The sequence below is a fragment of the Lethenteron reissneri genome, chromosome 62, assembly GCF_015708825.2.
Source record: "Lethenteron reissneri isolate LAM-NWPU_2019-01 chromosome 62, ASM1570882v1, whole genome shotgun sequence".
In the NCBI taxonomy this organism is placed as follows: domain Eukaryota; kingdom Metazoa; phylum Chordata; class Hyperoartia; order Petromyzontiformes; family Petromyzontidae; genus Lethenteron; species Lethenteron reissneri.
In genome coordinates, this window is record NC_083840.1 from 1,093,317 (window position 1) to 1,219,049 (window position 125,733).

Genomic DNA, 125,733 nt, shown 5'->3' on the forward strand with positions numbered 1-125,733 from the left:
TGGCGGGTTCCTCGGTCGTTACGGGATTCATAGACGGGGTCGAGGTCAGGGTGTTGGTGGACACGGGAGCGTCGGCGACTATAATTTCCGACCTCATTTATAACATTCTCCCCGTCCAATGTCGACCTCTGCTTCTGGTGGACATGCCATTTTACGCTGCAAATGGGGGCTCATTGGGTATTATCGGTCAGATTCGGGCGACCATTTGCATAGGGGATATTAAATTGGCGGGACCTGTTTTCGTCTCCTCTTCCCTAGCGGTTCCTTGTCTGTTGGGCACAGATTTTTTGGCTAAGATGCTTATTAAAATTCTCATGGATCAACGTTGTATTGAGCTGCCATCGGGTCGCCGTATTTCATTTTTGTCTAATCCTACTGAAATACGGACGGCGTGCGCAACGATCCAAGCGCTAGCGACACAGACGGTGCACGTGCCCCCGGGTTCGCAGATGTTGATACCCCTCCGGTTGCGGAAGCCATTGGGTGCAGAGACTGCGGGACAAGGCGTGCTTTTGGGTCCATCGAATAGAGCTGTCGGCGGTCTGGATTTGGCAGTGGCTCAAACGTTGGTTCGGGCTGACGAGGACCCGTTCGTTATGGTTATAAACGCTGGTTCGCGGCCGGCCGGTATTCCGCAGGGCACCGTGCTTGCTCATGCATCACGGGTCTCTGCGGAAGAGCGCCTTATTGCACATGTTGATCCCGTCCCGGCGCAGAAAATTCTACCGGGTGATGACCTTGGATGGGTCGATTCGCTGTGTGCGGACTCCACTGATTTGTCAAGGGTGCAATTGGGTGCGCTGCGTGCTCTGCTCATCGAATTCTCCGATGTGTTCAGCAAGCACAAATATGATATTGGGTGCACGGACCTGTTACGCCACCACATTGAAACAGGTGACGCGGCACCAGTCCGGCAGAATCCCTTCCGGCTGAGTCCTGCCGAGAAGGAACATGTTCAATCGGCCGTCAATGACATGCTGACGGCCGATATCATTTCGCCCTCATCCAGTCCGTGGGGAGCACCTATCGTGCTGGTTAAGAAGCAAGACGGCTCCTTGCGTTTTTGTGTAGATTTCCGTCGCCTTAATAAAATCTCTGTGGCTGACGCATATCCGCTCCCTAGGATGGATGAGTCCCTGGACGCATTGTCCGGGGCACGGTATTTTTCTACGCTTGACTTACTGTCGGGATTCTGGCAGTTGCCACTCGACGATGAGTCTAAACCTAAGACCGCATTCCGGACCCCAGGGGGCCTGTTCCAGTTCAACCGCTTGCCCATGGGGCTCCATTCCGCTCCCGCGACATTTCAGCACCTCATGGAATTGGTTTTGTCGGGTCTGCAATGGGATACTTGCTTAATTTACCTCGACGATGTAATTGTTTTCAGTAAAACTTTTGAGGAACACCTCCAGCGATTGAGAGGGGTGTTCTCGCGGATGCGATCGGCTAAGTTGAAGTTTAAACCGGCGAAATGCCACCTTTTGCGGAAATCCGTAAGGTACTTGGGCCACATTGTCGATTCTTCAGGGATCTCCACTGATCCCGCGAAGACGAACTGTGTCAGTTCATGGCCAACGCCCACGTCGGTTTCTGAGGTCCGCAGCTTCATTGGTTTTGCTTCCTACTACCGCCGATTCGTTGAGCATTTCGCCACCATTGCCAAACCCTTGCACGCTCTAACAGCCAAAGGAGTCAGGTTTCGATGAGGGCCAGAGGAGGAGGCCACGTTCTGCTCCCTCCAGGACGCCTTGGTGGGTGCCCCGCCCTTACGTTACCCTGACTTTACGAGTCCCTTCTTGCTGGATACTGATGCTAGTAACACGGGCATTGGGGGGGTGCTTTCACAGGTCGTTGGGGGAGTTGAACGGGTGGTCGCTTATGGTAGCAGGGTTTTGTCGCCTGCGGAACAGCGCTACTGCGTCACCCGTCGCAAGTTGCTGGCTATTGTTTTTTTTGTACAGCAATTTAGACCTTAATCTCTATGGCCGTCATTTTACGGTCCGGACGGACCACGCGGCGCTTCAGTATTCATTGAGGGTCGCCCAACCCTCAGGCCAATTGTCACGGTGGTTGGAAGTCCTCCAGGACTACCAATTTACGACCACTTACCGTAAGGGGTTGCGCCACACCAACGCGGATGCCCTGTCGCGGTTGTCGCCTCGTCCCGAATGTGCGTGCTTGATGGGGTCGGCGCGCTGTAAACCGCCAGGTGCCGTACCTGAGAGTGAGTTGGTCGCGGCCACGAATGCGCCGATGGTTGATGTTCCCGCTACCCCTGCGGGCGGGGACTCGCTGCTCTCACTGTCTCTCGTTGAGTGGGGCCGACTCTAGATGGCTGACAGCTCCCTGCTCGCATTGCGTCGCAGGGCTGGGGGTCCCGAGGAGGGTCGAAAGCATGCTGGCTCCTGGCTGCTCAAGCAGGGCCTGCTAATGAGATGGGACAATATGTCCCGGCGGCACGCACTCGTCGTGCCTTCCGCTATTCGGAGCAAAGTCGTTCTGGCCGCACACGAGTGCCTCTTGCATTTGGGTGTAAACAAAACGCTCGCTCTGCTCCAGCGTGACTATTATTGGCCGGGGATGGGGAGCGATGTGGTCAATATACTGAAGGGGTGTGTGGATTGCGCCAAACGGAAACCACCGCCCGTTGCGCCGAATCCACCGCTGCAGTCCATTCAGGTCTCGCGCACTAACGAGCTCGTTGCGCTGGATATTTTGGGGCCTTTTCCTGTCACGCCTAGGGGTAACAAGTACCTGTTGGTTGGTGTGGAATACTTTACCCGATGGCCTATGGCATGGCCACTCGCCAACCAGTCGGCGGCGGCCGTAGCAGACGCCTTTGTCCAAGGCTACGTCTTGGTTAAGGGGGCTCCCGAACGCTTGCTGACCGACCAGGGAAAGAATTTTTCGAGCAAATTGCTGCAGGAGGTGTGCGACCTGTTGGGTACAAAAAAGGTGCGTACCTCCCCATACCACCCACAGACTGACGGGATGGTGGAGCGGCTCCACAGAACTTTAACTTCCATGTTGTGCCAGCAGGTGTGCGAGGCACAGGTTGACTGGGACTTGCAGGTCCCGGGGGTCCTCGCCGCGTACAGAATGGCCCTGCAACGGGATTTTCCCCATTTTTTCTGATGTACGGTCGTGAGCCGATCCGCCCATGGAGACTCAGCTGGGACTTTCCGTGCCACGGCCTAATTCCAAGTTGGCTGACCATATTTAATTTAATATTGCGAAACTGGCCGACGCATGGGAGGCCGCACGGCTTAATTCGAGGTCTCGCCAAATCGCCAACGAGCGCTTGCATGCACGGAGGGTATCCGTGCACGATTGGAAACCGGGCGATAGTGCCTGGCTGCATTGCCCTCATGCACCTTTGGCGGATAGTCATGGAGGGTTGGGATCATTACGCTGGAGCGCGCAGGCCCCATTGTTAGGAAGGGTAAGGGATTAATTAGGATTTACGCCGCGCACGCCGCTAACGCCGCTCACTGATTAGCAGATCAAAAGCGCCCGGAACCGCGTGCGCGGGCTCGAGGTGCACGAGCCCATTGTTCAGCGCAGCATCCCTTTGAGGTAGGGAGAATAAATAGGGGGGGCGCAAGGGGGAAAGGGCTCTCTTCTCTCCAGGCCAGCGGACCAGCAGCAGCTCCAGCCAGCGACCCGGACGTCCGTGCGACGCATCGAGGTGCGCTGTTAGCGCAGAGAGCAGCGAACCTCCGCGGGCACCAAACAGTGAGTGGGGAGGTGAAGTAGGGTAGCGTAAGCCAATAAATAGGGAATAGGTACAGGTTTGGGTGGAATAGGCCAGCCTCGTCGACTCACTGATTCAACATCAATTCGCAGGTAGCATATAATAAATCATTAATAGCGAAGCGTGGTCTCGCGTGAGCTTGTCGTGCAGAGTGTCGCGTGGGGAGCTGCGTGTGTGTGCGTGCGTCCACCCCGGGTGCGATACAGGTGCGCGATCCTAACGCGAGTAGTCAGGGGTGAGTGTAGTGCTGCGGCTCGCCTCGGGGGAGCGCTGCGCAGAGCGGCACGAGAGTGGGTGTCGCGTGTGTTCACTCCGTGTGAGATACAGGTGCGCGATCCTAACGCGAGTAGTCAGGGGTGAGTGTAGTGCTGCGGCTCGCCTCGGGGGAGCGCTGCGCAGAGCGGCGCGAGAGTGGGTGTCGCGTGTGTTCACTCCGTGTGTGATACAGGTGCGCGATCGTAACGTGAGTGGAGTTGGAGTGCGCTGAGCGGCGTGTGTGTGGGAGTGCGCATACGTTCGTTACGTGTCGGATACGGATGCGCATTGGTAACGTGCCGCACAGGGCTATAGGCGGGCACACGCTCGCAGTATACGAGAGCTATACGTAGCGGTGTAAAGAGGGGGAGTGTGGCGTTTGATTGATGATGCTGTGCGCACGTATGCTCGCAGCGTGGGGGCGCGGCGCGAGGCTGTAACAGTAGGGGCGTCGCGTTCGAATGCCGGCGAAACCGTAGCGGGTAATAGGGAGGTGGGGTAACGCAAACGGAATAGGGGATGCAGGCGGGAGGGACCCCGGGGGCCAACGGTCCCCACATATTGGTGTCAGAAACGGGACGATCCCCCGCACCCCCAAGGGAAAGAGGCCCCCCAACCCAGATTAAAATCAAATGCACATTTACGGGCAAAGGAATTCCATCATGGAAATCGTTTGCCCGCAGCATCAGGGGGGCTAAAAAGATTAATGGGTGGACAGATGAGGAGGCGTTGCAGCAGTTAGAACTACATTTAGATGGACGGGCAGCTGACTTTGTGGAAGCTTTGCCCGCAAGCGCTCAAACTCATTGGGAGGAACTAATGTGCCAACTCGAAGAGCGCTTCGGCAAGTATGATGAGGAGGAGGCGCAGGCGGCATTAGAGGCACGCCGCCGCCAACCCGGCGAAGATTTACGAGATTACGCCGAGGACGTACGCATGTTGACCCAGCTCGCGTACCCGGAGTACGAGGTAAAAATAATTGAGGACCTCGCCGCCGGGAAGGTCCAGCGATATTTGGCACAAACCTGGTGGTGGCAGCTAAATGTCGACGGTGCACGCCTCTCCTTTGACACCCTCGTCAAGCGTGCGCGCAAATGCGAGAAACTCTCGGGTGAGCGCGCGCAGCCTCGAGGGAGGGGGCGAGAGTGCACCGTAGTGAGCCTACTCTCCGACGAGGAGGAAGAGCCCGCCATCGCAGTAAGGGGACGGGCAAGGGAGCCCCAGAGACCCAGCGAGACCACCCCAGGGTGGGTAGCCGGGTTACAGGCTGGCATAGGAGATATACGCGAGGAAGCGAATAAAAATATGACCAAGCTGCAATCCTCCGTTGAGACCATCCGATCCGAGATGGGGGAACTAGACTCCGCGGTTGGAGGGCTAACTGGAAGGATAGCCCGACTAGAAGCAGAGTATGAGCAGCAGCGCACTGGGGGAGGAGGGAGTGGGCAAAGAGCCCACTACGGAGCTGCCACCCCTCCCCGGGCGTGTTATGTGTGCGATCGGCGAGGGCATCTCAGGAGGGACTGTCCTCAGGTCGCCCGAGCTAGACAAGAGCTAAGGTCAAACACTAAGGCCCCCCTAGAGAGGGGACCACCGGGGGGTGAAATCGACGTAGCCCCGACACAAACAAGCTGTAGTGATAATGGCGAGCGAGTGATCTCCACACAGGTTCCAGCAACAACGCCCACGGAAACGGTGACTCCTGGCGACTGGCTACGGGACCTGGTGGCGGGGATCACGGGGGCCACGTCGCTGGTGGAAGGGGAGGTGAACAGAATGCGTACCCGAATCCTGCTGGACACGGGGGCGGTGGCCTCGCTCGTGAGCGCAGCGCACTGCAGCGCGATCGGGGTCGACGTGCGTCACCTGCAGGCACCGGACCGCGCGCTGCACACGGCGAGCGGAGCCGGAATGGGGCTGCTGGGGAGAGCCACCCTAGAGGTCCGCATAGGCAGCCAGGTGTGCACCCAGGAGTTCTACGTGTCGAGTGCGTTGTGTCACGAGTGTATCGCAGGTACCGACCTCCTAGAACGGTTGGGACTCAACGTGCAACCCCGCCAGCGATGCGCCACCATGGAGAGCAACGGCGAGCGGATACCGTTCCTGGGACGAGAACCAATGCGCCTCCGCTTTGCACCTGTGGCCGCTATTCTGGCGACGGCAGTCACCATCGGCCCGCTCACCGAGATGCTGGTGCCGGTGGCAACATCCCCCACCGACCCCGCACTCCGACCATCAGGGGAGGTAATGCTAACTCCTCACCCGGAGTTGGCAAAACGGTATGGGGTTGTGGGATCCGCCACGTTGGTAAACGCAGATGGGGACCGATTGTTTATGCGGATGTTTAACCCCCACAATACCCCAGCGATACTGCGACGGCGCACCCCGATAGCCACAGTACACCCCCTGCACGCACGCCACTCTAACGACTCGGTGTTCGCACTCTGGGCTGAGGACCCCGGTCGTCCTGAGGGTGAGCAGGACCTAGCCTGGCGAGTCGGCCCGACTCCCCGAGCCGAGGTCGTCCCCCTGCTCGACGCGTTACATGTGCCATGGGCGGATTTACCTAAGGGAGAGGCCGATCGGCTGCGCGAGTTACTGCGAGAGTATGCCGACGTGTTCAGCGAACACGACTCGGACGTGGGTCGGACCGACCTTGTTAAGCACCAAATTGACACCGGTGCAGCCCGACCCATCAAACTCCCTGCGTACCGAGTGGGCGCACCCGAACGCACCCAGATCAAAGAGGCGGTTAGGGACATGCTTCGCGATAACATAATTCAGCCGTCGGCGAGCCCCTGGTCAGCCCCGGTGGTACTAGTAACGAAAAAGGATGGGTCAACCCGGTTCTGCGTCGATTACCGTAAACTGAACGCAGTCACGCTCGGCGACGCCTTCCCCATACCCCGCATCGACGACACTTTTGACAGCCTCGCCGGAGCGCAATATTTTTCCACCCTCGATCTCGCGTCCGGGTACTGGCAGGTGGAGATGGCGGAGGAGGATTGGCCGAAAACCGCCTTCACCACCCCGATGGGACTATTCGAGTTTCGAGTACTCCCGTTCGGACTCACCAATACGCCCGTGACGTTCCAGCGGCTGATGGAGTTGGTGATGCGGGGCTTGCAATGGGAACAGTGCCTGATTTACCTGGATGACGTGATAGTGTTCAGTAGATCTTTGTCTGAGCATTGGTCCAGGTTACGAGAGGTGTTCCAGCGACTGCGAGCGGCTCATCTCAAGCTCAAGCCACGTAAGTGTTACATCGCACAACGCGAGGTGGGGTACCTCGGGCATCGCGTCAGCGAGGCAGGCGTGCGCACCGATCCGGAGAAGGTACGCGCCGTAGTGGAGTGGCCACGGCCAAGGAATCTGACGGAGATCAGATCATTTTTGGGGCTCGCCACCTATTATCGTCGATTTGTAAAGGGATTCAGCGAGATTGCACGCCCCCTCACCCAACTCACCTCCCCTAAGCACCCCTATCAGTGGACGGGGGCCTGCCAGACGGCCTTCACCACTCTTAAAGACCACCTCACCCACGCCCCCACCCTCGCTTTCCCCGATTTTACCACCGATTTTATTTTGGACACCGACGCCTGCAGCAGCGGGCTGGGCGCGGTGTTGTCACAGGTACAGGATGGGACGGAACGAGTCATCGCGTACGCCAGCCGGACCTTGAGTGGGGCCGAGCTGAACTATTGCGTGACCCGCCAAGAGTTGTACGCCGTGATTTTCGCATGTAAGCAGTTCCGGCCGTATTTGTACGGCAGGAGATGTCGCGTACGCACTGACCATTATGCTCTTCAGTTCCTTCTTACCTTCAAGGAGCCGCGGGGGCAGATGGCCCGGTGGTTGGCGCAGTTGCAGGAGTACAACCTGCAAATCGAGTATCGGGCTGGCCGGACGCATGCAAATGCGGACGCCTTGTCGAGGCGGCCCACGGTGTACGCCGAGACAAGGGCGGAGGAGGCCTGCCCGTGTTTCACGGGGGGACGCTGCCGGCAGGCAACGGACCCCCGAGAGGCCGCGGCCACTGACCCCCCCCCCCAGCGAGAGAGAGTGCAGTGTGCGCCACAGAGACCCTCACAGGTGGCACCGAGGATCCCGTCGACCGCCCGGCAAGCGCGGGACCCGCGGCTCGGGACCCGATCGGACGGATCCAGGAGGACGTCAGCTGCGCCTTCCCGGGCCTGAACGACGAGCAGCTGAGACAGACCCAGCAGCGAGATCCCGATCTGGCGGCAGTGGAGGCGGCACTGCGGGAGGAAAAGAGCGCCCTACCAGGACCCTGGAGCGGTTTGTATGCCCGGTTGTGTGTGCAGAACGGAGTGGTACGGGAGTCAACCGAGGCCGGCCAGCCGGGGTGCATCTGTGTTCCTGCCCAGGTGCGACCCCAGCTGCTACGGCTGGTGCATGACCACCCACTCGGGGGCCACGATGGGGAACGACGCACTCGAGAGACCCTGCGTAGCCAGTATCTCTGGCCCAAATTGGCACAAGACGTGGCGGCCTGGGTACAGGGCTGCCGCGCCTGTCAGCAGTGCGGGCCGAAACCGGCACGATACCAGGTACCCCTGAGGCCGTTCCACGTCAGCCGCACGAATCAGCTGGTCGGGATCGATCTACAGGGGCCATTCCCACGATCCCATCGAGGCAACCGGTATAGTCTAGTCGCAGTAGAGTATTTCACCCGCTACCCCGTGGCAGTGGCCATCCCTGATAAAACGGCCTTGGTGGTGGCCCGGGCATTCGTGGAACATTACGTACTCAAGCACGGGATCCCAGAACGAGTCCTCACCGACCAGGGTAGCGAGTTCGAGGCCGAGCTGTTCCAGGCACTGTGCCGAGAATTCAGAATCCAGAAGGACCGAACCACAGCGTACCACCCCCAAGCGAACGGTATGGTAGAGCGCATGAATCAGACCCTAGCGGGGAAACTCAAATGTATGGCGGCCGCAAATCAACGGGATTGGGACGAACACCTCCCCTACGCCCTTTTCGCCTACGCCACCACCGTACACACGTCGACGGGACAAACCCCGTTTTTAATGATGTTCGGCCGTGAGTCTCGTTTACCCGCAGATCTGCTATTCGGCGTCCCTTCCCCCCAGCCGGAGGAGGGAAGCCGCCCCGTGGAACACCTGTTGGAGACCCTGCGAGAAGCCCGAGGCCGAGCATACCCGCAAGGGGAAGCCGCGCATCGGCGGCAGGAACAGGGCACCCGACCCCGCATGGAACCCCCCTTATTCCTGACAGGCGCTAAGGTGTGGCTACACACCCCTCGCGTCGGGGCCGGGCAGGTGGGGAAACTGACGACCTACTGGCGGGGACCCTGGACCGTGGTGCGGCAGATATCCCCCTGGACTGTACTAATTTATGGCGGGGAGAGGGGTCGAGAGACGGTGGTCAATGTCCGCCGCTTAAAACCATGGAAAGCGGCCCCGGTGAGAGAGGACCCCGTCACCCGAAGGCCCCGAAATCCCGGAGTACCCGCACCCCTCGTGTTGGGGGGCCTCGCACACTACATGGGCCCCGCCGGGCCCCCAAGACGCCCCGATCCAGTCCGGAGACGGCGCGGACGACGGCCACTAAACCCTTCCGCTGCTGAGTTTGTGCCCCAGCCCACAGGTGCCGGAGGACGGGGAGAGCCGCTGGAGTGGAGGAGGAGACCGCCGCAGGAGCTACAGAGGACGGAACCACCCGCCCCGAGGCCAGCCACCAGGTCCGGACGGATCCCCCGGACCCCGCAACGTTTCCTCGTGGGCGCGGCCCAAGCGAGGTGCTCCAGTCAACCCGGGACAGGGACTGGCACCTCGGGGGGCTATGTGATGCCGCCGCCACGAAGCCGTTCGGCAGGCGCCCAAATCTCCGACCTCGCCACCACCAAGCAACGGAGCCAACCCCGCGTCCCCCTCACCTCACCTCACACGAACACACCCGCACGCATTTTCCCCCACCCATAGAGCTGGACGGGGAGGTCACCTGGCCGACCGGTTTTTATCCGAGAAACCCTTATCGGGGTTAACTCTCACGGTTTCCGGCGATCAGGGAATTGGACGACCTCCCCCGTGCTACGTTGCGCCGCGGCGCTGCGACCAGCCTTAATATGGTGTGGTCGCGGCATGGGGCATTCGGCCACCGCGGTTGAGGCGCATTTTCCCCCCCACACACACCCCCACGGGTCGACGAGACAGGCGGAGGAGGGAGGGGACAGCATGAATAGCGGGACCGCATGGGCTCTGGCGGATAGTCATGGAGGGTTGGGATCATTACGCTGGAGCGCGCAGGCCCCATTGTTAGAAAGGGTAAGGGATTAATTAGGATTTACGCCGCGCACGCCGCTAACGCCGCTCACTGATTAGCAGATCAAAAGCGCCCGGAACCGCCGTGCGCGGGCTCGAGGTGCACGAGCCCATTGTTCAGCGCAGCATCCCTTTGAGGTAGGGAGAATAAATAGGGGGGGCGCAAGGGGGAAAGGGCTCTCTTCTCTCCAGGCCAGCGGACCAGCAGCAGCTCCAGCCAGCGACCCGGACGTCCGTGCGACGCATCGAGGTGCGCTGTTAGCGCAGAGAGCAGCGAACCTCCGCGGGCACCAAACAGTGAGTGGGGAGGTGAAGTAGGGTAGCGTAAGCCAATAAATAGGGAATAGGTACAGGTTTGGGTGGAATAGGCCAGCCTTGTCGACTCACTGATTCAACATCAATTCGCAGGTAGCATATAATAAATCATTAATAGCGAAGCGTGGTCTCGCGTGATCTTGTCGTGCAGAGTGTCGCGTGGGGAGCTGCGTGTGTGTGCGTGCGTCCACCCCGGGTGCGATACAGGTGCGCGATCCTAACGCGAGTAGTCAGGGGTGAGTGTAGTGCTGCGGCTCGCCTCGGGGGAGCGCTGCGCAGAGCGGCGCGAGAGTGGGTGTCGCGTGTGTTCACTCCGTGAGATACAGGTGCGCGATCCTAACGCGAGTAGTCAGGGGTGAGTGTAGTGCTGCGGCTCGCCTCGGGGGAGCGCTGCGCAGAGCGGCGCAAGAGTGGGTGTCGCGTGTGTTCACTCCGTGTGTGATACAGGTGCGCAATCGTAACGTGAGTGGAGTTGGAGTGCACTGAGCGGCGTGTGTGTGGGAGTGCGCATACGTTCGTTACGTGTCGGATACGGATGCGCATTGGTAACGTGGCGCACAGGGCTATAGGCGGGCACACGCTCGCAGTATACGAGAGCTATACATAGCGGTGTAAAGAGGGGGAGTGTGGCGTTTGATGATGCTGTGCGCACGTATGCTCACAGCGTGGGAGCGCGGCGCGAGGCTGTAACAGTAGGGGCGTCGCGTTCGAATGCCGGCGAAACCGTAGCGGGTAATAGGGAGGTGGGGTAACGTAAACGGAATAGGGGATGCAGGCGGGAGGGACCCCGGGGGCCAACGGCCCCCACAGTTACTCGTCGGTTTGTACATAGTTTGTTCTTGTTACTAGTTAACGTTCAGGTGTTGTGTTGTTGTGTTGTTGTGTTGTGTTGCTGTGTTACATTGTGGTTAATGTTACGGGGCACACTTGGTGAGTGGGGGTTTTTTAAAATCCTTTATATTAAGTTCGCTGCTTGCTTGCGTGCTTGCTTGCTTGCTTACGACCGTGCAAATCTTTCGGTCGTTTTTTAACCCACTTCCCGTGATCCAATCGAGCTGACATTTTCCACACAGACTCGTTGTGCCAGACAATTAATGTTCGTGAAAAAATTCCCAAAATCTTATACTTTTTAGGCAAAAAAAATGTATTTTACATATATTCAAATAGAACTCATTCATCACTTTGGCTGAACGTCACAGTATAAGAGCCCAGAGCATAACCCCTCCATAGGCCGTGGCGGAGTAGCGCAGTTGGTAGTGCCCTCGCTTCCCATGGCAAAGGTCGCGGGATCGATCCCCGCGTCCTCCACAGGCATATATATTTTTTAAATCCTTTATATTAAGTTCGCTGCCACGCATATAAAGGATTTATAGTGAAAAACTTTGTTTTTACGGGTTATACTTATTTGGTTTTTGGCAGCCGGGCCGGCTGCGAGCTATGTGGGAGGGGGTGATGTAGTGGTGATACGCGCTGACAGTAGGGATCGTGTGGCAGCGCGTGGTGATTGGCTGTGTGTCGGTGACGCACGCTGACGGTGAGGGATCATAGGGCAGCGCGGGGTCATGGGTTATGTGGTGGTGATTGGCTGTGTGTTGGTGACGCGCGCTGACAGGGAGTGATCGTGTGGCAGCGCGGGGTGATTGGTTGTGTGGTGGTAACATGCGCTGGGAAAACGGATCGTAGGAACAGCGCATCGTGATTGGTCGACTAGTGGGTGCTCACATCGCGGTCCGCATAGACTCCATCTCCTCGGGAGCGGAGGGCTATATAAGGCGGTGCGCGCAGGCGCTCGGGGAGTTGGTGACCAGTGAAGACAGAAGACGGAGAAGGAAGAGGTAGGGCCCTGAGACCCCTAGTCCCGCTGTCCTTGTAAGGGCCGGGACCCTGTGTGGCTCAGAGGCGGGACCTTGGGACCCGGGGCCGGACGTCCGTGTGAGGGCCGGGCCACGGGACCCAATGGTCGTGACCCATACCCAAGCTGGGTGGGTCTGTTCGTTCCCCTGGGAGCTACGGGGCTGGAGAGCCCGTGTGTGTGTAGCCGGGTGGAACGTGTAGCGTGAGCTGTAGTGTCCACACGTGTTATTGTGGCTAAGGGTGAGCTGTAGTGTCCACACGTGTTATTGTGGCTAAGGAAGAGCTGTAGTGTCCACACGTGTTATTGTGGCTAAGGAAGAGCTGTAGTTGTCCACACGTGTCATTGTGCCCAAGAGAAGAGTTAATAAAGTGTGCTACCCGTCAAGTGGTCTCCCGCTGTAATTTACAATACTACACAGACATTCTGTTAAATAACAGACACCAGTCCAGAGTCGTCGTGGAAGTCGTTTATTACAGCTCTGTGTGAATATTTTTCCTTGAAAAAATACAAAGGTGTTTTAAAAGATAGTGTGTAGTCCTGAAGAGGACTGTAGGACATTTGCAGCTTGGAAGTTTTTCTGGTTGCTTGTGGGGTATATTAATCCAATAGTGTACCCAAAGTTGGTATGGTTTGTTGTTTCCCACAAACTTTCTTGCAGTTATTTGTGTTATGCAGTTGGTAATGTCTTAGAAATCATCGTTATTGAGACCGTGTGTTCCTCCCGATTACACTGTCGAGACTGCAACCACACTGAGACATGATGCATAGCAAGTCTTACTCCCTTGAATCAGTTGTGAGCATTATGCAGCATTGAATAACCATTGTTGCATCCAGGGACCATCTGGGGATGTCCGTACTATGGTTGTCCCTGACCACCCCCCAAAGATGTCAGCTATAAAACAGAGTTGGCCGTCCTCTCGAGCCACAGGGACCACCGACCGTAAAATGGAAAGCACTTTTAAAGGTAATCAAGGGTGCCAAACCACTTTGTTTTTAGAATGTTTTTTGATATTTGGACTTGTTGGGTAGTGGGCAAGACAAATAACTACCACCAATCCGCTCCCGGGATCCTGAATGGGAAACAGACACCACTTTTTATGAGACCAAAGGTGTCGAACAACGTTGCCCTTATGACTACATGGAACAGACAATAACCCCCGATCTACATCCTGAACCAAGAGCAGACCAAACCCGAATTAAGGCCTGAAGGCATTCACCCTTGACCACTCTGCGAAGGTTGCAACAGAAAGGCTTCCAAACCCACAGAGGGGGGGGGGGGGCTCCAGACCCCACGGTTTTGGCCAAGTGCACCGAGAGGTCGCCGACCAAAACAACATTTTCCGAACGGGTTCTGGGACCCCCTGGAACCCCAATCGCTTGTCGGCGTTCGCCATGCCTGGGGTGGTCTGCATTTGCCAGAGTTGGGAGGGGGGGCGATGCTGTCGGGTGGGGCGGCTCGGTGGCCGGGACTGTTGTTGTGGTGGGTCGTTGCGGGTGTGTCAGTGACCGAGACTGCAGTTGCGTTGAGTTGTTCAAAGCGATGTTCATAGCGTCCTGAGACTGCCGCTGTGTTGAGACAATCAGAGCGAATTTCGAAGCGCCAACCAAGTTCTGAGACTGCCGCTGCCGTAAGTCTCACAGAGCGAAATTGTAAGCGCAAACAAAATTCCTGAGACTGCCGTTACATGGGGGAGAAAATGGATTCTAACTCCTCTTTCTCCAATATAAAAAAAAATAGCAACCCACAGAGAGCCCTTCATCCAGCAGTGGATTGATCATGGCTGATGATGGATGTGTGTGCATGTGTGCACGCGCGCACGTGCATCTCTTTCTCAAGTTACACGCCTTATACGGACGGATAGGGTGCCATCATGGAAACGTGGAATTTCGACAATCGCCTTGTGTATTGCTGTTTTTCCCCCTCCTCGGTCACAGCGTGGTCTCTCCTCCTTCCAGGCCATGTCGCGATGAGTTTGTTTGAACAGGGGACGCGTGACGCTTGAGGCTTGACGACTCACCCGGGGGGCACCCTGGCTCACACCAATTATCTAAAAACACTGGCCTGGGACACGTGCGGGAGGTGTGTGTTATGGGTGTCAGTAAGTGTACGCGCACGCATGTGTGTGTGAAGGTAGTGTAACGGTAAATGCGCTGCGCTACCAATACCGGGCGACCCGAGTTCGATTCGCGCTCATGTCCAACACCAGTGGCGATTATCTGAACCAGTCTTGGGCCTCTTTTAGGGTCAACTCGGTCTCAAACAAGTACCTGGTGTGTAAAAACATCGCCACTAAGGAGACAAAGGAGGTCGGGCGTGGTGCTGGCCACCCACCTCCTCGTGTACCGCGCCGGCCTTCAGAGGTGCTCGCAAACAGCACTTGCCCCAACAGTCTGTTAAATCTATGCGGGGGATCGTTGTGTGTGTGTGTGCCCTGAGCGAAATTCTGAGGAAGGGCGGCATTTGTTTGCAGACTGCCCTACATGACATGATCATAACTATCTGAAACACAGGATGCATCATGACTCGTGCATTACATTTAACCAACAGGATGACTCTATCCTGAGGGAACACTTATTCTAGCACCTGGGACAGGAGGTTATACAAGACGATTAACTCATCGGCTTTGTTTGCATCGCTCTACTGATGTTCATCTTCGGTGGGAACGTAAGCAACCACTACCACCACCTGGATCAGAGTGATTGGAAGGCATAGGCCAAATCAGCTCAATAATAAAAGCAGGAGGCTGCTAGACTTCTGTGCAGCCCATGGGCTTGTAATTTACCTACATGCTGTTCCGGCATTGGCACATATACACAGCATCATGGCTCACGCCTGGTCCAAGCAAGAACATCTGTACTAAATAGTGAAAGACCAGCAGATGCGGGCCTATGTCCTTGACACCAGCACCTACCGTGGAGCTTATCTGCCCTCTGACCATCGGCTTATCATCTGTAAGATGTGCCTGCCATTCTTCCACTCAAGTTGTGGGTGTCCATCTGGGAACCCCCTTCAAACCCAAATTAGCCTGGTCTTAGCTAGCCGAGAATAGTTACCAGCAGGAATTTCAACATCGGTTGCAGCTAGAGTAGGTATTGACCCTTCCTCCTAATGCTGAAAGTGAGGTTCAGGAATGTGGTTCATGGAGCTGCAATAGCTGCATTGGGTATGCGGTCCAGACCTCCACAGATACCCTGGCTGAAGGAGGATGGTTGAGAAAAAACGACAGGCCCACACTCGTTTTCTACAACAGCCAACATCGGAGAATGATGAGGCTCACTGCAGCCTTAACTCGGAGGTTCGGAGAGCTGTACAAAGCTGCACGGATGAGTGTGCTTTGCTGAGGAGATGGCATCTGCCTCAGTAGCTCGCAATCGCAAATCACTCTAATGCCATTAAAAAAGTAACTTGCAGTGCCTCATCTATCACATTCCCTAAAGGAAAGAACAGTCATCCGATTTCCAACCGCAAGGAACTGGTCTGCAGGTTTGCAGAGCATTTTTATGAAGTCTTAAAAGAGGCTAATTCCCTCAGCCCAGACATCATGGGGCAAGGTAGGGTCGTCCCTGCTCTAGCTATGGAGCCTCAAATGTTGCTAGAAGCAGCCACCGCTTCTGAGTGGTTGGCTGAGGTACCATCTGTGGAGGGAGTACGAGGGGCGATCCGTAGTCTGACACCAATAAAAGCGCCGGGCAGAGATGATCTCTCAAGAGAAATGCTGAGGGTGGGTGGCGTCTGTGTGCAGACTGCCCTACATGGCATCTTCAGATCTGTCTGGATGCCAAGACAGGTTCCGCAGGATTGGAAGAATGTCCTGGTGGTCCCCCTCTTTAAGAAGGGGGACCGGACAGATTTTAACTACAGGGGCATCTCTCTCCTCAGTGTGCTGGGAAAGGTCCTGGCAAGGATTATTCAACATCGCTTTTCCAGGCACGCCGAGAGAGGCTTGCGGAGCCCCAATGTGGTTCCAGACCAGGGCGGTCCTTTACGGATGCCATATTGTAGTAGTCGGTTTTTACCCTTTTAAACTGGTACAAAACTGACACCTTTATTCAAGGCATCATGTTTGCAATGACCACAACACAAGAAGTCAAAAAAGCAAACAAAAAGAAGCAACTCTGATAATGATAATAATATGCACTGTCCTTGAAGTTGATTGGTCCACACCCGAGACGGCTTTCTTTAGCGCCTAGTCCCCATTGGTGTTGGACCAGATGACACCAGCAGAAGGCGTACAACTCAAACACAGTGCAATAGCAGAGTATTGAGAGCTCATACATATAATATGTGGATGCCATATTCTATGTACGACTGCTACCCCAGAGCTGTAGGGAATTCCAGAATGCCTACATTTCTGCGACAGTTAGAAACATTTAGGCTGGCCTGCCTGCGATCCATCCTGGGTTTAACCAGGCTGCGTTGTGTGAGGAACTCACAAATCCTAGAAAGATCTGGACACTTTTCCATCAGTGAGCTTCCCCGGCAGGTAAGGCTGCGTAAGATGGGTCATGTCGCCCACATGCCCAGCCACTGCATGCCCAAGCAGTTTCTGTTTGACCAGATAGAGGGGGATAAACGGGCGCGGCACGGGCTGGATGTGGAACTGAGTGGACTTGCCGAAGACTGGTCCCAGCGATGTCAAGATATGCCTCTATGGAAGAGGCGCGTGAAGGATGCTACTGGTCAGCTGGAGACAGTCGCAGCAAGTTAGGACTGTAGGAGGTACAGCTGGTGCATTTGCCAGTCATCTCAGTCTTTCAACCCATGGCACCTGGGTCTGTCCTGTGACCGCCTGTCGGCAAGCCTTCGACACTTCACGTGGCCTCAAAGTGCACCTGGCCTGGCACAGTGGCGAATGGCGAGTGTTGTTGTTGCTGTTGTGCGAGCGTTTGGGGAGTGATGGCGTAGTGGCTAGCGTGCTGCGATACCAACCCGGGGCGACCCAAGTTCGATTCACGGCCAATACAAATGACAATTATATAAACCGGTCCTGGGCCTCCCCTAGGTCGACTCAATGAGTGCCTAGTGTGCTGTATAAACATGAGCCACTGGAGAGAGAAAGGCGGCCGGGCGTGGTGTTGGCCAAACACCCACTCGTGTGCCGTGCCGGCCTTCATAGGTTTTACTCGCTAACAGCACTTGCCCCAACAGTCGGTTAAGGCTATACGGAAGATTTTTGTCTTGTCTGTGCGTTGCATCAATGATTGTTAGGATGGCCGTGTCTGTTCGTCCATTTCAACGTTTGATTTGGATTATTTCTTTGTCTGTCTGTGTTCATTTACATGTGTGTGTGTCTGTCGATACAATTGTTTTACGTTGATGTCCGTGTGTCTATGTGTTTGCCTGTCAATTATGTTTTATTTCATTTGTTGATCAATTCTAAAATACCGCGGTACACATAGGACCTTGCCGCGGCGCAGCGGTTGCAAATCACTGCTTTAGAGTACTTTGTTGTTAACTTAAATATTTAGTAATAGGATTTCGTAAGTTTGCACAATGCAATCGTATTCATTGTGGAGGTGCTGTCCATCTTATATACTAAGAACCCCCCCCCCCCCCATCAATTAGCAGATTTTAATTGTAAATGAGAACGCAACATTCCCGTCAAATATCAAAACAAACCTGTAAAACTACGAAAGGTAGATTTTACATTTTTTGCACAAAACGATTGACTGGTGTAAAACTCCTGCAACTTTGCAGACATGTGTTCATTAGCAGCCTGTCATCCTTACAGGGCGCCACAGTGGTGAGATGTTAACTACCTCGCCTGGCATACAGGAAGTCGTGGTTCAATCCCGAACTTTACGCCAATATATTTGGAGTTTGCATGTCTCTCTCTCCCCGTGATCGTGTGGATTTTTTCTCCAGGTCCTCCGGTTTTCCCCTCCACATTTAGAATCAACCTGCGTTTAGAGTATTTGGCTGCTATATATTTCCACTTGATAAGCCACTTCGTTGAGCGATCATTTTTGGCCAGGTCACTTCTGAAAAAAAAGATGTAAAGCTCAGTGGACCTTACCTGGTAAAATAAAATTAAAAGTTTAATTGTGACAGATATATCTCTAGCCTATGCAGCTAACTTCTTAAAAAATACTTCTACTAATGGTCAGCTTTGTTGTTGTTGATAACTATGCACGGTTGCATTGCCAACGGGCTGGGTGGGAGCTTCAGAGTAGATAATAATCTTAGTGCAGTGGTGATTCTTAACCTTTACTGCAGCCTTGCATCCCTTTGGTTCTCAATCATACAAATAATTATGTTAATAAATACATAGGTTTGATGAAACAAAGAAGTTGGACTTGCGTGCCGTGCTTAGTGTTTTCGATTATTTACCTTTTTAAAAAAAATCTGCCCATGTCTCACACCCCCAGAAAGGGCATCTCGCACCCCCAGGGGGTGCGTGCAGGCCATGTTAAGAACCACTGAGTCTTAATTGCATGTACCAAGCCCAACCTCGAATTCCACAAGTGTTGCAGAAATGCAAACGGTGCACATCAGAAGCATTGCTCTGCAGCCACTCTTCCAGTCGTTCAGGTGTTCACTTACCTTCATTCATGTCGTGGTATACGCATACGTGGCACTGGTCGTGTGGGAGGGGTCGACCAAAAAAGAGGATTTAAGAGCGATGCGCCCAGAGTGAGATGTCTTTTAAGCATCTGGCCACGCATCGTTTCTGCCACCACCACCACCGCTGCCACCATCTGACGCTGTAAGTTTTCAATCAATCCACACATACATGCATGCATATGATTTCACTTGCTCAGTTAGGCACGTAACGCAATCGTCCTCCCCACAGACGCTATGAATTGTCATGATTCAGGGGTTGCCATTTGATTCAATAATCTGCTGTCGTCGCTTTGTGAATGTAAAATCCTCTAAGCGGCTGCGCGGTGTTTGATGTGAATAAATTATAACGTGCGTGTGTACGTTGAACTTACTTCGCAGCGTATGTAGACAACCGTGCTGATCTTTTGCCGCGGTGTAGTTGGGAAAGCAACTCTAAACTTGCAATCCAGAGGTGGCCGGTTCGATCTCACGGCGCGGCAATTGAACGTGTCATCTACTTAAACACCCCCTCGCTTCTGTCCACCCAGCAGTGCAAATGTCGCGTGTGATTTGCATAAATTGTGCGTATTCCCACCTTTTTCAAGACGTCTTGTTCAGCGTGGAAGAGTAGGCCAATGTACCTCTCCAGAGGGGGTGATCTCTAGAGCTTCCTCTAGTGAAGCCTTTTTGGCAGCAATGGCGTTTCCAAATAATTACAGGTTTGCCATTTTACCTCTTATACTATGTGTATGTTGAACTTTTTTTGCACCGTACATAGCCCAACCGCGCTAATCGGAAGTGTGATGGAAGGACAATTAAACACAAAAAATCTTGTTAAAGTAATTTTTTTCAAGCTAGATTTAAAAGTGCAGTGTCCCAGTGGCTTATCGATATCGGAAGGAAGAGCATTCCAGACGGCCGCAGAAGCGCATCTGAAAGCGCCGTGATGCGCTGACCGTCGTTGTTCGATGGCCAGCCATAAGCCGCCGCGGGGATGGCCGGAGTTTTCGTGATGATGGTTTATGCTCCTGATGGTAGCGAAATGCGTTGTCGCAGTAGTGGGGCGTTGTTGTTACTGATGCTGTGTGTAATCACTATCGAGTCATTTGCACATGTACTTTTTCAGTATTGGGATGCTTTGGCCAATGTCAGTACATTGTGTTTTAGCTACGCCTGGTATACATGAGGTTGTGCGTTCAATCCCGATCCTGATGCCTGCTGTATATTTGGAGTTTGCATATCCCTCTCCCCGTAGTCGCGCGGATTTTTTCTCCGGGTCCTCCAGTTCCTCCAGTTTTTCCCTCCACATTTAGAATAAACGTGCGTTTAGAGTATTTGGCTGCTATACATTTCCACACGATAAGCCAATTCGTTGAGCTATCATTTGTGGCCAGGTCGCTTCTGAAAAAGAGCTACATAGCTCAGTGGGCCTTTACCTGGTGTAAAATAAAATAAATTGTTTAGTTTTAGAGAGCGAACATGCAAACTACACACACAGAAAGATGTCCCCTGGTCGGGAATTGAATCAAGGTAACGTCCTGCTATGTGGCGCAGATGCTACTACTGCGCCACCCTGCACGCCAGATCATTTATATAGCTAATCGTTTCTCCATTACATTTGTCCATTCGTGCTTTTGTGTCTCTAATCCACTTTTTGAGGTTGGGGGGGGGGGGGTGGAAGCTTATTCTACTGGGTGCTCCAGATGTCGTGTGACCACCGTTTAATTCTCTAAAACGTAATCCTGTCCATAGAGTGTTTTGGGGGGTTAGATCGCGTAAATAAGAATGCGTCGTTAAACCCACCACCACCCAACACAGCCAACTAGTGAAGTTTTCCACATAACAACAATTAAGATTTGTCACAACATTTACAATTCGAGTACGACATTTCGTCGGTAATTGCAACCAGCCTCATCAGGCAACAGCCAGAGTTGTGGAGAAATCCTCCTCCTGTTTCGGTTACTAGAGGGATAAATGCGACGTCGTCACTTGTGAGCCAAACAGGTGCGAGGACCAGAGGGGGACGTTAATTCATATAAATAACAATGGCTATCTAACCAAAAACAACATATATTATGGAAAATATTGTTCGCGAATGGTGACGTGTTAAATTGAAGTAACACTGTATTTTTGTACACGTTCCAAAGGGTATGAACACACAAATTAATAAGCAAAGGAAAAAAAGTTAAAGGTCAAATAATTGGGGGGTAAGGGGGGGGGGGTCACAAGACATCTGAACCACCCTGTACTGTTGCTGTACATAGACTTAGTGAGTGCTTATTTCCTTATCTTCTATGTTTACCAATGCTTTCGATAATGTCAATTTTTTTGTATTAAAGTTTTTTCGTTCGTGAGAGATTGGATGTCACTACATCATTTCCCGCAAAATCACACTCATTTTCATAAAGGCGTCTAAAACATAAAAACATTCAACTTTCTTGCTTAAAGAATTTTAGTGTGGACGGAGCGCGCGAGGGGAGAGCTATTTGGAGCATTGAGCTGGCTAGGCTAGATAAAATGCTAATTCTCTTTTGTCCTAAGGCTATGAATCACCTTTTTTTATTCATTCCAAAAATTCCAAACTGTTCAGATGAAAACCAGAAAAGTGACAATCCTGAGTGATCATTCGTGCAGTCCAGCCTGTCCTTTGCAACAAAGAAGTATACTTAAAATGGGACAACTACTGTACTTGTACAACATTCATCACATGCACGTACCACTTGGAACACGCGTAATAATAGTAATTTTGTGCTTTTTTGGTATTTTTGTCGCAATTCTCATAGTGCAAGGTTATCATCGTGAAGAAAGGCGCTAACGTTTGACAGGTGTAGTGTGCGGACGTTTCAGACTATGTGGATAATGTTGCTACGTGTCATCACATTTCGATAATTTGTGGGTACATTTTTTGTCGAATTTGGTTAAACTTGCGATGATCTGTGACTCGTTTCGAATGATGTCAGGGAATCCTTAACGTCCACTGAATCATACAGCGCGTAGTATTATCTGGTGAACAACACATGACTAATAATCAATCTGCAATTAGCGTGTACGTATAAAAAGCCACTCGGGCACACGAAGGAAAATCAAACGTCCGAATATTTTTTTCTATGCTTGATAATCTGAGAACCTAGTGAACTGATTTGACCCTCTTTATGTAAGTTCTTAGTTTCACGACGCCGAATGATCACAGTTAATGGTAATGACATGACATCTGCTGGTTAGAAAAGGGAAGCACGGCTACAGGCACCGCTAAAACAACATCCAATCTGAAAGGGAGAGGTACCTGGGGGAAAAGTAATGGGCGGGGTTGGCCGAGATGCTCCGGGAACCTTCTCGAAGGTTCCATGATAGGGCGTGGCCAGAGGCGGAGCCGAGCCGCGTCTGGGGAGATATAAGCGGGGACGGAGGAGAACTCGGGGTTCGTGTGTGGAGTCTTGGGTCCGGACTGCGTCTCTGCTCGCCGTCATCTCTCTTTGTCGTCCGGCCACGTGGAAGATCTCCTGTGGCTTCCATCACCCTCCCCGGCACGCCACCAGCCAGCGGCGTGGCCGAGTGCAGACGGTGGAACCACGCCGAGTGATCGGCTGTGTGTGTGTGTAGCCTGTAGAGACGCTAGCACCCAGTGTTGTACTCAGAGTGAGAGATAAGGTTGGCCTGTGTTGTGCCCGTGTAAGACTAAAAGAAGAAGTCCCCTCTACACGACGTGTCACGGAAGTCGCTCATTACAAATGTATAGGCGTGCCTCGCAACATGCCCTGTGGCATGTGATCGGTCCTATATCTCTTTTGCCGTGATTGTAAAAATAGGTTGGCTTAAAAATAACACACGCACATACTTGATGTTAGGGGCCGTCCATAAATGAGGTCACGCACCTGGGGGGGGGGGGGATCAGACATTTGTGACGATGTGTGACGACGGGGGTGGGGTGAGAAATGTGAAGTCACATCACAATGCGCAACTTTAAAAAAATATAGACAATACGTTCTACTTAATTAAATAGACTTTTTAATTAATGTTTTCTCCTACAACATCAGAGTGCAACGCCACATTAAATACGCACTACAATGACAATAGTTTAAAGCGATTTGAAGCGTGTTTTATTGTGGGGGGGGGGGGGCAGAGCTTTGTGAGGTCATATTTGAGGGGGGGGGGGTCTGACTTTTTGTGATGTCGTGTGACGAAGTGGGGGGGGGGGGGGTCACTTCCGTGAGACCGAGGCTGCTTGAAATGGCTGGACAGCTTCACAAACTAGAGGACGCGGGTGGGCCATTGTGATGGCAATGTTTTTTTTCTTTCAAAATTGACCTCCTTTCAGAGAGCATTTGTGTCTCTTAGCAATAGCGACCTGATACACTGCATCAGCCTCCGCACCTCCGATTAGCTCGGTTGGCTACCTGCGTTGCGAAAGAAGTTCAACATACACCCATACACACGACACAGAACACCACATTGCTCAATAACCCCCCCCCCCCCCCCGTATCAGCTCGTTCAGACCTGAATATGGAATCACGTTTATCATTTGTTCAGAAACATACCTCAGAATAAAATATAAATTCCACCAAAATGTTCGAATCTTAACTACCGTAATCATTCTTAAATCAAACAAATAACTGCATGTAGAAATAACGAACAAACAAAAATGACACTTGTTTGTGTGTCTAACTATATTAACAACCAGAGGGCAGTCTGTCTAATCTTCCCCATCGGTTCAGCCCCCTTCACTCACCTCTTCTCCCCTTACCGGCTTCTCCGCCACGGGCGCTACCCTCCTCTGTTGGCCACTCTCAACACTCTAACCAGACACCTGCCACTACTTACCATCTGACAATTTCACCAGATGCCTCACCACTCACCCCACACCGCTGCCAGTCACCCAGCCACCAGACACTCACCTGTGACATCTGACCCTCACCCAGATACCACTCACCAATGCCCACGACGTCACTCACCAGTCATCCACCTGGCCCCTGACCAAACACATCTGATACCTCACCACCCGGTAGACACTCACCAGACACTACGCTGCTGACACTGGACACACCACTCTCCTGAGACTCAGCAGACAGCATTCGCCACTCGCTGACACACTTATATATAAAAAAACGCACCTGGCTCTCCGTAGCAATTTCAGCAACACGTAGCAGAGTGCACAATTACGCGTGCGATTCATCACAGGTAAGCTCACACCGGTTACATTAGCAAGGCGTTTAGTAGTCGATGTGTCAGAAAATAGCAGTGTAATAGCTATTGTCATAGCTATAACCAGACACACACCCATCTCACCCTCCACACAGTGCCGGATGTAGTCTCCAGGGAAAACCTCGCACCCAATTTAAACCATAACATTACTCTCCAAAACACCGGGTGTGCTGAAGCGGTCACACATTTGGCACTCTTGAGTCACGTGTCACTGTTATTCATTGGCCTGGTCGCGTGGTGGAGGGTGTACACGTTTACACGACCTGACCCAGAGGTCGGCAACCTTTAAAAGGAGAAGAGCAATTTTTTTTTTGTCCTTGACTCAAATATTTCTAGAGTCGCATCACATGCAGAGCTACTTGTACATAAACACAGCAGCGATACATCCAGGCGTGCAACTATGGGGGGGCGGTATGCAGTAGCATTATGCTACACATAGGGGGCCCAGTCGGCCACAAGGAGGCCCCGAATTAACAGATAAACAAGTAACAGTTGTTTAAAAAAAAAATTTAATCCAACAATTAACCATAAATGCCAAAAATGTTGACAAAGAAAAAAAAGATTTCATAAAAATACACACAGCGTAAAATATAGTAGCGCTACTGCCGGTGTTGATGACTGAACATCACCAGCATTTTTTGCTAACATGCGCATGAAAGTGCATGTCAGTTATCGTCACCGTGAGACTCTCTTAGGTCTAAACTCAATATACGGTGCAACAAAAATAATATATATAGTTATAGACTACATATTGTATATGGGTTAAAAACCATCCATAGCTATTTCAGTAAAAGCGAGTCGGGACAAAGGAGGGGGGCCCAAAGTCGAATCTTGCATAGCCCACCCGTTGAAATATGCAGTTGGGCCCCTGTATAAAGCAGATGACAAATACATTCTGACTTAAACGAAAGAGGTGCTGGAATAAACTGCGTCTATTTAGTCCCCCCCCCCCCCTTAGTTATTCTTTAACAACACAGTTTGCACATATTGTCGTCACCAAGACAGGAACATTGCGTCTATGGGAAAGTAGGGTCCTATTTAAGACGTGGTTTCAGGGATCGTGTTGTGTCGTAAAAGTGGGGAACGCCCGTGCTACACTTCAGAGTGTAAGGAACCGAATGAAGTGATTTCCGTTTTTTGTATCGGCTTCCCACAAGGGGGAGGCCAAAAGAGCCGCATGCGGCTCCGGAGCCGCAGGTTGCCGACCCCTGACCTCTAATCTGGGCATTTCCGGCACTGTTTTATCCTGGCTCCATTAATGTCTCCCTTCATGCTCATCCTCGGTCTCCTTCAATCACTTCTGCACCCCTCCTTCACCCGTCACAACAAGTGTTCCCCAAGGCTCTGTCCTGGGCCCCCTTTTCTTCTATCTCTACATCTCCCCTCTCGAAACACTCCTCCTTTTACTTCTCCCACCACTTCTTCACCGACGACATCCAAGTATTCTTCTCTTTCTCCACTTTCTCTCCGGACCTCTCTTCCCGCATTTCAGCCTGCCTAACTGCCCTTCAGTCTTGGATGTCGCTTCACTTACTTGCCATAAACCCCTCGAAAACTCAGGTTCTCTTTTTCCTCTGTACCCACCATCACCTTCCCACCCTTCTCACTCACCCCTGTCCCCTCTGCCCACAACCTTGGTGTCCTCTTTGAGTCGTCCCTTTCCCTCGGCTCTCACGTCTCTGCCATCACCCGCACTCGTCGTTTCCACCTTGTCAGCATTCGCAAAATACGCCCTCTCGTCATTCAGTCCACTGCCAAACTACTAATACATTCACTCATCTTCCTTCGGTTAGACTATTGTAACTCTTTCCTACTCGGTCTCCCAGCATATGGATGAATTCCACTACAACAGATCCAAAATGCGTCTCTACGTTTCATTTACAAACTACCACACTGCTCCCACACCTCCACCCTTATAGAAATGCACTTGCTTCCCATCTTCTACCGGTGTCTATTCAAGCTCCTTATGCTGGTATTTAAATCTCTTCATGGCCTTATCCCACCTTACCTCACTTCCCTCATCTCGTTTTATGTCCCCTCCCGCCCCCTCCGCTCTCAATCTCTCCCACTCTTCACCATTCCCCCCTCTCCTTGTGCACAATCACCGTTTCTGCTCCTTTTCCCTACTTGCCCCTTTGTCCTGGAACAAACTTCCCCTCCACATTAAGCAAGCACCCTCCCTCTCTAGTTTCTGTTCCTCTGTCAAGACCACCACCTCTTCTCTCTGGCCCATCCTTCCCTCCATCCCTAGGCACCCCCGTAATTCTGGTACCCACTAACCGCCCTCCCTATACTTCATCCCTATTTAACACATAACTTTTATTTACTCTAATTGTACCACTCATAATCCTTGTAAAGTGCCTTAGATAAAAGCGCCAAATAAAATAAGATAACCCAAAATACTCAATTATGAATCCTATTATTTTAACTGCTATTTGATCCTGGGAATGTTACTGTTAAATTGTTTCATATTTAAACGTTGTAAACAAAGGATGTTATTTAAAGCCAAAGAGTCTCGTATTAAGATATTAATTGTCATCAATTAATCTAGTACATCTGTTTAGCAGGGTTTGCTATGCACGGTTCGAAACATACATATGTAATGAGCGACTTCCGCGACACGTCGTGTAGAGGGTACTCTTCTTTTTTCCATGTACGGGCACAGCACAGGCCAACGGCATCGGCTTCCTCTCCAAGTACACACTTAGCTATTACATTCTACAAACTACACACATGGTTGATCACACGGCGGGTTCCGCCCGTCCGCTCCCGGTCTCGCCGCTGGCTGACGGCGTGCCGGGGAGGGCGGTGGAGCTCCGCAGGAGATCCGCCACGTGGCCGAACGATGGAGAGAGATGACGGCGAGCAGTGACGCAGTCCGGACCCAAGACTCCCCACACCGACCCCGAGTCCTCCTCCGCCTCCGCTTATATTGCCGCAGGCGCGGCTAGGCCCCGACTCCGGTCACGCCCTCTCGTGGAACTTTCTAGCCGGTCCTCAGAGTTTCTCGGCCGGCTCCACTCTTTACCTTTGTCCCAGATACCTCTCCCTTCGGGGATTGGATAATGTTTATAGTGATGCATGTACCCGTGCTTCCCTTTTCCAACCAGTAGATGTCAATATCTCATTACACATACATAAAACGCATTTTCTTGTTCACCTACCTGTAAACCAATGAATCACAGACTTGTACCAGCATGCCCAATGTGTGACTACCACATTTTTGTCCTTTAAAAGATCGACAATAATGGAAGGTCAAAACGTTGCCAAGCGATATGGCCAGGACTATGCTACACACTTCAAAGCGCGGGAGTATTTGGACACGTACTACAATACAACACCGGAGGATTCCCCCAAGAGAGACTTCTTCCCCGAGCTCCTGCAGTTCCTGCATTCAACCTTCAACAATGGTGAAGTATTCAAAAGCCTGTATTCTGAGTCATGGCCCGGCTCAGGCTTGGCTCTGGCTCAAGTGAGCCAAGCTCAAAAAGACATGCTTAGCCCTTTCCCGTTCCAAGACGTCTGCAAGTTGCAGGGTGTGGGTCGTCCATTTCACCCGCTGAATCTCGGAACATGCGAGCAGTTCAGCATTAATTGTATTTAGAGAGGCATAGTAGCGCCGTAGTTGTTAAAGACGTTGTACTCAGCAAAGATAACCATAGCGACATGACCGCCATACTCTATGGCAGCTGGTACCAAACTGTGCCACACGCCTTGTGGGAGCGTCGATACCAATAAAGTTGTTTTATATAAATCTTTCTTCCGGTTCCATTCGTGTATGTGATAGGGATAAAATCGAAGGAAAAAATAATGGACCTGTACGTCATCCGAATTGGAAAGGGTTACCCTCAGCTAGTTCTGAGCATGCGCACAGCCATTCTCAGGATTCCCATTAACGGTGTCTGAGCCAAGCCATGGCTGCGTTGCTCAAATTTCACAACAATTAGCTTTATATCATACATGTCGAAGGTTATACTGAAAATTACTGAATCAAGAATTGAAAGCAAAGCAGATGGGTACATTGCAAAGGGCCAATTTGTTTTTTTGAAAGGGATACGTCTCAAGATAAGCAATTTCAAGAATGAGAACAATCTCTGTAAGGAGCTTGGCATTTACCACAAGTTTACATTTGTTTAATTGATATTGAAAGAGCATTCCATTGAATATCTTGCCTGCCATACTCTAACGATCAGAGTTGACTGGAAAGATAAATGCCTGATTGTATATTTGTACATGGGTCAAATAGCAACAGTACAGATATCTAAAGATTTGAGGATACAATAATTGGATTAGCATTGCGACATGGGTGCACATTATCCCCAACACTTTTCAACAATCATGTCGAGATGATGATATCAGCTTGGGAAAACGTAATGGAAGGAATGATCGTATGACAGTAAGATGAATCATATTTTCATATGACAAGGCTGGCAAATACAGGAGAGTTACAAGTGTCAGTTGCGATGCTAAACGAGGCAGCCATCGAACAAAGACGGTCACTGCATCGCACCTTTTCAGATGCGCTTTTGGACCCGTCTGGAATGCTCTTCCTTCTGATATTAGGAAGCCCTGGAGCTATGCACTTTTAAATCTAGATTGAAAACTAATTTATTTAGAACTGCTTTTTGTGTTTTAGTTTGTTGTCCTTCCCCCGCACCTGAATTAACCCAGTTGGCTATGTACGGTACGAAACAGGTTCAACATACATATGAAATGACGACTTGACACACTTCTCTTGAGATGGCACTTTATTGAAGACACGTTCACTTGACATCAGGCTGAGACCCCACTGCAACAGCCCCGAGTCTCCCACGCATCTCCCTTATATATCAACACGAGGCCACGCCCCCCTTCTCGATCATTCCGGTAGCCACCAGTCACAACTGGTACCCCTGTCATTACCTCCCGTGGCCACTAGTCCCCTCAGATCGCATGCAGGCTCTATTGTCATTACACATACAATTAACTCCAATTGTAACATTTTATCTGGTGGCGCATCTTTATTTAGCTGTTTAAAATTTATCTAATTTTTATTGTTGTTATTATCGAGTCTTCAAAATGACGTTTCCACCATTTTCATCATTTCCGTTGTTTTGCCAGGCGAGATCAGAGGTCAGCGCCTCCTGGACGTTGGATCGGGCCCCACCATTCACCAGGTGCTGAGCGCGTCCGAGTGGTTCCCCGAGATCTACCTCTCCGACTATGCGCAGAGCAACCGGGAAGAGCTGCAGAGCTGGCTCTGTCGCTCCCCCGACGCCTTTGACTGGACGAAGACGATAGAGTTTGTGTGCCGGCTCGAAGGACACAGGTACTGCTGTTCGCTATGCGTGCTCCATGGCGGTTTCTGTGTTGTATGCCCGGATCTTCTCTATTAGCTGCCTGCTAGTAAAATGCTGACCAAAACAATTACATAAAATCCTTGAGAGGTGCAGTGTTTTGTAATAGCCTATTGAAGATATGTCACTCTCTGGAGCGAGCCAACAGATAATAATGTATAGCCCCAAATATCTCAGTGCCATGCCAGATAGAAGGCCAACATTACAACACCATCTTAACATTACAACACCATCTTATTTACACCTTCAATCAGTTTGCACCTCCGATTAGCATGGTTGGCTACGTATGGCGCAAAAGATATTCATACATATGTAGACCAAAAACAGACCACCTACCTCACATGATACACGTGCAGACGGACAGTCCGTAAGTGTGTCAAGGCCTCTGATTGGTGCAGGGAGGCCTCAAAGAGGATTGGCTAAGGACAAGTAATTGAAATGATTGTGAGAGAAATTCAAACATAAAAGGCAGGAAATAAGGGTTGACTGTTGGGGAAACGGTTGACACCCATTGGATGAGGACGGGGATTGGCTGAGGGAAATGGGGGTGAGCGAACCTTCCAGAAAGGGCGTTCGATGGATATAAAAGGGGATAGCACAAGGGGAAGGACGGTTGGAGAGAAGACGAAGTTCGTGCATCAAGAACCGAAGTCTGGGCCTAAAAAAAGTGTTGGTGTCCATAATAAAGGCTCTTAATAAAGTAAGAACATGTGTGGGCGTCATTACACATATGTAGAAGAGTTGGCGACGACTCACTCAGAAACGGAGGTAAGGTTAAGGGCTTTCGCCGTTTATTAAGGGCTACACAACACACGGGGGGGGGGGGGGGGACCACTTCCCAGGGGTTAGGGATCCCGGGCTAGGTCCCACTCGGTCCCGACACAACCGGCTGCCCTGTGCCTGTGGGATCAGCCAACATGGCCGACCGAGTAGCACAGCCACGTCCAGCCCTGATGCTGTACTATCCCCTATTCCTCCCCTCTTGCCCCTGGCTCCCCCCGTTCCACCCTACTTCGACCCTACTCTCCAGCTACGACCCCGCTTACGTCACGGGGTCCCCCCTTTATCCTCGAGGAGCTGTGTCGTCATGTGCGCTGTCCAGTGCACATGACCCCACGTCCCGTGACGCCATCACAGCGCACATGACGCCACTACTCTCTTCTACTCCTCTACACATACATCAAGAAAGTTAGCCAAAAAAGGGAAAATAGGATTAGACCGCATGTGCAAATCCGATGGTATGAGCCGGGGAGCGGATGTGCTAACATTTCAGACAGCTATACCTGGAGATCCCGCTAAATAATGAAACGCATATAATCACAAAAACATGAAATCTACACCAATGTACCGAAATCCCTCGCCAACCGCGGGGGTAGGCAAATCCGCGGTTGGTAAAGTACAGGTGCTTATGGAAAATAGGGGGTTAGGGGAACCACAGCCGCAATCAGACTCGTCATAGCTTAACTAAGTTGCCTGTTTATTCAATAAACACGAACAAAATACAGTAAATTACACGATAACATAATACCACATAAATAAACATGACATTAACTCTACATACCTTTAATATGGAGGGTAGAAGTCCATTATTTCTCCAGCTAAAAAAAACTACCAATTTAACCGGTATTGGCCAAACATCCCAACAGTAAAAAAAATACCTGCAGGTTACACATCGTCCCCTACCCTAAAAACTGAAACATTCCTGAGACTGAGCTTGTCTTGGGTAATTAAGTGGAAATAATTATTATTTGTATTACAACAGAGGTGCAGGGTCTGCAGTTATTTGTATTTAGTAGCAGGTAAAGACATCTCGTTGTCCCTCCTGATGAAATACAAATGTATGCATGTAGCCAACCATGGCACGTAGCCAGCCATCCTAATCGGAGGTACGGGGGAAGAACAACAAACTAAACACAAAAAACAGTGAAAAAACAAGTTTTCATGTTGCTTCAATTAATATATTTTATTAAATCGCCGCTCACAACTCCAAAAACCATGCCGGCTTTAACACGACGATGGTGGTGTCTGCCTGCAGAAAAACGGTAGAGGAGAAATCGGTGCACGTGCGCAAGGCGGTGCGCGCCGTGCTGCCCTGTGACGTCAACCAGGAAGACCCACTGCTCGGGTGAGTTCCTGTACACATCTCAACGCGTGCAGATCAGTGTGGCAATGGTGAGTCATCCTGAAAAAAAAATCAATACATCAGGTAAACTTTATTTGGCATTCGAGAGGCCCAAGTAGACCAAGTGTTCAAATACCCCATCAGTGGGAATCCTTCGGTCAACAATTGTTGGCAACTCAATCCGACCCTCTACCTAATGCAAACTTGACCGCAAGTAATCGTCCATTCACACAATATTAATGGCCTCAACCACTGAAATGCCAACACATTCCCACGAACCTCAACAAACCGGCTCAACGCACGTGCTCCCTTCTTTCAGGAAACTCCTCTCACCTCGCTATAAGCAAATCATCTTTACGGGTCATAGGTCAGCCAAATACATTACTCAGCCCTCACCTCTAACCTCAGGGGAGTCTGTAAACTCCTGCATATCCGCAGAGCCCTTTGGTCCATATTTTACTCCAAAGTCGCTCCCTCAATGGTATCACACAATCCTTCAGCCCCTGTATCCGTTCACTCAGTATCAGCTTTTTTTTTTAGTTGCAGTTGTGAATAATTGCCATATCTGACATTAGTACATCTATTTAACACGTAGGCTTTCGCGACCCATATTATTCATAATAAACTTTTTTGGGTTAGATCGCGTTATTTATAAATATGTAGTAACCCTCCACCACCCGACAAGGCCAAACAGTAAAACAATGTGTCACGTTTACAAAAGACAAATAGTTCACTACTTTAGCCCACCGGTTTGTTGAGTGATTCAACATAATTTTCAAATTTTGAGTACGACGTTTCGCTGGTAATTACATCCAGCATCATCGGGCAATTTGTCAGAATGGTGAAGTCCTCCACTTGCTCCCGGTCTTAAATAGAGCAGCAGGGTGACGTTATCATTTAACCCAATCTGGTGCAGTGATTTGAGGCAGAGAGGGGGAGGGTATTGTAATTATTTTATAGATTGGTAATTATTGAATTGTTATTAATTAGTATGTGTTTCTCCTGTAAGGAATTGTAATACATATTTTATATAATAATAATACGCTTCCAGGCTGCACTAAGCCTGTAGCTTCGGCACTTTACTAACTAATGAACTAGTGTAGCCAAAGATGATCGTGCTCAAGATGGTTTGGTAACAATAAACTACGCCCTCACTGTCCAAGACGGAAGAAAATAGCTCCGCCCCATAGTCCATGACGACCAAACGTAACTCTTTGGTTCTTTCGGTAAAGTCACGTATAAAGATAAAATAAAGCTCCAAATTAAGACCAAACGTAAGTTGTCCCCATAGGAAAACTAAAGCAAACTCCATTCACATTTGTGGGAGTAGACGTGGCTCAAGGCACCCTCGAGGCACCGCCTGTTCATTATTGTTCCACTCCACCATTGTCTAATTACTGAGACGTTCCGCTTTTCCTGTCCACACGATAATGTCTCCGTAGGTCCTGGAGCCAAGGCCCCTTTGACTGCATCATCTCCACGCTGTGCTTTGAGGCAGCGTGCAGATCGATAGGCGATTTCACGGCAGCACTGGGCCACGTTTGCCGCCTCTTGCGGCCCGGGGGATGGTTCATTCTTGCCACGGAGCTGGGCGAGACGTTCTACCACATGGGCTCCGAGATCTTCCATGTGCTGAGCTTGGATGAGACGGTTATCCGGCAAGTTGTAGGCGATGCTGGCCTCATCATACAGCAGTTGGAATTGCATCTTGCGCCTAAGCCATCTCCCGATGATGTCAACGACCACCAGGCCCTGCTCTTCCTGAGAGCCCAGAAGAAGATGTGAGATTCCCGTGCCGGAGTCTATGGTTATGTTGGTTTCTTTCACACACACTTGTAATCTAGACCAGTGGGCCCCACCATTTTCGACCTACAGATCAGTATTTACCCTTGAACAAGATTCACAGACCACCGGTAAAATTTGGCAAAATTAAATGTACCCTTAAAGTGGCATGAGATTTTTTGATTGAAGAGCCATAAAAAATATGAACTGGATTTTAATATAGTTGTACTTATTATATATTAAAGGCTTGTGCAATGGGCGTTAAACAATATGGTGCTTTGTAAAAGAAAATGTATTTCTGCAATAGTTCTGCAGACCACTTCCCACTGCCTTGCAGATGACCAGTGGTCCATAGATAGCACGTTGGGAACCATTGATCTATAGTAGTGGCTCTTAACCTGGGGTGCACGCACCTCTGGGCGTGCGAGACATGGCCAAATTTGTTTAGAAGGCAAATGATCGAAACACAAATGAAGCATGAGCACGTAAATGCAACGTACCTTGTTTCATCAAACCCTATGTATGTATTAACATTATAAAAAAAATTACGATTAAGAACCAAAGTGGTGCAAGGCTGCAGCAAAGGTTAAGAATCCACTGGTCTTATAGAGTATCCACTTACAGGCGAGTTATGTGCATGAAGCTTTGGTACAGGTTTCTCGAACCTTAGTTGGGAATAATATGATTTTGTATGCATGTTTGTTTTTCTCAGGGTTTATCTCAGCAATCTCGTTTTGACGCCGCTAATATCCATCATTTTATTGATTGCTGTTATAGATGTGAATTATATTCCTATTAAAATGATATTGATTTTGAAATTGTGTATCAATAAAATTATTATCAATTACTTTTGTGTGTGTGGGTAAACTCCTCTCCTTATTGATTTGAAGCTTTCGTGACTGCAGGAATCCATACTCTTTGGTTCGTTCAGTAAAGTCACGTAGATAGAAAATGTATTAAAATTAATTAATTAACATTTATTTTCCATGTACGTGACTTTACCGAAAGAACCAAAGAGTATCCTCTCCTTATATATGACAATTCACTAATATCTCCATAAACTCTATTGGCTGTTGTTTACTCCCAATATAACATTCGTATTCTCTAAGGCCTGTTCCATCGAGATCAATAATCCCAAGCACTATTATTAATTATGGATTCCTCACAAAGTATGTAGATTATGTATTATGTTGAACTTCTTTTGGACCAAACTTAGCCAATCCATAATAATCGGAGGTGCGGGGGAAGGACAACAAACTAAACATTAAAAGACGCTCTAAAGAAGATGAGTTTTCAATCTGGATTTAAAAGTGCATAGTTCCAGTGGCTTCCTAATATCTGGAGGAGCATTCCAGACGGCTGCAGAAGCGCATCTAAACACATGTGATACAGTGACCATCTTTGTTTGATGGCCAGCCAAACGCCGCTATGAGGATGACCAGAGTTCACGGGATGGTTTATGCTGTTTGACGAGATCAGCGAGGAATTTTGGATCATTTATGAGAAACACTTTGTATGTAAAGAATGCGACCTTATAACGTCCTAGCGGTAAGTACCCGGCGTTGCCCGGGCGAAAAAGGCAGACACACACATGGACTTACACACAGACATCGACCCACACACATAGAAACACATCGACTTACACGCACACACACACATATGGACTCAAACACACAGACATCGACTTTAGACACACACACACATCGAGTTACACACACATATTGACTCAAACACACACATACATAGACTCACAACAAAAAAAACACCACCAACCGCCATTAGCCACTAGGTGACATCACCACGACGCTTGTGCCAGGCCATGTGCACCTTGAGGCCACGTGAAGTGTCGAATGCCTGCCAGCAGGAGGTCACGGGGAAGACTCAGGTACCACTGGTCGACTGACTGAGATGACCGAGATGACTGGCTGATGCACCACCTGTGCCCCCTACTGTGCCAACTTGTTGTGCTTTAGCCAGCCGGCGCCCCGCTCGTTGTTGTGAGCGTCGCTCCTCCGCCCTCTGTTGTTGTTGGAGAGCGACTGCCTCCAACTGCCGAGTAGCGTCCTTCACGAGCCTCCTCCACAGAGGCCGATCTTGACACCGCTGGTACCAGTCATCGACAAGTCCACTCAGCTCCACATCCTCCTGTACCACGTTACTCCATCTCTTCTCTAGCCCGTGCCGTGCCCATTTAGCCCCCTCGATCCGGCCGAACAAAAGCTGTTAAGGCATGCGGTGACTGGGCATGCGGGCTAAATGACCCAGCCAACGCAGTCTTGGCTGCTGGAGGAGCTTACCGATGGGACTTTGTCCACATATTTCGAGGCTTTGTGAGCTCCTCACAAAATCTAGCGTGGTTAAACCCAGGATGGATTGTAGGCAGGCCAGCCTAAATGTTTCTAACCGGCGAAGATGTTCCATTCGGCGCGTCCACGTTTCGCAAGCGTAAAGAAGGGAGGTAATGACCGTGGCCGAAAAGACCTGAAGCTTCGTGCCGAGTGATAGACCAGGTAGCTTCCACACAGCGTTACGCAACTGATGAAAAGATAATGCTACTCGACTGATTGGGAGTGAGACCTCTGCCGTTAAACCGAAGCCGGTCATGAGTACACTGCCAAGGTATGGGAAACTCTCCACTCTCTCCACAACTGTCCTATCACCAATTGGGAGTTGTGGGGGTGGAGTGTCTGATGGTACAAAATACCCAGGCAGGTGATTAGTTTTGGTGGGGCTGATGGTAAGGCCCCACCTCTTGGTGACAAGCTCCAGGTTTAGCAGCAGCACCTCCTACTCCTCCTCCGAGTGAGCAGCAATTACCAGATCATCGGCATACATAACGTGGTTGAGCAATAGGGAGCCATCCCTTGACCGCACCCGGGCATCGATCAGCCTCCCATTGTATCTGTAGCAGATGGCAATTTTTCTGGTACAGCCATTGAAGGCTTCACGAACGACGTGGTCCAAATATATGTAAAATAATGTGGGAGCGAGAGGACATCCCTGTCGCATCCCAAGGTGTAGAGGGAATGGTTCTGACTCACGGCCACGTAGTTTGACACGGGGCTGCTCACCATCATGAAGGTCCTTATGGACCGTGAGCAGTGGGTCAGGAACTCGGAAAGCCCGAAGAACAACCCAGAGCCCAGGCCTACTGATGGTATCATAGGCCTTGACCAGGTCAATAAAGCACACACATGGACTAACACGCACAAATGGACCTACAGACACGCAAAAAAAAGGACCTACACTAACATGGAACCACGCACACACAGCGACTAAGACACACACACACATGGACTGACAAACACACATATCGACTCACACACAAACACATCGACTCACACACACAAACACATCGACTTACACACACACATATATGGACTCACACACACATAGACATCCACTTCAGATACACACACATGAAGTTACACACACATATCGACGTACACACATACAGCGATTCAGCGTGGAGGCACCACGTACAGTGTACGGTGCGGGCTCCCGATGAGGGAGCGAGAGGAAATGGCAGCCAGACAGGGTTTCGTTGGGGCATGATACGTTGATCTGCCGATACGGTGGCAGCTGGGCGGTCATGTGGCATAAAAGAGCTCTCGGGAGCCTTTGGGAAAGAGCTCGAGAGATCTAGAAGGTGGGCGGGACGAGGGACGGAGCCAGCCCCAACCCAGGCCAATATAACGGGGGCCCCGTGAGGGGCTCGGGTTTTTTCGGGTTGCTGTTAAAGATCCACGTCGGGTTAAAGAAGCCTCTAAGCCACGCGGTCCGGGACCCAGCTTGTGGTCCGGGCCGGGATAGCGAACTGTGTCTAGTTCTGCCGTAGCGTGGCTAGATGGGCATTCAACACCCAAGTGTAGGTTGTGTTACATAATGTTGAGTTGGTGATATAAAGTGTTGCTCCCAAGACAACATCTGCGACTCAGTTGGACTCACTACACAATTTTTAAACCCATTTTAGGGGCATCGCAATGTAACGTGTCCTGCGAGGGTCGGCAAATCTCCTGGCACCAGGAAACCGCGCCATTCTTTTCATCGGTTGCGTAACGCTGTGTGGAAGCAACCTGGTCTGTTGCTCCGCATGAAGCTTCAGGTCTTCTCGGCCAGTCATTACCTCAATCTTGATTTGAAGCTTTCATGACTGCAGGAATCCATACTCTTTGTGTTGCGCCCGAAACGTCGTGATATATTTTATTTTATACCTACGTGACTTTAACAAAAGAACCAAAGAGTATAGTCATTACCTCCCTTCTCTACGCTTGCGAAACGTGGACCCCCTAATGGAACATCTTCGCCGGTTAGAAACATTTAGGCTGGCCTGCCTACGATCAATCCTGGGTTTAACCATGCTGGATTGTGTGAGCTCACAAATCTTTGAAAGATATGGATAAAGTCCCATCAGTGAGCTCCTCCGGCAGTCAAGGCTGCGTTGCCTGGGCCTTGTAGCCCGCATGCCCAGCCACCGCATGCCTAAACAGCTTTTGTTCGGCCGGAATGAGGGGGCTAAACGGGCACGGCACGGGCTAGAGAAGACATGGAGTGATGTGGTACAGGTGGATGTGGAGCTGAGTGGACTTGCCAATGACTGGTACCAGCGGTATCAAGATCGACCTCTGTGGAGGAGGCTCGTGAAGGACCGCTACTGGGCAGTTGGAGACAGTCGCCCTCCAACAACGATGGAGGGTGGAGAAGCGATGCTCACAACAACGAGCAGAGCGCCGGGTGACTAAAGCAAAGCAAGTTGGCACAGTAGGGGGCACAGGTGGTGCATCAGCCAGTCGTCTCAGTCAGTTGACCTGTGGCATCTGGGTCTGCCCCGTGACCTCCTGCCAGCAGGCGTTCGACACTTCCCGTTGCCTCAAGGTGCACATCCTGTCACAAGCGTCGTGGTGATGTCACCGCCACTTTGTGGCGAATGGCAGTTGTTGTTGTTGCTAGAATCACGTGCACATGTGTATGGTTAATCCACAACCTGGATAATCCGCACACGTATAATTGTAGCTCTCAACATGGTACGCCCTTGCATTTTGATTACATATACAGTGAGGGAAAAAAGTATTTGATCCCCTGCTGATATTGTACGTTTGCCCACTGACAAAGAAATGATCAGTCTATAGTTTTAATGGTAGGGTTGTTTGAACAGTGAGAGACAGAACAACAAAATTCAGAAAAACGCATGTCAAAAATGTTGTAAATTGATTTGCATTTTAATGAGGGAAATACGTATTTGACCCCCTCTCAATCAGAAATAATTCTGTCTCCCAGGTGTATTTTATACAGGTAACGAGCTGAGATTAGGAGCATACTCTTAAAGGGAGTGCTCCTAATCTCAGCTTGTTACCTGTATAAAAGACACCTGTTCGTAGAAGCAATCAATCAATCAGATTCCAAACTCTCCACCATGGCCAAGACCAAAGCGCTCTCCAAGGATGTCAGGGACAAGATTGTAGACCTACACAAGGCTGGAATGGGCTACAAGACCATCGCCAAGCAGCTTGGTGAGAAGGTGACAACAGTTGGTGCGATTATTCGCAAATGGAAGAAACACAAAAGAACGGTCAATCTCCCTCCTGGGGCTCCATGCAAGATGTCACCTCGTGGAGTTGCAATGATCATGAGAACGGTGAGGAATCAGCCCAGAACTACACGGGATGATCTTATCAATGATCTCAAGGCAGCTGGGACCATAGTCACCAAGAAAACAGTTGGTAACACACTACGCCGTGAAGGACTGAAATCCTACAGCACCCGCATGGTCCCCCTGCTCAAGAAAGCACATATACATGCCCGTCTGAAGTTTGCCAATGAACATCTGAATGATTCAGAGGACAACTGGGTGAAAGTGTTGTGGTCAGATGAGACCAAAATGGAGCTCTTTGGCATCAACTCAACTCGCCGTGTTTGGAGGAATGCTGCCTATGACCCCAAAAACACCATCCCCACCGTCAAACATGGAGGTGGAAACATTATGCTTTGGGGGTGTTTTTCTGCTAAGGGGACAGGACAACTTCACCGCATCAAAGGGACGATGGACGGGGCCATGTACCGTCAAATCTTGGGTGAGAACCTCCTTCCCTCAGCCAGGGTATTGAAAATGGGTCGTGGATGGGTATTCCAGCATGACAATGACCCAAAACACATGGCCAAGGCAACAAAGGAGTGAGTGGCTCAAGAAGAAGCACATTAATGTCCTGGAGTGGCCTAGCCAGTCTCCAGACCTTAATCCCATAGAAAATCTGTGGAGGGAGCTGAAGGTTCAAGTTGCAAAACGTCAGCCTCGAAACCTTAATGACTTGGAGAAGATCTGCAAAGAGTGGGACAAAATCCCTCCTGAGATGTGTGCAAACCTGGTGGCTAACTACAAGAAACGTCTGACCTCTGTGATTGCCAACACGGGTTTTGCCACCAAGTACTAAGTCATGTTTTGCAGAGGGGTCAAATACTTATTTCCCTCATTAAAATGCAAATCAATTTATAAAATTTTTGATATGCGTTTTTCTGGATTTTTGCTGTTGTTATTCTGTCTTTCACTGTTCAAATAAACCTACCATTAAAATTCTAGACTGATAATTTATTTTTCAGTGGGCAAACGTACAAAATCAGCAGGGGATCAAATACTTGTTTTCCCTCACTGTAGTTAACAGGGCATAGTTGGACAACCGCATTATATGAACATTATGGGGGACCCCGGGGTCCCATAAGCCCCCGGCTTTCACATAAACACATTATGGTGTAAACAAAAACTGTTCTTTTTCACCAATGGGTTTGAAGGATGGTGGCAAGTGTTGTCTTGTTAAACTATGCCTTTAAAACTAAAAACTACTTACCTGCAGTACCTCTATTTAAATACACTATTGAAAAATTATTTACACCTCTCTGTCAATCATCGTGTTTCTCAGTGTGGATTTGTGAACACACTTTGTAAACAGTACATAAAATAGTACGTGTTCATATTATAACAAACGTTTATACCAAGGTTACTCTTATCCGCATTGATACGAGTGGTATGTGGGGACTATGGCTTAACCGTAAAAAAAACGATCTGCACAGATGCATACGGACAAGAAAAGCATTATCAAAAGGAGGATTTAAAGGTGCAACGCATCTCAGTTGTTAAATATCTGCAGGTAATAGGATTGTCATCGATTGATCCTGGCTGCAGAAATTGGTAGGTCACAAATAATAATGAAGATAAGAGATCAGTTTCACTGCATTATGCATACTGTTATGACAAATAGAGGACTTAAGTCGCATAGGCAGTTTGAGCAGCTTTGGATAAGACTTATGACCCTGCCCATACCCGAGCATGGAGTGCATTCGCTTGTTCAGCTCTTCTCGCTGCGCTTGGCCGACATGACGACAGAATGATCCGTGCCAGGTGGGTCACGGCGTTTATGTGCGCGGTGGGACGGAGTCGGCAAAAATAAATGAATTACGATTTTGACTTCCTTTTTATTTGGGACTCCGGGTTCCCGCCATAAGGTTCATATTATAAACAAAGACCTTCACCACTGCTCTAAATTGAGACAAAACTCGGATTCATGGTTTGCACTCCAGAGCATGCATTAATGAATGACTCTTTGAGGTGTAGATCTATGTGAAGCCCTTCCTGCACTCTTGCACACGTGTAGCCTCTTGCCAATGTGTCCTCATGTGTCTCTCTAAATCATAACGCTGCGCAAAGCCCTTTCCACACTAATTGCACGTGTGTGGTCACACGCCGGTGTGCATTCCTGTGTGTCGCTCCAAATTGGAACGCTGCAAGAAGCCCTTCCCGTAGTCCTTGCACACGTGCGGCTTCTTACCGGTGTGCGTTCTCGTGTGTCTCTCTATATCGGAACGATGAGCAAAGCCTTTCCCACACTTGTTGAACACGTGCGGCGTCTCACCCTTGTGCATTCTCACGTGTACTTTTAAACTGGCGTGCATTGTACTCTGGAATGCGTGTTTAAATCAGAACTCGTTGCGAACGCCTCGCCACACTTCTTGCACGTGTCGGCGTGGCTCGCCGCCTTCGAGTGACTCCCCCGCATCGCCTGCAGGGTCGTGAGCTCGTCCCGCTGCATCTCGCTTTGTCCGTCTTTGCTCCACAGGAACGGCCCTTCCTGCACACCTCGCACAAAAACTCTCTTCCTTTGTATTCATCCGTCACGTGTTTATAAAATGCAAAAGCATAGTTAAATTAACTGCTACAAAACTTTACGAAAGACATAATACCGGAACTCCTATTTACATCAGTTATGAGAAACCTTATCGTAAACCAAACTCGAAATATTGCTACAATGTCATAATACTTTCTGTACTCTGGCCCCAGAATTAGTTCTGAAGTGTCATCTTCCATGGGCATTTTATAATATGAAGCTGGATATTGCGTGAAGCTGGTTGTATTCACCAGTGAAACATCGTACTCGAATTATAAGTGTTGTGGGTTTACTCTCCAACATACGGGTGGTGCTGAAGTAGTCATTAATTAGCACGTTTACGTGACAAACCTAATTTTCAGGTGGTGTTGGGTTTAACAACACATGTATATTTTACACGATCTAACCCAAACAAGAACCTTTACTATGGAGTATACATGAGCACGTTAATTCTTCCCTATAATATGACCCCATTAGTAGCACGACTGGTAAAGCAAGACAACTTTGCATTATGTATGCGATGTAATTGAAGCAAACTCACCATTACCAATGTCCTCGCCCGATAACTCCACCTCGATGAAGTTTAATTCTCCAGTGTCAACAGGTCCATGGGAATCCCCTACCTCCTCTGGTTTGTTGTATATATAGGCCTTTTCCCAAAAATATATTAAGAATGATTCTGCCTTTTTTTATAATCGATCGGGGGGAGCATGGGGCACGAAAGGGTGAAGCCCACCTCCACCCCCTCACACCCCAGCTGCCTTGCCACATAAAAGCAACTGCAGGGAGGAGGTCATACAAAGCCATTAAATAATAAAAACCCCGGGGCAAAGGGAGGTTAATATGAATCTGGGAAATCTCCACGGGGCAAAGAACCAAAAGACACGACCTCCACGGACGTTTTGGACAGGTTCCAAACAAATCCTCCAGACCCACTGGCATCTGGAGAAACAGCCTGGTCTCACATCGAAACTTGCTGACACAGCCTTTACACCACCCCCAGTCGGCTCTCCACGGACGGCGAGAGCCACAGGGCAAACGGACATAACAGGCGTTTTTTTAACAACGGTAAAAGTTCGAAACTTAGCGACAAGAATACATCGACATTATAGACTGCCAGTACACTCTCAGATGAAGAACCAGACTGCAGTCTACATTAGTGGCTTTTATTATTACTTATATTACTCTTATTCACGTTATATATGTTTTTCTTATTGTATCTTTTTACATACGTGACTTTACGGAAATAATAAAAAAATATGAATTCCGGCAGTCACGAAAACTTAAGTAAAAACTTAGCTATATTGTCAAACTCAGGATATCAAAATATAACTGGAATAAGAAGCACGGATCCCTGGCGACACAGACGGAGAACAAAGTTTAATAAAAACCCTCGGAATACCTGTGGTAACAACTATGGTACATCACAAATCTTGGTTAAACATAAACCAAATAATAATTATGAAGTATTAGACCTAGGGTAATTTAAAAGACATACAAGGAGAAATAGGTCAATCACACACGACCAAGATAATATGTATTCCACAGGATCACCGCCTCAATAACCGCCTTTGTATTCCAGGAGCCGACACAACACATGGTAGCAATACATTACGTATGAAGGGAGGGCGCCTCCCCTTGAGATAGCAAACACAAACATTTTTTTTCCAAACCACAACGTAAGGGGACAGGAACAAGGCCTTGATGTGACTTAACAGATTACATCAATAAACAGACACACACGCACACCCGATCAAACAGCTGCCCCTATGTGAGGAGGCGAGCCGAGGTGGAAGATTTTCGAATATAACCACGAGCAGGAACCACGCACATCAGTCTTGCAATGGCAAGCTCCGGGGATGGTCCTCGGAATCAACCATGGATGTCGAGTCTTGCAGAGCAGAGGGGCGATGTGTTGCAAGGTGCCGAGTTCAGCGCTGACCAAAGAATGTATCGCTGAAAGTTATTCTACATTCATCCTGATGTTTTGAGTCGCTTGTAGAGTCAAGGATTGTGATCAGTTGTATTATTGTACTAAGCTATCAGAGTTGTGAGAATCCAATTTATGAGTTCTGAGAGTGAGGAGCTGCGACGAGCAGCTCACAGCAGGAGCCCTCCGGGATGAAGGGCGGGGGAGGGGCACCAAGCGAGCATCGCGCAAGCCAGCCGCGACTCACAGGACCTGCTGCAGTCCAGCAGACGTGCGGACTCCGAACCCCGAGCACACACCAGCAAAGGTCGAGTCTACAAGGATCAACAGTGTCGAGTTCTGCAAGTGGTAGGCTCTGGGAATCTGCCCCCGTGACAGGCACATTGATAGGGAGCTCCATCAGCAGAAGCCACGGGTCGTGGAGTTTTCTTTTGTTGTTCGTTTTTTAAATGTCATCATTGAGAGAGGCTGTTGCCAAAAGCTGGTACTCGTAGTATTACCACACGTACCACGTGGGCAAGAGTGTCGGCACTGGCGACCAGCGGACGAGCTGCGAGCGCAATCAGGCACCGTCAGGGGCGAGCATCGTGCCGACTCAGCGGTCATCCAGCAGCAGAGAGGCCTGCAGCTGCCGCCAAGAGAGAGAGCCGTGTGTATGACATGCCCAACACACACACACGACTCGTCGCCCAGCAGGGAACCAAGGCTGAGCCCCCCCCCCCTCCACGGCACGCGCCGCCGCCTCCACCGTGGCCACGTACACTACGTAGCCCCGGTTCTCCCGCTGCACCACCAGGACGGCCGCCAGCCCGGTGTGCACTGCCACCGCGGCAGCAACAGCGTCAGGCGACGTCCCCGACGGTGGGAAACACCGGAATCCATGCTGGTCCGTAAGAGCCTCCGTGCTGCTGGGCTGAGCCATGGTGCTTGCATGGCAGCAGCGCAGCAGCAACAAAAATAATCGCGAAAAAAGTAATAAACCCCACACGAAACAAACACACAACCAAACAAACAACCAGACAGACAGACATACATACAAACAAAACCAACAAACACACAAACAAACACACCAACAACCGACAAGAAAACAAAGAAAACGAACACTCAAACAAACAGACAGACAAACGAACAACCACACGCACAAACAAACACACAAACAAACAAACACTCAACAAACAGACAAACAAACCGAACACCAGTGGTGTTAAACCAGGTAATAAAACAACAAGCAGACAAACAAACAACCAAACAAGCAGACAAACAAACAAACACACAGACAAACAACACAAACAACAGTAGTATTAAAAACTGCTACTACTGCAGGCTGATACACAGGGAGAAAACGCGAGATGATGGTTCGTTTCTCCCCCGTTCACCTCTCTCCAGGCTAGGCTCAGGCTCTCACCTGAGCCCAGGCCTCCATCCGCACACACGTTGGAGCAGGAGCAAACGGCTTTTGCGACCGCACCCTACGGTGGCTGAGAGAGAGCAAGAGAGAGAGAGCGGAGGAGTCATTGTGCAGAAGAGTCATCTGTGTTAGATGACAATAGTGTTGGAGATGGTGTAGCGGTTACCCCAACACCACTAGAGGTTGAAGGCTGCGGAGAATCTTCCCTCGGCTTTTCCTCCGCTTTGAAAAGTCTTGAGAGCGTCAATTGTTTAGCCGTCATTGTTTTCTCCCTGTAGATCTCCCTGTAGCACTTAATTTGTTCACGGACAAGTCTGACCACCTTAGAGCTGCGTTCCGTATTTGGATCATCTTCATCGAAGATAGCGAGACCCTCTTCAATGTGCCGGAATGCTTCCGTATACCTCTTGTTGATTAGAGCGCGGAGAAGCTCAACTTCTGGTTCTGCTTCCTCACCTTCCTCCTGCCTCTGCTACTCCAATGCCAAAATATCTTTATTGGTGAGCTCCTCCTTGTGAGAGTCCAGCAACTCATCCACACTATCCTCTTCCACGTCCTCAAAGCTGACTCGCTTTGCTAGCTGCATGATGTGCTTACGTGTCTTTGACACATCTTTCCCCACGTCGAAGCCGCAGAAATCGTGCACGAACTGAGGGCAAAGTCTACGCCACACTCCATTCATGCAGACACTCGTGACCTCCGTCCATGACTCAGCAATAAACATGATGGCATCTCTGATGGTGAACGACTTCCAAAATTCCCTGACGTTCATCTGGTCATTGCCCGTCGCCTGCACCAGCTTATTGAATGTCTTGCATAGATAATAGGCTTTGAAGGTGGTGATGACACCCTGGTCCATGGGCTGGATTAGAGATGTGGTGTTGGGGGGAAGAAACACAACTTTAATATTTTCAGTTAGATCCTGTATGAATGGTGGATGACTAGGGGCATTGTCGAGGAGTAGGAGAATCTTACAGCTAAGATTATCCTTCTCACAATAGGCCTTCAGCTCTGCCTGAAAGTGGATGGTGAAGTAGTGGCAGAAGATGCCGCCTGTTATCCAACTCCTCGCGTTGGCGTAGTAGTACACAGGCAGCAACTCCTTGACGTACCCCTTCAGTGCTCGAGGATTCTGGGAATGGTACACGATTAACGGCTTCAGCTTGCAATCACCTTCAACGTTGCCCCCTAAAAGCATGGTCACACGGTCCTTTGAAATGTAGGTACGAGACGGCATCCCCTTCCAAAACAGGCCAGTCTCGTCGATATTAAAGACTTCCTTGGGGGAATAACCTCCTTGCTCGATGATCTCCTTCGGGACTTCCGGGAAACTTTCGGCTGCAGTGACATCAGAAGAGGCAGCCTCTCCGGTCATCCTGATATTGTGGTATCCGTACCGCTTTCTAAAGTTACAAAACCATCCGGTACTGGCAGCAAATTCCTTATCGCCTTCTCCCTTTAACTCGTCGTAAAGGCTTCGCACCTTTACTTGTATCGAAAGCATGCTGACTGGGGTGATCTGCTGGTTTTGATGCTCAATCCACGTGCTGAACATCCCATCCATCCTCTCCATTACTGAACTCCTGGCGAATGAGAGCTTGCTTGGAATGCATGTGTAGTGACATAAGAAGGGAGGGGCTGCTGGGGGCTCTGGGACCCTGGGCGGGCCAGGCGCTTGGGCCCCTTGGCGCCAGGCGTGGGTTCCCAGGCGGGTCAGACACTTAAGCCTCTTGGCGCCAGGCGTTGGGTTCCCAGGCGCTTAAGCCCCTTGGCGCCGCCAAAAGAGGGGGGCTGTGTGTGCTTTGTGGGATATCTGGGGGTGCACACGGCCCCACCCCTCGTTGGTGACTAGGCATAAAAGGGGAGTTCCCTGGATGATCAGGGCCAGTCGTAGCTCAAGATCCAAGACCCAAGACCAGCCATCTGAGGACCCTGGGACGCTGCGAGAGCCAGTGGTGGGACTCTGGAACTCCCGACTCTACGACCTTGTGAGGGCGAGGTCCAGAGCGTAGCCGAAGTAGTGTATCTAGGCTGTGTACCTAGGCTGTGTACCTAGGCTGTGTACCTAGGCTGTAACAGAGTAGTTGGACTGTTGGACTGTTGGATTGTAATAAAGAAGTTACCTCTACAAGTGTCTCCGGAACCCGTTACATTTGGCGTCAGAAGTGGCTATGGAGACAAGAAGTAAGCCACGTACCTTCAGTCCTGACGGCGATGTCGAGGAGCAAGCAGCGATGGGGCGGCCAACGCCGGCCGACAGCGACGCTGCACCGCCGGCTGAGCAGCTGTCTGCTCCGCCGATGGTCCCCTCTCCAGCGTCGGGAGCAGGGATGGAGGAGGCGCTGCTTCGCCTCGCAGAGCTGCTCTGCGCCACCGCCTCCCTCCTTGGCGGGATGCGGCGCTCACAGGCGATGGCGGGAGGGAGAGAGGAGGCGCGGCGCTCGCCCGAGCCCGCCGCCGCCATTCTCACCACCGGCGTTCCCCCCGCGGATGTGGGGGATACTTCCGGGAATGACATCACTTCCACCGGAGGAGCAATGACCGCTGGGAGCAACGTCACTTCCAGGCCTAGCGTGGTCCAACCAAACAACGCCGCGTCATCAGCGCTGCGACCTTCACCGCCGGACGACAGCTGGCTTCAACCTAGCATAGCGCGTCATCAGCGCTGCGACCGGACAGTGAGGGCGCCATTCTTACTGCAACCGGCGCCGGGGCCGGCACATCGACCGACACGCCGGTCGCCGCCTTTGCTGCTCTGGCCAAAGGTTGGAGGTCGGGAGACCAGGCCCCTGACACTTCGTCCATTTACGCGCTCCGGATTAATGATTTTTGTTGACATTTTCTTCGTTGTCGTCGGGGAGTCGTGATTGTTGTTGGGTAAACTGTGTGGAGCTTCGCTCGTGAGTGTTGTCAATGTGTGTGCGAAACTTTGCTTGTGATTGTTAACAATGTATGGTTTGTATTGAGCTTTGTTCGTGATTGTTAATGTATAGCTTGTGCTGTCATTGTTAACGATGTATAGACTGTATGGGGCATTTATCTTGAGATGAGACATGCTGCCAAGCATTTGGAATTGTCATGCTGGCTCTCAAATATCTTGGGGTGCAGATCCTGACCAGGATGGCCCAGCGGGTGTTGCGTGTCTAACACGAGAGTTGTGGTCCTGTCATGCTATGGCTGACGGCTTGACCTGACAGAACGGAGATTGAAACACTCCGTGGCATGTCTAGCCTAGTGGGCTGTGTGCTCACATGGCTCGGAGAGTGTGGTCCCGTCATGCTATGGCTGACGGCTTGACCTGACAGCCCGCAGATTGAAACACTCCGTGGCATGTCTAGCCTAGTGGGCTGTGCGCTCACATGGCTCGGAGAGTGTGGTCCCATCATGGAATAGCTGACGGCTTGACCTGACAGCCCGGAGGTTGAGACCCTCCGTGGTGCGTCTGGAGCAGTAGGCTCGCCCTGACGGCCCGGAGATTGAAACACTCCGAGGCGCGTTGAAACAGTGGGCTGGAGATTCGTGGTGTTCAGGTGTAGTTGTCCCGTTACGTTGGGACTGTATCCCTCAGTTGTTAGGGTGCATGTTGTGCAGGGAGTGAACGATGGGTCGTCTCAGCTCGGTCGGTACAGCTATATGCTGCGATGCGAGTCTTGGAGAGAGACTGGGTCGTCTCAGCTCGGTCGGTACAGCTATATGCTGCGATGCGAGTCTTGGAGAGAGACTGGGTCGTCTCAGCTCGGTCGGTACAGCTATATGCTGCGATGCGAGTCTTGGAGAGAGACTGGGTTGAAATTCCCCCCCGATATGGCCGACGTGCGCGGTTTTAAGATGGAGATGCCACGTTGGAAAGGCGGGGGGTGCTAATGGTTGGCATGTAATGTCGGTGGTGGTTCTCATTGAGGGCTGCTGGGACGCAAGCACGGGATGCCTTGGAGATGCAGTTCGCGCGTGCGGCCACCATTTATAGACAGGAGCAGGCAGATTTATTTTGTTTGTGTCATGTCAATTTTATATATATATTTTAAAATGTAGATACTGGAGCAGCCCTGAAGTGCGACTTCTTTGCCCAGTACATTGGTCGGCCCTGAAGTACGACTTCTCGACCCGGGACGTAGACAGACGTCCGGATTAGTGTGTGTAGAGGGATGCTCGACATGTTGGTCTTCGCCTTCTCTCCACCTGACGGATGGGAGGCTGGCAGGGTGGTGTGGAACCCTGCCATCCATGCGGTGGTTGTGCATCCAACGCGTCGGAATCTGTATATTTGTTGTTGTTAATTCCCCGGTTTCTATGCGGATCCCGAGGAGGGCTAGGTGTGCCGCGGGTCATTTGTTCACGTGTCATTGCTTCACCTTTTTGTTGATTGATGCTTGTATATAGTGTAAAGTTGTATAGGTTGGTTATGGTATTTATGGTTGCTTTCTTGTTCTCTTTTCTTTTCCTGTTGAGGCTCGCGTATTTTTTTTCTCTCTCTCCCTTTCGTTAATTTAAACTTTCTAGTTATTGACAGCCGGGATGGCTGGAGGCTACATAGAGGAGGGTAATGTAGTGACATAAGAAGGGAGGGGCTGCTGGGGGCTCTGGGACCCTGGGCGGGCCAGGCACTTGGGCCCCTTGGCGCCAGGCGTGGGTTCCCAGGCGGGTCAGACGCTTAAGCCTCTTGGCGCCAGGCGTTGGGTTCCCAGGCGCTTAAGCCCCTTGGCGCCGCCAAAGGGGGGGGCTGTGTGTGCTTTGTGGGATATCTGGGGGTGCACACGGCCCCACCCCTCGTTGGGGACTAGGCATAAAAGGGGAGCTCCCTGGACGATCAGGGCCAGTCGTAGCTCAAGACCCAAGACCCAAGACCAGCCATCTGAGTACTCTGGGACGCTGCGAGAGCCCGTGGTGGGACTCTGGAACTCCCGACTCTACGACCTTGTGAGGGCGAGGTCCAGAGCGTAGCCGGAGTAGTGTATCTAGGCTGTGTACCTAGGCTGTGTACCTAGGCTGTGTACCTAGGCTGTAACAGAGTAGTTGGACTGTTGGACTGTTGGATTGTAATAAAGAAGTTACCTCTACAAGTGTCTCCGGAACCCGTTACACATGCCCTACTGGGTGTTGCACCCTTTGCACTTTCCTTTATCTTCTCGGCGGAATCACGAATTGTGCGTACGTCGATTCCATCAGGCCCAAGGCACGCTTGATGGAGGCAGTTTTTTCGCCTTGCTCATATCTCTTGATAACGTCAAGCTTCACTTCAAGAGTAATGGCCTTCCGTGGCTTCTTGTGACCAGAGCTTCCCAATGAAGTAGAAGGACGATTTCCTGACATGGTGCAAGGGTGAAACAAAAGCGGTGAACACAGCACAAGTAAACTTGACAGTGTACGATCACAATGAGAGATGCGAGACAAAGAGAAGAGCGCCGCTGGTGTACACGTGGTGAGATGCTGCACAGTATAGCACACTAGTTTTTGTACCATACTAGCTGCTGGCAATGCCATTGTGTCGCGGTGCCAGGCTAGGGTGGGGCGTATGGCGCGTTGCGGATGATGTCATTCCGGAAATTTCATCGCGTATGTCAGGCATGTCCAAAGTCCGGCCTGCGGGCCAATCACGGCCGGCGGTCAGATTTCATACGGCCCGCAGCTTCGGTCTTATAATGTGTTATTTATGGCTCGCTAGCTCTGTCATAATAAATAAATCGTAAAACTTTAAAGATGTAATTCCTCCTTCCACCACATGGTAGCAGCACCATTCTAATGCTCTCTGGCTCTGCATCTGTGCCGCGAACCCTTCTCGAATCATTTCTGCCATGGCGACTGCAAAAAAAAAGAGAAAAGTTGACAGTGAGGGCCGCCGCTTTCAGGAGCGGTGGGAATTACAATACTTCTTCACTGGAAATTGAGGAAATTGTGTTTGTCTAATTTGTAAAGAGACGGTTGCCTTGTTTAAGGATTTCAACGTAAAGAGGTACTACGAGACTAAACATGCTACAACATACGACACGCTAACAGGGAGTGACCGCGCTGAAAAAGTAAAGCAACTTCAAGCTGCTCTGGCATCGCAACAGCGATTCTTCACGCCGGCCTGTGAGTCAAAGGAAAACATCACCAAAGCCAGCTACGAAGTGGCCATGTTAATAGCTAAACATGGCAAACCTTTTACTGAAGGTGCGTTTATCAAAGACTGTGTCATGAAAATGGTGGAGAACATTTGCCCCGAGAAGAAGCAAGAATCTATGAATGTTTGCCTGGCACGCAACACTGTGGCACGGAGAGTTGAGGACATATCGTCAGATATTCAGAGACAACTGGGGGACAGGGGAGTGGCTTTTGATTATTTCTCATTAGCCTGCGATGAAAGCACCAATGCATCTGACACTACACAACTACTTCTTTTCATTAAGAGGAGTTGATGACAACATGAACGTGACAGAGGAGCTGCTTGACCTCAAAAGCCTTAAAGGGCAAACCAGAGGAACAGATGTATTCGTTTCTGTTTGTGAAGCTGTTGATGATATGAAACTACCATGGAGTAAAGTTTCTGGGATCATTACCGATGGTGCATCTGCCATGGCTGGTGAGCGAAGTGGATTGTTCACACTGATCTGCAATAAAGTCAGCGAAGAAGCAGGCAACGCTATTAAACTTCACTGTATCATTCACCAGCAGGCTCTCTGCGCCAAACATCTCAAATTTGACGATGTTATGAAACCAGTGGCAAAGGCAATCAATTCTATTCGCTCTAAAGCTCTATACCACCGACACTTTCAGCAGTTCTTGCGTGACATCCAGGCTGAATACGGTGACGTAATATATCACAACGACGTGAGGTCGCTAAGTCGGGAGTCCGCACGGCAGCGATTTTTCTCTCTCAAAGAGGAAATTGGACATTTTTTGGGTGAGAAGGGACAACCAATGGAAGAACTGTTCGATCCTGTATGGCTGGCAAATCTGGCTTTTTGGTTGACATAACGAAGCATCTGAATGTGCTGAATGTTAATCTTCAAGAGAAAGATGCAGTGGTGAGCCAGCTATATGCTTACATCAAGGCCTTTGAAACCAAACTGCAACTTTTCGAAAAACACTTGTCCCAAACAGAGCCCTGCACCGCACACTTCCCAGCTTTGAAAGAGGTCATTGACAGTTTCCCACAGGACATCGGTGCGTAAATGAAGAGTTATGCAACAGCTATCGCATCACTTTCTGTGGAATTTAACAAATGCTTTCGGGACTCTGCAGTTATTGAAAAGGACATTTTGCTTTTCTCTTCCCCCTTCTCCGTGGACCCTGATGATGCTCCTCCACAGCTGCAGCTGGAGCTCATTGAGCTGCAGTTTGACGATGAGTGCCGCGGGAAACACCAGCAGTGTTCTCTTGTTAACTTTTACCGGCAGCTGGACAAAAGCAGGTTTCCAGAAATGCGGTCATTCGCTAAGAAAATGTTGAGCTTATTCGGCTCCACATATTTGTGTGAGCAAACATTCTCAGTCATGAACTTAAACAAGAACCGATTGAGGTCAAGGATGAGTGACTCCCACTTGCGTGGCATTTTACGCATCTCTACCACTGCCCTCAAGCCAGACCTGGTCTCTTTACTGAAATCTAGATCTCAGTATCACCCTTCTCATTAGTGTCAGCAAGTTATCTGTTCCTTGATCAATCTGAAATTGAGTGTTTTGAACGGTAACATCTGTCACTATTAACAGTGAAAAGCCTAAAGCACACTAATGCACTTGGGCTTATGGCACTTGTTTTATTAAACTCTTGAATAAGATTTGGTTATAACTGTTGATGGTATGTACCTGTAGATGTGACACAAACTCTTGCTTTCTGAAAGATCTTGTAAAAGACAAGGGCAAAATTCACTTGTTTTAAAGTTTAATGATAACAGACCACTTTGCATTACTTATAACTCATGTTTAAAATGTTCATGAGGCAAATATATTTAACTCATGGAAATTTAAGGTATTCTATACAGTTTGTTCAATCTTATCTGACTGAATGAAAGGCAGAATTGTGTTTTTAGAGTTGTTCACGTCTGCCTGAGTGGCTTATATTTGGTTACATTGTCATTTGAAAAATAAAGGTAATTGTGACAATGATAATTGTTTTATAACAGTGTGTGTTTTCGTAACTTTTGTGGTAAAAATGTCGGAAGGAACTATTGACCCCCGGGCATCTTCACTTTATCAAATTTGGCCCTCTTTGCAAAAAGTTTGGACACCCCTGGCGTATGTCAAGAAAATGTCTAAATACAAAGCAGGAGTTATTCCAAAATTGCGTACCACAAAATCATGTAAACTGAGGATTGCCTGTAGTTGCAATATTTTTACAGCAGCGGGAAAAGTTTGATTGATGTGAATTGGCATGGCTCTGCTATCATTCACTTAGTGGACTGAGTCTTCAGCGCGGGAGTAGGAAAGTGTTACTATCACTGAGCACGTGCATCGATCGGTCGATCGTTAGTATTCGTTCTAAATCGAAAGAGTAACAAATCGAAATCGTCAGTTGTGCTACATTTGAGTGATTTATCCAATCATTTATTTTGTGAGTTTTAATTTACGAAACTGTGCAATGAGCAACAACAAAATCGTCAGTTGTGCTTCTCAATGTTCTTAACTTAAACATAATTTATACCTATACTAGTTCATAAAGCCTGTCTTCACCAGGCAAAACCTTTCAATCAATATAATAATTAACCTGATATGATTTTTTTTACTATTTATTTTTATCTATGATCAGACACTAACTACTCCCAAAAATTATATTTTTCTGCAAAAAGAAAAAAAATGACGACGTGATTCAACTTCTTATATTTAAAGATGTACCCATTGGAAACCGCTCAATTTAAAGATTACATAAATTTGTATGAGAAAGAACAAACATGAATTAACTTCATACTCTATGAGGGGAAGCTCCTATCTTTTACAGTTTTCGAATTATTCAGTTTTGAACATTGTAAAATGCATAGCTTTTCATTCAAACCCAATTGAATCCGAAATATCTCAAAAACAGTCAAAGAAAGAACAATGGTTCTTATACGTTTTGGTTCTTTCGGTAAAGTCACGTAGATAGAAAATTAATAAATCACGACGTTTCGATCGCAACACAAGCAACCATCATCAGGTGAAACAAACACAGCAGGATAACTGCTGACGTAGTAGAAAGAGCTGCTGCAACAAGAGTTTATATCAGCTTTTGGTAGGTCCAGTTTATATGGTGGCTCCATGTTGCTTATATAAACCTATCTACGTGACTTTACCGAAAGACCCAAAGAATATGTAAGTCGTTACTCTGCATCTAATACATCAGCCGCCATACGACAAAAAGAAGATGCTATATATTACATGGCATGAATGCATTCAAAAAAATGATAATTTGCACGATAATTGCACGATAAAATCGGCCTGCTGTCATCCCATGGCGGGACAAATAACTGAAATGAGGTTTCGCCGCTTTGTACTGAATCATCCCACGTTATAACCAGCGGGTTCCACATTATAATGAGTACGATCCGCGTTATAGCGGGCGCGTTCCTGAATAAAAGAACCGTGTTATAGCGAAAACGTGTTGTGTGAACACCGCGCGTTAACCGAGTACTTTCCATATATATTTTACCATTTTAACCTTTTATTTGACCAGGTAAGGCCCACTGAGCTATGTAGCTATTTTTTCTCAGAAGCAACCTGGCTATCAGAAATGATAGCAGTTCAACGAATGTGGCTTATCATCATCACGTAGAAATTGACGCCAGCACTTGGCCGCGTGCCAGGCAGGTATTCAAACAGGGAATCCAGCAAGGAAAAGTGATGTTCTTACACAGTGCAGTTTAATGCGAGAGGCAACGTTTCAATGGCCCTTAATCATAGGACACCAAAATTAGGCTTCGATTGAACAGGGCGCGTCATGGCCAGAATATTGGTAGCATTCGACAAATATTACAAACTAGCGGGAGTGAGTTAAACGCAGAGATACTTTGTAAACCCTCAACTCCATCTCACTTCACGCTTCTACACTATGCAGAAGAGCCATTGCACGAAACGTCGCCCATTATATACAGTGTGAAAACTAAATAAGAATTTTTACCCTTTATTTAGGCAATAAAACAGGTGGTCAGTTTAACACGTAGACTTTCGCGACCAATATTATTCATAACAAAGGTGTTTGGGTTAGATCGCATTAGATCACTCTAACCAAAAAAAAGCCGTATAAAAAACAGGTTGTGTTAAGATGTTCAAACACCAAAGACATGCAAACAAACATGCTCTGATTATAATATATTGGCTTTGAAACTAATTGGCCTACACCAGAGATAACCTTCTTTAGGGCCCAGTCTCAACAGTGTCAGACCTGAGAACGCCTGGTCTGACACACTTTGATACTGGCAAAAAAGGTCCCATTTCATACACCGTATGCTTGTTTTTAACTTTTTATGCCGAATGTGTTTAGATTTGTTGTTCACATCTCACGCACAGTAACTAAATGATTTTTACTCTCCAACACACAATCGGTGTGTGCCGAACTAGTAACGAATTTGGCATGTTTTGTTTACGTGACAAACCCCTTACTAATTGGCTGTGGCGGGTTTAACGACGCATTTATATGTACTCGTTCTAACCCAAAACACACCCACACAAAACCCCCTCTTATTATGGATATTGGTCGAGAAAGCCGATGACCGCGTGGCTTAACCCCATCTTGTGCCGCATCTTGTAGCAGAACGCTTCTTGTCTTGTGTCGCATCTTGTCGCTTGAAAGGCAAACAACGTGTGTGGGATGGGGCAAGAGACATGTGGAGACGACACGGATAGACAACACAGACAGACAGCTGACGGGGTGAGAGAGACAACGGAGACGCTGAGAGACACTGACAGTGAGAGACACGCAGTCACTGAGAGACACTGACAGAGAGACACGGAGATACGCACAGAGACATTCGCTCATCGGCTGGTCAGTCGCCTCCTCATCACCCTTCTATCGCTGCTACCGTGGGCTTGGCTTCGACCCCCGTGAGCTCTGCTCACCGATTGAGGTCGTGTCGTCCCCACACTCCGTCGTTCGACCACCCGACTTCTTGCCCGTCCGTCCCCCGGCACTTCCGATTCACACGGTTGGCTATGTGCGGTGCGAAAGAAGGTCAACATACATACACTACATGATACGCTACTATACACAACATTATACACTATACCATACACTACTAAACACTACACTATACACTACTCTAGCCACTACTATACACTACGCACGGACGTACTGCAGATCACAGCGATTTCCATTGACTCGCCGAACCGCCGGTTCTGGTGTTGTGCCGTGAGCGGGAATCGAACTCCTGTGACCAGGTTCGTAGGGAGCAGCGCGCTAACGACTGCACCACCGCTTCCCACAAACATTCACTCACCCACACACAACACTGCAGGTCAAAACACTCATCGTTAAAAAAAAAATCCAAAGCACTTGCAGCACTTTGTAATTACCTCCCATCGTTTTTTTTCTCCTCCTTCCCCTCCCCAAAGCTCTTAACAGCAACAACAATAATAACCTCGCTTAATTCAAGGAGCCGTGTTACAACTCCGTGATAGTTCAGATGGCTTCGTGTGTGAAATCGCCATCGATGAAACCCGTGAATGAAGAGAACGCAAGCATCGAGATGTTTCCCGACTTGACGGTTAAACACGAAGATGCAGATGCCGGTGAGATGCGTTCGCAAGTATTTTCCTGTAATCTTATCATATATTTATATAGCGCCTTAACTAAGGCGCTGCACAGTGAACTAACCGTGGTACAAGGTGGTTGGCGAGATGAGTGAATGGGATATATGTAAAATTAACCCCTTATATGTCAACCCCTTACCTGTCAACCCCATACTTGTCAACCCCTTGCCTGTCAACCCCTTACCTGTCAACCCCTTGCCTGTCAACCCCTTGCCTGTCAACCCCTTGCCTGTCAACCCCTTACCTGTCAACCCCTTACTTGTCATCCCCTTGTCAGCGCCTACCTTATTACAGATCAATTCAGACCTTATTGGTCACCCCGTGCCCTTATAAATGACAACGTTCATCCTACAAATTCCCACCACAGGGGAGAAACACAAACAAATAGGCAAAACTAAGTTTTGCCCGTGTTGAAACGGCTGTACACCGCTTTGGACCTGAAAACTCCATTTCCTCTTCATGAATACGGGGTAAACCCTATGGGTTGACACGGTATGCGTTAGTGCAAGTGGGGAGGACAACAAGGGCAGAAGGAAGGGTGGGGAAAGAGAGAACGAGTGGGGTTTAAGAGAGGAGCCGAAGGTAAGCGAGAGGGAGAGAGAGTGATGATTGGTGTGCAGGGGCAGCTGATGCCAGGGAAGAGGGGGCTAGGAGAGGGAACGAGCGAAGAGGACTGTGCAGCACTGATGAGGTGGAGGAAGAGCAACAGAAAGAGACGGCGAAGATTTAGAACGCCAGAGGAGCGGGGCAGGAACATAAAGTGAGATGCGAGAAGAGAGGTAAGTCAGAGGAGCCCCGGCCGTGGAGAGATGTATAAACTAAGGTAAGGAATTTAAAAAGGCAACGATAATAAGGGGGGAGGACAGTGGAGCTGAACGAGGAGGGGCGATCTGTGGGAATGGAAGGGAAGATTAAAGATCATACGGGCAGCGACGTTTTGAATTTGTTGGGAGTGGTTTGAAGGCATAGGATGGTAGACCGATCGTGAAATAATTTCAATAGTCGAGTCGAATGAAGGTGAGGCAGTCAATAAGGAGTTTGGTGGCAGTGATTGTGATCATCAAACCTCAGTTATTGCAGCACCGATTAAACACGGCGAACCACAAAGTACGGAGTGTCATTTGGTGTTGAGTTACGAGAGGTCTGGCGAAGCGGAGGCTCCTCTTGAAATCGTTCTGTGGAGTCATCTTCCGTGGCCATTCCCTCAGGTGATGACGCGAGGCTCTGCTGACTTTTAGGAGCTCCAGAAAGGGCGTCGCGGTGGTTAGGTGATGTTAACTACCTCGCCTGGTATACAGGAGGTCGTGGGTTCGATCCCGACCCTGACGCCTTCTGTATATTTGGAGTTAGCGTGTCTTTCTCCCCGTGGTTGCGTGGATTTTTCTGTCCGTGTCCTCTGGTTTTTTTCCCTCCACATTTAGAATCAACATCACACGTTTCGAGTGATTTGCCAGCTGTGATCAATTTCCACGTGATGACAATAAGCCCGCTTGGTTGAGCTATCATTTTTGATGACCACGTGGCTTCTAAAAAAGAGCTAGACGGCTCAGTTGGGCCTTACCCTGGTTTTAAAGACGAGAGAGGGGGGACGTTAATTCACCTCGTAATGAACAAGACTTTGCTCGCGTCGTTTTTTTCCCCTAATTGTCCAGCTGTGTTCTCGGTGTGTCACGCCACAAAGGTGTGGCCATTTGCATCACTTGCCTGAGCCAAGCGTGCCCACAACGTAGCACAGATAACTGCAGTGTTGTTCTCCAAAAAGAGGTTTAATTGCATATAAATACAACCAAACTTTTTACCAATGGTTTACACTAAATAAAATCTAAATTCAAATGTTATACAATGATTTACGCGTGTTCATTGGTGGCTGGGCTGAGACCATCAACCTGCTGCTTTTGACAACTGAGTTTTTTCATCGCAGGCTGCTGAAACACAGATTAGACATCCAGGAATGTAGGGGTGTGAGTTCTTGTGCACCTGAATCGCGCCCTTTCAGATGCGCTTTTGCGACCATCTGGAGCGCTCTTTCGATATTAGAAAGCCTCTGGAGCTATGCACTTTTAAATCATTACATTTAAAACGCATTTCTTTAGGACTGCTTTTTGTGTTTAGTTTGCTGCCCTTCCCCCACACCTCCGATTAGCACGGTTGGCTTCATACTGTGCGGAAGAAGTTCAACAAACGTATAGTCTGTTCTATAATACAATAGTTGCTTTCCTGAAGAACACTGCATTATGGAAAAATTGCATTATAATATAGGAGCAAAGCAAAGTCCGCAATAAGACGTGAGATGCGTAACGCAGGTTGAACAAAGACAGAGGCGCGTGGGTAGCATCTAGAAGCATCCAGCAGCATCCCGCCTTGTGTGATGCTATGCCGAGGCACCCATATAACTGCTTATTCCTACTCGGGTGACGTAGTTCTGTTCACTCAATCGTCTTGTTTCCAATTCACATCCGCGTTATAAAAAATGTGTTCCCGATAATACATTGATTGTGTTATATCCAATCTCGCATTATAGGAGAACAGACTATACTTACATACATCCAGACACCTCTGTCTGCCAGATTCAGCAACTATTGTCAGTAACAGTTGTTTGTGAACGTACGTGTGCAGGGACAGTTGTGAAGCAAGAAGATGAAGAGAGTCTGGGCACTGATATACTGAGGATTATCGTGAAAACGGAAGTCGAGGAAGATGGTAAGAGCCCTGTCGTATAGGAAGGTGGGGCGATAAACAAGAATCAAAGAACCGAAATAAGGCGGGATATAAAAAATTCTAAGTATAAGGAGGAAACGGCTTTATATCATCAGAATAAGAACATTTATACTGGAGAAATCCGATGAGCTATGAAGCCCTTTTTCACAGATGTCCAGTATCCTATGCATTTTATTGAATTATTTATAATAATTTATTGCATTTTAACATCCAGGCCTCACACAGCTCAACTTGGGCAAATTGATATGCATTAGTGGTCGGATAATGAGCTGACCTTTTGTAACCACCTTGTTTTATATATGTGTATCAGACTTCCCTGTGTAGGTAATACAATAAGTGGATTTTATTTGTAATATATAATTGTGCAGTTCCTAATCCAAAAGCCAGTGAAAGATCAGAGGAAATGAGGGATTATTCTTACATTTGGCTATCAAAATAGCACCTGTGGTGGTGTAAGTTTACTTTGCTGGAAATGTATTACTTCCGATTCAGTGACTTTCAACACTTAAGACTCAAAGGGCATAACCAAACGCAACGTTCTATCATTCTCACGGTGCTCGGGGTAATGGGCTGACCTTTTTAACTGCCTTTTTTGAAAGTACGAGACTGTCCACATATGAAAGACAATGCTGTAAAAACAATGTTTTTTTTATAAATTGCAGTTACGGATCCAAATTCTTTTCAAGTTGAAGATGCCAGTGAGAGACCGGAGGAAACGGGGGATTCCCATGGGCATGCCGACAATCCAGATCAAAATTTCATCGAGGTGGAGTTATCGGACGGGGACGTATGTGATGGTGAGTTTGCTTTGGATCGCATCGCAGAGAAAAAGGCAAAACTTGCCTTGCTTCATCACAGATTATATTCCAGTTGTGTTAATAATGGAGGTTATACAGTAGGCTCTCGATTATCCACACTAATGATGGGGAGGACCACCACGGATCATTCAGAATAGTGGATAATTTAAAAATATAACCATTTACCACGGATCTCTATGCCAAAAACCATGAATATAGATACAAATTATATATTGATCTTGTTTTATTACAAAAGTCCATATAAAAACACTCACTTAAACAGGTTTGAAAAATCCTACCGATCGATGCGCTTGCTTAGTGATAACACTTTCCTGCTCCTGCGCAGAAAGAGTCGGCGCACTAAGTGGATGATAGTAGAGCCACACCAATCAACATCAATCAAACTCCGCCCACTGTTTTAAAGATATTGCAGCTACTGTACTGTAGGGGTGATCACGTGGATTTGGATTAACCTTAGCAACATAATTGTTTGGTTTAAGCACCGCATGACTTATAATAAACATTTCCAAGAATAACAAGGTATAACTGTTTTTTCACGCTTTTTATTAACTGTTGTTGTATCCTCAAATCTTGTAACTCAATTTTTACCCACTTCCCAATGTGGTATCGACTGCAAATTTGATATACTTATGTCATACTGATAACAATACTATATTCTATCATTAAAAATAAAAATACAAATATTTTTAAACATTCTTTTTTATATGTTATGTTTCGGCTTGGGTCTAATTGTCTACGGTCAACTCAAGTTGCCTGTAAATCACCACAGCCCCTTATGTTATGGCAAGCTTCGGGGCCACTTCCTGGAGTCGTGGAGTTCTTCCATTTCTAGTACGGTACATTTAATTAAAGCGTGTTTTCAAATAATTTTTTTTTTATATTATTAGATTATTAATTTGGGCTCAAGAAAAAAATCGGTGAGTTATTAATTTAAGTTATTATCTCAGGTGCGCGGTTAATCTGCAAATCGGATAAACCACACGTGGATAATCGACGGTCTATTGTATCGTGGACAGAGGCAATGTGCTTATAAAACTCTCCCAGCAATTATTTCATATCATGTCCAGAACTCGGCTGCCAGAATCGTATCAAGAATCTCCGACATGTGAAGAAATCCGTCCGGTGTTGGCCTCTCTTCACTGGCTTCCTATGAAGTTCAGAGTTGAATTTAAGATTTCCCCTTGTAATGTGAACGGTTCTCTCACAAAAGTGGACAACCCCGGCATTCTCGCGGCTATGTGTTCCTCGAACACAGCTCCTCCTCCCCATTGGGTGACCGTACCCTCTGTTGTTGCTGCTCCTTGTCCATCGTGCGCTTTTTCCCAGCGTCGTCACAATTCCGGAGATAACAGCGATGTGGTTTTATACTACACATACAGTCTGTTCTACCTATAACGCGGTAGTTGCGTTCCTGAAGAACACCACGTTATGAAAAATCGCGTTATAATAAATAATATAGAATATAGGGGGTAAAGCAAGTCCGCGATAACGCGCGAGATGCGTAACGCAGGCTGAACAAAGACTAAGGCGCCGTGGTTAGAATCTGGAAACATCCAGCAGGATCCTGCCTTGTGCGATGCTACACCGAGGCAGCCGTGCGACCGCTTATTCCTACTCGCGCGACGTAGTTCCGTTCACTCTATCGCGTTATATCCATTTCACTTCTGCCTTATAGAAATGTGTTCCTTAATACATTCATCGTGTTATATCCAATTCGCGTATTGAAAACACGCGTTATAGGAGAACAGACTGTACTATGCTATTTTTTTTACTAGGTAAGGCCCACAACAAAGTGGCTTATCGAAATTTATAGCAGCCAAATATTCTAAATACATATTGATTTTAAATGTTGATGGAAAAACTGGGGGAACCCGGAAAAAAAAAACATGCGACCACAGGGAGAGAGATATGCAAACTCCAAATATACAGCAGCAGGCGTCAAGGTCGGGATCAAACCCACGACCTCCTGAATACCAGACGAGGCAGATAGCATCTTGCTACCTCCTCAAAGTGCATTTATTGCCTCTTGCTTTCAGCTCTCTCAGTTGTCTCCAATACTTCTTCGTTTTTCCTTCCCTTGAGCACTGGTTGATTTATTGTGGTGTATAGCGCCTTGAGTACTTTGCAGAAAGCGCTTTTATAATTGACATTTATTTTTATCATTAATCACATTTAGAAAATGGTCGAGGATGATGCCACGGAACTACTTCTGAGGCCAGTGTACAAGAATGTATTGTCACATCGTAGTACTGTTTGTCCATTTGTTTTTAGACAACGTTTTCTCATAACCGAGTCGATATGTGTTACAACATCCGGCGTCCACACAGTTTTTTCAGCGGTTAATCGAACCTCACATTTGCATTTTATATATATTTTTTTATAAATTCGTGGCAGATGAATCAGAAAGAAGGGGGCTTCTGTGCAAGGCGTGCGGGAAGGGCGGTTCCTCCGGAGCGAAAACGGACAAAGCGAGATGCAGCGGACCGAGTTCACGAACCTGCAGGCGATGCGGGAAGTCACTTGAAGGCGGCGCGCCGCGTGTGGCGACCGTCGCCGCCGGCGGGAGGAGGCACACGTGCAAAGAGTGTGGCAAGGCGTTCTCTACGCGTTCTAATTTAAACACGCATTCCAGAACGCACAGTGGAGGGCGACCACACGTGTGCACGGAGTGTGGGAAGGGATTCTCAACGCACGCCAGTCTGGAGACGCACTTGAGACTGCACAGGGGCGAGAAGCCGCACGTGTGCAAAGAATGCGGGAAGGGCTTTGCGCACCGTTCCAATCTGGGGAAACACGCAAAAACGCACGCTGGCGAGTTGCCGTACGTGTGCAAAGATTGCGGGAAGGGGTTCACGTGGCGCGAGTGTTTGAGGGTGCATTCTGTCATGCACACGGGTCAGTGGCCGCACCTGTGCAAGGCGTGCGGGAAGGGCTTCGCGCAGCGGTCCGACCTAGAGAGGCACGCGAGGACGCACACGGGAGAGAAGCCGCATGTGTGCAAGGAGTGCGGGAAGGGCTTCGCACAGCGCTCCGACCTGGAAAGGCATGCAAGGACGCACACGGGCGAGTGGCCGCACGTGTGCAAGGAGTGTGAGAAGGGATTCGCAAAGCGTTCCGACTTGGAGAGGCACACGAGAGCGCACACCGGCGAGAAGCTGCACGTTTGCAAGGAGTGCGGGAAGGGCTTTACGCGGATCTACACTTTAAAGAGTCACGCAATAACGCATACTCCGGGGTGCAAACCTTGAGTCCGAGTTCTGTCTCCATTGATGTATGTATTTACGTATGTGGAACTTCTTTCGCACCGTGCGTAGCCAACCGTGCTAATCGGATGTGCGGGTAAGAGTGGTGAATCTTATTTGTTTGTATAATACCGTTGTCCAACTGTGTCCTGTTAACTATACGTAATGAGAATGGAATGATTGATTCCCTTGAGAGGCATGTGCAGAGCCGTACCTAGGATACACGGCAAATCGGGGCAACTGCCCCAGGCCCTGCGCTTTGGGGGCCCCCCACCCCCATGGATGGCCCTATGCGCTGGTAACTCTCAATTATCAAAGGGTGCATTATCCGAGTCGCACATTTACACATTATAAGTGCGTTGGTTTTACGAGCCGCTCCGCAACTCGTCGCGGGCCTATTATTCACTGCCCACGTGACCGCACAATATTTATGCAGATAAACTGATTAAGAAACAATAAAAATGTTAATGCCAAATATTACTACTTCATTAACATTTTGTGTGGTTTCGCAATTACGATTTGCATATCATAATTTACATTCGTTTTTTCCGGATTGTCCTCTGACCGCCGTTAACCCCAGACAATCAAGAGTTGACCTGTTACGAATTGAGAAACACGTCTTAAGTCGATAGTGGTCAGGCTATATAGATAACATGGTGGTACAGAGAAAAAACATCTTTAAAGCACGTAACATTGAAAATTATTCCGTCGCGAATTATTTGATGCGTACATCAAGTGTCTCCATATCAGAAGTATTTAGGACCAAATGATTGTTCCTTAAAAGAAGAACGTGGTTCATTGTCAATCTACTGCTGGAATAAGACCTTCCCCAGGCCGTGTGTTATGCTTGGGAGTTTAACCATACTTCACCACGCTAGTTGTGAGGAGGGTAATTAACTGTATATTTTTTTGTATGGTCAAACATTGTAATGGTTTTTTTTACCATGAACGAGTATATTGCATTCACGTGCAGTGTTCATCGAGAAAAAAGCTTCAATGAATCTAAAAAGCCAGCCGTCAATATGGCTGCCAAGTGGCCGAACCCATGTGTTGCTCTGCTCATCTAACTAAAGTTATAATTGCATATACCCTGTCCTAACCAATCTAATTAAATGATATTTAAACACAAATTATATTATGATAGAATCTTTTTAATAACAATTTAATAAGTCCGTTTTAATGTTAAGACTATTCTATCCTACTACCTCGGGTTAGCAACACCTGTACCCTCCACTCCTCATGTACAGGGCTACTCTATTACAAACTTTTTAATTTTACCAGATAAGGCCCACTGAGCTATGGCACTCTTTTTCAGAAGCCAGCTGGCCACAGATAATAGCTCAGCGAACTGGCTCATCACGTGGAAATGTATAACAGCCAAATATTCTAAACACAAGTGATTTTAAATGTGGAGAGATGCACACAACTCCTAATATACAGCAGCATACCAGGCGAGGTAGTTCACATCTCGCTTACTGTGGCGCCCCAAAGTGGTTCAGCCAGCTCGTAACCCCAGGAAACAACAGACCAGTCATGGCAGCCATCCCGATGCCAGCTTAACAAGTTTTTGCGACCAATATTATCCATAATAAATGTTGTTTTGGTTAGATCGTATGCTAGGCACCCAGAAAAACAAGATCAGGGTTACTGAGAGGGCAGCCACACTGCCCAGCCACTGGATTTAAAACTGCCCGCAACCAAATCAACCCACTCTGTAATTCTGCTGTCAACTTCTGAAAGCGGAACGTCATTGACTTGACCTCGAATAGATATTTGGATGGCAGGGTGGCGGTGGTAACACTTGGCAACAAGGTCCTAGTTTGATTCCCGACCTAGCTAGCATCTTTCTCCGTCGAGTTTGTGTTTCTCCCCTTGTTCTGTATGGGTTTCCTCCGGATTTCTCTGGTTTCCTGTCATAGCAGAAGCAACATCACTCCCAACTGCTTACACTTTGGCTGGACTCTACTGTTAAAGAGTCTTGAGACTCTAAGGCTTTCCTATGTAAACAAGCATAATAATAATGAAAACGAAATAGTCTAGATATTGCTAGGTCACGGATTGGAAACTTGCGGCTCTGGAGCCGCATGTGGTGGCTCGTCGGCTGCCCCCCTTGCGGCTCTTTGGCTGCTCCCTTGTGGCTCTTTGACTGCCCCCTTGTGGCTCTTTGGCTGCTCCCCTTGTGGCTCTTTGACTTCCCCCTTGTGGCTCTTTGGCTGCCCCCTTGGGGCTCTTTGGCTGCTCCCCTTGTGGCTCTTTGGTTGCCCCCTTGGGGCTCTTTAACTTCCCCCTTGTGGCTCTTTGGCTGCTCCCCTTGTGGCTCTTTGGTTGCCCCCTTGGGGCTTTTTGACTTCCCCCTTGTGGCTCTTTGGCTGCCCCCTTTGCGGGCAGCCTATTTTTTTTCTTTAAATCTTAACATAAAGATAATGTATTAAATATGGCAGGGTATGGGGTCACTATGGGATGTCTTGGTGACGACAAAATGTACAACAGTCACAAACTGTTATTATTGAAGAATAACACATCACCTATTTTGTTTAAGTTAGAATGTGTTGGTGTTGGTGTCGCCTGCTGTATACCAGCGGCTGTGTTTGTGTACACGCAGCAGCTGTGCGTGTGGTGCAGCTCAACTATTTTTATCAAAGACCAAAACTAAATAAACTGTTCTCCTTCTTTGAAAGGGTTGCCGATCCCAGCGCTGGATAGACAGAGTCAAAAAATAAAACAAGAGTAACGTGGAGATACCGCGTTGGCAGTAGGGGCACAACACATCATCTTGGACCGCCTATTCAAGGTGATAAAACGAGCCACACCTATGGCATCCATACCGTTTTCGAATTATTCATGTTTGAATATCATACAATGCATATTTTTTCTTTCGAAACCGTTTGAATCAGAAACATCTCAAACACAATAAAAGAAAGAACAATGGTCATCATTTGTTGACGACGATTCAACTTCTTATATTTAAAGACGTACCCATCGGAAACCGCTGGATAGTTTAATTTCCAACACACCGGTGGGCTAAAGTAGTAACTAGTTGGCACGTTTTGTTTACATGACAAACCTTACTAATTGACTGTGTCGGGTGGTGGCGGGTTAACGACACATATTTACACGATCTAACCCAAAACAAGTAAACCAGTAAAAACAAAGTTTTTCACTCTAAATCCTTTATATGCGTGGCGGCTAGAGTCCTCTCGTCCTCTGGCTTGAGATGGCTGCCACCTATGGGTCAGATGATTGTCTGCCAGTATTAAGCAATTGGTAATTAAATATTTCATTTGTTTTGCCTAAACAGTGTAAAATTTTGGAAAAACATTTTCACGAACATTATTTGTCTCGCACAACGAGTCTGTGTGCAAAATGTCAGCTCGATTGGATCACGGGAAGTGGGTTATAAAACGACCGAAAGGTTTGCACGGTCGTAAGCAAGCACGCAAGCAAGCAAGCGAACTTAATATAAAGGATTTAAAAATATATTCACCTGTGGAGGACGCGGGGATCGATCCCGCGACCTTTGGCATGGGAAGCGAGGGCGCTATCAACTGCGCTACTCCGCCACGGCCTGTGGAGGGGTTACGCTCTGGGCTCCTACACTGTGACGTTCAGCCAAAGCCATGAATGAGTTCTATTTAAATAAATGTAAAATAAAAAATGTTTTGCCTACAAAGTGTAAAATTTTTGAATTTTTTTTTTCACTAACATTAATTGTCTCGCACAACAAGTCTGTGTGCAAAATGTCAGCTCGATTGGCTCACGGGAAGTGGGTTAAAAAACGACCGAAAGATTTTCACGGTCGTAAGCAAGCAAGCAACCACGCAAGCAAGCGAACTTAATATAAAGGATTTATAAAAGCCCCTTGATTATGCAAAATATTGGTCGCGAAAGCAATACTGCGTGTTAAACTGGTTCTCAGTTATGTTCTGGTGTTGGCCAGGTAAGTTGTGTTTGAGATGAGCTCCCAATGCAGGTATCATATTGAGTCTATACGAATGTTGTCGTGTATTAATTTGAAGATTTTACTCACGAATACGCTTATAATATAATTAAACTGATACATTTTGTACACATGTAGTGTGGTGGAATATGTGGTGCACACTGTTGGCCCAGGGCAACCGAGGACAAACACGTGCGCGTGTGCAACATAACGTTGCACGGGAAAACAGCCACCTAATTTGGGAGAGAAGCAGGTGCAGACCGGGTCGGCCCGGGGTTGCACGCTGACACCGGAGGTGTTGCCAGGGAGACGTGAGTTCAGGGGTAATTGATGGCCTGACAGGCGCTAGCTTGTCTGGCCCTAAAGAAACACAAGGGAGGAGCTGGACAATTGGGAGGGGGATATAAGGACGTGTTTGAGAGCGGAGCGAGAGTTCGTGTTGCGGGGTGCAAGAGAGAGAAGATGTCTCGCCGCTGCCGAGAACGGACCTCAACCCTCACGAGTCGCGGGGTGGGTGATGGTTGATCCCCCCGCCTGGGTCGGACGAGTGAGTGGGTCTGAGGGAACGTAGGCTGCGGGAGCGCTGCTGTGTGAAAGCCTCTGTGTGAGGGCTGCTGGGTGCAAGCCTCTGTGTGAGTGCTGCTGTGTGAAAGCCTCTGTGTGAGGGCTGCTGTGTGCAAGCCTCTGTGTGAGCGCTGCTGTTTGCGGAGCCTTGAGTGCAGAGCTGCTGAGAGCGAGAGCTGCTGTGTGCAGGTTAGCGAGGTGTAGCGTAGATAAGGGTGGGAATTGGTTAACAGAAGTGACCGTAGCGACAGTGATAGAAGTGCCTACAACTGGTGCAAGAATATGCTAATAAAGTGTAAGCAGGTGACCTGTTACAACGTGTCAGTCTGAGTCATTTTACAAGACTACACACACATTAAAGAGTTTCGCTCATCTGAGCCTTACCCAAAGAACCTGTGTTCGAGTCGTCGTTATAGCACACATTATATAGAGCAGTGGTTCTCAACTGTCAGTAAGCAAATCCCTGGGGGTATGTGAGGTGATTTATAAATATCGTGAAATTATATCATATGCGAGAGTCAGTGGTGAATGATCATGTTGTATGAATCTGCCAATATAACCACGATAACATTGTAATCCATTTGGTATAACATAGTATGATATAAAAACCTTTCTAAACGCATTGATCGTAAACAATGTTGGTTTACAAGAGTAATGGGCGCGAACACATTACCTCATGCAAGCGGGGCATACGTAGAAATGTTTTTGTATTCGCTTGCAGTTACTTGCTGGTTAGGATATACCTCACAAAATGGACAATTGGTTAAAAATATATATTGATGATGTTCATTATTCGTTACATGTGTAGTGTAATAGCGCCGGCTGCTGGACAGCAGCAGCAACTGTGTGGACAGATAGTACACACGCCGGTGAGTTTGTGCTGAGGTGTGTTGGCAAGGCGGAGGCACTGGGGCAAGGGTCATAGAGAACCCCATCTGGAAGCCCCTGGGACCTGCTTGTGGGTTCGAGAAGGGAGGCGTGGCCAGGGCGGAGTTAGGCCATGCTGGGAGGATAAAAGGAGCCGAGAGCGGGAGCTCGAGGTGGCCGGTTCTGGGATTGGATTCGTCTCATCGGCGCTGTCGTCCCGTCACCGTCGTCGCTGCCGTCTTCGCTCGATATTGTGCTGTGAAAAAGTAGTTGGCTGTCTCAGTCAGCGCCGTCAGTGTCAGACGGCTAGTGTTGTGTACAGGCTAGGCTGAGCGACCGTAGAGAGTGTGGATGAGACCATGAGGTTCTAAATAAAAATAATCACTGACACTACACATTTATTCCTCAGAACCGTGTAGGGCCAGGCATGGCGGTGGGGGCCGGGGGTGGTACACTGGGTTAAAACTAAATTCAACACGTGGGGTAGAATACAGTAATCCCTCGCCACTTCGCGGTTCAAGTTTCGCGGGCCTCAGTGCATCGCGGATTTTTCGAACTGATTTAAAGGCCTCATTATACCTGTGCAGTAACACCATCATCATCATCATTCATCATCACATTCATCGAACTGCACAGGTCTGTCATCGTCGTCATTGTCATCGTCATTGTCATCGTCATTGTCATCGTCGTCATTACTGGAGTCAAGTCTCAAGATACTACTGTCATTGGTGAGTGTAGAACACCATAATACGTATCGTATGAGAGAGAGTGAATGTATAATATTAAGGTTTTATAATTAAATAGATTTAAGTAAATATATATAAAGTATAAATATACATATTTTAAACAATCTGGTACCCACACACATATACGGAAATTCCTAGGGGGCCAATCCTACTTCGCGGATTTTCACCTATCGCAAGGGGTTCCAGTCCCCATTAACCGCGATAAACTAGGGATCACTGTAGTCGCCAAACAAGGTTGATGAGAGCCACTGCGTGTCTAACACGTCCCCCTCAGTGAGGACACGCCCCCTCAGTGAGGCCATGCCCCCCTCAGTGTGTGAATGTGGCTCTGACACGAGCCAGTGCCTCCCCAGCCATTGACCTCACCGCACGTCACTGCTGTGATGCAGACAATTGCAATGATATCACACAGACGCCACCCTCCCTGAACAGTTCGTTTGGGATCTTGGGATCTTATCTCTGCCCGGCGCTTTTCCTGGTCTCAGACTCTGTATCGCTCCTTGTACTTCCTCAACAGATTGGCACATCAGATAGCCACATACAGTCAACACGAGGGCTGAGGGTGAGATGGTCACACTCAGCAACATACAGACGTACAAAAAAAGACAAAAGATCCCATGTAAAACCTGTAACGGAACTGTTGGGGCAAGTGCTGTTAACGAGCACCTATGAAGACTGGCACGGCACACGAGGGGTGGGTGGCCAGCACCACGCCCGGCCGCCTTTGTCTCCCCCAGTGGCGATGTTTACACACCACACCAGGTACTCATTTGAGGCTGAGTCGCCCTAGAAAAAGCCCAGGACCGGTTCAGATAATCGTCACTCTTGTTGGCCGTGTGTGGGAATCGAACTCGGGTCGCTGGGTTCGTAGCGCAGAGCGCTAACATCTACACTACCGCTACCCATGCACACACATACAAGTCACATACATACACACGCATACACAGAGAAAGATGTAGGGCGAAAGATGGGCACGTTTACAATCTTTAACAGTACATTTTAATGTTCAGGGGGTTAACTGTAGCATTGATTACAGGATACAACACAACCATAAAAAAGTCCTTAAAGTATGTAATCCAGTGTATATGTGTAGGGGTGTTAAAGAGAGGGCCCGTTATGCATGGCAGCCTATGGAAAACAAACACGGTGGGCGGGGCTACGTAAGTGCACGAGGAGGTGCCCTCTACGACGTCCGAGCCAGACACCCTGGGGGGGGCTGGTTCGAACGTTATGATCCCCCGGGGCCCCACCCCTCAGGGAGGGGTTGGGTATAAAAGGGGATGTTTCAAAGGGCTCGGGAGTTATGTTTTAAGCTAAAGGAAGAATACTGAAGACGTCTTAGATAGAGCCCTGGACTCCCCTAGTTCGATGTCCTTTTCAGGGCCGGACAGGACTGAGCCAGCGGCGTGGTCCCGAAAGCCAGAGCCGGTGCTCTTGTAAGAGCTGGTCTGGAACTCCGGGTACCGGGCCCGACTTACCAGTGTCGGGCCAGATAGCCTCCCCTAGCCCATCAGTGGAGGACTCGGGGCTAGGACAGAGTTAGCTAGGGGTGTATCCCGAGTTATACGGGTGAGGGGGCCGATTCCCCCTCGAGTGTTATATGCCCACTGTCGTATTGTGAAATAAATATACGTGTGCCTCAACCTCGGTGTCAAGCGTCCTCACCGGTACTTCAACTGGAGTCAGAAGTAATACGAACATGGACACGCGGAAAACAGCTCGGGCCAAAGTACCGCAGGAGGAAGACACTGCCGAGATCGTCGAGCCCGAGACGGCTCCACAAGACATGGTGCAGCCGGGGCCTGACGCCTTCTTACCGGGGCATCGAAATGAAGAGGGGCCGCAGCCAGACGCGTTACGGCTGGCTCACGGGAGGCTGGCGGAGCTGCTGTATGCCGCTGCCGCCACGCTGGAGACCATCACGCGATTGGGGGCCGGTGATCCACCACGGGGCGAGGCGAGCCAACGACCAGGGCGCCTTCCCGCCATTTCGGAACAGTCGCAATTTGAATTTCCCGCCATCGACGCTACAGCTGTTCAGGGCGTGGCCAGCCTGAACATCCGCTCCGACATCGGCATCGCTGGAGCTGCAGCGTCATCACCGCCGGAGGGTGCGTCATCACAACCGCGACAGGCGATCCCATCGGCCCTTCGCACCGATGCACAGCCGAGTGGTGGTGACAACAACCTGCGGGAGTCTACAACAACCGCTGCGCTACATCAGAGACTGCCCCCGCTGAAGGAGTTCATCGGCGCGGAGGGAGACTGGGCCGGCTTTCGGCGACGTTTCCTCGCCCATCAGGAAATGGCAAAATGGTCGGATGAGGAGGCTCTCTGCGCGCTGCCGGCGCTCCTCGACGGCGACGCGCTCGCCGCCCTCACATCGGCGCCGAGGGAGAAGCGGTCTACGCTTCCGATGGCGCTACAGCTGCTGGGCGGGGTCTATGGACCATCGGCTGAATGCCGACAGCAATTTTACGATCGCAGGCGGGGTGAAAAGGAGTCGCCCCTAGCATACCGGACGAGCCTCCTGGCGATGGCTAAGTCGGCTTTCCCTCGTATGGACGACGACGGCGTGGACGCAATGGTCACGGAGAAAATCCTCCTCCTGGCAGACGACCTTGACATCGCGGTCGTCGCACAGGAGGACGCGGAGATGACATCGCTCCAGGCGGCGCGGCTCCTCCACGCCAACCTCCTGTCACTGCGGCGGAAAGCCAGCAGGGCATCGGCGGGGCGTGCAGTGGCTGCAGCCACCATTCCGACGGAGGAGCTCTACGCCGTCGACCACCAACCGCAACAGGCGACAGGAGCACGGTCGGGCCGGGACGGGCCGGGCCGTTTCAACCGTCCGTCTCCTCCGACGGCGCTCCCGCGGTGTTTCAACTGCGGCGTCCGGGGCCACGTCGCCTCGGGGTGCCACGCTCCTCGACAGCGCGGGACGACACCTCAACGGGACGACGGGCCTCATCACAAGCTCCACCATCATAACCCGGCGAGTCGCGGCACCCCACATGTTTGGCCCACGCACACGCCCGTCACGCACTCAAACACCGCAACGAGAGGGGGGCCGATATCGCGCACCATCGCACCATCACGCACCACTCCGGGTACTCATATCGAACCCGGCCAGTGGTCCGTGCTGGCCGATCGTGTGGTAGCCGCATCGTCGGGGTCGTCGGCCGTTGTGGGGCACATCGACGGGGTTGAAGTGCGCATCCTGGTCGATACGGGAGCATCGGCGACCATTATTTCGGAGTTAATTTACAATATTCTCCCTGTCCGGAGCCGTCCTTTGATGCCTGTTAACGTACCATTCTATGCGGCTAACGGGGGCTCACTTGGCATCATCGGACAAATTCGTGCCCAAATTTGTATTGGGGAAATTAAATTGTCTGGGCCGATTTTTGTTTCCTCCTCGCTGGCGGTTCCGTGCCTGCTGGGGACGGACTTCCTGGCCAAAATGCCGATTAGGATATTAATCGACCAGGGATGTATTGAGCTCCCGTCGGGCAGACGCATGGCGTTTCTGCCATCGCCAGTTACGACTCGGACGGCGTTCGCGACGGTGCCGGCATTCGTAGAGAGAACGGTGCGCGTCCCTCCGGGGGCGCAAATGTTGATTCCTTTGAAACTTCGGCGGCCCTTCGCTAAGGGTATTGGGGCCCAAGGGGTTCTGCTGGGGCCGTCTAGGGCCGGGGTTAGTGGACCTCATTTACTTCCGGCCTAGACCATAGTAAGAGGGGACGGTGAACCCTTCATCGCGGTCCTCAATGTGGGCTCGCAGACGGTGGTGGTCCCACAGGGGACCGTGCTTGCTCACGCAACGCCGGTGCCATGTGAGGAACCCGTCGCAAATCACGTCAGCGTTGTCCCTGCGCCGCGACCGCATTCGGACAGCGATGAAGGGTGGCTCGAGGCGCTATGTGCGGGATCGACGGACCTGTCAGATTCAGAGCGTCAACAACTTAAAACACTACTGCGGGAATTTTCCGACGTTTTTAGTCGGAATAAATACGATTTGGGTTGTACTCACCTGCTGCGTCACCATATTGACACGGGTGACAGCGCGCCAATTCGCCAAAATCCGTTTCGGTTGAGTCCCGCCGAAAAGGACCATGTCAAATCGGCTGTTGATGACATGTTGGCCGCCGACATCATTTCTCCTTCCACCAGCCCTTGGGGAGCGCCGATCGTCCTGGTTAAAAAGCAGGACGGTTCGTTGCGGTTTTGCGTTGATTTCCGGCGCCTTAACAAAATTTCGGTTGCCGACGCATACCCGCTCCCTCGGATGGATGAATCGCTGGACGCCTTGGCGGGAGCGCGATTCTTTTCCACACTGGATTTATTTTCGGGATTCTGGCAGCCTCCTCTGGACGATGATTCAAAGCCTAAAACTGCTTTCCGTACACCGCACGGCCTGTTCCAATTCAACCGGTTGCCGATGGGCTTACACACACGCCGGCAACTTTCCAGCGTTTGATGGAATTGGTTTTGGCTGGATTGCAATGGGAGTCGTGCCTCATTTATTTGGATGACGTTATCGTCTTTGGTAAAACTTTTGACGAACATCTCCAGAGGTTGCGGGCGGTTTTCCTAAAGATGCGGGCTGCTAATTTGAAATTCAAGCCCCAAAAATGCCATTTGTTGCGCGATTCGGTGCGTTATTTGGGGCACATCGTGGGACGCTCAGGTATTGCTACCGATCCCGCCAAAACGCAGTGTGTCAGCTCCTGGCCGACTCCCACCTCGGTGGGAGAGGTCAGGAGTTTCATTGGCTTCGCGTCGTATTACCGACGGTTCGTCGCTGATTTTGCGACAATTGCCAAACCCCTGCACGCTTTAACATCTAAAGGGGTTCGGTTCCACTGGGGTCAAGAGGAGGAGGCTGCTTTCTGCTCCCTTCGGGACGTCCTGGTAAAAGCCCCTGCCTTGGTTTACCCCAATTTTTTTAAGCCCTTTTTGCTCGACACCGATGCGAGCAACACGGGTATTGGGGGTGTGCTTTCCCAGGTGGTTGATGGCATGGAACAGGTGGTCGCATACGGTAGTCGGGTGTTGTCTCCTGCGGAGCAAAGATATTGTGTCACCCGTAGGGAACTGTTGGCAATTGTCTATTTCATCCAACAGTATCGCCCATATCTGTACGGTCGGCATTTCACCGTCCGCACAGATCATGCGGCACTACAGTATGCCCTGCGAGTTCAACAACCATCGGGACAGTTGTCTCGATGGTTGGAGATTCTCCAGGACTTTGATTTTGAAACCACCTACCGTAAGGGCGTTCGCCATACGAATGCGGACGCTCTGTCGCGCATGCCAACCACCTCCGCATGTGCATGCCTCCTGGGGTCGGGACGTTGCAGGCCTTCAGGGGACGCATCGGTTCCGGTCTTGGCAGCCACCGACGACGACGAAACATTAATTACTAATTCGATCGAACAACAGGGAAGAGATTCCCTGTTGGGGTTGCCCGTCACTGAATGGGGGCGCCTCCAGATGGAGGATACCTCCCTCCTCGGGTGGCGTCGTCGCGTCGGGGGTGCTGGGCGGGTGAAGGGTGGTTCTGATGCATGGGAAATGGTGCAAGGTCTGCTGATGCATTGGGACGGGAAATCCCAGCGACATCGGCTGGTGGTCCCTTCTGGGTTGCGAGGCAAGGTGGTGTGGGCCGCGCATGAGCGCCTATTACACCTGGGGACCCAAAAGACTCTTGCCCTGCTACAACTTGATTTTTTTTGGCCTGGCATGACGTGGGATGTTGGGGATTTATTGGGATCATGCCCTCGGTGTGCGCAACGGAAACCGCCGGCGCGGGAGTCTAACCCACCCTTGCAATCGATCAAAGTGTCCAGAATAAATGAGCTTGTCGCGCTGGACATTTTGGGCCCATTTCCCGCCACCCCCAGGGGCAATAGATATTTGTTGACTGGTGTGGAGTATTTTACACGCTGGCCTATGGCCTGGCCCCTTGCAAACCAGTCGGCAGCAGCCATCGTGGAGGCCTTTGTTCAGGGATACGTCCTGGACAAAGGTGCTCCGGAGCGGCTGCTAACCGACCAGGGCAGAAATTTTTCCGGTAAATTACTCAAACAAGTCTGTGAGCTCCTAGGCACGAAGAAAATTCGTACCTCCCCGTATCACCCGCAAACTGACGGGATGGTCGAGCGCCTGCATCGCACCATTACGTCAATGATGTCACAGCAGGTCTCGGACTCGCAGACCGACTGGGACCTGCATATTCAAGGGGTCTTGGCGGCATACCGGATGGCACCCCATGCAGCTACGGGATTTTCCCCCTTTTACCTCATGTACGGTCGCGAACCCGACCCGCCTGTTCGCGCCCAGCTGCAGATCCCCGAGCCGCAAGGGAAAACTAAATTGGCTGACCACGTCAAATTTAATCTGGCCAAATTAACAGAGGCGCGGGATGCTGCAATGCTAAACTCGGACCTCCGTCAAAAGGCGAATGAGCGCCTCAGGCTGGGTCGGGCGCACATGATACAGTGGAAGCCGGGGGACAAGGCATGGCTGCACTGTCCCCAAGTGCCACTGGCAACCTCCTCTAAGCTGGTGCGGCCGTGGCGGGGCCCTGTGGAGGTGGTCGAAGTTTTGCGACCACAGTGCGTGCGCATTAAATGGGGGAAGCGGCGATGGTTCGTGCACCCCTCTAGATTAAAACCCTTCGTTGCGGTACACAAACCCACTTCACACATGCGTGGCCAAACGTGTGGGGGGTCGACCGACTCACTGGGTCCGTCTCCGTCGTTCTCACCTAATGCCTTGCCGGCCGTGCCACCTCCAGGTGCATCAGGACTGACGGGCTCACGCCCGACCACCCCTCCTGGGGATACCGACGGTCGCGCGGCGTCGGATGAGGACTCACTCCGGGACGGACAATTGCCACCTGACGGTCCGCCACCCGGAGTTACCCCGTGTGAGGGGCCCGCTGCAAGGACGCGCGCAAAAATGCGCAGACTGTTATGAGGCCGGAAGATGTGTACATAGGTTGGGTTCATTGTGTGTTGTGTGGGTGGTGTGTTCCCTGCCCATTGAAATGTACATACGTTGGGTTCACCTGGTGTTGTGTGTATGGTGGGTTCCCTGCAAATTGTATATAGGTTGTTTTTTTACGGAATTCGTATTTATTCAAGGGGGGGTGTGTCGGGTTGTTTTCTCTTCTTGCTGTTGCATTTTGTTGTGTTCTTGTTGCTGTTCAAAAATAGTGAGGCACACGCGCGGTCAAGGAGTAAATGCACTTTTATTGTCATTTTTGTATGTTGGCAGCCGGGACGGCTGCAAGCTATGCGGGGGGGGGGGGGGGGGGGGGTGATGTAGGGGTGTTAAAGAGAGGGCCCGTTATGCATGGCAGCCTATGGAAAACAAACACAGTGGGCGGGGCTACGTAGGTGCACGAGGAGGTGCCCTCTACGACGTCCGAGCCAGACACCCTGGGGGGGGGCTGGTTCGAACGTTATGATCCCCCGGGGCCCCACCCCTCAGGGAGGGGTTGGGTATAAAAGGGGATGTTTCAAAGGGCTCGGGAGTTATGTTTTAAGCTAAAGGAAGAAGACTGAAGACGTCTTAGATAGAGCCCTGGACTCCCCTAGTTCGATGTCCTTTTCAGGGCCGGACAGGACTGAGCCAGCGGCGTGGCCTCGAAAGCCAGAGCCGGTGCTCTTGTAAGAGCTGGTCTGGAACTCCGGGTACCGGGCCCGACTTACCAGTGTCGGGCCAGATAGCCTCCCCTAGCCCATCAGTGGAGGACTCGGGGCTAGGACAGAGTTAGCTAGGGGTGTATCCCGAGTTATACGGGTGAGGGGGCCGATACCCCCTCGAGTGTTATATGCCCACTGTCGTATTGTGAAATAAATATACGTGTGCCTCAACCTCGGTGTCAAGCGTCCTCACCGGTACTTCATATGTATAATCCTGCAATGTAAGCTACATGGCAGGTCTTTATTTTTATAATTTTGAGAAAATATGCAAATTAGAACCGGTTCAAACCGTTTTCCGCAACGGTTGTCCACATCCGAACCTTTAAAACTAATTTCGAGTCGTTTAAACCAGTGAATGGTTAAAAATTTTATTTCGGTGCACCCGAACCGCAGCCGAAAACCCATCGGATCAACGCGCCGGTTATCAAAAAATACCTCCAAATACTGCCGCTGCCTGGAACTCCTTCCCGTTAGTTCGTCGACGGAAAACGTCGGCGTGGCGATGAGGTTTTAAAAACCCTATATTAATTTGAATTCGCTAATTTCTCCATGGGGCGTTCGCCCTCTTGTTCCGACGGTGAGCGACTCAAAGAGGCGCGGAGAGGAACCGCGGACGAGCAGGGAGGGAGAGGCCACGCGGTGAGCCGGTGCCAAGAAATTGCCCAAGCCGTGTGGTCCTCTACATGTTAAGGTGTTCATCGGCCAATTAACCCTTTCATTGTTCCGATACGTCTGCAAGTTGCAGGGTGTGTTGGGGGGGGCCGTCCCCGTTTGCCCCCGAGTCTCGGAACGCGCGAGAAGCTCAGCGTTTAAAGAGACGTAGAAGTGAGGCGCCATTGTTTTTAAAAAGCATCAACTAAATGCTAAACTATTTTTTATTTCATACCAGGTAAGGTTCACCGAGCAATATAGCTCTATTTTCAGACGCGACGTGGCCACAAATGATAGTTCAATAAAGTGGCCTATCATGTGGAAATTTACAGCAGCTAAATACTCTAAACGCATGTTGATTCTAAATGTGGAGGGAAAAACCGGAAGACCCTGGAAAAAATCCATGCGACCTCGGGGAGAACATGCAATCTCCAAATATCACAGCAGGCGGCAGGGTCGGGATTGAACCCACGATCTCCTGTATACCAGGCGAGGTGGTTAACATCTCACCACCGTGGAATCCAATCTACTCACCGCAGAGAACCGTAGTGACATGACCACCGCACTACAATAGTTGGCACCAAATTGGTGCCACACGCCCTCCCGCATGGCCTTGTGGGAGTCTCGGTACCGATAAGTTATTTTAGTTTTTCTTCTGTTTTAGTTTTGACGACATACACGTACGTCATCAGAACAGGAAGGGGTTTACGAGTTCTTGGGTGTGGAAGGAGATCGGAGAACTCGGAGAACACTCACGCGTGCGAAGGGGAAACATCTCTATTCCTCATACAGACGTAAGAGGCAGGGTCCACACACGTTACATTGTACCACCTTCTCGCGAGCCAGGGTCCTCTGGTTTTTCCCTCCATATTTAGAAACATGCCTTGAGATGATTTAGATTATTTTGATGCTATAAATGTCCAAATGCATGGCCACTTTGTTGAGCTATAATTTGTGGCCAGGTCGCTTATGAAAAATAAGTTAATACCTCAGTGGTAGGATGGGGATGGTTTAGTTTTATTACATGCTTTTTTTTAACTCACTCTCTGTTGTTGTTGTCGTATCCTCAAATCTTGTAACTCAATTTTAACCCACTTCCCAATGTGGCATCGACTGCAAACTTGGTATACTTATGTCATACTGATGACAATACTATATTCTATCATTAAAAATAAATATTTTTAATCATTTTTTTTTATGTTTCGGCTTGGGTCTAATTGTCTACGGTCAACTCAAGTTGCCTGTAAATCACCACAGCCCCTTACGTTATGGCAAGCCTCGGGGCCACTTCCAGGAGTCGTGGAGTTCTGCCATTACGTACGGTACATTTAATTAAAGCGTGTTTAAAAAAAGTACTTTTAAATATTACTTATTTGTATGTGTTTGGGTGATTTGTTTATCTGTCTTGTACTCCTATCATGTTTTTGTACTGTTTGTTGTTCTAACGTTCTTACTCCGTGCCCCTACTGGGCATCTGTGAACAAGAGCTTTATAGCTCATCGGATTCCTCCAGAATAAATATACTGATTCTGTATGGATCCTACTCAATGTGCACAGGGGGGAGTTTCACAGCATTTGGGAGATTCACCAACCCTCGCCTCCAGTACTGAATTACAAGCGTACATGCCACCACTTTGATGTTTATCACGCAGTAGTAGTAGGAGGCTTTCCCGACCAATATTATTCATAATAAAGGTTGTTTTTGTTTGGATTAGACTACGTAATTCTATTCTGGCAAATCGCCTGACGAGGCTGGTTGTTGTAATCGCCGGTGAAACCTCACGATACTCGAATTGTAAATGTTGTGGGTTTACTCTCCAACACACAACCGGTTAGTGCTGAAGCAGTAACGAACTGGCAAGTTTTGCTTACGCGACAAACCTCACCGATTGGCTGTGGTCGGGTGGTGGCGGGTTTAACAACATTTCTATTTACGTGATCCTTTCGTGAACTTTATTCAACCACAATCAACGTCAACTTGTTCGATAAAAAAAACATGTTGAAATTCCAAGATGAACAAACAACGGAAAGGGGGGGGGGGGGGTACAAAAAACTGCCGACAATAAAACTGATTTGAAAATCGATGATAAAAAAAAAACTTTCGCCGCTGCGTTACACCCAAAAAAAAAGGCAAACTACATGGACGTCGAGGGCTTTCCTCACTCGCCGATGTGCATGCTAAAGAAATGCTTCTTCAGAGCATCGATCTGTAAAAACCCCTTTCCGCAATCCTGGCACATGTACTGCTCCTCGCCGGCGTGCACCTTCGAGTGCTTCTTCAAGTGGGAGGGGATTGCAAAGGCCCTCCCGCAATCTTTGCACACGTGTGGCTTCTCGCCGGTGTGCGTGAGCACGTGCTTCTTCAAGTTGCATGGGAGTGAAAATCCCCGCCCGCACTCGTGGCACACGTGTGGCTTCTCGCCCGTGTGCGTTATCGAGTGCTTCTTGAGATCGGAGCGCTGCGAAAAGCCGCTGCCGCACTCCTTGCACACGTGCGGCTTCTCGCCCGTGTGCGTCAGCGAGTGCATCTTCAGGTGCGAGCTCTGCGAGAAGCCCTTGCCGCAGTCCCGGCACGCGTACGGCCTCTCGCCGGTGTGCGTCCGCGAGTGCGTCTCCAGGTGGAAGCGGTGCGAGAAGCGCTTGCCGCACTGACGGCACTCGTGCGGCCTCTCGCCGGTGTGCGTCCGCGAGTGCGTCTCCAGGTGGAAGCGGTGCGAGAAGCGCTTGCCGCACTGCGGGCACTCGTGCGGCCTCTCGCCCGTGTGCGTCCGCGAGTGCGCCTCCAGATTGGAACGCCGCGAGAAGCCCTTGCCGCACTCCCGGCACACGTGCGGCGCCTCGCCCGTGTGCATTATCGAGTGCTTCTTCAGGTCGGAGGGCTCTGCGAACCCCTTCCCGCACTCGGCGCAGGTGTGCGGCTTCTCGCCGGTGTGCGTCCTGAGGTGCCGGTTTAACCCGTACTGATGCGAGAAGCCCTTGCCGCACTCCAGACACGCGTGCTTTCTCTCGTCGTTGGCGCCCGTCGCGTCACGACCTCCCGACAACTTGTCGTCCGGGTTGGGCGCCTTCCTGGGGGGCGTCGTTTGCAGGCATCTCTCCTCTCCGGCGCTTGTCGCCATCCTGCTCCTCCTCCTACGCCGAATATTGACGCACCACGTGGCGCTGTCGAGCATCTTGCCGCACTTGGCGCAGGCTCGCTGGGTCCGGCAGGAGGCGCGATCCACCTCGCCCACGCTCGTCTGTAGGCACGCGCCAAAGTCCTTCGCGCACTCCTCGCACAGGAGTTCCACTTCCTCGTCTGCGGGAAACGTTTTCGAAAGAAGAAAAACAAACGAACGCGGACGCATTGGTTGGGAGGAATAGAATGTAAATAAAACAGTGAGGGCCTCAGCTGCACGACTCCCCACATGTTTCAAAACGCCCCTGCCGTGATGCCACTAGTGGAGTGCAATTGCAGTGCTTATGAAGATTACTTACAAGTGTTTTATGTCATTAATAAATGCTGGCTAAACTAAAAAATTCAACTAAATCAAATGTTTTCCCCAGGTAAGGCCCCACTGAGCCACGTAGCTCTTTTTCAGAAGCAACCTGGCTATCACATTATGAAAGCCCACCGAAGTGGCTTATCCCGTGGAAATGTATAGCAGCCAAATGCTCTGAATGCGGGATGTTGATTCTAAATGTGGAGGAAAAAACTGGAGGACCCGGAGAAAAATCCACACGACCACAGGGAGAACATGCAATTTTAATATATATAGCAGGCATCAGGGTCGGGATTTAACCCCAAAACCTCCTGTATACCAGGCGAGGGAGTTAACATCTCGCCACTGGTAGTCAGGTAAACAGCCTAGCTCCATGTATAGAATACATTAGCTATTTGGTTTGGTTATACTTAGATGGGAGAGAAGCATTACTACCTCAAAGTGTCTTAATCTAATCGCCCCTCCACGGCTCAACACAACCTCCTGGACTCTTTCGCTTTAGCATGACTGGGATATGACTCGTGGTAGAACAAACAAGAAATTATTTTATCGTCTCTGGAATGCTCTCAGAGGTACTCACCTTGACCATTGTCCTCCTCGAGCAACTCCACCTCGATGAACTGTTTCACATCTTCTGCCCACATCTCCACCTTGATCAGCTTTTGCTCCGGAGTGGATACACATCCACGGGAATCCCCCAGCCCCTGCGGGCTCTCGCTGGCTTCTTCAGCTTTAACAACATTGAAAAAAAAATCACCTCCCATTAGCGCGGTTGGCTACGTACAGTGTGAAAAAAGTTAAACATACAAACATATACAGACTCACACAGAGACCCATAGACTCACACAGAGCCCTATAGACTCACACAGAGACCCGTACACTCACACAGACTCATAGACTCACACAGAGACCCATCGTTTGTTGTCCTTCCCCCGCAACTCCAATTAGCATGGTTAACTACGTATGGTGCGTAAGAAGTTCAACATACCTTCAGTCTGTTCTCCTATAATGCGGTACAGTAGTCCCTCGGTTAATGTTTTTAAAACGTTACACGAAAACTATTGTTAACCGAAATAACTGTTTATCGAATTCACGTATTAGTTGAAAAATAAGTAAAAAGGCTGCAAAAGAGCTGTTTCCACTGCCAAAAAAAAAATACAAACAAAGCCCGTCGAGGTCTAAATGCTCATAAACGGGCATCGCTGATTGGCCGAGGGCGTGGCTCAGCCTCAGTTAACGAGTGCTCGGATTGGCCGAAATTGGCGCTCGCGTGGATATAACCTATCTACGTGACTTTACCAAAAGATCCAAAAATATAAACACGGTACCGTTAGTCAACATTTTAACGTTAGTCAAAACCAGGGGGCCTTTGGGAGGCGAAACGTTAACCGAAAAACCGTAAACCGATTACGTCACTGTTAACCGAGGGACTACTGTAGTTACGTTCCTGAAGAACACCGCGTTATGGAAAAATGGCATTCTAATAATTATTATAGGGGGTAAAGCAGCAGTCCGCGATAACACGTGAGATGCGTAATGCAGACTGAACAAAGACTGAGGCACCATGGGTAGCGTCTAGAAGCATCCAGCAGCATCCCAGTGCCTTATGTGACAATGATGCTACGCTGAGGCAGCTGTACAACCTCTTATTCCTACTCGCATAATAATAGGGTTTTTCCCCTTTTTTCTGGCAACAAAAACTGAAACCTTTTTACAAAGAATCATGTCTGCATTAACCACAATACTTGTGGTCAAAATGCAAACAAAAAACACACTGATAATTAATGCATTGTCCTTGAAACGGATTGGTCCACACCAGAGACGGCTATCTTTTGAGCCTCGTCTCAATTGGTGCTAGACCAGAGGACGCCAAAAGGCATACAGCTCAAAGACAATGCACTATCAAAGTAATAAGGGCTCGGAGTAAGCATCTACATCATTATATTATCAGTGTGATTTTTGTTTGCATTTTGACCACAAGTATTGTGGTTAATGCACACATGATTCCTTGTAAAGAGGTTTAAGTTTTGTTGCCAGAAAAAGGGGAAAACCCCTATTATTATATTTTGGTACTGGCAAAGGAGGTCTAATGATACATTAATCGCGTTATACCTAATTCGCGTTGTCAAAACAACACGCGGCGTTACAGAAGAACGGAATGTACATGCACAATTTATAAAACGCACCGTGGTCTTTGATAGATGGGAGATCTATCGCTTTACACAACAAGGCAATCGCACATGTCAGACAGGCACGTTTTGCCCACAAATATTATAATTCTCATTGTTGCCAAAGTTGGAACGCTCATTCTTGTGCTTTAAAATCCAACCGAAGCAGCGGCAGATATTAATTTGAAACAGTGGGTGTGAAAGGCGCTCGATAAAGATGATAATTATTGTATAATCTCATGTGCTGGCTTGGATAGATCTTGTTTTGTTACCACAGTAGACTCTCGATTATCCGCGCTAATGATGGGGAGGATGGCCGCGGACAATAAAAAATCGCAGATAATCCAAAAATATACATTTTCCGCGGATCTCTATGCAAAAAAAACACTAATATTGGAATATATTATGTTTAAGCTAAGCAAATTGAGTTCGTCATTGCATAGTTTCGTTAATTAAAACTCACAAAATAAATGATCGGATAAATCACTCAAAATGAAGCACAACTGAAGATTTCGATTTGTTACTCTTTCGATTTAGAACGAACGCTCACGATCAACCGAACGATGATGCGTGTGCTCAGCGATAGTAACACTCTCCTGGTCCTGCCCAGTAGAAGATTCCGGCCCACTAAGTCGATAGCAGCGCCACGCCAATCAAAATACAACTCGGCCCACTGTTGTAAAGATATGGTAAATCCTGCACTGTAGGGTAGATCACGTGTATTTAGGATTCACCAGAGCACATATTTGTTCGGTTTAAGCACGTAACTTCATTGGAAGGACGTTATCAACCAGTTTAAGTCATAACTGGTTGTGATGTTCCCTTCCTGCCACCTTCCGATAAGAATTTTATTTATTTATTTTCCCCATGGCTTCGGCTCTCCGATTTCACATTAACAGGTTGAATTTCTTGCGCCAACGTGGCCACCTATGGACGCCGACCTTTACGTCGCGATGGCTCTGCGATCTTACATTAACATACTAATCTCTCACATTAACATAGCCACTCGCGCACTCGTCGCAGATGCCGCTCTCCGATCTTTCATTAACATGCTAATTTCTCACATTAACATCACTAGCCCCGCTCACTTCATTTATGACCCTAGGACTACACCTATTAAACAGTCTGCATTTAGCAGCTTTCCTCCTCTTTCCTCCTGATGACGATCGCTTGTATTGTGATCGAAACGTCGTAGTTTTTTTAAAATTTTGTTTCAACCATTTACGTGACTTTACCAAAAAGACCCAAAGAATACGGTAGTCTCTTGAATATCTATGAGTGGTTTATCCGATTTGCGGATTAACCGAGCACCTGAGATTTTGATGTAAATGAATAGCTCATGGTTTTTCCCTTCAGCCCAAATTTATACACGGACATTCGACTTACGAACTTTCAGAGATATGAACAAACTTGTCTCTATGTCCAGTTGCCTGTTCGGACCGAGAGTCGTAAGTTCAACCGCCACGAAATAGATGGCGGTAGTGGCATCTACGTCTGCCCAACATCAAGAACCAGTGGCATCTTCATCTACAGGAGATTATACAACTTTTGAAGCCATTCCTCGTATTTAGTGTACACGCAGTAAAACGTGTTTGGAATCAACAGGAGTAAAGTTGGACTTACGAACAAATCGGCTTCTGAACAGACCTCTAGAGGATGGTGGTGGGAATCAGGCTTTAGATAGGAATCCGTGTGGGTGGCTTTCCTGTAGACAGAATGTCCCACGAGCCATCAGGTCTCTTCTCGATCAAAAAATCCAGGAATGATACTTGCCATCATTTTCTACTTCTATGGTGAATTTGATGGATGGGTGTATGGAATTGATGTGGTTGAAAAATTGGTCCAGTACTGTATGGCCATGTGACCAGATGATGAACGTGTCTTCTACGTATCTTTTACACAAGGAAGGACGTAGGGTGGATGTCTGGATGGCATCTGTTTCAAATTTCTCCATGAAAACATTCGCTACTACTGGCGACAAGGGAGAACCCATAGGGGTACCTTCATTTTGTTTGTAGAATGTACCATTCCAGGTGAAGTATTGGTAAGGCGGTGCCAGGCACAGGTACCTTGGTGAACAGAGACTACATTGACGATGGGGCTCATTTTACATTATACCCGTTTACATTGACATGCCAATCTCTCACTTTAACGCAGCTGCTGTGCTTGCGTGCGGCGATGGGACTCCTTTCCATCTCTGACCCCTCCTACTTACCCTTGGGTGACACCCACCTCAAACCTATATATAATTTCTTGTTGCAGCAGCCATTTCTTGTTCAGCAGTTCTACTGTTGTATCTTTCCACCTGATGACAATTGCTCGTGTTGTGATCGAAGCGTCGTGATTTATTATTGATGTACTGTGTTAAATCGAACCTGGATCTTGTGTTTGTTCTTGATTTTGGAAATATTTTTGGTGACCCCTGCTATGTATGGCAAGGTGATGATTTTGATTGGGTCCTCAGATGGTTCTTTCCCAACAGTTGGGGTGATAGCCTACGGATTGTGTAGTCTGAATATCCATTCATCTTGAGAGCTTGGTGTACGTGTTCCAATTCACTGGCTAGGTGGTGATGGTCGGAGATGCGTCGAGTTCTATAGTGTAGAGTTTTGATGAGGGAATTCTTCTGGGATGGTGTTGGGAATCAAGTTTTAGGTAGGCATCCGTATGGGTGGCTTTCCTGTAGAAAGAGTGTCCCATTGAGCCATCTGGTCTATTTTCGATTAAAACATCCAAGAATGGTAGCTTGCCATCCTTTTCAACTTCCATGGTGAATTTGATGGCTGGATGTATGGAATTGATGGAGTTGAGAAATTGGTTCAGAGCTGGTCGGCCATGTTGCGAATATAATCGGTTCGTTCTACTGTAGTTTATTTGTTTGTTTGGCCTTCGTCTTACTTTGAACTATAGTTTTTTTTTTCAAAGTTGCTGTAGAAATGCGTTGATGATGTGTAACATCGTATAGGTGTGGGGATGGGAAAAAAAAGCTGAAAGTGATTTGATTTTCTGGGAGGCCCAACTGAAAGTTATTCGCAATTTGCACAAAGTGGGGCAGCCCGTCCTATCAACAGGGGCTTAACGTGACAATCACATGACACTCACCTGACCGTCCAGAGTCATTCACCACTCACCTGACACTCATCAGTCCAACTCACCCAATACCTCACCACTCATCAGATTATACAATACAGTGGGAAGCCCGTTTTGTGATTCATTTTGATGTCAATTTGTCCTGCAATGACAATTCAATTGCGAATATAATCGGTCCGTTCTATAAGTACTCTCACCGGCATCGGCACGTATCGCCGTGAAGTCACGACACGGCCCAGGTTTTGGACGTTCTTCATATTCTTGCTTGACGAGCGGTAATTCAAGGTGTGAAGCCATCTGAGGAACACAAAGGGACATTTAACCGTCTAAACAGACTGCTGTGCACTTTTAAATCGTCTAGATCGAAAACTCATTTATTTAAAACTGCTTCATGTTGTGCATTTAGTTTGTTGTCCTTCCTACTCCCCCCGCACACCTCGGATTGGCGCGGGTTGGCTACTAACGGTGCGAAAGAAGTTCAACCACACACAGAGAGACAAGGTGGCCTGTGGCTTAAAAAAGCTCACAACGGCTGAGCTGGAAACTGCTGAGATTGGCGCAGGTTAGCTACGTACGGTGCGAAAGAAGTTCGACGTACACATACGCAAGCAAGCCAACAATTGGACACGAGCACACACAAACATTATCATGGCCGGCATCACGAAATCTCTACGAGGCACAACACAGCACACCTGTCAACCCCTTATCAGTGCCCTACCTTATTACAGAACAATTCAGACCTTAGTGGTCACCCCGTGCCCTTATAAATCTCAACGTTCATCCTACAAAGTCCCACCACAAGGGAGAAACAGAAATAGCCAAAACAAATATTTTGCCCGTATTGAAATGGCTGTACGCCGCATAGACCTGAAAACTCAAATTTCCCTGTACAAGAATACGGGGCGAACCGTGTGGGTTGACACGGTGTGATACAGGCAAGCTCTGTGCACAAGGTGCCAGTGAACATTATTAGCGAATAGACACACGCGCACCATTCAAGAGACAGCGATCATCACAACTGTTTGACGTTAAAAACGGGCAAAAAGCAGTTCTGAAGATGATTTATCAATCGATTGATTATTCCGACGTAACGGCGTCTCCGCCGTAATAAACACAGCCGAGTGTGATGATGTAGGCTGATTCGCATATTTAGAACTGTATTTATGTTTGCTTGTGTTGATAATTATTGTGCGACGGAGTATGCTGATTTCGGAAGTTGGGTGAGTCAATGGATAGCGCAACTCTCTACAAATCCTCGTTCCGTCTCATTCCGTGTCGTCTCTCTGCGTCTCTCTGTGTCCCATTGTCTATCTGTCTACATGTGCATGCAGTATCCCTGTTTCTGCCGCTATCCATCTTCGTCTCGGTGGCTCCGTGTATCTCTCCAAATCCCCGTTTTGTCTCACTCCGTGTCTCTCTGTGTCTCACTCCGTGTCTCTCTGCATACAGTGGTATCTCTATGTGTGTGTCCCTGTGTTTGTGTCGCTGTGTATATTTGTCTCGGTGGCTCCGTGTCTCTGCGTATCCGTGTCTAAGTCGGTGTGTCTCTCTGCATGTGTCGCCACGTCGTGTCTCTCTCCGCCTCTCTGCGTGTGCCCGTGTCTGTTTCTCTGTCTGTGTCTCTCCGTCTGTCTCTCTCTATGTGTACGTGTCTATGCCTGTGTGTACGTGTCTCTGTGTGTACGTGTCTATGCCTCCGTCCGTGTCTCTGTGTGTGTACGTGTGGTTGTGTACGTATCTGTGTGTGTACGTGTCACTGTGTGTACGTGTCTCTGTATTTGTCTCTGTGTGTACGTGTCACTGTGTGTGTCTTATTTATCCGCCTCTCTTACCGTGTCCTCCTGATTTCTTGTTTGATTCTTTCTCACGGACCCGTCTGGGATAGGAGGGAAGGGCCAGGGAGGCCCCAAATTCGACGCCCAAATTAATCGGCGTGTCTCTCTCCCCGTGTCTCTCTCTCCCCGTGTGTCCCTCTCCCCGTGTCTCTTTGTCCCTCTCCCCGTGTCTCTCTTTCCCCGTGTCTCTCTGTCTCTCTCTCGTGTGTCCCTCTCCCCGTGTCTCTTTGTCCCTCTCCCCGTGTCTCTCTCCCCGTGTCTCTCTCTCCCCGTGTCTCTCTGTCTCTCTCTCTCTCTCGTGTGTCCCTCTCCCCGTGTCTCTTTGTCCCTCTCCCCGTGTCTCTCTCCCCGTGTCTCTCTCTCCCCGTGTCTCTCTGTCTCTCTCTCGTGTGTCCCTCTCCCCGTGTCTCTTTGTCCCTCTCCCCGTGTCTCTCTCCCCGTGTCTCTCTCTCCCCGTGTCTCTCTGTCTCTCTCTCTCTCTCGTGTGTCTCTCTCCCCGTGTCTCTTTGTCCCTCTCCCCGTGTCCCTCTCCCCGTGTCTCTCGCCTGCAGTGACCTCTCCTCCTGGAGCCCGGCAAGCGACAAGATGCAGCGACGGCGGCGAGCGGCAAGATGCAGCGACAAGACGCGGCTGGGTCGGCGACGAGCGGCTGAAGGTCGACACGAGAGAGGCGCGGGGTCGTGGACGCGCCTCGTTGAGACCTTTTGGGAAACAAATCCGATCGTTCACGACAATTGTGAAGAGCAGTAGGAGGTGGAAGGGGGGTGGTGCGTCGCTAAACCTGGTTTATCCGGGATGTTTCTGTTGCGCGTCGTCGCTTTAAGATGTTCTCTGTTCATATTTTTCGATTTAAAGCTTTCGTGACTGCAGGGATTCATGTTCTTGGTTCTTTCGGTAAAGTCACGTAGAAGGGAAATAATAAAATAATAAAAACGAAACAATACCATTTTCACGACGTTTCGACTGCGACACAAGCAATCGTCATCAGGTGTGAAAACCACAGCAAGAAAATTTGCTGTGGTTTTCAAGAAATTTTGCTGTGGTTTTCAAGAAAATTTGCTCTGGGTTTCACACCTGATGATGATTGCTTGTGTTGCAATCGAAACGTCGTGAGAATTTTATTGTTTTATTTTTATTATTTCCCTTTTACGTGACTTAACCGAAAGAACCAAGAATATGTTCATATTTTGTTTGTTGCGGTTGTACCTGAGTCAAGATCCGCATGGCTCACAGGGCTCTACCTAATACGTGAACTTGAAACAGCCGACACGGTCGATTTCGGAACGGTGGCCTACATGGGACCCTGTTGCTTTTTTTGGGGGGGGGGGGGCAGTATCAAAGCATGACAAAAAAAACAAAGAGTATACTTTACGTGTTAAATTTTAGGTGGTGTTAAAATGTTAAAACACCAAATAGCCACACCGGGCACTTGTGGTGAACATGCAACCAGAGACAGCTTTCTTTATGGCCTAGTCCCACCACCGGTGTTAGATCGGAGAACACCAAAAGACGAACAGTGCAAGGACAATGCACTGTCAGGGAATCCGTAGCTCGCGTGAGCGGCTACAACATGGGATACCTTTTTGGCAGTATCAAAGCAGAGAAAAACATCAGAATCTGCTTTACCCTCTCTGGCAATAAAACAGGAGGTGTTAAGCCGTTCACACACCAAATAGAAACCTTTTGCAAGGAGTCAAGGTACCTCATTGACCACACACAGTACTTATTGTGAACATGCAAACAAACGTGCTCTGGTAATATATGGGCATTGCCTTTGAAACTGATTGGTCTACACCAGAGACAGCTTTCTTTATGACCAAGTCTCACCACGAGTGTTAGACCGGAGAATCCTAAAAGGCGAACAGCACGTGGACATACTCTTTGGTTCTTTCGGTAAAGTCACGTAGGTATAGAATAAAATAAATCACGACGTTTCGGGCACAACACAAGCGTCCATCATCAGGTGGGAAAGCATGGTCTGCTGCTGAGGCTGACTGTTTTAAAACAGATGACGGACGCTTGTGTTACGCCCGAAACGTCGTGATTTATCTTATTTTATACCGACGTGACTTTACCGAAAGAACAAAAGAGTATGGATTCCTGCAGTCACGAAAGCTTCAAATCAAGTACAAGGACAATCTTGACTTAAAGCTTTCGTGACTACAGGAATCCATACTCTTTGGTTCTTTCGGTAAAATCACGTAGGTAGAAGAATAATTGATCACGACGTTTCGATCGCAACACTAATCGTCATCAGGTAAAAAGATACAGCAGTAGAACTGCTGAACAAGAAAGGGCTGCTGCAACAATAGATTATAAGCAATCATCAAGTGGGAAAACCACAGCAAGAAAACATTTGCTGAAGTGGGAGAGAGAGCTGCCGTGACTTTACCGAAAGAGCCAAAGAGTATAGTACAAGGACAATGCACTATCAGGGCATTTGCAGCTCTCGTGAGCAGCTATATCATGGGACACATTTTTTGCCATTATTAAAGTCTGAAAAATAAGGGTTTACTCCTTCTGGGAAAAAAAAAATTGGTATTAAGATGTTCAAACACCAAACATTTTCTCTTTGGCTGCTATACATTTCCAAACGATATACCACTTTGTTTAGCTATCATTTTTGGCCATGTCGCTTCTGAAAAATAAGCTAAAAGTTCCGTGGGCTTTACATGGTAAAATCAATATCCATATATAGTAGTGATTTGCTTACCTTTCCAATACTTTTCACTCCTATCGTTTATTTTTTATTGTCATCCGACACTGAGTTGGAGGCAGTCGCCCTCGAGCAACGGAGGGCAGAGGTTCGCGACGCTCACAACAACGAGCGGAGCACCGTGCGGATAAAACGCAGCGGGTTGATTGGCACAGGTGGCGTATCGGACATAAGCAGTGCCGGATTGTGCGGGATCTGTAGCAAATGTTATAAGGGGACCCTAAATAAATAAATATTCAAACATTTTCTTTACTTGCACCCTAAAGTAATTGCAGTTTTTCATTTGCTATACAACCAGATGATACGACAAATCGCTAACCTTAAACACCCAGTCGTTTGTAAAAGTTAAAGGCGGTATAGTACTATAGTAACAGAGCAAGTGCAGAATCACTGACCCGGAACTGATAGCTTGAAAGTATTTAGTGCGGGGGGCCTTGAAAGTACGGGGCCCGTAGCTGCTACATATGTAGCTACTACTACACGTGTAGCTACTACATATGTAGCTACTACTACACGTGTAGCTACTACTACACGTGTAGCGACTTTTGCTCCTGGGATAATCGGGCACTGGACAGAATTCATCCCAATCGGTCAACCCGTGGCACCTGCCAGGGTCTGCGTCGACGGGGACCGCCCGGCTTTCCCGGCATCTTGTCGCTAAAAAAATTATTCCTTTCGTCGCTGCATCTTGTCGCTTGCTGGGCAGTGAATGGGGTGGGGGGAGGTCACTTGCAGAGACACAGCAGCCTCGGCTGTTGCAGACACGGGGCAGGACACGGAGACACGGACAACGCAGACAGAGACACGGAGAGCGGGGACAGAGACACGGAGAGTGGGGACAGAGACACGGACAGCGGGGACAGAGACACGGCCGAGCGTAGCGTCAGTCGCGTGTTGTCTGTCTCCGCACCCGGCAGGGCGCGTCCACGGTGAGCCGAGTGGGGCCCGCGGACACGGCGCCGACTCGAGGCCGACTCGCAGTCTCCGTGGAGACGTCGTCATAGGGAGAGAGACACACACAGAGACACACAAAGTGACACACACAGACACAGTGACACACACAGACACAGTGACAGACACAGTGACATACACAGACACAGTGACACACACAGACACAGTGACACACACAGACACAGTGACACACACATACACACACAGACACGCACAGTGACATACAGACACACAGTGACACACACAGACACGTACAGAGACACACAGTGACACACAGAGACACACACAGTGACACACACAGACACAGTGACGCACAGTGACACACCCAGTGACATACACAGTGACACACACAGACACAGTGACAGACACAGAGACACACACAGACACAGAGACACACACAGACACAGAGACACACAGTGACACACCCAGTGACACACACAGACACAGAGACACACAGTGACACACAGACACAGGGACACACACAGACACGGTGACACACAGACACAGTGACACAGTGACACACAGATACACACAGTGACACAGTGACACACACAGTGACACACACAGACACACACAGTGACACACAGAGACACACACAGTGACACACAGTGACACACACAAACACAGTGACACACACAGACACAGTGACACAGAGACACACACAGTGACACACACAAACACAGTGACACACACAGACACAGTGACACACAGTGATACACACAGACACAGTGACACAGAGACACACACAGAGACACACACAGTGACACACACAAACACAGTGACACACACAGACACAGTGACACACAGTGATACACACAGACACAGTGACACAGAGACACACAGAGACACACACAGTGACACACACAAACACAGTGACACACACAGACACAGTGACAGACACAGAGACACACACAGACACAGAGACACACAGTGACACACCCAGTTACAGACACAGTGACACACACAGACACAGAGACACACAGTGACACACAGACACACACAGTGACACACACAGTGACACACACAGTGACACACACAGACACACACAGTGACACACACAGACACAGAGACACACACAGTGACACACACAGTGACACAGACACAGTGACACACACAGACACAGAGACACACAGTGACACACAGTGACACACAGACACAGGGACACACACAGACACGGTGACACATACAGACACAGGGACACACACAGTGACACACACAGACACACACAGTGACACACAGACATGTACAGGGACACACACAGTGACACACACAGACACAGTGACAGACACAGTGACACAAAGTGACACACACAGACAGTGACACACACAGTGACACACAGACACAGTGACACACACAGACACAGTGACACACAGTGACACACACAGACACGTACAGAGACAGAGTAACACACAGACACGTACAGAGACACATACAAACACAGTACACACACAAGACACGTACAGAGACACATAGACAGACACACAAAGCAATACACACCGAGTAGTACACAGATGTAACACACATGAGACAGACACAAACACAGGGCAATACACACAGATGTAACAGTATTACACACAGACACGTACAGAGACACACGAAGAGACAAACACAGTAACACAGACATGTACACAGACACACAGAGACACAAACAGCAATACACACAAATGTAACACAGAGTGATACAAACAGAATATTACACACAGACACGTACAGAGACATCAACACACTAATGCTGATGTAACACAGACACGTACAGAGACACAGAGAGAGACAAACACAGTAATACACACAGACACGTACAGCGTTATAGACATAGTAATACACAGACACGTACAGAGACACGTAGAGATACAAACACAGAGTAAATACACAGATGTAGCACATAGACACGCACAGAGACGCAGATATATAGACACGGATGTAATACACAGGCGCGTTACAGAGACACACAGAGACAAACAGATGTAATACACGTAGAGAGAGACACACAGAGACACGTAACGCACAGACATACAGAGAGACACGTATACATTCTTACAGAGGGACAGAGTCGGAGCGAGACGCAGAGAGTTGGATTTGGTGGGAGGTAAGAGAGAGAAAGACACATACAGAAACCGACTTAGATACAGAGATTGTAGATAGACGGAGCAACCGGGACAAAGAGACAGCACAGAGAGAGACACAACACGGAGAGACAGCACAGAGAGAGACACAACACGGAGAGACAGCACAGAGAGAGACACGGAGCTGCGCGTGGATTGACTCTGGAGGTGTCGTTCTTGGCCACAGCGAACGCAGCTGATGCAGCAGGAGCGCTGCTAGAGAGACATACATAGACACAGACACAAAGACAAGATACATATAGACACAAAGACAAGATATATTTAGACACAGACACATACATAGACACATAGATAGATAGAGACAGACAGATAGACATATAGACAGATATAGAGACACAGATATACAGAAACACATACATAGAGAGCTATATGGGAATATAGACACAGACACATAGATCTGTATGGGAATATCGACACAGACATCGATACAGAGACGCAGATGCCGTTCTAGATATGGAGACAAGAGACGAGCACACATAGCAATAGATACAGGTACAGAGAGATACAGGTACAGAGAGACACAGACACAGAGAGACATAGACACAGAGAGAGACAGACACAGAGAGACACAGAGAGACATAGACACAGAGAGACAGACACAGAGAGACAGACACACACACATGCAGAGACACATAGACATTCATTCTCCAATTGCACCGCCTAATCGGCATACTCGATCGCATAATTAACATATTCCAACGCGTAATTAGCATCGGCTGTTTGTCTATTTGTTTGTTTCTCCCTTGTGATGGGACTTTGTAGGACGAACGCTGAGATTTATAACGACGCGGGGTGACCAATAAGGTCTGAATTGGTCTGTAATAAGTTTGCACTGATAAGGGGTTGACAGGTTTGCTTTGGTGCAGTGATAACTGTTTAATTTAAACTTATATTCAGGCCTTCAGGGTACCATATCAAGGTTTTAGTCGATCTTTTGGTATATACCATCTGGTTGAAAAACTCCAATGCTTATAAATGAAAAGTTGGTCATACGTAGTGCGGTAAACTTTTAACATTCAGCTGCTATCGGTGAGTCGACAAATATTTTTTTTTATTGTATTGTTAAGTCTTGTGCAACATTAAATATAGCACAACGGTGATAATTATTGAAAGGATTCATTCATCAAGAAAGTGCAATTAAAAAGTCAAGTTCTTGAAGGAATTGAATGGTGACTCGTACTGCATAATTTAAACTATCAAACTATATCATGGGACCTCCTTTGGTGTGGACCAATCAGTTTCAAGGACAATGCATATATTATACTGGTAGGAACCTCCTGGTTACACCAGCCCACAGGAGATTATTGTGTCCGTCCGTCGTGCATCCAAAAATGGGAGAGGTGTGGCTGGGTGGAGAGGGGAGGGTGGGGAGGGGCTGGGTGGGGAGGGGAGGGTGGGGAGGGGCTGGGTGGGGAGGGTGGGGAGGGGCTGGGTGGGGCTGGGTGGGGAGGGGCTGGTCACCCCGTGGTGCCCTTATAAAACTCAACGTTTAACCTACTCACGCCGGCTTGTGCCCGCCTTCACAGTCGGGCATATTTACGGAGTACACCACGCCGCCGTTGACCCTGGCCATTGACCGAGCAACCCAACGTTCCTACCAGCTCCCTCCGCAGGAATGTGTTCAGAGTATGTTTTTTGTTTGCATTCTCACCACAAGCATTGTGGTTAATGCAGACGTGATTCCTTGTAAAAGGTTTCAGTTTGGTGTATATATTTTTGGTTCTTTCGGTAAAGTCACGTAGAAGGGAAATAATAAAATAAAAATAAAACAATAATCATCAGGTGTGAAAACCACAGCAAATTTGATTGCTGTGGTTTTCACACCTGATGATTGCTTGTGTTGCAATCGAAACGTCGTGATAATTTTATTGTTTTACTTTGATTATTTTATTATTTCCCTTCTACGTGACTTTACCGAAAGAACCAAGAAGATGAATCCCTGCAGTCACGAAAGCTTTAAATCGAAATCTTAACACCTGTTTTGTTGCCAGACAAAAAGGGGAAAAACCCTATGTCAAACTATAATTATATCAAACTATAATTATATCAACCTATAATTTTTACTTTACCAGGTAAGGCCCCCACGCTGAGCTACGTAGCTCTTTTTCAGAAGCGACCTGGCCGTTACAAATGATAGCTCAACTAAGTGGCTTATCATCATCGTGTGGAAATGTATCGCAGCCAAATACTCTAAACGCGTGACGTTGATTCTAAATGTGAAGTGGAAAACCGGAAGGACCCGGAGTTAGATCCATGCGTCCACGGAGAGAGAGAAACCGCAAACTCTAAAGGGGCCATCCATAAATGACGTCACGCGATTTTGGAAGATTTTTTTACCCCCCTCTTCCCCATCGTCACACGGCGTCACAAAAAGTCAGACCCCCCCTCAAATATGACGTCACAAAAAAATAATGCTTCAAATCGCTTTAAACTATTGTCATTGTAGTGCGTATTTAATGTGGCGCTGCACTCTGATGTTGTAGGAGAAAACATTTATAAAAAAAAGTCTAATTAAGTAGAACGTTTTGTCTATATTTATTTAAAGTTGCGCATTTTGATGTGACGTCACATTTCTCAACCCCCCCCCCCTCGTCACACATCGTCACAAATGTCTGACCCCCCCCCCTAGGTGCGTGACGTCATTTATGGACGGCCCCAAATATCACAGCAGGCGTCAGGGTCGAGATCGAACCCACGCATGTTGCGTTAACTGTTGTGATCGCTGGCGCGCGTGTTTGTGTTCATTCTGCGTGGCGCTTGCTAATAATGTTCACGCATGTGCTGCTTGTATTGCGTATCGTGTTTTTTTTTCTAAATGCTTATTAGGGATTTCATGATGTTATGCTTACTAATGTTTGTGTACGAATACTCTATTGTTGTCCTAGTGGGGAGCGGTGGTGTAGCGGTTGGTGCGCTACGAACCCAGCAGTCCGAGTTCGATTCCCACTCACGGCCAACACCAGTGACGATTATCTGAACCGGCCCTGGGCCTCCCTTAGGTCGACTCAGCCTCAAATGAGTACCTGGTGCGATGTGTAAATATCGCCATTAGGAAGACAAAGGCGGCCGGGTGTGGTGCTAGCCACCCACCCCCTCGTGTGCCATGCTGGCCTTCATAGGTGCTTGCTAACAGCACTTGCCCCAACAGTCTGTTAAGGCTACACAGGGAATCCTTGTCCTTGTTATATATATGATATATATTATATATATGTGTATCTGTGTTTTTGACGTACAATATGCAGTCCCAGCTACGGCAAAAATCTTTGACGAGTGGTATCTGAACCGGTCTCGGACCTCCTTTAGGTTTGCTCTGCCTTAAATGAGTCCCTGGTTGTGGTATGTAAACAGCAGCACCAGAGAGGCAAAGGTGGTCCTGGCCACGCCGCCCTCTCGTGTGCCGTGCCGGCCTTCACAAGTTAAATATACATACAGGGGATCCTCACTAACAGCACCTGCGTTTGCCCCAACAGTCTGTCTTTGTGTATGTACAAAAGTGCACATGCGTATGTGTGTCTGCACATGTCTAATTGGATGTAAACAAAACTTACTTTCGTCCTCAGATGTCTTCGTACGTGGGATTTCCGATCATCAAACAAGAGGATGAAGAAAGTGCAAACTGTGGAGCGTGTCCTGACTTCACGATGAAATGCGAAGATGTCGGTGAGTTCCGTTTGAACCACGACGATTGACAATCAAACATGGATCGTCGTCGCCGGCAGCAGCAAGTTGACACGGAGGCATTTGACTATCGTTGTTGCGATTATTTTATTTACCGTGCGCATCGAGCTTAGCCTGACATGACATGAGCCACACAGCCCCATTTCAAAATAATAATAATTTACAATAGACTCCTGATTATCCCAGGTGCGCGGTTAATCTGCAAATCGGATTAACCGCGCACCTGAGATTTTGACATAAATGAACAACTCATGGGTTTTTCCATTAGCCCAAATGAATAATCTAATCGCAGTGAAACATTGTTCTTCTTGGAAATGTTTATTACAAGTCACACGGTGCTTAAACCATGCAATCATGCGCTTTGGTTAATCCCCTAATCAATTTAATTTACTTAAACATATTTGATACCTATATTAGTGGTTTTTGGCATAGATATCCATGGAAAATGTATATTTTTGGATTATCAGCGATTTTTAATAATAATCCACAGCCGTCCTCCCCGTCATTAGCAAGTATGATCGAGAATCTACCGTATAAGGCGCAAATTTCATCCAGGGATCTCAGAGCACCGTGCACGAAGTTAGGAAATATAAATACTGCAAAGTCCAGAGTCCACTGGTCATACATGGGGAAGTGAAGACCTGCAAGCGAAACAGGTGCGAGTCTTTAGAGAAGAGCTAAGCAGGGTGAGTGAGCTCGCCCATCGAAGCACGCAACGGATAGGCGTGCGTCTGGTCAGAGGATCCATTGAAACTATAAAAAAACTATTCTTGATTTGAAGTTTTCATGACTGCAGGGATCCATACTCATTGGTTCTTTTGGTAAAGTCACGTAGGTATAAAAAAAATTAAATCACGACGTTTCGATTGCAACACAAGCAATCATCATCAGATGGGAAAACCACAGCAATAATTTTTTTTGCTCTCTCCCACTTCAGCAAGACATTTTGTTGCTGTGGTTTTCCCACCTGATGATGATTGCTTGTGTTGCAATTGAAACGTCGCAATTTAATTTATTTTATACCTACATGACTTTACCAAAAGAACCAAAGAGTATAAAAAACTATTTTTTATTTGACCAGGTAAAAAGACCCCACTGAGCTGCTGGCTATCACAAATGATAGCCCAATGATTGTGGCTTGTCACATCACGTGGACATTTATAGCAGCCAAATACTCTTAAACGCAACGTTGATTCTAAATGTGTGGAGGGAAAATCCACATGACCATGGAGAGAAAACGCAAACTCCAAATATACAGAAGGCTTCAGGGTCGGGATCGAACCCACGACCTCTTGTATACCAGGTGAGGCAATTAACATCTTGTCATTGTGGTGCCTCAACAGGCTTCCTGATGTACTGTAGAATATTTCGTAAATGCTGAGGATGAGGTGAGTGGTGAATGTCAAGAAAAATATCACGACGTTTCGATCGCAACACAAGCAATCGTCTCTCACCTGAAGACGATTGCTTGCGTTGCGATCGAAACGCCGTGATATTTTTATTATTTTTCTAGCTACGTGGCTTTACCAAAAGACCCATAGAATAGGTGTTAAGATGTTAAAACACCAAACTGAAACATTTTACAAGGAATCATGTCTGCATTAACCACAATACTTGTGATCAGAATGCAAACAAAAAACGTACTCTGATAATATATGCATTGTCTTTGAAACTGATTGGTCCACACCAGAGACAGATTTATTTTGAGCCTAGTTTCAAAGCGGTGTTAGACCAGAGGATGCCAAAAGGCGTACAGCACAAAGACAAGCATAATCAGAATAATGAGGGCTCGGGGTGAGCATCAGTTTCAAAGACAATGCATATATTATCAGAGTCCGTTTTTTGTTTGCATTCTGACCACAAATATTGTGGTTAATGCAGACATGATTCTTTGCAAAAGGTTTCAGTTTGGTGTTTTAACATCTTAAAACCTGTTTTGTTGCCAGACAAAAGGGGAAAACCTATTCTCATATTTTGGTACTGGCAAAGGAGGTCCCATGATGTAGATGCTCACCCCGAGCCCTCATTAACCTTACTAATTGGCTGTGTGGGGGTGGTGCGGGTTTAACGACACATTTATATTTCCACGATCTAACCCAAAAAAAAACTCTTATGGACAAGCCTCTGAGAGTCCCAACTATGGCAGCGCAATGAGAATTGTAATATTGGTGGGAGAAACATCCCTCTCCGGCCTGTGTTGCGTAATGTAATAAATCTGCCATCCGTCAAACTTACCGTGGTGCATTTTCTGAATTGCAGCTCTAGATGTCAATTCTGTTAAGGCTGAAGAAGCCACCGAGAATCCAGAGGGGATGGCGCATTGCCACGACGGACGTCCGGCCAATCCAAAACAGAACATGACCACCAAGGTGGAGGTGTGGGCGGACGACATAAAAAAGTTCATCCAGGTGGAGTTGTTGGAGGAGGACACTGGTCAAGGTGAGTCTCCGTTTCGAGCGCATCACAGACAAACGTGCGACGTCGTCTTGTGTTACCGTCGATGGTCGCACTCGTTACACGAAAAGTGCTCGCCACAAATGAACCACAGCACCTCGCTGATCTCGTCAAGGAGCATGAGCCATCACGCCAACTCCGGTCATCCTCACAGCAGCGGCTTTTGGCTGGCCATCGAACAGAGGTGGTCGCCGCATCGCACACTTTCAGATGTGCTTCTGCGGCCGTCTGGAATGCTCTTCCGATATTAGGAAGCCGGTGGCGCTATGCACTTTTAAATAATCATCTAGATATTAAAACTCATTTCTTTAGAGCTGTTTTTTGTGTTTAGTTTGTTGTCCGTCCCCCCGCACCTCCGATTAGCACGGTTGGCTATGTACGGTGCGAAAGAAGTTCAGTATGTATACAGACACCTGGCTTCTGTTTAAAACACCAGTAGAGCCAACCGATCTTCGAGAGGAAAAAAAATCACAGTTCATTTGTGGTCATATCAGGCTGCTTACAAGAGGTAAACTAATAGATACTCGTGAATAAAGAATGAGTTTCCCACAGGCAGTCATCCAAACGTTTACAATATTTATAGCTGGGATACGATAGATTGCAACGATATGAGAAACATTGTAGTTAAAGCCAAACATAGCGCGTGTGTCGGGGTACATGGATTGTGAGGAGCGGTGGCACAGCGGTTAACGTGCTGTACTATTAACCAGTGGCGGCTCCTGCAAAATCTCTCAGGGGGGGCAAATGTCTGGATGATTGATAAGGATAAGGTCCACCCATGCAATTGTAGAGGTGTAATTGTGCATGGCCACAGATGTAGAGGTGTAATTGTGCATGGCCACGGATGGCTAACAAACACAAGGGGCGGGGTTACGGCCGTACACAGGGGAGGTGCTCGCACCGACGTCCGCACCTGCATCCCCCACGGGCCCCTCCCGGGGGCCGAGTCCTATAAAAGGTGGTGAGCCGGAGGGCTCGAGGTCGGGATCAGCTTTAACCAGAGAAGACGGAAGACCCGCTAGAATAGGCCCCAGAGCTCCCCTGGCTCGCTGTCCTTGTAAGGGCCGACCAGGGCAAGCCGGTGGCGTGGCCCCGAGAGCCCAGACTGACGAGCCGGTCTGGAGACTCAGGGTGCCGGGATCCCAGCTTGACCAGGGCTGGGATAGGTAGCCTCCCCTAGCTCCGTAGTGGAGGACTTGGGCGTAGGTTAGCGGGGTTAGCTGTTGTGTATCCCTGTAGCCAAGTGAAGGGGACGATACCCCCGTAAGTACTGTGTGCACAAGTTGGTGTAATAAATAAGTGTGCCTCCGACCCTGTCGTCAAGCCTCCTACATACTTACTACATCTGGCGTCAGAAGTAAAACGTTCAACGATGGACACACGAGGGACGACACGTACCAGGGAGTCGGAGATAGAAGACGCCACGGCCGAATCACCACCAGAGATGGCCGGGGTCGGATCGGAGCAGCCGGGGCCGAGTACGCCCGCGCTGCTACGACAGGAAGGGGGGGATGCGTCGGCCGAAGGACTCCGGCTGGCTCACTCCCACCTGGCGGAGCTGCTCTACGCCGCGGCCGCCGCGTTGGAGGAGATCACGCGGCTGGGGGCTGGAGGGGCTGCGCGGGACGACGACAGCAGCCGACGCGCGGCGACGTTTCCCGCCACCCCGACGCGGCTCGCGGTTAAATTTCCCGCCATCACTACAGTGCGAGCAGAGGGCGGGGCCGGCCCGCGTCAGGTGACTGCTGAGGGCCAAGCACAAGCCGTGACGTCATCAGCATCAGCCAGCGCGTCAACATCAGAGCGACCGGCGATGCCATGCTCGCAGCCCGCCCACACTGTATCATCTGCTGGGAGCGACGGAGAGCGATCTGCAGCCACGGACGTCGCGTTACAGCAGCGACTGCCGCCTCTCAAAGAATTCGTGGGCGCGGACGGAGACTGGGGCGGCTTCAAAAGGCGGTTCATCGCTCATCAAGAGATGGCGAACTGGACGGACGCCGAGGCACTACGCGCGCTGCCGGCGATGCTGGACAACGATGCCCTGGCTACCCTCACCTCGGCGCCTAAGGAAAAGCGCGCCACACTGCACCTGGCGCTGCAGCTGCTGTCAGCCGTCTATGGGCCGCCTTCGGACTGCAGGCAGCTGTTCCACGATCGGCATCGGGGCGCCAACGAATCGCCCCTGGCCTTCCGGACGGCTCTCCTGGCCCTGGCGAAGGCAGCTTTTCCAGGGATGGACGAGGAGGGAGTGGACGCCATGGTGGCTGAGAAGCTGCTGCTACTCGCTGATGAGCTGGACGTCAACGTCTTGGCTCAAGACGACGCAGAGATGTCGTCCCTGCTGGTCGCGCGCCACATCCACGGGGGCTTGCGGTCCCTGCGTCGCAAGGCGGCCAAGGGGGTGGCCGGCCATGCCATGGCGGCCACCGCCCTCCCATCGGAGGAGGTCTGCGGGGTGGAGCGGCGGGGGGAATGGAGATCGGCGGCACCACAGGCTCGGAATGGACCGAGCCGCCAGGAGCAGCCCAGGCCATCTGGGGCGCTCACACGCTGCTACAACTGTGGCCTGCAAGGCCACGTTGTGTCAGGATGCCGGGCTCCCCGTCAGCGCGGGGCTACACCTCGTCAGGACGCCACGCCGTCTCCACCCAAGCTCCAGCAGAGAAATACGGCGAGTCGTGGCACCTCACACGTTTGGCCCATGCACACATCCGACACACACTCACGCGCTCAACTAAACAGGGCTCGAAAATCGCCGCCCGTTGCGCGCGATTGTTCTGAAATGCGGCGAGCGCTCCAACCGGGTCAGTGGTCGGAGCTCGCCCATCGTGTCGTTGCTGCATCGGCGGGATCATCGGTTGTGGTCGGTCATATTGATGATGTAGAGGTGCGGATTTTAATTGACACAGGGGCATTGGCGACCATTATATCTGATTTGATTTATAACATCCTTCCCGTTCAAAGTCGTCCCTTGCTCCCTGTTGACGTGCCATACTATGCTGCTAACGGGGGCTCGCTGGGCATTATTGGGCAAATCCGCGCCAAAATTTGCATTGGAGACATTAAATTATCCGGGCCTGTTTTGGTTTCCTCCTCACTCGCGGTTCCGTGCCTGTTGGGGACGGATTTCTTGGCCAAAATGCCCATCCGTATCTTGATTGACCAGGGGTGCATCGAGCTCCCATCGGGCCGACGTGTTACATTTTTGTCTTCCCCCACCACGGAGCGTCGGGCGTTTGCCACCGTGCAGGCGCTCGTGACAAAAACTGTGCGCGTACCCCCGGGGGCTCAGATGCTCGTCCCTCTTAGGTTGCGTCGGCCGTTTGCTGAAGGGGTTGCGGATCGGGGGGTCTTGTTGGGACCATCTCGAGCCGGGGTCAATGGACCCGATTTGCTAGCGGCTCAGACCATGGTGAAAGGGGATGGGGACCCCTTCATTGCAGTCCTTAATGTAGGATCGCGAACGGCCGTGGTTCCTCAAGGGACCGTGCTTGCACACGCAACGCCGGTACCCTATGAGGAACCACTCGTGGGTCAGGTAACCACCGATCCTCCGTCGCGACCGCATTCGGACTGTGATGACGGATGGCTGGATGCGCTTTGCGCGGGATCAGTGGACCTATCCGACTCGCAGCGCGCGCAGCTGCGAGTTCTCCTGAACGAATTTGCTGACGTTTTTAGTCAACACAAATTTGATATTGGTTGTACTAAATTGCTGCGACACCATATTGACACGGGTGACAGCGCGCCAATCCGCCAAAATCCCTTTCGGTTGAGTCCCGCCGAAAAGGATCATGTCAAATCGGCTGTTGATGACATACTAGCCGCCGATATCATTTCCCCTTCCAACAGCCCGTGGGGCGCGCCGATCGTTTTGGTGAAAAAACACGACGGCTCACTGCGGTTTTGTGTCGACTTTCGGCGATTGAACAAAATTTCTGTGGCAGATGCGTACCCGCTTCCTCGAATGGATGAGTCGCTCGATGCCTTGGCGGGGGCGCGATTCTTTTCCACCCTCGATTTACTATCTGGATTCTGGCAGCTTCCTCTGGATGACGAATCAAAACCTAAGACTGCTTTTCGTACACCGCAAGGTCTCTTCCAATTTAACCGCTTGCCGATGGGCTTACATTCTGCGCCGGCAACTTTTCAGCGGTTAATGGAACTGGTCTTGGCAGGCTTGCAATGGGATTCGTGTTTAATTTACTTGGACTATGTCATCGTCTTTAGCAAATCCTTCGAGGAACACCTCCAGAGGTTGCGTGCTGTTTTTCTCAAAATGCGGGCTGCCAATTTAAAATTTAAACCGCAGAAGTGCCATTTGCTCCGCGAATCGGTGCGGTATTTGGGTCACATTGTTGGGCGCTCGGGGATATCCACTGATCCCGCCAAAACGGAATGCGTCAGCTCCTGGCCGACTCCCACCTCGGTGGGAGAGGTCAGGAGTTTCATTGGGTTCGCGTCGTACTATCGACGGTTTGTGGCTGACTTCGCTACGATCGCGAAACCATTGCATGCCTTGACGTCCAAGGGAGTCAGGTTTCATTGGGGGCCGGAGGAGGAGGCTGCTTTTCGCGCCCTCCGGAATGCCCTGGTGGGGGCTCCGCCGTTGAATTACCCCGATTTCTCACAACCCTTCTTGCTCGATACAGATGCAAGTAACACGGGCATCGGGGGCGTGCTGTCCCAGCTCATTGGGGGCGTAGAGCATGTGGTGGCTTACGGTAGTCGGGTACTGTCTCCAGCGGAACAACGGTACTGCGTTACCCGTCGGGAATTATTGGCAATTGTTTATTTCATTCAGCAGTACCGCCCGTATCTGTACGGTCGGCGTTTCACCGTCCGCACAGATCATGCGGCCCTACAGTATGCTCTGCGGGTTCAACAACCATCGGGCCAGTTGTCTCGATGGTTGGAGATTCTCCAAGACTACGACTTTGTCACCACATATCGTAAGGGCGTCCGCCACACGAACGCTGACGCCCTGTCGCGGTTGCCACCCACTTCGGAGTGCGCTTGCCTCTTGGGTTCGGGGCGTTGTAGGCCCCCGAACGTCACCACCGATTCGGTCCTCGTGGCCGCCGCCGATGCGCCTTCGGCTTCGGGTCCTATCGAGCAAGAAGGGAGGGATTCGTTGCTGGGGTTGTCGGTCGCGGAATGGGGACGCCTCCAAATGGAGGACACCTCCCTCCTCGCTCTGCGCCGTTGCGCCGGGGGGGTTGGTCAGGGGGTGGCGAACGTTGACTCATGGGGGTTGTTCCAGGGTCTTTTAATGCACTGGGACGGAAAAACCCGCCGCCAGCGGCTCGTGGTGCCTGCAGCATTAAGGGGTAAGGCGGTATGGGCTGTTCATGAGCGGCTTCTGCACTTGGGGGTTCACAAGACCTTTGCCACGCTCCAGCTCGATTTCTTCTGGCCGGGCATGGCAAAGGACGTGGGGGATCTCCTGGGGTCGTGCACGCAATGCGCGCGGCAGAAGCCACCAGCTAGGGGGTCCAACCCTCCACTGCAGTCCATAAAGGTTTCCCGGGTTAACGAGCTCGTTGCTCTAGACATACTCGGGCCATTTCCCGCTACACCCAGGGGGAATAGGTATTTATTGACAGGGGTCGAATACTTCACGAGATGGCCTATGGCCTGGCCCCTGGCCAACCAGTCGGCAGCAGACATCGCGGAGGCCTTTGTCCAGGGCTATGTCCTCGACAAGGGTGCTCCGGAACGGCTGCTTACTGACCAGGGTAAGAATTTTTCGGGAAAACTCCTCCGCGAGGTGTGCGACCTCTTGGGTACGGAGAAAATTCGGACCTCCCCGTATCACCCACAAACTGACGGGATGGTGGAACGGCTGCATCGGACCATCACGTCTATGCTGTCCCAGCAGGTGTCGGAATCCCAGACAGATTGGGACCTTCGCATAGCCGGTGTGTTGCAGGCCTACAGGATGGCTCCCCATGCGGCCACCGGATTTTCCCCTTTCTTTTTAATGTATGGCCGCGAGGCTAACCCCCCTGTGACGACCCAGCTGAAGCTCTCGGCGCCTCAGGCGAAGTCTACCTTGTCCGAACACGTTAAATTTAACATCAGCAAATTATCTGAGGCGCGGGAAGCGGCCGTGCAAAATTCTGAACTCCGCCAGAGGGCGAACGAGAGGCTTCGGCTGGGGCGGGTACATGTGTTCAAATGGAAACCAGGGGACAGGGCATGGTTGCACTGTCCCCAGGTGCCGCTGGCAACCTCGTCAAAGTTGGTACGGCCGTGGCGGGGGCCAGTGGAGGTTGTACAGGTCTTGCGGCCGCAATGTGTTCGCGTCAAATGGGGGAGGCGTCGGTGGTACGTGCACCCCTCAAGGTTGAAACCGTTCATCGCGCCGCCCCGTGGTTCACACACACACACGCATGGCCAAACGTGTGAGGGTTCCGCCGACTCCCCGACGTCGCTGCTCTCGCCTAACCTGACATCAACTGTTCCGTCTCCAGGTGCAACAGGAGTGACGGGTCCACGCCCGCCAACCCCTCCCAGAGGGGTCGGGGGTCACTCGGCAGCGACGCCAGACTCTCTTGCACCCGGACCGTCAACAACCGCCACTGAGCGTGCCGGGACGGGCCCTTGTGACGGGCCCGCCGCGAGAACGCGCGCCAAAACGCGCAGACTATTGTGAGGTCGGCCGTTGGGGGGCCTTGCGGACAGTGGGGGGGGAGGCGTCCGGAGTGCGTGTATATATGTTGGTTTTGGGGAATGGGGTATTTATTCGGGGGGGTGCGTCGGGTTATTTTTTTTCTCTTCCTGTTGTTGTTCTTGTTATGGTTCTCTTTGTTCTTGTTAAAATTACGCGAGGCACACACACGGTTTTCGGGAGGGATGCACCTTTATTCTGATTTTTTTGCAGCCGGGGACGGCTGCGAGCTGTACTGGGGGGGGTGATGTAGAGGTGTAATTGTGCATGGCCACGGATGTAGAGGTGTAATTGTGCATGGCCACGGATGGCTAACAAACACAAGGGGCGGGGTTACGGCCGTACACAGGGGAGGTGCTCGCACCGACGTCCGCACCTGCATCCCCCACGGGCCCCTCCCGGGGGCCGAGTCCTATAAAAGGTGGTGAGCCGGAGGGCTCGAGGTCGGGATCAGCTTTAACCAGAGAAGACGGAAGACCCGCTAGAATAGGCCCCAGAGCTCCCCTGGCTCGCTGTCCTTGTAAGGGCCGACCAGGGCAAGCCGGTGGCGTGGCCCCGAGAGCCCAGACTGACGAGCCGGTCTGGAGACTCAGGGTGCCGGGATCCCAGCTTGACCAGGGCTGGGATAGGTAGCCTCCCCTAGCTCCGTAGTGGAGGACTTGGGCGTAGGTTAGCGGGGTTAGCTGTTGTGTATCCCTGTAGCCAAGTGAAGGGGACGATACCCCCGTAAGTACTGTGTGTGCACAAGTTGGTGTAATAAATAAGTGTGCCTCCGACCCTGTCGTCAAGCCTCCTACATACTTACTACACAATGAATAAATTAACAGCTAAAGCATGTAAAGGCAACTTCACTTCTTTAATATTAATGAAAAATAAAGTGACTCTTACAATACATCTTGTTTGTTTATATACTCACTATTAAAACAAACCACTCAAGTTTATTTTATTAAAGATTCCAGTAGGTGGTGATAAATTATATTGTTGGATGAAACGTGCTTACGTATGTTGACGTTAGCACGTATGATGACGTAAGCACGTTAGTGCATGCCCTCCCGGAAGCCATAGAGAATGCATTGCAGCGCCCCCGTTCGAAAAAAAACATCTTTGAATGTAAGTCTATGGGGCCACTCGGGGCGATTCTCAGCCGTAGTGAAATCGCCCAAAAAGAGGCGGTACTCCACAGAACGTGACATGACGCTGATTGGACTATATCCAGAGGCTGACAGTGACGGCTAGCGTGACTCTGTGGTTGAATGACATTGGTGGTGCGTCGCCCAATCGCCCTAATGAAGAAACCGCCCCTGCTATTAACCCGGCGACGCGGGTTCAACGCCCGCCAACGGCCTCCAATACCGATGACAATTGTCTTTACTCGTTCCTGGGCCTCCCACTCGGTCGACCCAACCTCAAACGAGTGCCCGGTGGGGTGGTTAGTAAACATCGCCACTCGGGGAGATAAAGGCGTCCGGGCGTGGTGCTGGCCACCCCATGCCGCTCGTGTGCCGAGGCGGCCTTCATAGGTGGCACTGCTACTCGCTAACGCAGCACTTCGGACATGGATAACACTGCCAGTATTACAAGCGACCCGCGTTAGAGTTGGAAAGCACACTCGGGGGAATTAGCTGAACTGCACAAATACCGACTCCTCTTTCCCCAAGCAATATGAAGTTAACGTTAGATTTTTTTGGGGTGGGGGGTGCCATAACTTGACCCCGCAGTATGTACAGTACAGACTGTTCTCCTATAACGCCGCGTGTTTTCATAACAAGTTGTTGCGACACGGATGCGATTTGGATATAACGCGATCGCGTGAACAGAACTACTTCGTGCAAGTAAGAATAAGCGATTGTAATACGACTGAATCGGCTTAGCATCGCACAAGGTGAGATGCTGCTGGATGCTTCGAGATGCTACCCACATACCTCAGTCTTTGTTCGGCCTGCGTACGCATCTCACACCTTATCACGGACTATGCTTTAACCCCTATATTATTTATTATAATTCAATTTTTCCATAGCGCGGTGTTCTTCAGGAACGCAACTCTAGCTGAGTCTGCGGGGTAATGAGCCGTGTTTTATATCAGGGCTTTTTAATTGTAGTAATTTTTTTTAAGTCATCTGTGACCGGGTTTGAAATGACGAGTGATCAGGCTCAGTAAATATGGCACTATATGTTGATTTGAAGCTTTTGTGACTGCAGGTATCCATACTCTTTGGTTCTTTCGGTAAAGTCACGTAGTTAGAAATACAATTTCTAATAAAACATATTTTATTTGTAACTATATGGTTTACTAATGTTTCTCAGACAATCAATTTATACCTCGTAAAATATGTGCACATACATCGGCATTTGGGGTGCCTGTAACAAAAGAGTGAGAATTAAACTGGCGGTGAAAGGAACACACAATGTATCTGGGGCTCTTTTTGCAATTTTTTCATCATCTTGATACTAGATGAAAAAAAAGAATACAGGTGTTAAGATGTTAAAACATTTATTTGTGCTATTCAGGTTGGCTATCTGAACAGCATCTGTGGTGGTTTAAATCTACTTGCTGTATGTAAATAACTCGTGATTAATTAACTGTTAAACACCCAAGCCTCAAATAACTCAACTAATTCAACGTTGATCATTCTTAGCGGTGGTAAGGGCTGATATATGTAACTGGCCATGTTTATTGATGTTTTATAACTCCCATGATTGAAAGACCGTAATACATTTTTTATTATAAATGTGCAGTTCTGGATCCAAATACTTGTCAAGTTGGAGAAGCCAGTGAGAGACCAGAGGGCACGGACGATTCCCATGGATACGTTGACAATTTACACCGAAACTTCATCAAGGTGGAGTCATCAGAGGAGGACGCTGGTGAAGGTGAGAAGATCCCCTTCGGATCACCTCGCAGTCCTTCCGCATCGCCCCTGCCCGCTTTCAGTCGTCTGTTTTTGCCCTTGCTAATTGTGTCTGTAACCCTCATCGTTCTTCTTGTGATGTGATTCCGCCTCTTCTTCATGAGGTTCTCTCTCTTCCTTCGCTCCTTTACATACTTGTGTGGAGCAGTGCAGCTCTGGAGGCAGAACTGCACTGCTACCCAGCGCGTCCGCAGGTGGCGGACAGTGGAAAGACCTTCTGTGAAGGTTGTGTGCGAAATAAGCAGGGGGAAACCCTCACGAATAAGTCGTGTACCAAACAGCTCGAGCACCAACAGGGTGTGGTCAGGAGTGCAGATGGCAATGCTTTTCCTCTTCAAAAGCCACATATACCCTTTGACGATGCTGTGACATGGCGATTATAGGTCGCCATTATAAACACATTCCTGTGGAGGGAGCTGGTAGGAACGTTGGGTTGCTCGGTCAATGGCCAGGGCAACGCAAATATGCCCGACTGAGGGCGGGCACAAGCCGGCGTGACTAGGTTAAACGTTGAGTTTTATAAGGGCACCACGGGGTGACCAGCCCCTCCCCACCCAGCCCCACCCCTCCCACCCCCCACCCTGCCCCACCCTCCCCACCCAGCCCCTCCCCACCCAGCCCCACCCCTCCCCACCCAGCCCCTCCCTGCACGACGGGCGGACGGACAGAATAATCCCCTGTTGGCTGGTGTAACCAGGAGGTTCCTACCAGTATAATCCTCCCTGCCTCCAGCCATGGGGTTAATACGTCCTCAACGGCAGAGTAGGCAGAAGATGTTGAGATCTCTTAACGGCTGTGAAGGCAGATGAAGGCTGCAGCAGAACCACATCTGCGATCGTCTTGGTCTCCTTGCCATTGGATTTATCGTCGCGTTCAGAAGCTGCTGTGTGGAAGCTGCTGTGCAACAGCTTCACAATAAAATAAATCACGCACCGGCGTCTTTCATGGAAGGAACAGCAGCTTCCAGCACATTCAATACAAGTCCTTTGGCAACCAGCTAGTGATGACGGGAGCAGGATTGTGAAGTCTGGAAGCTTCTAGTCGCAAGCTGGCATGAAGGCGGTTGCTACAAGAAGGATGTCTTACACTTGGAGGATACAGAAGTGTGTTTTGGCAGCTGTAACTGTGACTGAGCAGTCCACTTTAGGATCCACTCTGCTCACCTCACATGGGGAAGGGGCTAGAAAATGTGCCCTAAACATAGTCTGTCTCACCCCTTCCCGACTGGATAACCACCTCCAGAGGGATCACCATTGCTGCAGTGAAAACAAAAATTAAAAGCCAAAACATTTAATTTGGGACCTAGAATGTCAGGATCCTTATGGACAAGCCTAAAAACGAACGCCCAGAACGCCGCACCACAATCGTGGCCCGGGAAGTCAGATGGTACAACATTGATGTGGCTGCCCTCAGTGACACTCAGTGAACAAGGGAGGGGCAGCTCAAGGAACACGGAGGTGACTAAACACTCTTCTGGAAAAGGCAGACAGGAAGAACAACGGCGGCTGCACGGAGTTGGTTTCGCCATCAAGAAAGAACCATCGGAATCAGCGAGCGCCTCATGACTCTTCGTCTCAAACTGGTGGGGAGGCGATATTCCACTGTCATCAGCGCATATGTCCCACGCTTGATTCTGATGATGACTCCAATGAAGAATTATACGCTAACCTTGACAAGGTCGTTTATACCATTTCTGTAGGAGACAAACTTATTCGTCTCGATGATTTTAATTCCAGAGTAGGAATGGTTCTTAAGCCTCTGGAATGGAACCATCGGCAAGGAAGGAGTGGGAAAGGTCAATTCCAATGGCATCCTCGTCTTGACTAAATGCATGGAACATGACCTCATCGTCACCGACACCCTGTTCTGCCAGAAAAACAAATACAAAACATCATGGCAACATCCACGATCTAAGCATTGGCACTTGATCGATTGCATAATTATTCATGCCCAGGATCATAAAGATCTCTGCATCACCGAGGCTTTGCTAGAAGCTGATGATTGCTTAACTGATCACCAACTCATCTGCTCAATCACGTCCATTAAAACTGGCTCCCAAGCGATGGCTGCAGTGGAATAAATGCCGACGGAAGATCAACGAGAAGGTCTCAAGAACTCTATTAATACCTGTAAAGAGACACTTGGAGTCTCTACAAAGAAACATCAAGACTGGTTTGATAAGAATGATCAGGAGATCCAACAGTTGATCGATCGCAAACACAAGGTTTTTTGTGCTCGGCAAAATTACACCAATTTCAAGCAAATAGGTTGATTGACCTACAAGCGAAGGCAGCGGTCCAGAGGAGGACCCGTGATATGAAAAACAGATGGCGGGAAGACAAGGTGAAAGAGATCCAACATCTTTCCAACATCCATAATATGCGCGGCTTTTTTAGTGCCACCAGAACCGCCTATGGTCCGAGCACTCAGGGACCAACCCACATGAAGCCTAAGAATGGAGGAGATCTGATCAATGAGAGGGAAGCTGTCAACACTTGCTGGAAGGAGCATTTTGAAAGTCTCTCAACCGAGACTCGTCCGTCGATGAGTGTTTTCCGCTCCATCCCACAACACACAATCAGAAATGAGCTTGGAATCTCCCCAACCCTTGATGAAGTGAGAAAAGCTATCAAGCAGATGAAGAACAATAAGGCATCTGGAGCTGATGGAATACCTGCAGAAATGTTCAAACAAGGGGGAGAGGAGCTCATGTCATTGCTTCCAAGCGCTCATCTTGAAGATTTGGAAATACGAGGAAATCCCAAACGACCTCGGATGCCATTATTGTGACAATCTTTAAGAGATAAATCCAATTGTGGAAATTACAGGGGGATCGCCTTGCTGTCCACTGCAGGAAAGATCATTGCAAGAACTCTCCTGAACCATCTTCTGCCACTTGCTAATTAACTCCTCCCAGAATCCCAATGTGGGTTCAGGCCATCGAGAGGCAAAACTGACATGGTCTTCACTGCCCGTCAGATGCAATAAAAATGTCAGCAACAACACAAACCTCTTTACATGGCCTTCTTTGACCTCACAAAATCCCTTGATTCTGTCAACCGAGAAGCACTCTGGAGGATCCTTCAAAAATATGGATGCCCATTGAAATTTGTCACCATTATTTGGCTGCTGCATGATGGTATGTGAGAAGTGATTCTTAGAAATGGCTCCACCTCAAACCACTCTGAAGTTAACATTGGAGTCAAACAAGGCTGTATCATCGTTACAACACTCTTCTCAAAATTCATTGCCGCGATGCTACAGCTAACTACTGGCAAGCTTCGAGCATGAGTGGAGCTAAACTACAGAATGTTGTTCAACATCAACCGACTTCGATCTAAAACTAAGACCATCCGGGCAGTAGTTGTTGAGCTCCAGTATGCTGACAATGCTTTTGTGTGTGCCCAATCAGAAGCAGATCTTCAGGCAATCGTCAAAACTTTTACTGAAGCGTATGAGAAAATAGGACTGACGCTGAATATTTTAAAGAATAAAGTCCTCCATCAAACAGTTCTCAATGAGCAGTCCCCAGCTCTGGAAAACGTTGAGCATTTTCAATACCTCGGAAGCAGCTTTTGGTCAGTTGAGGAAAAGGGTGTTTGAGGAACGTGACATCAGGTCCAAAACCAAGATCATGGTTTATCAAGCAGTCATAATCTCTACCTAACTGTACGGAGCTGAGACATGGATAATATACAGGAGACATCTCATCAAAGCCATAGAGAAGTGCCATCAACGCTGCCTGCCTAAGATCCTTCAAATCAGGTGGGAAGACAGATGCACTAACATCAGCATCCTCTCGCAAACAAACACCATGAGCATTAAGGCCATGATCATTCGACATCAGCTTCGCTGAGCCGGCCACGTCATCCGTATGCCCAACTCCAGACTCCCGAAGCAAAGAGTCTTCTACACCCAGCTTAGTCGCGGTGTGCGTTCAAGAGGAGGGCAGAGAAAGCACTTCAGGGATGTCCTCAATGCCAACATGAAGAAGTCGATGGTGCACACCAACTCATGTGAGATTCTTGCCCAGGATCAACTCAGCTGGAGACACACACAGAGAGTCTATTTCAAGGATCCGAACATTTTGAAACTCAACGGCATAAACAGGAAGAGTGAAAGCAGGAACGGCGGAAATGGCATGCTGCAGCCTGACTTACTAATCCAGTCCCATCCACCATTCTTTATGCACACGTGTGGCCGAGTTGCAGCAGAATCTGTCAATCTCAGATCGGTCTCTTCAGCCATCTTTGGACCCACAGATAATCCAACTCTTCTATGGAAGACAGTCATCCTTGATTGCGAGGGATAGCCTATGATGATGACATACTTGTAGATTGTACCACGGTGGTGAGAGGGGTGCCACAGTGGCGAGATGTTAACTACCTCGCCTGGTATACAGGAAGTTGTGGGTTTGATACCGACCCTGACGCTGGTATGTTTGGAGTTGCATGTCTCCCTCTTTCCCCGTGGTCGCGTGGATTTTTCTCTGTGTCCTCCAGTTTTTCCCTCCACATTTAGAAATATGCTTTTATCGTATTTGGCTGCTGATATACGTTTCCACGTGATAGGCCACTTCATTGAGCTATTATTGGTGGCCAGGTCGCTTCTGAAAAAGACCCATTTAGCTCAGTGGGCCTTATCTGGTCAAATAGTTAAAGTATTTGAAGTAAGATCATGTCCATTAACTTTTTATTTAACCAAACAGGCAGATTGTGCATAATATGTTTCAGATACTAATATGATTTCCAAGTATTTGTGATGCTCGCATGCATTTTCTTATCTTGTCGATCATAAAAGACACCATTTAACCGAGATGTGCATGTTAAATTGATTGAGGAAGCTATGTTTGTTAAAAATTTATTTTCCTGTAACTGGTAGTATTTGTGTTTTCTTTTTATTTAATAACCCCGCAGCTGTTGAAGGAAAAGGAAGGAGACTTCTGTGCGAGGAGTGCAGGAGGGGCGGTTGCTTCGAAACGACGACGGACGAAGTGGGGCGCATCTGCCAGACCCCGCGAGCCGGCTGCATGCGGTGCGGCAAGACGCTCCACAGTGTCGCCTTGTCATCCATCGGCAGCCGGCAGAGGCCACGCGCCGACGGAAAGGCGACTGTGCCGCAGGTCGTCGATCGCGAAGCGACGAGCGCCGCTGACGGCAGGAAGCACGTGTGCGCGTATTGTGGAAAGGGGTTTTCGCGTAACTACGAGTTGCAGAAGCACGTCAGGACGCACACGGGGGAAAAACCTTACGTGTGCAAAGAGTGCGGGAGGGGGTTCGCGCGGAGTTTCGACTTAAAGACTCACTTCATAGTGCACACCGGCGAGAAGCCGCACGCGTGCAAGGAGTGCGGGGAGCGCTTTGCGCAGCGCTCTCACTTGGAGGCGCACTCCGTGTCGCACACGGGCGAGTGGCCGCACGCGTGCACGGAATGCGGGAAAGGCTTCATGCGGTCGTACGATTTAAAGATCCACTTCAGGATCCACACCGGCGAGAGGTCGCACGTGTGCAAGGAGTGCGGCAAGGGCTTCACGAGGCGTTCAAAATTGGAGGCGCATTCCGCGTCGCACACGGGCGAGTGGCCACACGCGTGCGGCGAGTGCGGGAAGGGCTTTGCGCAGCGCTCCGATCTGGAGAAGCACAAGAGGAAGCACACCGGCGAGAAGCCCCACATCTGCAAGGAGTGCGGGAAGGGCTTCGCGCAGCGCTCCTGCCTAGACAAGCACACCATCACGCACACCGGCGAGAAGCCGCACGTGTGCGGCGATTGCGGGAAGGGGTTCAAGTGGCGCGAGCAATTGGCGGCGCACTCCATCACGCACACGGGCGAGTGGCCGCACGTGTGCAAGGTGTGTGGGAAGGGCTTCGCGCAGCGCTCCAAGTTGGAGGGGCATTCCGTGTCGCACACGGGCGAGTGGAGACACGTGTGCGGCGAGTGCGGGAAGGGCTTCGCGCAGCGCTCCGATCTGGAGAAGCACACGAGGACGCACACGGGCGAGAAGCCGTTCGTGTGCGGCGAGTGCGGGAAGGACTTTGCGCACCGCTATCATCTGGAGAAGCACAAGAACACACACCGGTGAGAGGCCCGTGGGTGTGCGAGGAGTGTGGGAAGAAGGACTTTCCCAGAGTGCGTACGTATGTACGTGTTGTTGAACTTTCGCAACGTACGTAGCCAACCGTGCTAATCAGAGGTACGGGAAGCGATGATTTTAGAGAGGCGTTCCTAGAACTACCCGGTAGAAATCTTGAATTCTGAGGTTTTTCCCATTTGACATTGAAAGCAATGGTTGAATCGGTTTTGTTTTCTCCGGAATACATTTACCGATTTGTGTATTGTGCTCGTGAACGATGTGTATTAATTAGTAGGGATGTATTTAAGACCGCAACAGGAGGATGATGCTGGTTGTAATTACCGGCAAAACCTCACGGTACTCGAATTGTAAATGTCGTGGGTTTACTCTCCAACACACAACCGGTGAGTGCTGAACTAAGTTGGCTGTGTCTGGGTAGTGGTGGTGGTTGTGCTGCTCCCCAATGCATCCTCGTTGGGATTTCATTTGATTTGTACGCATGATGAACTTCGCACTTGATGATTGGCTCACTAGTAACGACATCATATTTATCTCTCTAAGACCAAAACAGGAGGAAGATTTCTCCACAACTCTCTGGCTGTCGCCTGATAAGGCTGGTTGTGATTACCGGCGAAACATCACGGTACTTGAATTGTAAATATTGTGGGTTTACCAGAGGTGGGACAAAGTCATTGTTATGCAAGTCCAAGTCGAGTCTGAAGTCATCAAATTCATGACTCGAGTCTGACTCGAGTCCAAGTCGCATGACTCGAGTCCACACCTCAGAGGTGGGACAAAGTCATTGTTATGCAAGTCCAAGTCGAGTCTGAAGTCATCAAATTCATGACTCGAGTCTGACTCGAGTCCAAGTCACATGACTCGAGTCCACACCTCTGGGGTTTACCCTCCAACATACAACAACCGGTTCATGCTGAACTCGTAAACGAATTGGACACGTTTAGTTTACGTGAGAAACCCTTTACAGATTGGCTGTGTGTAGGGTGGTGGCAAGTTTAACAACACAATTATATTTACGTGATCTAACCCAACACAAAACTATTATTATGGGTAATATTGTTTCAACGTCGATGATTTCAAAATAGACCTTCGTCAGACCCCAACGCACCTTTGGCGGCTCCCACATTGTTGTGGTGAACCTTTTTTGGCAGTATCCAAGATGATGAAAAAAATAAGAATAGGTTTTACTCCGTTCTTGCAATAAAACAGGTGGTCTTAAGATGTTCAAACAGTCTGCATTAATCACACGTACTTGTGGTTGTAAAACTTGCAAACAAAAATGCTCCGATACCATGCATTGTCTGTTCACCTTTTAGTATTCGCTGGTCTAACACTGGTGAGACAAGGCCGTACAATCGGTTTCAAAGACAATGCATACATTATTATGATGTTTATTTACATGTTTTGACAGAAGTATGTGTGGATAATGCAGACTTGATGCCTTGCAAAAAGGTATCTGGTGTTTGATCATCTTAACACCTGATTTATTGCCAGAAGCAGTAAAACTTATTCTTATTTTTTCGTCATCCTACATTGTTCATTGCCCGAGATCCTTCATAACCAACCTGCACATCTCTTCAACACTCCCACATGTTAGACTTTTCCCCCCCCTCCTCCACCCCACCCCTCCCGTGTTCATTAAAATGAAAGAAACGGCCAACCGCTGCGATAGTCCAGCTTTTTAAGCCCTGTAATTGAGGACGCGTATGAATGACCCTGTAAAACATGAGGCGGTTAACTGTGTGTTTATCGTTGGAAGTGTATAGTGCATTGCGCATCGTGAATAGGAAAATATTTTTACTTCATGTGGTGATAAACTGGTGATATCAGAATCATTTCGGTATGAATAGATGTGACATCGGGTGTGTGTTTGTGTGCGCCCCTGAAGTGGAGTGGCGGCGCAGTGATTAGCGCGCTGCACTACGAACCCGGCGACCCGAGTTCGATTCCCGCTCACGGCCAACACCAGTGATAGCCATTATTTGAACCAGTACTGGGTCTCCCCGAGGTCGACTCAGCCTCAAATGAATACCTGGTGCGGTGTGTAAAAACATTGCCACTAGGGAAACAAAGGCGGTCGGGCATGGTGCTGGCCACCCACCCCCTCGTGTGCCGTCCCGACTTTAATAGGTGCTGCTCGCTAACAGCACATGTCCCAACGGTCTGTTCAGGCTGTAACAGGGATCTGCGTCTTTATCTTTTTGCCCATGGAGTGATGCACAGGCCATTTCTCAAGTAGGCTAATATTGGACAGTTTAGAATTCTGTGGATTACTTCCATTGAGATGTTAAATATACGACATGAGCGTCCATTGTCGTGGAAAGTACACAAGATGACAACTAAACAAAAAGTTGCAATTCATACCAAACATAGGTCAACATAGTCAATGTCCAGTAGCCAGTTGACGGCATTCATGACATTGTCCGGCCAGAAGAATCCAATGAGCTATGAGGCAATTTTTTCCCCACAAATATTCAGTAGTAGGGGGCGGGTCAGCGAGTTATAACATTGCTCACATAATCGGTCCGCCCTGTCCCCTCTCCTCCCATCATGCATCCTTTCAAGGAGTCTGGGGTCGGCTAAATAGACAATAAAAAAAGAATACAGTTCTGAGACGGTGAGTATTGACTCTATGTTGTGTTCTGTCATCCGGAGAAGTGGGCGACTCGACAACGGCTGAATACCAGGGGGGTTTGTGAAACACCAAAACGTTACAGACAGTCCCTGGGTTGCGGAAGACCCGAATTACGGAAATCCGACCTTACGGAAATAAATCATGTTACAAAAAATTTAATACGCGGAAATGTTTGTGTTATGTAAGCACAAGTAGTGCAGTGCGGTGAGGTTGTGGCTTCAGTAGGATTAAGCTAACTGTAATTTGTTTATTTTGGGTGGAAAATTGTTCAGTTTCCAACATACGGAAAATTCAGGATACAAATCATTCTTCGGAACCTATCCCTTCCGTAACCCGGGGACTGTCTATACTGTATTTCAAAAGTCCTCTTGGGAAGGGCAATTGTGTACCTGCAATAGCGATCAGAGATTCCCTCCACGTCACAACCTTGCAGATGAATTCCTCAGTCAAATTGTGATAACAGCCGCTTATCATATGTGTAGTGACTGGGAATGTCACTGTGTGGTGCCGGGCCTGCGAGCCCACGGCAGGATGTATACTGTTGTGTATACACCCCGGACACGGGGTGTAGTACCAGCCCTAGTGGGGGCTTGGGTGAGCGCTGGTTAAGCGCGGTGGCACCACGCACAGCGTGCGGTGCGGGCTCCCGTTGAGAAAGCGAGGGAGTGTCATCCAGCTAGGGTTACGTTGGGGGCATGATACTCTGGCTGACCTGGGGACATGTGACCGGATGATACTGGAGGGGAGCCACCGGTGGAGGGGGCTAATGGGTAGTCACATGGTCCGGGAAGAACTCTCGAGAGCCTTTGGGCAAGGGCGAGAGAGATGGAGAAGGTGGGCGGGGCGAGAGGCAGAGCCAGCTTGGCCCGATATCAGGGGGGCCCTGTGAGGGGCTCGGGGTTCTTGCTGTTGGAGAGGCAGGAGATCCACGTCAAGCTTGAAGAAGCCTCCAGCCATGCGGTCCAGAACCCAGCTTGTGGTCTGGACCGGGATCGCGGAACCGTGTCTAGTTCCGCCGTAGAGTGCTTAGTTGGGTGGTCACCACCCGAGAGTATGTTGTGTTAATAGTTTAATAAAACGTGTTGCTCCCTAAGACAATGTCTGCGACTCAGTTGGACTCACTACATATTTAACAATATTTACCATATATAACAAAAAATGTACATGATACATTTTAATATCTAACATGAAACATCAGCCCAAAACATCTGTCGTGCCTCCTACAGCCCTTGATAATACTACGTGAACGAAACAATACGTACTTATACAATTGTAGTGACATCGCGGATGTCACTGTGTGGTGCCGGCCCTAGAGAGGCACGGCGTGCGATGTACATACATCGCGGACATCACGTATGTAGCAACATCGTGTATGTCACTGGGTGATGCCGGTTCGAGCGAGGCACGGCGTGTGATGTATTTACATCGCGGACACCCCATACATGTGGGTGTAGTACCAGCCCTAGAGGGGCTCAGTGAGCGCTGATGGAGAGCACTGAGTGGCACCACGCTCGGCGCACAGTGCTGTCCCCAATAGGAGGGGGTGTGAGAGTGCCGGCCATGAATGGCGTTAATGTAGGCCATGGCACTCTGGTTAACCCTAGAAGGCACGTGATGGGTGAAGTCTACACAGGGGCCCGAAGTGGGGGCTAGGGGTGGTTACGTGTCGAGATCCTGCTAGAGGATTCAAGAAGGTGGTCGTGGCCAAGGGCGGGGCCAGCCACGACCAGTAAGGATATAAACCGGGTCCCCAGAGGGACCGGGGTGCATCATTACTGTTGTTATCCTGAAGATCTGTGTTCTACGTTTTACGTCCGAGAAGAGTCACCAACACGTGGACCTGGACCCAAGCCGGGGTCCCGTCCATTGTAGCTACTCCCAATGTAATTAGTGTAGTTAGCCTGGTGGTCCACCACCATAGGTTGTGATCTGGTAAAGGGGCAGTTACCCCTTTGTGTTGGTATCAATAAATGTGTTGCCTCCAAAGAGTACGTCTGCAACTCAGTTGAATAAACTACACAATGGATAATAAATATGTAATGACCGAGACAACAGACCACTTACCTGACATCGTACATGCGAACGGACAGTCAGGAAGTCAATCAAGGCCTCCGATTGGTACAGGGAGGCCTCAAAGACGATTGGTTAGGATAAGAGATTCAAAGGGATCGGAAGAGGGATTCAAAAGTAAAAGGCGGGAAGGGAGGGTTGACTGTAAGGGCGACGGTTGACAATCGTTGGGCTACCCATAGGTATGCAAAATGTTTTTTTAGGTTCTGATATGCTACACAGGTGAGGTCACACCGGCTCCACTCGTTTCAAGAGAAAGCAACTGAACAGGAGCAACTCACATGAAGGAAGGTTTCCATCACGTTGTCATTGCGACGACTTCGGTCACCAGAGCCGGACCATCGGTCACGTAACCCCAACACTGCCCACGTGGCACGTGGGCAATATCACAGACGTCCACCAAGCCTCTGCACAGGCTATTGCATGGCTATATAACCTCTATATGCAGTAAACAGATACAATGATGTCAATAATTTACAAGACAAATTTCATCCAAAGATCCCAATGTTGCAAATTTCACCTTGCCATACAAAAGAATGACGGATTAAAATTGAACCAGGAACATCGCCCCGAATGATACGATACAGATTGGAAGTTCCTAGCAAGGGAGCTGGCATGGAGGTGTAATGACTTCGGAGACAAGGACTGTAGAGGGTTTATTTATAATATGATCTCTTCACAGCGTCCACTCGATAACACAGACGACTTGACATAATGACGGTTTGACTATATAGCGATGACTGACGATGACAACGATGACAGCGTCGAGCCCGATCCCCACAGTAGCCTAGAACCCCTCTTCTCACCTCCTTTATCCGGCAGCGTGGCCTATGCCCCTGCCCCTGGCCACACCCTCTTTTCGAACTCTCTCGCAGGTTCCTGAAGCTCCCAGATCGTTCCCCTCTTTGTTCCCTGGGCTGGTTATTCCCCCTTGTGGCTGCTAATCGTATGTACTGTCTCTGTTGTTACCACTCGTCTCCTATACTGTCTTTACACCAGTAGTTACCACTCGTGGCCGCTAGTCTACGCACTGTCTCTACAGAGGTATAGGGGGAATGGGAGGTGGGCTATTCAAGCAACTAACCCGGATGTGGCAAGATAAACTGTGATAAGCAGGGAACAATGTGGGATGATGAAAAATAGAATACGTGTTACCGTTTCTGGCAATAAATCAGGTGTTAAGATGTTCAAACACCAAATAAAAACCTTTTTGCAAGGGATCAAGTCTGCATTAACCACACATACTTGTGGTAAAACATGCAAACAAACATGCTCTGATAATGCTTGCATTGTGTTTGAAACTGATTGGCCTACACCGGAGACAGCCTTTTCTATGGCCTTGTCTCACCAGTGTCAGACCAGAGAATGCCATAAGGCGAATAGACAATGCTTATATTATCAGAGCATGTTTGTTTGCAAGTTTTCCCGCACAAGTATGTGTGGTTAAGGGCTAACGTTCGAATAACCTTGCTTCATTCTCAATTGTCAAGTCAGTCCAACTCAAAACTGGACCAGTGGCAGTCCTACGGGTGGTAGCTCAGTCTTACATTCCCTTACCACTTCACGATTAGTTTGTCCTTCCCCCCCCCCACCACCTTTGATTAGCACGGGTTGGCTATGAGTGGTGTGAAAGAAGTTGAACATACATGATGTCAATTCTTACTTTGGCACTAAGTGGGGGGAAGTTGCCAACAGTTTGAATTATGGCTTACTCACATTCTGGCGTGGTGTTCAGTCAAGAGCTCTTCAAATTTCACGAGCTTAGTTTTAGACTGGAAAAGGCATTGGTAGCGTTGCTCTTGGATCTCACGATGATGACACGGAAAGATGTCGCGTATTTCACGGATTGGGAAATAGATAAGCAAAAAATATGCAGAGGGACATTGTGATTTATTGCATTCCCAGTTTAATATTCCTGAAAACAGACTCCACCCGCCCACCCCCTCCCCCCACTACTACCACCCTGCTAATCGACGGTGGCGAGATGTTAACTACCTCGCCAGGCATACAGGAGGTCATGAATTCGATCCCGGCCCTGATGCCTGCTGTATATTTGGAGTTTGCGTCTCTCTCTCCCCGTGGTTGTGTGGATTTTTCGTCGGGTCCTCCGGTTTTTCTCCTCCACATTTAAAATCAACATCACACGTGTAGAGTAGTTTGGCTGCTATAAATGTCCACGCAATGATAAGCCACTTCGTTGAGCTATAATTTGTGATAGGTCGCATCTTAAAAAGAGAAACAGCTCAGTGTGGGCCTTACCTGGTAAAACAAAATAAAAATTGTTGGAACTAATAATTGTAATCCTCTCTTTAAACGACTCTCACTGACGAGATCCAGACATACTTCTGTAATAAAAGACTCGGACGCTTCTCTTTCTGTCCTGTGTCTTTTATTTGGGTTCGATCTCTTTTCTCTCACGGCACTCCCCTATATACTCTTCACTCTGCAGCCCCAGGCTGCTGTCGCTCACGTAGCCCCCTCCTTCCTCTATATACTCTTCGCTCTGCAGCCCCAGGCTGCTGTCGCTCGCGTAGCCCCTCTTAGCAGACCCGCTGCTGTCTCGTCGTGCAGACCCCCGCTGCCAACTCCGCCCTTGCAGACCCGCTGCTCTCTGCAGCCTTCTCGCTGCTCCTGCTGCCCCGGGGTCGGTCACCGCTGGCCGACGGTGCCGATCCTCGGGGTCCGTGTGTGTGGCGATCTCGCCACTCTCTCTCTCACACTCCGCCCTGCGTGACCTCACACTTTCCCAGTCTCCGTTCACTCCCCTACTGCTTCCGGTTTCTCCCCTTATAGACCTGAACCCTCTCCCCCACGTGACGTAACTCCTCCCCCCATGACGTCACTTCCGGGAGGTCGTTTACGCCCGCATTACACCACCCTCCCCCGTAGAGAAAATCCAGCCGACCTCGGCTGAACACAACTCCAACAAGCAATGCGAGCGAACACGACCGAATATAAAAAAGGACACAGAACACGCAATATTATATCGAAAGAACAAGAACACAACACAATAATTAACGAAATGTGAGGGATTTTGAGCGGGTGCGGGTCGCCGGGCCGTCCCGGACGGTCGGCGGCCCTCCCGCCGAGCGGGAACGTGGCAGGGTTTTGAGAGCGACAGGCAGAAGTTCGTCTGTCGCTATTGGAGGCCTGGCAACGTCCCGGTCCCTCAATCTCGAAGGCGCAGCATCAGAGGCGTCCCGCAATCGCGTCCGCGGCGGGGTTGGAAGGGCTGCGGGTATCAAAGGTTCCGCAGCCGTGTTAGGCGCACCCCGAGCTGAGTCTTCCTTCCCCTGCCGCGTCACGGCCGGCTCGTCTGTAAAAGGCACGACAGGCGCTCTTGCAAGGTCAGCAGGCACCGGCAAAGGCGAGTCGGCAGCAACAGACCCCGGCAAGGCAACCTCAGGAGATGATGCATCAGGTCGAGGGGCCACGTATGGTTTCAACCGAGATGTGTGGACGAACCAACGCCGAGATCCGAACCGAACACGCGCCGACTGTGGGTTGGGAACCTCGATGAGGCGAACCGGCCCCTGCCATGGTTTATGTAGCTTAGGAGACAGTGGCGGCTCCTGCAAAATCTCTTAGGGGGGGCAAATGTCTGGATGATTGATAAGGATAAGGTCCTGCCCATGCAATGAATAAATTAACAGCTTAAGCATGTAAAGGCAACTTCACTTCTTTAATATTAATGAAAAATAAAGTGACTCTTACAATACATCTTGTTTGTTTATATACTCACTATTAAAACAAACCACTCAAGTTTATTTTATTAAAGATTCCACTAGGTAGCGATAAATTATATTGTTGGATGAAACGTGCTTACGTATGATGACGTTAGCACGTATGATGACGTAAGCACGTTAGGGCGAGCCCTTCCGGAAGCCATAGATAATGCATTGGAGCGCCCCCGTTCGAAAAAAAACATCTTTCAATGTAAGTCTATGGGACCACTCGGGGCGATTCTCAGCCGGAGTGAAATCGCCCCAAAAGAGGCGGTACTCCACAGAACGTGACATGACGCTGATTGGACTATATCCAGAGGCTGCAGTGACGGCTAGCGTGACTCTGTGGTTGAATGACATTGGTGGTGCGTCGCCCAATCGCCCTAATGAAGAAACCGCCCCTGTTAGGAGAGGTACCTGGCCGCACCTGTGGACAATGAAGCCAGGCCAGGTCCCCCGTTTTCCATGGGCATTCCCCTTTTGAACGTCGCGCACACCTCTCGTTCCGAGCCTGGGCTTTGGCCGTAGCCATGCGGGCACCTTCCCGCGCCACAGTGACTCGGCGAACGGTGTCCTGAATATAATCAGGAAGAGGCTTAGCAGGTCCCCTCGCTCCGGTTCCCAACTGTACATTAATCGGCGGAACGTTTTCACGACCGTACATAAGAAAAAAAGGCGAATATCCTGTAGCCGCGTGCGGCGTCATCCGGTACGCAGAAAGCACCCCAGGGATATGCAAATCCCAATCCGATTGTTTTTCACTAACCGTATGGCACAACATGGCGGACAGAGTCCGATTTAGCCGTTCCACCATACCATCCGTTTGTGGGTGGTAGGGAGACGTCCGAATTTTCTTAGTTCCAAGAGCCGCACACACCTCCCCCAACAATTTAGACGAAAAATTCCGGCCTTGGTCTGTAAGGAGCCTCTCTGGCGCCCCCTTGTCCATAACATACCCAAATAGAAAGGCGTCTGTGATAGACGCCGCTGACTGGTCAGGCAAAGGCCAGGCCATCGGCCAGCGGGAGAGGTACTCCACCCCTACCAACAAATATTTATTTCCCCTAGCGGATGGCGGAAAGGGTCCCAAAATATCTAACGCCACCAACTCATTAACTCGAGACACCTGAATAGATTGTATCGGCGGCACATAAGGATGTTTAGGAGGCTTACGGCGGGCACAATCGGGACACGCACGAACGTGTCCAACGACATCCG

General features: G+C 49.4%; 4 protein-coding genes across 9 annotated transcripts; 3 read left to right on the top strand and 1 right to left on the bottom strand.

The window, feature by feature from the left end:
• Positions 1-19,060: 19,060 nt before the first annotated feature.
• Positions 19,061-34,301, top strand: LOC133358604 (nicotinamide N-methyltransferase-like). The gene is made up of 5 exons (XM_061576985.1): positions 19,061-19,191; positions 27,465-27,637; positions 29,328-29,535; positions 31,599-31,688; positions 33,128-34,301. Exons 1-5 carry the CDS (start codon positions 19,124-19,126, stop codon positions 33,468-33,470), a joined length of 882 nt encoding a protein of 293 aa, XP_061432969.1. The 5' UTR covers positions 19,061-19,123; the 3' UTR covers positions 33,471-34,301.
• A 21,405-nt stretch (positions 34,302-55,706) lies between these two features.
• LOC133358607 (histone-lysine N-methyltransferase PRDM9-like) lies at positions 55,707-63,912 on the top strand. 5 transcript variants are annotated; one of them, XM_061576994.1, is made up of 5 exons: positions 55,707-55,776; positions 56,457-56,633; positions 59,271-59,354; positions 60,035-60,169; positions 62,585-63,912. In XM_061576994.1, the coding sequence occupies exons 2-5, from the start codon at positions 56,528-56,530 to the stop codon at positions 63,436-63,438; spliced, it is 1,179 nt and encodes a 392-aa protein (XP_061432978.1). In that variant the 5' UTR covers positions 55,707-55,776; positions 56,457-56,527; the 3' UTR covers positions 63,439-63,912. The 5 variants fall into 5 exon arrangements, with proteins under 5 accessions (XP_061432978.1, XP_061432974.1, XP_061432976.1 ...); XM_061576990.1 differs by having other exon boundaries at positions 55,708-56,076; XM_061576992.1 differs by having other exon boundaries at positions 55,708-56,064.
• A 13,037-nt stretch (positions 63,913-76,949) lies between these two features.
• On the bottom strand, positions 76,950-88,706 carry LOC133358606 (zinc finger protein 771-like). Its single transcript, XM_061576989.1, has 4 exons — positions 88,488-88,706; positions 86,853-86,952; positions 81,978-82,127; positions 76,950-81,213 (listed from the first exon to the last, which is right to left on the bottom strand). The coding sequence occupies exons 2-4, from the start codon at positions 86,950-86,952 to the stop codon at positions 80,075-80,077; spliced, it is 1,389 nt and encodes a 462-aa protein (XP_061432973.1). The 5' UTR covers positions 88,488-88,706; the 3' UTR covers positions 76,950-80,074.
• A 3,217-nt stretch (positions 88,707-91,923) lies between these two features.
• Positions 91,924-119,691, top strand: LOC133358605 (zinc finger protein 436-like). Of its 2 annotated transcripts, none has more exons than XM_061576987.1 (5): positions 91,924-94,243; positions 97,841-97,940; positions 100,218-100,397; positions 109,825-109,959; positions 114,914-119,691. In XM_061576987.1, exons 2-5 carry the CDS (start codon positions 97,841-97,843, stop codon positions 116,074-116,076), a joined length of 1,578 nt encoding a protein of 525 aa, XP_061432971.1. In that variant the 5' UTR covers positions 91,924-94,243; the 3' UTR covers positions 116,077-119,691. The 2 variants fall into 2 exon arrangements, with proteins under 2 accessions (XP_061432971.1, XP_061432970.1); XM_061576986.1 differs by having other exon boundaries at positions 91,924-92,135.
• The last annotated feature ends 6,042 nt before the right edge of the window (positions 119,692-125,733 follow it).

Bases quoted from the DNA above. Each gene is read 5' to 3' on its own strand.
- LOC133358604 (XM_061576985.1), top strand. From the start codon at position 19,124: ATGTCTTTTAAGCATCTGGCCACGCATCGTTTCTGCCACCACCACCAC. The intron at 27,638-29,327 runs GTGAAGTATTCA...TTGTTTTGCCAG, and splicing joins GCATTCAACCTTCAACAATG to GCGAGATCAGAGGTCAGCGC. The intron at 29,536-31,598 runs GTACTGCTGTTC...GTCTGCCTGCAG, and splicing joins TGCCGGCTCGAAGGACACAG to AAAAACGGTAGAGGAGAAAT.
- LOC133358607 (XM_061576994.1), top strand. From the start codon at position 56,528: ATGGCTTCGTGTGTGAAATCGCCATCGATGAAACCCGTGAATGAAGAG. The intron at 56,634-59,270 runs GTGAGATGCGTT...GTACGTGTGCAG, and splicing joins ACACGAAGATGCAGATGCCG to GGACAGTTGTGAAGCAAGAA. The intron at 59,355-60,034 runs GTAAGAGCCCTG...TATAAATTGCAG, and splicing joins AACGGAAGTCGAGGAAGATG to TTACGGATCCAAATTCTTTT.
- LOC133358606 (XM_061576989.1), bottom strand. From the start codon at position 86,952: ATGGCTTCACACCTTGAATTACCGCTCGTCAAGCAAGAATATGAAGAA. The intron at 82,128-86,852 runs GTGAGAGTACTT...ATGTTGTTAAAG, and splicing joins GGCGATACGTGCCGATGCCG to CTGAAGAAGCCAGCGAGAGC. The intron at 81,214-81,977 runs GTGAGTACCTCT...CGTTTCCCGCAG, and splicing joins CGAGGAGGACAATGGTCAAG to ACGAGGAAGTGGAACTCCTG.
- LOC133358605 (XM_061576987.1), top strand. From the start codon at position 97,841: ATGTCTTCGTACGTGGGATTTCCGATCATCAAACAAGAGGATGAAGAA. The intron at 97,941-100,217 runs GTGAGTTCCGTT...TCTGAATTGCAG, and splicing joins GATGAAATGCGAAGATGTCG to CTCTAGATGTCAATTCTGTT. The intron at 100,398-109,824 runs GTGAGTCTCCGT...ATAAATGTGCAG, and splicing joins GGAGGAGGACACTGGTCAAG to TTCTGGATCCAAATACTTGT.